This window comes from Marmota monax, unplaced genomic scaffold (assembly GCF_021218885.2).
Source record: "Marmota monax isolate L192 unplaced genomic scaffold, Marmota_monax_Labrador192_F-V1.1 WCK01_AAM20220418_F8-fsc00038, whole genome shotgun sequence".
Lineage (NCBI taxonomy): Eukaryota > Metazoa > Chordata > Mammalia > Rodentia > Sciuridae > Marmota > Marmota monax.
Genome location: NW_026692498.1, coordinates 12,987,815 through 13,101,349, shown reverse-complemented (window position 1 = coordinate 13,101,349; position 113,535 = coordinate 12,987,815). Strand labels below are relative to the sequence as shown.

Genomic DNA, 113,535 nt, shown 5'->3' with positions numbered 1-113,535 from the left:
CTGAAAAAAATACCCGAGAAAATCAACTTGAAGTTTTATTTTGGCTTGCAATTTTAGAAGTTTCAGTTCAAGGGGGCTTAGCCCCATCAGTTATGAGGCAGAACCTCATGGTGGCGAGCACAAGGCAGAGCAGAGCTGGTCATCTCATGACAGCCAGGAAGAAGAGAGAGAAAGAGCCTCGGGACAAAATACATCCTTCAAAGGTAGGCTTTGATGGGTCCTGTGACCCATCTCATTCAACAAGGCTGCCTCCTAAAGTTTAGCACCACCACTTCTCAATAGCACCACCACCTGGGGACTAACCCATCAGCACATGAGCCTTTAGGGACAGTCCAGATCCAGACTGTAACACCACCATAAAAATGCTCAATGAAATAAGAGAAATGCATGAACAAAATAGATATATCAACAAAGAAACACACTCACGTACACCCTTAATAGAAAAGAAAAGTTTGGGAGCTAAAAACTATAATAATGGAACCAAAGAAATTCACCAGAAGAGTTCAACTGCAAAATCTGGATTAAGCACAATAAAGAATCAGCAAATCCAAAGGCAGATCATTTAAAAGTATCCAATTAGAGCAGCAAAAGGAAAAGGAGTCAAATCGATGAAAGCCTGGGGGCTTATGGAATACCCTCAAGTAAAATAATACATATATTATAGAAAATTCAGAAGGAGACTAGAGCAAAAGAAGAAGATTTATTTAAAGAAATAATGACTGGAATATCCTCAAATCAAAGGACAAAAGTGGAAATGCAGATTGAGTTTCCAAAATCTTCCAAGAGGATGAACCCAAAGAAATCCACACTGAGACACACCATGATCAATTTGCTGAATGTCAAAGTTTTGAGGCAGCAAGGAAAAAAGCACTCATGTACAATAGAACAGCTATGACTATCAGTGGATTTCTTAGCAGAAACTTTGAGGGACAGAAGAAAGTAGAATTCAAAGTGCTGAATGAAAACAAAAAAAAAAAAACAAAAACAAAGAAACATAAAGAAACATAAAACAAAATCCTGTCAACTCAGAATACAATGTCCAGCAAAATTATCCTTCAGAGATGAAATGGAAATAGGCTTTCACAGATTAAAAATAAATAAATAAATCTGAAGAGGTTCATCACCATAAAAGAAATGCTAAAAATGAGTCTTTCCAGTTCAAACAAAATGATACTAAACAACAAACGAAAGCATTTTAAAGCATATAGCTCAATGGTAAAGATAAATAGGGAGACAAACACAGGATATTGTAATGCTGTAATGGTACTACATAAATCATTGTTAATTTGAGTTTATAAATTCAAAGACAAAAGTATAAGAATCGAAAAAAATCAGTTAATGGATAGATGATACCAAAAATGCAGCTTGTAATATCAATAACAAAGTTTATAGGGGAGAGATTTTGTAAGTGATTGATGTGAAGTTGTTATCAGAGTGAAATAGATTGTATGGTTATGAAATGTTTTTGTGTAAGCCTCATGGTAACCCACATAAAATACCTGTAGGACATACACAGAGGACAATGAGAAAGAGTCAAACCAAGTCACAACAAAAAGAATCAACTAAACCAAAGGAAAACTGCAAGTGGAAGTTAAGAGGCAGTGTTATGCCAGATTTGTGGGACCCCAATAGATCTCCAGGAGCCTAATCTGATACAATCACACAAGAGTCTTTATTGCAAGCTCGAGCCTGGACTCAAAACTGTTCCCGACACAGCGGTCCCAGGGAGTGAGTCCCGGTCCTTTGTCCAGTAAGATTTTATAGGTTTTGGGGGGATACTCTATGCATCACAACATCACACAGCTAATCATTCCATACCTCGGGAAAGTCAAACAACAACTCTTAACATTGATTAGCACATTCACTGGTGGGAACAAGTTGGGTAGGGGTGATTGGTTAGTACAAGAGGGGGATTCCTTTGAATTGATTGGTTTAAGCCACGAGGGGAGTACATGCTGAACTACATGGCTTCCCAACACGTTATCAACCACCATAAACTACTGGGGGGTCATCTGGCATCCCAGGTATTTCCCTGTCTCATGCTGATTGGTGGTTGCTAGGGGGGTTGCTATGGGTCCTCACCTAGCCTAACTGAGTCAGGGACACGTGGCGCTGCAGACCTCTCCTATTATTTACAAACAACTCAGCAGGGCGGGTATGTGCCTAGGAGTGCTCTGTGGATTTTTCCAAGGACAAGGGTCACGCCCCCTTCCTTAGGACAGGCCTTGAGGTAGAAGCTGGTTTCTCAAAAATGGAGTCACATTAGTTTCTCAGCAGAAAACTAGAGGGGGTGGGGGGCAGGGACCAAAGCAATTGAAAAAGTAATTCCTTCTCTATCATTAACTAATTTAAATATAAATAAATTGACTTCCCTAACAAAAGATAAGAGAATAGCCGAAAACTCTTCTTTGTTGTTGTAGTAGTGATTGTTGTTGTCATTATTGGTTTCTTTTACAGTGCTGGGGATTGAACCCAGGGTTGCTTCACCACCGAGTCACTTTTTATTTCACTTTTTTAGATAGGGTCTCACTAAGTTGCTGAGGCTGGCCTTGAGCTTGTAATGCTCCTGCCTCAGTCTCCTAAGTTGCTGGAAGTACAGGTGTGCACCTCTTTGCCTCGCCTGAAAATTTCAAAACATTTAAAACACACCCACTATGTGCTGTTTGCAAGATACATGCTTTAGATTGAAAGTCAGTGAAAGGATGGAAAAAGATATTCTATGCATAATGGTAACCAAAATAAAGTGGGGATGGTATACTTATGTCAGAAAATTTTAATGTCAAATTAAACCCTATCAAAAGAGAAACAGAAGAACATTGCATAATGACAAAAGGGTCTGCTCTGAAAACAGAAATCACAATTATGAATTTATATGCATGCAACACAGTGCACTCAAATCTGTGAAGTTAACGCTGACAAACGTGAGAGGAAGCATGAACGGCAACACAAGAACAGTCGGGGTTCTAATAGTGCATTTCAATAATGAAGATGAGTGAGGGAGCAAGAGAATTGACCAGCACTGCGGACCATGTAAATGGGACTGCATCAGACTAAAATCTTTAAAAAATATATTTTATTGGTGCATTATAATTGTACATGATAGTAGGATTCATAATGACATATTTGTTCTTACTGAAAACAACTTCATCCCTCGTACTTTCCCTTTCTCTGCCCTCATCCTTACCCTTGGTCCACTTACTCTGCTCGACTGATCTCCATTCTGTTCCTTTTCCTTTTCGCATTGTTATTGGTGCATTAATCTAGTCTATTTTTTTATAATTGTTTTAATTAGTGAATTATAATTATATATAAGCAGGATTCATTGTGATATATTCATATATAGACAGCATAATTTGAAGGCTATTATTCCCCAGTACTTCCCTATGCCTTTCCCTCCTCCCTCCCTCTCAATTCCCTTCTTCTACTCTCCTGGTCTCCTTCCTGCTCATGAGATCTCTCTCTCTCTCTCTCTCTCTCTCTCTCTCTCTCTCTCTCTGACTCTCTCTCTCTCTCTTTTCTTTTTCTGAATATAAGAGAAAACATTTGACCCCTGACTTTCTGTATCTGACTTATTTCATTTAGCATGATGTTCTCCAGTTCCACCCATTTACCAGCAAAGGACATCATTTTCTTCAACTTCACAGCTGAATAAAACTCATTGTATGTATATACCACAATCTCTTTATCCATTCATCTGTTGATGGGAACTTAAGCTGGTTCCATAACTTGGCTATTGTGAATGGCACTGCTATAAACATTGGTATACCTGTATCACTAGAATGCTGATTTTAGTTCTTTTGGATAAATACCAAGGAGTGGGATAGCTCTTAATATGATGGTTCCATTCCTAGTCTTTTAAAGTAATTTCATTCTGCTTTCTAAAGTGTTTGTATAATTTACAATCTAATTAGCAATGTATAAGTGTATATTTACCCCCACATCCTTGCCAGAATTTATTGTTTTTGAATCCTTGATGATTGCCATTCTGAAATGAGATAAAATTTCAGTGTACTTTTGATTTATGTTTCCCTGATTGCTAAGGATGTTGAAAATTTTTTCATGTATTTGTTGACTATTTGCACTTCTTCTTTCAAGAAGTGCCTATTTAGTTCATTTATTGATTGGGTTATTTATTGTGTGTGTGTGTGTGTGCGCGCGCTTGTGTGTGTGTGTGCGCGCGTGTGTGTGTGTAAGTTTTTTGAGTTTGTTCTAAATACTAATTCCCCGTTGGAAGAAGCTAGCAAAGACTTTCTCTCATTCCGTTAGTCTCTCTTCACACTTTTAATTGTTTCCTTTGCTGTGCAGAAGCATTTTAATTTGATACCATCCTACTTACTGATTCTTGATTTTATTCCTTGAGTTTTAGAGGTCTTGTTAAGAAAGTTGGTGCCTGTGCCAATATATTGGAACGTTAGCCCTATGTTTTCTTTTAGAAGTTGTAGTGTCTCTGATCTAAATCCTAAGTCTTTCATTCACTTTGAGTTTATTGTTGTGCAGGATGAGAGACAGGGATCTGGTTTCATTCTTCTGTAATATGGATATCCAGTTTCCCAGCACCCTTTGTTTAAAAGGCTATCTTTTCTCTAACATATATTTTTGCTCCCCTTATCAGGGAGCAGTTGACTGTATCTGTGTGGATTTATCTCTATTCACTATTCTACTATATTGGCCTTTGTTTCTGCTTCTTTCAAACTCAAAATTTTATGTGCAGCAAAAGAAGTAATCAATAAAATGAAATAGTTGCCTATGTATTGGGGAAAAAAATATTTGCAAACCATATGATATGGTCCGGTGTTAAGAAAAAAAATTATGAAGAACTCATACAAGTCAACAGTGAAGAAACACAGAGATGAATTTAAAAAGGTGAAAAATGCCTGAACAGAAATTTTCCCAAAAAGGACACAAAAATAACTATTGGGCTTATTAAAAGTGCTCAATATCATTAATCATCAGGGAAATGCAAATAAAAACTACTCTGCATTACTGCCTTACAATTAATTTTTTATAAAAAATGTAAAAAACAATAAATGTTGGCAAAAATGTGGAAAAAAAGGAACTCTTATACACTGTTAGTAGAAATGTAATACACTGTTGGTAGAAAAGTAGATTGGTATAGCTGTTATGGAAAAATAGCATGGACATTTTTAAAGAAATTTAAAAATATAATTACCATATGACCCAGAAATCCCTTTTGTGGACATATACCCAAAGGAAAATTAATCACCACTTCAGAAAAACTCTACACTCCCATGTTCATTGCAGTATTATTCCCAGTAGCCCAGATATGGAAGCAACACTAAATGTCCTCTAATGGACAAATGGAAAAAAAGAAACTATAATGTGTGTGTGTATGTATGTATGCATATACATATGTGTGTGTAAATATAATGTAATATTATTAAGTCCTACAAATAAACAAAATCATGACATTTGTCACAACAAGAATAAATCTAGATGGTATTATATTAAGTGAAAGAATCAAGAGGGAAGAATGTTATGTAAGACATGTATATGGAGAATCTCAAATACATAGAGATCTCAAATACATAGAGATAGAGAACAAAATAGTGGTTACTAGAAGGAGAGAGGGGAAGGGAAAATGTAAGTCAAGGATAAAAGCATAGCACACATGTAGAGTGGCCAGGTTAGAGGTCTCATGTACAACCTGAGGACTTTAAGTAATAAAACTGTACTGTATGAGATTCATGCTAAATAGGATTTTAGCTGCTCTTGCCACACACACAAACAGGTAACTATGCAAAATGATGGTTCTGTTAATTTGTTTGACTACAGTGACTTTTAGTACCTATGTGTATTCCAAAACATCATGTTGTATACATGAAATATACACAATAAAATACATTGTGAAAAATGAGTCTCCCAGCTACCATATCCACCTATTATTATACATTTGTTTTTATAATATTTAACATGGTTGTCAGACAGAGATCAAAGAGTCAGCCATGAAAGAACCACTTCAAAATATCTCCTAAAAAGAAGGGACACATGTTGGCCACTAAATAAAGGAGTCATAGAAGAAGAAGGAGAGAGACAGAGAGAGAGAGAGAGAGAGAGAGAGAGAAATATACTATTCTTAAGAACACAACCTGGCAAAATTGAAAGGATCTGACCATTGGCAATAATCCACATGTGAGATGGGACAAGATTTCAAGGAAAAGTAGCAGGTCATCAGGCTGCTCAAAAAAGTGTCACTGAGCATCTAGGGATGGAGCTCAGTGGTGGCCCTGGGTCAACCCCAGCACCACCAGTGGGTGGGTGGGGAGGGGGAATAAAAAGGAAAAGTGTCACTGAAATCCAGAAGTTCAGGAAATTGAACAAGGCCAGAGAGGTCTAGCCATGCCGGCCTGCTGGATCTGAAGGGTAGCTTGATGCAGGGATCATGGTGGTCCTGTGGACCATTCACATGGCTTCTCCAGACCCCAGCAATGCCCACTCCTTTACTCCGATTACAATTTGTTCTTTCTCTCTTTCTCTGCTCATCCAGCCAAACCACAACCACCGACACTAGCTTCTGTTGAAGGCCAGCTTCAGAGGTGCACAGTTCCACTGGTTCCAGTCACAGGGCATGGGGACATGATGCAGACTTTGACTCATTTTCTGTATGATTTTGTTGGCTTTCTCCGTATGGTTATACACAGGGAAGCCAAGCTTCTCTTGAACCTGGGTCTGAGTATATATTATATAGGAGACAAGGCCTTGGGCCCGGTACTCAGGCACAGCGGCTGCCATTCGCATCTCCCCAGTCTGGTCCATTAGAGCCCATGACACAGGGGTCCCTTCAGGCCCCAGAAGACAGGAGCTGGGGAAGGCCAGGATACAGCGCTCAATGAATCTCTGGCTTCTTTCATTGCCACCAAAATGCCAGAATTTATTCACCAAAGCAGCATGCGTAATATCCAGCAATGAGAGTTTAAACATCTCTTGGTTCCTGTTGAGAAAAAGGGAAAAGAACAGGCCATAATATCATGCACACTTATGAGGCATTTTATTTATTTGAGAGGCATGTAGGAACACAGGTAATGGAATAGTCTGAGCAGCCAAGCTGGGATCATAATCCTACTAACTGTGGGATCTCAGGCAGGTAACTTAATATTTCTCTGCCTCCACCTCTTATTGCATAAAATGGTAATATTAATTTCAAAAGACAGAAATGCATTCAGTGCCACAAAACACTAAAGAACTCCACAAAAATTAAGTATTGTTCTCAACATTGCTTTGGCTCTCCACATAATATAGACCTGATGATTTCAACCCTATTTTACAGATAAGTGGGCGAACAGAAAAAAAAAATGCCTATAAGAAGAACATTCTAGCAAGCAGTAAAGCCAGAGCTTAGAATCTTAGAATCTTAGGGTGTGTGTATTTAGTGGTCCTTGACCACCATGTTGAACACTTGGGAAAGCTGAAGTCCTGAGAGGTACCCATATGGACTTCAGATGGCTCACATAATGGAATACTGAAGTCTGAAGATCTCTTTGGTAGAGGAAAGAGGTTTTGAGAGGCATCTTGCAAAGATCCCACTATGTGGGAATAGAAGATTTAGACTTAAATCATAGTTATGGCCTTCACCATCCATGTAGTAAACAAGCCACATCATGGAGGGTCCTGCTCTCTGTTGGGAAATAGGAATGATGCCTCCTACCCTGACTATCTCATAGGATGTGTAAGAGGATTCAGTAAGGTTCTAGACGAGGAGGTGCTCTGCAGGCTTCAATTCACTTTGCAATGTGAATAAAGCTCTTCTGGGCATATTATCACACCGAGGGCAAGACATTGATCATCTACAGATAAAGTTGCTATCAATGGGTTCTACTTCATATTACACTGAAATTAATGGAGGAAAATATATGATTATTTCAAGTTCTTTATATTGGAAAACATTTTGTCTGTGAAGTGGATTCATTAAATGCATATCTATTAAGAACCTACTATGTGCATTATTCCGGCTATGGAGAATATGTTAGTGAACAATATAGAGAAGATTCCTGCTCTTATGAGATTTTAAGTGGGTCAGGGAGGCTCTTCAAACAACAGGTAGATAAATACCCAATAAAGTGTTTTCAGGTAACGATAAGTCTGATAAAGAAAGTTAAAATTGGATTTCATCATGAAGAATTATGACCGGGGTGATATTACCCATATTACCCATGGCAATCTCAAAAAACTGTCAAAGGAAATAAATTTTGAGAGAATGAAGAGCAATAACAAAAAAAGAGATAACATGTGGAGATCTGAGGAAGGATGTCTGAGGCAGGCAAAGAGCAAGTTCAGTGGTGCAGAGGCAGGAGCAAGAGCATGAGGTCAAATGGCATAAGGAAGGCCAGAGCTGCTGAGTGAGCAGCAAGGTCAAGGTGACATCCAGGAGGTGAGGGTGCAGGTCTTGTGGGCTCTATAAAGAGTTTGCATTTTGTTCAAGATGAGGTGAGAAATGGTGGCTTTTAAGCAGGTGATCATCCAGGAGTGGGACTCTGGGAGGTGAGAGAGAACGCAGGGAGGGAGGTTGGAAGACACTCTAGTGACATGTGAGCAGTGCAGAGAGAGCATCTTTAATCACACTCACTTGATCTGGGGTCCCCCAGATTCAGGACGTAAGTTCTTTGTATCCACCAGGAAAGGCACCAGTTTCCTTGCTGTCTGAGGCATCATGTACAGAATGCACTGTGTTCTCTTGACCTGGACCGAGTTAGCAGCAGCAAGACTTTGTATCACCTCATCCAAGCTGGACTGTGAACCTAGGAGGGAGGAAGGAAGGAGAGAAGTAACTGTGTGCAAGGTACAAGAAGGGGCCCAGAGGAACCATGCCTCACTCTTGCTTCTGGTAATGCCACCAACAGTGTGATGTGACCAAGTCACTCCCTGGAGCAGGTTTTCTCTTATACAAAAATAGTACCAGAAATGCTGGCTGTCACTCTGAAATCAAAGGAGAGGAATATATAATTCATAGTAACCTATCTTTTGCAGTACAGGAGATTGAACCCAGGGCCCTGCTTATGCTAGAAAGATTCCCTAGCACTGAGCTAAACTCCCATCCTGTAGAAGCCTATGTTGATTGTGCACATGCCCACGTATTTGTCTGCTAATTCATTTAATCCTTACACCGACCCTGTGTTTTAGGTTCCTCATTTTCACTTATGAGGAAACAGCAATAGGTATATTACATCACTTTAAAGATCACAAAGCAGGAGGCAGAGCAAGGATGCACCCTTTAGAGTCTGACTCTAGAGGGCAGGTTTATAACCACAGCAGGTATCCTCCTTGGTGACCTGGGAGCTTCTCTATGACACTAGGAGCTGTATTCTTATTCCAGGAATGGAAGACCAGAAGACAGTCTCTGCTCTCACACCCAATATTCTGAGGGATGCTGAATATGTTGCAAAATATATTTTGAATCTTCAGCTTACAAGAAATTACCTTGCTCAAGAGTTACTAATAACAACCACATAGTGCACAATATGTGAATTCTACTCCCCTGCAGAGGTGGTGACAGTCAATACGAGTAATGGACACTAGGTTGAGATTCTGAGACTTGGGGGAAGAATTTTGGGGAATGTGCTTGAGGTGAAAAGTGGTCCTACAGGTAGACACAGGGTCTAGCAGCCAGCACATACCCCAGTCCCCTTACTTTGGATCTGCAAATGTTGTTTCCAGTTAATGACATCTGATAAGGCAAGAGATTCTTGACAGCTCTTGAGCTCCTTAGACTAGATTTGATAGATGTTGGTGTAGTGATCAAGGTCATCTGTCATGTCCTGTTTGGTTGGGTAACAGGGAATAAGTCAATTTGATCATCCCAAGAGATTTCAATATTTGTGTCTAACACTTCCTTATACTATTACATTATATGGTTAAATATGTTTTCTTCACATATTATCATCACTCCTGAATCATTAAATCAGGCAACCAAGCTAAGAAATCCATTAAATTTATGTTAAAAAAGTGTTGTGAATCAAAAGTGTGTTCCATTACAATTTCAAATCAACCAAAGACATACAAAAGAAGCACTTTTCCTTAATTTTGGAATCTTCAGGAGGAAAAGGAAAAATCGTATTATTAAAAGCAAGCTCCAGTTGCAAGAACAAATCTTACTCTTTTAAACAGTCTCAGAACAAAAGCATTTTGAACTTATAATATTAAATGAACATGGGTAGCATCATATATAAATTTTTATCTATACACGGTAAAGGGATACAGAATGAGAATCCATGGTGTCTCTAAAACATAAACCCCAAACACTAGTGTTAATGAAAATAATTTATATTCCTAGCAAAATCAAAACACAGAATTTGTTCACAAAGTCCTTCTCAAAGTTAGTAAGTTAGAGTGGGGATAATTTGAAGCTGAAGAAAGGTCCAGATAACAAATACCCAGCTATTATAGAACAGTTGCAAAATTTTGCATAGAAATGCACTCAGAACTCAGCAATAATATCACTAGCACTCAGTATTTTTATATAACATTCAAAAAGCAAACATGCTTTCATTTTTAGAATTTAGTAAGGAATTTAAATTCATTTTTGTATTCTGTGTTGTTTCTCGGTTTTTTATAAAAATTTCATCGCATATATTTAAGCTAACAAAATGATATTACTGGATGCATATAGATATTAAAATATTTACTGAAGCAAAGTAGCAGACCTGAAATCTCACATAGTTACCACTCTTTCTTTCTTTGGGGAGGGGATAACAGCTAGAATTTACTAATTTAGTAGAAAAAAAGTAACATTTCATTGCTCTGGTCTTTACCATACATTGGAAGGTACACGTCTTCATTATTTATATCTGCTAGTTAGATTCCTCTAGCTGATGTCTTTTTGTCTCCTCACCATAAACACACTTCTTATCTGGTTAATGACTGTTGTATCTATATAAGGTGGATGTTTAAAAGATTCACATAGAAGTGAGGTTATGTAAAAGTTTTCTGTGATTGGCTTATTTTCCTTAGCAAATGTTGTGCAGATTCATTTTATCAAAACTGGTAAGATCTCCTTATTTTTTTATTAGCACATTATAATTATATGTAATAGAGGGATTCACATTGACATGATTATGCAAGCACAGAATATAATTTGCTCCAATTCAGTCCCCAGTACTTCCCCTTTCTCACTCCTCTTTCCTCTTCCATTCCCTTTCCTCTTCTCTACTGGTCTTCCTTCTATTTATTCATAGTTTTTTCTTTAATTAGTTCATTATAGAACCACAAAAACCAATGAAACCAATGGTTAGTTTGATTGTTACCAATGTTGTTTATCTTTTCAAAGAACCAACTCTTTGTTTCATTGGCCCTTTGTATCTTTTTTTGTTTTGGTTTTTAGTTGTCAATGGACCTGTATTTTATTTATTTATATGTGGTGCTGAGAAGCAAACGCAGTGCCTCACATATGCTAGGCAAGCGCTCTGCTACTGAGCCACAACCCCAGTTTTTTTTTTTATCTTTTTAATTCTCAGTTTTATTAATGTTGGTTCTGATCTTAATTATTTCCTGTGTTCTATTGATTTTGGTTTTAATTTTTCTCTTTCTACGGCCATGAGGTATAATGTTATATTATTTATTTGTTTTCTTTATATTTTTTTAATATAGGAACTCAGATATAAAGTTTTCTCTTAAAACTGCTTTCATACTATCCCAGAGATTTTGATATGTTTTATCTATATTTTCATTTGTTTCCTTTTTCAATTTTTAAAAATTGTTGATGGACCTTTATTTTATTTATATGTGGTGCTGAGAATTGAACCCAGTGCCTCACGCATTCCAGGCAAGTGCTCTACCACTGAGCTACAACCCTAGCCCATTTGTTTCTAAGAATTTTTTATTTCTCTCCTGATTTCTTCTGCAATCCATTCCTCATTTTCAAGTGTATTGTTTAATCCCAAGGTGTTAGAGTGGTTTGTTTTTTATGTTATTGTTGATTTCTAATTTCATTCCATTATGTTCTGATAGGATGCAAGAAATTATCTCTATTTTTGATTGCTAATATTTGTTTTGTGCCTTTAAATATGATCTAATTTACAGATAATTCCATGTTTTGCTGAGGAGGAAATTATTTCAATTGTCTTATATTCTATGAATGTTTTTTAGGTCCACCTTATAAATAGTATTTTTTAGTTCTGAAGAATTTTGACTTGGTTCATTTTGATGATCTATGAAATGGTGAGAGAGGTGAATTGAAATCACCCAATATGATTATAATGTGGTCTGTTTGGTTCTTTATATTGAATAGGGTTTGTTTTATGCATGTAGGTCCATAGTTGCTTTAGGAATAAATATTTACAATCATTATTTCTTCTTGTTGGACGATTCCCTTAATAAGTACTTCTTTGTCTCTTCTGATTAATTTTGGCTTGAAATCTACTTTGGCTGATATGAAAGTAGCTACCTCTGCTTATTTTCTGTTTCTATTTGTATATTATATCTTTTCTCATCCTTTTGCCTTCAGTCTGTGGATGTCTGCCTATAAGGTGAGTTTCTGGTAAACATCATATGGTTGGTTCTTGTTCTTTAATCCAATCTGCCAATCTATGTCTTTTGATTGAAGAATTTAGACCATTTACATTCAATATTATTATAGAGAGATGATTTTTTTTTAATTTCCTGCCATTTTGACTTATTTCTAATTCTTAATTCAGACTTGATTTCCCTTTAATTGATTATTCTTCTGGTGTTATTCATCCCTATACATGCTTTCATTTTTATTTTTTATTTCTTCTGCATGAAATATTTCACTGAGTATAATTTATGAAGAATAATTTTGCTGTATATAGTAACCTTGGTTGGCACCTATTTTTCTTTCAAAGACCACATGTATTATTCCAAGCCCTTCTTAATTTTAGGGTCTGGGATGAAGAGTCAGTTTAAGTCCAAATTGGCTTACCTATAAATGTGACCTGCTCTTTTGATTTTTAAAATTCTATCCTTATTCTGTATGTCAGGCATTTACACTATAATGTTTCTTGGAGAGGATTTTTTTTTATTATGCCTATTTGGGGTTCTATCTGATTCTTGTTTTTTTGATTTCCATCTTATCCCTAAGATTTGGGCATTTTTCCAATACTATTTCATTGAAAAAGTTGTTCTTTCCTTCAATTTGTATTTTGGAGCCAACTTCAACCTCAATGATTCTTAAATTTGGTCTCATAATGTTATCCCAGTTTTCCTGAATATTCTGGTCACGGTCTCTTAACATCTTTTCTTCATTGTCAACTTTATTTCAAGATAATATACTTTGTCTTCAAGGCCTGAGAATCTGTCTTCAAATCTATTAGTGACGCTTTCCATTAAATTTTTAAATTGATTTATTACATCTTCCATTTTCAGTATTTCCATTTGGTGCTTTCTTAGAACACCTATCTCTTCTTTGAAATTAACTTTTACTTCCTGTATTTTGTTTCTAAGTTCACTTCTTACATCTTCTTTTAGACATTGAACATTTTAACTATGAACTTTCTAAATTCTTTCTCAGACATTTCTTCCACTGGTGTCAATGGGATCAGTTATTGATGTGCTGTGGGCTATTTGGGGTGGTTTTCATATATAGCATGTATATCCACCATCTATGACTATCACTTCTTCTTTTGTATAACAATGCAGTGAGCTTTTTTTCTCTTAAGAACTCCAGGCTGCATGAATATTCAGATATTTATACTTACTCTCAATGTGGTCTGTCCTCTGCTATTCCCAGTATCAGGTTTGCTTTGAGAGAAAGAACTAAACCCTATTTACTTCAAACACTTCAGGGCAAAGTTACATACTAATAAACCTCAGGAAAAACAAAGACTGGTTGATATTGTTCTTCACAGTTCCTTTAACCCAGGTATACAGTTGTAGCAATGTTCTTCAAGAGGTCGAAAAATTATTTATTAAAGACAGGAAAATGGCTATTGCATTATATAGGGGCTGAAAAGGGGAGGAGAGAAAATTGGGTAAAAGAAGAGAGAAAGAAAAAAGATAGAAAAGAATAATACAAACCAAAGTAAAAAGAAGATAAATATGGACGAGGAGGGAGGATTTTGAGGCAGTCGCAGGCAATGTAAAAGGGAAGGAAGTGCTAAGTGGAACAAGTGTAAACCAAAGCTAGGGAAACAAAGAGAGTTATTCCAATTAATGTTTAAATCCTCAGAAGAAAGGCAGTCAAATACTAGGGGAAAATAACTCTGTAATCAAAATGAAGAGTAATATATGTATGACCAAAGTTGGCCTTTGAGCTATTTAGAGTAAACCATACCAAGGTGGAGACATCTTACTGAGTCTTCCAGGTTTGGTTTTCATCAATATGTGAGACCTTCAGATGATGTTCATCACTCTTCAGCTCTGGTCCCCCAGAGGGGCAGGGGCAAAGGAGCCACTCCCCTGGTTGCTATGGACCTCCCACCAGATGGTCCTTTTTCCTCAACCCAGGGGTCTGAGGCTGATATTTGGGGGGTACTGTGCTGCATCTGCTGGCGGTGTCTACTGGGTGCCAGGGCACAGAATGCAGGTCTCAGGGCTGCTGCTTTGACTTCAATGGAGTCCCCATGGACCTGCTCCCCTCCCTCCCCTCCACAGGACCCTTTTCAAAGTGGCATAGAGCCTGGTGGTTGTCTCTAAGTGTGGGACCTGTGATTGTGAGTTCTCTGCGGGTGGTCTCTGATGCAAAAGCATCCCTCCTGACCAAAGCAAATCACAGATCCCTGGGGCGCCATCCCCGTGATTGGGAAAGAGACTCGGCCTGCAGTCTGCCTATGTCCAAACTTACTCCCCACAGTTGTAAATTACACGTCATTCCTCTCCACTGAGACAGAGACAGTTTTCCTGCCTATGTCCCAGCTCCCACTGCCCACGCCTGTGATCTGCAGTCACTCGTCCCCTCTGCTGCCTGGCACAGAGACAGTTGTTCCCCCCTGCACTGTGTTCTCACTGCCCGTGGCTGTAAATTGTGGCTATCTGCTCCCATGTCTGCCTGAGCTCCCAGGGCTGCTGTGTGGAGCACCAGGGTTAGGCTAGAACTTCCCGGGAGTGCATAGCTCTTGGGTTTGCTCCATCCCATTCCTCTTGTCTGTGATGAGGGGGAAGGGATTTCAGCAGCTTTGTTAGCAACAATACTCTACAAGTTCCTTCTAGACCAATCACTGCAAAGGTGTTCCTCTGGATTGGTTTTTTGTTTTTTTTTTTGGGGGGGGTTGCTATCTGAAAGTGGGGAGACACTGCATTGATTGAATTTCTTCTAGGGAGTAGGGCTAGATGTGAATTCTACACAACTGCAGCCATGACCATGATGGCTTTCCATCCACAAGTTGGGTTAAACTGCTTCATCTCCGTCACTGGCTTTCCAGCTCCTATCCTGTTCTGATTTGTTCAGCTGCTGCTCAAGAAGCGGGATGATGTGCTTTTCCTGTCCCTCTTTCTCTTTGTTGCTGCTCCCTCCTCCCCCACCCCCGCCCCGGGTCTAGGTTCAGGGTTAAAGAACTCTGTCCTTATTTTCTGTTCTGATAACCAAACCTCAAGTCTCTCCAAAGCTCAGGTTGTCCCATACTGAGTTTTATTCCGTTTACTCGGTCACCCATCTCTCTAGTCAGGTCTTTTTTCACTGCCTTCTTTCTGGGCTGTGGAGGGCTTGGAGGTTGCTGCTTGATCTGCATCTTCTGATATTGATTTCTTTTCTTTTGGGGGCTAAATTACATTCTATTATGTATGTGTGTGCGTGCATGTGTGTGTGTGTGTGTATCAATTTATCCATTCATCTGTCCATGGACCCTCAGGTTATTTCCATATCTTGGCTTTTATGACTAACGCTATAATAAATATGAGGAGTGCAGCTATCTTTACACAATGGTGATTTCATTTCTTTTGATACATGGCCAGAGAGGAACTGCTAGGTCAAATGGTAGTTCTAATTTTATGTTGAAGAACTTTCATTCTATACTTAAGCTGTTACAAATTTTTGCCAAGAAAGAATATTGGATGTTGTCAAAAAAAGCAAACAAACAAACAAAAAAATGTTTCCACCTCCCTTGAAACGGCCATGTGTTCTTTATCTATTAACATGACGTATTACGGTGATTGATTTGCTTGTGCTAACCCAGTCTTACATGCCAGGGATAATATCACTGGTCACAGTGTATACATCTTTTGATATATTATGTAATTTAGTTTGTTAATATTTCATTGAGGATTTTTACTTCAAAATATTCATCAGAGTAAATGGCCAATAGTTTTCTAGTGACATCTTTTTTTGAGTTTAAAGGTAATGGTAGTCCTCCCACAGTATATTTGGAAGTATTCCTTCAAGCTCTATATTTTGGAAGAATTCAAGGAGCACTGGTATGAATTCTTCTTTGCATGTTTGGTGGAATCCAGCTGTGAAGCCATCTACTCCTGAGTTTTTGTTTCTTAGGAGGTTTTTTTTTTTTTAAATCACTTCTCCAATCTCTTGATTTGTTGTCTATTTCTTCCAGAGTTAATATCGGTAGGTTGTATTTTTTTAGACATTTATCTGTTTCCTCCAGAATATTCAATTTGGGGCAAATGATTATTCATAATAGTTTCTTATAATCCTTTTTATTTCTGATGTGTCTATTGCAATATTATTAGTTTCATTTTGAGTTTGAGTCTTCCCTCTTTTTTACTTAGACTAGTATTGTCAATTTTGTTATATTTTCAAACAGACCTACTCTTAGTCTTATTGGTTCTCTCTATAAATTTTTGATTCCTTATTCAATTTATTTCTTTTTGGATGTTTGTATTTCTTTCCCCCTGCTAACTTTGGGTTTAGTTTGTTCTTCTTTTCTAGTTTCTTGAGGTATAACATTAGATTATTTATTTGGATTCATTCTTTTTATGAAAAGCATTTTTGCTATCATTTGCTATTAGAACTGCTTCTACCAAACTTAATGGGATGCAGCATGTAGTTGTAGCTTGCTTTCTTACCCATTCATCCACTCCATGTTTGGATGGGGATATTTGATCCATTTGTATTTAAGGTTATTACTGAAAAGTAAGAACTTCTTATTGTTGTTTTATTTGATTTCTGATTGTTTTTCTCATCTATTCTTCCTTGCTTCCACTCTTATTGTCTAACTTCTTGATTTGATAATATCCTATAGTGCTAATTGTGATTACTCTCTCTTTATTGGTCCTATAGCTGCTGTAGTTTGTGATAATTAGGAGGTTTGCAGAAAACATTTTATACTTTTTTCTCTATTTTTTAAATTTGCTCAAATTAGTTATACATGACAGTAGAATGCATTTTTAGACATTGTACACAAATGAAGCATAACTTCTCATTCCTCTGGCTGTACATGGTGCTGAGCCACACCAGTAGTGTACTCATACACATATATAGGGTATGATGTCTGTCTCATTCTACTGTTCTTCCCATCTGCACTGTCCCAACCCTCCCCTCTGCACATCTTAATTTACATAACATATTCCTCTTCAAAGACCTTTGGTAATGTGTGCTTTTCACAGAATAAATACTGAAACCTATGAATGCAGCACTGATAACAGTAGGCACATTTTATTTATTATTATGCTTATAATGTCTATGGATTTGCAGTAGTGTTTTCTATTTTATTCCTGACATGTAATCTGTGTCTTCTTCTTTCCTGGTCAGTTTGGTTACAATATTATCAACATCATTTGATACTTATAAGAACCATAATTTGGATGTGTTGGGTTTTTGTGTTGTTTTTCTGCACTCATATTCTTTTATTTTTTAAAAAATCTGTTTATTGTTCAATTTCCTTCATTCAGCTTGGTAAAGGGTTAATACCCGCCTACTTTTTTAAGTTTCTAAGGTGAGAATTTAAATCATTGAATTGAGAGCATTCCCATTTTTAGTCTCATTTTTTAGTATAAGCAGGTAATGCTACATTTTTTTTTCTCACAATGTTCCACCCTCACCTTTAAGGACTCGGGGAGGCTCTTCCTTAAGGACTTCTCTAGCATCTGCAGCATCTGTGGACTTTGCAAAGGAAACATCTTGGCAGGTGCTTTAGGCTAAAGAGAAGATTGAGAAACATCATGAAATGAGAAGGCAGTTCTAGTTAATGTTGTGAGCTATATTCCTGCTGTTCCAATGTGCCTACTAACTAAACTTCTAATGCCGAGAAAGAATAGGATTGGTGGCAGGTACAGATGCCTCCTTCTGAAATAACCTTTACTACAACTCCTTAAGCTTTTAAAAATATTTATAAACATTTGTTTTCATTCTGTATCACCTAGAATTCCAACAATTAAGGATACACTAAGATAAACAGATCTATTCTCTTCACATACATGAGCATTGATACAGACCATTTCCTACACTCTCCAATAGCTTGTTTCTCTCCCATGCCCACCAATCCCTTTTAGACTTCCAGCTTCAAGCAATCATTAAGCTGCTTTCCATCCCTATAATTTTCTTTACAAAATGTCAACTAAGTGGAATTATTTCATATGTAACTTCTGGGACTGGTTTATTGTATCAAATCTAAGGTGCTGTGCAATTCAATAGTACATCGATTTTTATTTCTGGAAAGTCTTCCATTGCAGGGATTGCACAGATGAATTCCTTTATTTATCAATTCACCTGCTGAAGGACACTTGGGTTTTTATAGTTTGGGATGATTCTTAATTAAAGTTACGAATAACATCAATATACAAGTCTTTGCATGGCTATATGTTATTATTTCCCTCAGAGTGCACTTCAGAGTTGCATGGTAAGTAAATGTTTCACTTTATAAGAAACCGCCTTTTTCCAAATTGGCTACACCATTTTACATTCTTATTGCAGTATGTGAGGGTTTCATTTGCTCTATATTATCTCTAGCATATCTGCAGGTTATTTTTTTTCTATACAGCCATGTTCAGGAATCATTGATGTCATGGGCAAAATCCTCAACAATATCCTTCAAATCAGTATCCAAGAAGGTTCATAGAACTAGTTCTCAAGGCCAAATGGGTAAAGCTAAAGTACATTTCAACTCAGTTCTCTGAGTGACTGACAATGGTAAACTTTACTCAAGCGCTATAATTCAACAAAATAACAACAGTCAAAAAATTGTTCCATTCAAGTTGAGACTACTACTTAGACAGGATTCCCCAATTTCCTTCTTGCTGACCTAGAACAAGGCCAAATGTGGACCCTTCAATGCCTCATACTTTGCTTCACAAGGATGAGCTGAACTGCTAATACCCATTAATAAATAAGACAATACTTGTCAACCAAAATTTCATTCCTTTGCTCTCCTTCCCCCAAGCCAAATCATCTACAATCCCTGTTTAACAGCTCCCAGCAAAAATAAGCTGGACACAGGGTAATATGTCCTCTGAGCCTCTATTGATACACCATCCCTTAGTTCACTTCCCCACTCTGAGACCTCCCTGCCCTGTCCATTTCCCCTTCGGAAATGCTTAATTAAACTGTTCATGCTCACTGATCCATCAGAACAAAAGTTTTTGTTAGCTAACTTGATCACACTGTAATTTTCTGCTCCTCGCAGGACTCTGAACTTTGACTTACCCTCAGCCTGAGTTCTGGCATGCAGAAAGTTTCACCTTACTATGAAAATAACCTCTCTTGCTCACTTCTCCCTATAAAACAAAAGACCTTTTCTTTTCTAACTTTCATATGTTTCTAGATATTATGGTCTGAGAAGTCTCCCTAACACAACCGTCCCTCCCCCCCCCACCCCCCCCCCCGTTTTGCAATAATCCTTTAAATAAAATTTCTCCTTGCGGAAGTCTGAAATGTCTTTTTAAACAAAACTTTGGTACAGCTTCATTTTAAGTTAAATTGACTTTTGTTAGTAAGCTGAGCATCACTCTTTATTCATTCATTCATTCATTCATTCATCAATCTGTCCACTTATACAATGAATCTTGTTTGAGAACTTAGTACAGTGGCTTTGTAAGGTACCACCTTGGCCAGGCAGAATAGTATTTCCTGCAATCCATTTAACCACTGGTTTGCAGGTAGCGTGGGCCACAAGAGAGATTTTTGTGAGATAATTGGAGGCAAATAGGAGCAGCAGCCATTTTGGTAGCTCACCTCTTCATGCAAGGATAGGCTGCCAGCTACTTCATTGTCCCCCAGATCTACATCAACCTCTCTCATGCTGGCCAAGTGTATGCATTCAGCTCCATAAGGAAGGAGCCTGGAAGGACACCCACTGCCAAGGCCACAGTCAGCAAAAACTGCAAGGTTTTGGTGCCCTGTAAGCTCCAGTGTGTGTTCTCACACTTTAAATAAATCTTCCTTTCCCAACACTTGTGCGCACTTTAATCTCCAGTAACAGAAAAGAAGGATTCGCCTTCTAGAAACTGCTTAACTAGCACACAGCATTGCATAAGGTCGAATCCTTATAACAAATCATCTATTTCTGATCCTGTATTTTGATCCTGACTGATACACATACACTGGTAAATGCTCTGAGGAACTGTGAGCTTATAACAAACCACAGTAGATGTTTCCTATTGTCTAAGAACTCATACTCTAATAAGGGAAATAAGACATACAAAACTAAAAAAAAATACTATAAGAAAGAATTAAATTTATATGTGTGTGAAACAGGGGTATAGAATTCAACACATTCCAAGGTAGTGTTCTTGATATGGAAATCATTCATATAGTCTAATGTGTCATTTTTTTTATTACCAAGTTATATGTGAAACCAATTCACCCACCCTATCTCCATTTCTTATCTCTTCTTGAACTTTGTTCTCTCCCTAAACCTAAGGGTTGGATTTGTACAGTGTATATTGCTAAAAAATATGAAGAAACAGTTCTGCATTTGACTTACTGCAGCACAACTGCTGTTATCTGAAGAATGGGATCACAGGATGCTTTTCCTTGTCCGTTGGAGTCTTTGGGAATGCTGGTCCTTTTGGGGTGATGAACTAGGATCTGTACTGGGAGAAACACGGCTGATGTTAGTTTCTATTGGCTCCAATTACCAAAGATGTCACTCTACGTTTTGGTCTATGGCTTTAACGTATTGGGAGAAGTTTGGACTAATGAACATTTTAGTTTTTTTTCATGTGTGTTTCCCCAAGATTTTTTGTCAGTCATTTGGGGATAACAACAATAGGTTTTTCAACAGACCTAGTGCTCCCTTCGTGATATAAGGGAAGAAGAGTCTTAAACAAACCCACTGAGGCAGAGGCTGCATTCTGAATGTAGTTTCTGGGGAAGAACCTGGGCCTGGTAGGAATTGTTTGTTTTTTGTAAATGATTTGTCATTTTGTAGTGATGAGGGCTGAACTCCGGGCCTTGTACGTGTCAGGCAGGCATCTGCAGCCCCTTGTAGATGATTGTTTAACCACTAAGTGCTGACTATTCATCTCATCTATAGTCTCTCTCTTCCAGATAAGACCAAAGAACATTTCTTTAATGCAATACCTGCTTTAGCACTCTGACTTATCTTCATTTTATTTATGTACTACTCCTACACTACCTTCAAAACCCAGTTTTTCTCCTTTTCCAAAGTCCTAATTAAATGCCAGTTTGTCCCTGATTGATTCCCTCTGAGACACCTCAACCCAAAGAGAATTAGTCATTCTCTTTCTTGAAAATCTGGTAACAATGACTTCTAATTTGTTAATTTTACTGGACAGAAATTATTATTCAAATTATTAATCTGTTCCTTCTCAAAGGTTATCACATTGTCTAGTTCACATTAAGGAATAAGTACATATTTGCTTAATGACGGAATGTATAAAGTATTTGTGTAACTACAACCTTTTAATTAGTCATTTCCCCAATCCAATTAAAAGATTCTTCGTTCAAGAAGTAAGCTATGATATGAATGTTTGTGTCCCCCCTCAATTAACATTTTCAAATACTAGCCTCCAAGGTGATAATACTAACCAGGTAAGAACTTTGGGATTGGTTCATGAGGACATCCTTTCCACCAAATGAGAACATAGGAGAAAAACATCTTTAAAGAATCAGAAAACAAGCCATCTCTAGACATTGACACTGCTAGCACTAAAATCTTGGTCTTCCCAGTCTCCAGAACTGTGAGAAATAAAGTTTCCTTGTTTGGAAGACATCCAGTATATGGTATTTGGTTCTAGCAGCCCAAAATAGACTAAGATAAATTACCAATTGAAGGCCACTATTGAAAGGCATGGGAATTATTACCAGACACTCCACTGAAATAGCCCCAGAGCACAATAGAAGCACCTGTGCCAGGAATGAAAGTCTCAAGACAGAAGTGCAATATTTGTGAAGGTTAATTTGATATTCTAGCTGGAAAAACCTCAGAAGAAGATTACAAGAAAATACCAAAGTAGAAACTGATACCAGAATGCTGAAGATACAACATTAAAGTATCACCAAGTATATTTATGACAACCTTCTGCACATGTACACACATCCCGAAGACACAAATATGCTGTTTAACTAGTATAATTAACTAAAGCCTGGGGAGACCCAGTGGGGCTTCACACTCTGGCGGGTTGCCAGATGGGCAATGAGCAGAGTCCAAAGGCAGTGGGAACCTTTGACACAGTCCAAGGTGTATTCAAAGAAAACAATTCCAATGAACAAAAAATGCTCTGTGAAAATGTGCAAAGCACATTAAACTCAGATTTTATGTGAACGTTTATAGACAACACACATTAAAAATAAAAATTTGGAATGGAAAAACAATGCAGTAACATTATAGAAGAGTTTTTAAAATTGCATTTGTCTTGGTTTTTAAATTAACAACTCATCTCCTCCGTGTTCCAGTCCCCATGTGAGGATCCACCTAGTCTCTTTATGACTAAACAGGGCACATAAATTCCCTGTACATCAGTTACCACTAGGTAAAGCCAACTGCCTTAGAATGCCACAGAGGATTACGTAAGGTAATGTTTGCATGGCGTGTGTACACTTTGTGGCAAATAAATGTCACCTGAGCCAGCATGCTCCTTTCAGGTGCCATTTTAATCTCTGGCTCCCACCCACTGATAGCAAGCTCCCAAATCTCTTCATGTTTATTCATCAATACAGACTCAGACCTGGCTTCATCCAGTGTCAAAAATTTCTGACAGATCTAGCAAAATGCCCTGTACATAGCAGTTATCCGAAAGTGGATTTTCCAATGGAAGAATTTCATTTACCTCTGGAAAAATTCTCAGCCCAAATGAGCTCAAAAATTCTTAATCACATTCAACAGGAGTATTTTGTTCATCCTGCCTCAATAAGGAGATGAAAGGAGATGAGGGGTCTCAGATCATTGATTCTCCTTTGTTCTTACCTGAAATCTGTCTTCTCATTCAGTCTCTGCAGAGGTCTGTAGGGAAAGACCAGAGGCAGCAGACTTTTCCAGAGCATGAAATATATCCTCCGAGGATGCCCGTTTTGAAAGGTACTTTGGTTTTTTTTTCCTAGAAATGCAGTGCTGAGGTTCCTGACAGAACACACACACACACACACACCAAACTGTGCAAACTTCTGAGATCTGAGTGTGAGGTCAAGCCCCTCCCTCTGGGTCCTATGCTCAGGGAGGTGGCTCTGTGGCTTGACCAATTCGCCCTGTGCATTCTGAGGCTGCTTTTCAGAAGGCTACACCACTTTCTGTTCCCAAAGGCCCAGTCATTACTAAGTAACTCTGAGCTGTGAACCTGTTGGACAAGAGCTGGGGGTAGGGGGATCTCTACATCAAACTCCTTTGCTTCCCTTCCCTTTCACAGTTAACCTGCAGCAGAAGCAAGCACTGTCTGTTGTTCATATTTAATGTTTAGAATCAGAGTGTTTTTTCTCAACCATTCATAAAGAAACTTACTCAGAGAGACAAAGGGGTAAGGATCCTATACTTTTTGAATGAGTTCAGTGAACTCCAGTCAAGATAAAAAGAAAGAAAACCACACTCGGACATGTAATTAAACTACTGAAAACCGAATATAAAGAGACCAAAGAACGATTAGGGTTTTCTTTTTTTAAAATGGGGAAGAGGAATCTTTTATTTTTAGACACTTCTAAAAAGCCAACACATTGAAAAATCTTTGGACTCTAGTTTCCTACCTAATTACTGACCAGGAATTAAAAGTGAGGAAAAAGAGTGTGTTTTTATGGGAGCCCTGCCCCTACCACGTTCAAACTCCAATCTTCATACCTCTAAGAATGTTGGTCAGAAATTCACCCACTCCTAACAGCATGAAGGAGATCCTGATTAGGGTATGCCAATGGTTTTCAAAGGATAGTTAGTTCACAAATTCCTGGACTCCCCAAGATTTCTTTAAGAACTTTGCATGATCAAATCTGGGTTTGTTCCCCAGCACCACAAACAACAACAACAATGAACATATATATTCATTGAAAGACTACCACATTTTGATTAAAAATATATATGATGTTAACTGGACATTTTTTTTTTGTAATACCCTTTATCAAGGTAAGGACGTTCTGTGCTCATCTTAGTTTGCTAAAAGATTTCAGGAATAAACATTGGGTTTGTCAAGTGTTTATCTTTGAGATAATTATATGAGTTTTCATTTTTAATTTGTTAATATTTTGAATCGAATTGAATGATTTTTTAATATTAAAACAAATTTACATCCCTGCAATGAATCCTACTTCATCAGATTTAATATCATTTTTGCATATTGTTAGATTGTTTCCTTAAATTTTGTTTGGAATTATTGCATCTCTGCAAAGAATGATCAACTCAATTCAATTCCAATAAAAACCATAGCAAGCGTTTATTGTAAGCTGATCCTAAAATTCATTTGGCTATGCAAAAGTTGCCAAAAAAAAAAACTTTGAAAAAGAACAAAGCTGAAGGATTAATATGTCATTTCGGAACCTGTTATAAAGCTACAATAATCAAGATGTGATTGGTGGTAAGACACACAAATCAGTAGCACAGGATAGAGTTTGGTAATAGAACTGCACATACATTAAAAACTGATTTTATTTTTATGATCATTAACACGTATTAATTATGCAAATTAATGAGTCTCACTGACATTTGCATATGTGTTTATGTGATGCCTTGATCATGTCCTCCTATGCCGCTCTTGTCCTCTCCTTTCTCCCCTCTCCTCCGGTTCCCTTTTCCTTCTCTGAAAGTCCCTACTACTTTCAGCTCTTTTTTCTTTTTTAAGTTTCCATGTAGGAGAGAAAACATGCATATTTGTATGCATATGTCGTATTTTTGTGTCTGGTTTATTTCACATAATATGATGCCCTCCAATTCGATCCGTTTTCTTGAAAATGACAGGGTTTCATTCTTCTTTATGGATACATAATACTCTGTGTGTGTGTGTGTGTGTGTGTGTGTTTTCCTTGCCATTCATCTGTTCATGGTACCTAGGCTGATTCAATATGTTAGCCAGTGTGAATAGTGCTGCAATAAACATGGGTATACAGGTATGTCTTTATTTGACTTTATTTCCTTCAGATACACACCCAGGAATGGAACAGCTGGAACATATGGTAGTTCTAGTTTTATTTTTTTGAAAAATCACACACCAGGCTCGGTAGTGCACACCTGTAATCCCAGCAGTGTGACAGGGTGAGGCAAGAAGATTGCAAATTGAAAGCCAGCCGCAACAATTTAGCTAGACCTGTCTCAAAATAAAAAATAAAAAGGGTTTGGGATGTGGATTAGTGGTTAAGCAGCCCTGGGTTTAATCACCAGGAACAAAACAAAAAAAAAAAAAAAGAAAGAAGAAGGGCTAGGTTGTGGCTCAGTGGTAGAGCGCTTGCCTAGCACGTATGAAGTACTGGATTTGATTCTCAGCAGCACATATAAATAAATGAATAAAATAAAGTTTCATCAACATCTAAAAAAACATTTAAAGAAAGAAAGAAAGAAAGAAATCACATTACTCTTTTCCATAGTGGTTGTACTAATTTGTATTCCTACCAATAGTAAATAAAGTAAATAACAGATTTTTGACAAAGGCACAAAATTAATTTATCATTTTCAACAATAATCCTGGAAAAGTTAAATATCTATATGCAATAAAATTAACTTTTACTCCATGCCTTAAATCATATACAAAAATTATATAAAATTATAAAAAAATAGGGATAGAGCTAAATGTAAAATCTAAAAATATAAAACTTTTAGAAGACTGGACTGAAATCTGTGACAATAGTTAAAGTTTTCTTGGATTAAAAAACCAGAAGTATGACCCATAGAAGAAATATTTATAAATTGATCTTGGTCAAAATGAAGAACTTCTGCTTTTCAAGAGACTGTTAAGAATGGCAGTCATCATCCGGGTGTGGCAGCAGGCCTGTATCCCAGCGGCTTGAGACACAGGAGTAGGAAAGGGGTTCAGGCAGGGGTGGGAGATACAAATCATAATTATGTATGAGGAAATACTTGAGGATGACGGGCATTGTTAATGGGAGTTGAAGTAAAATCGTTGAACTATAATGTTCTTCCTATATGAATTTTGGTGAAATATACAAAAATGTATGAAGCCAAAGGATCAACATTCTATGAAGCAGGATGGATTAGGACATTGTTTTTTTCCTAGTAGGATGGCAAATTCAAGTCCCATATATAATAAAGGAAGCCACCAATAAATACTCCTTTCCTAACACATTTATCCTACTTTCTCAGGGTCTTGTGTTTTTTCGGTGGGGGGAGGTTTACCAGAGATTTAAATAGGTATTTCAATAAGCAAATTTCCAGGGGTGCTTAACCACTGAGCCACATACCCAGCCCTATTTTGTGTTCTATTTAGAGACAGGGTCTCAGTGAGTTGCTTAGCACTTCACTTTTGCTGAGGCTGGCTTTGAACTCAAGATCCTCCTGCCTCAGCCTCCTGAGCCGCTGAGATTATAGGTATGTGCCACGGCTCCTGGCTCTTTCTGAGGTTCTTACCACTTAACCGGTTGTGAGTTTGAGATGAATGCTTAGAACACCATTTATTCCTTTTTACCTGACAGACTCTTACTCTTCCAATTGCTTCATGCAGTAAGGTGTTCATGCAAATCCTCAGGCATTAGGTCTGGGCTCTTTTTCTAAATAACTCCACTGGAACACTCTTAATTCTTCATTGAATTAGCTCTTTATATGGCTAGACTCCCCCTGAGGTGGAGAGCTGTTGGATCCCAAAGAGTATCATATCACTTTTGTGTCTTCTAGGTCAAACATATTCTCTGGGCATAAGTCAAGAGTCAAGACTTAATTTGTTGAATGAATAGAAATATGGATGGATAAATTCACTATGCTTCTGAAGACTGATGTGGTCAAGAGTCTATCACCCATCATGGCCACTAAGAAAGAATTCTAGCAATGATGGGGATAGGGAAATTTGCTTATTGAACTGCTTATTTTAAGCTGGGCATGATGGCACATGCCTGTAATCCCAGCAGCTCAGGAAGCTGAGACAGGAGGATCTTGAGTTCAAAGCCGGTCTCAGCAAAAGTAAGGCACCAAGCAACCCAGTGAGAGCCTGTCTCTTAAAAAAAAAATACAAAGTATGGCTGGGGATGTGGCTCAGTGGTCTAGTGTCCCTTAGTTCAATCCTTGCCCCCTCCAATACCTATTATAACAACAATATCCTCAATAGTTTTTGAACGTCTTCTTTCTATATGCTAGGAACTCTGTATATCATACCTCATTTGATCATGACATTCTTATAAATTGGCATCATTATTCCATTCTACAGATGAGGAGACTCAGATGAAGTATCCTATGATAAGTCACATAGCTTGCAAGAGCAAGAACTGAGACTTACCTAGTCTCCGAGCTCTCAAACTTCATCTCTTTATCATTAACATGTGATATATAACATGGTCTCTCTTGAAAGGTCACTGTTCAGGCCTTTACTGTGTCTATCTTGTCTATCCCTTGTGGAAATTTCTGATAGGTTAGGAAAGTTTCTGTGCAAAGTGATGATTGTATAAACCCCCTATCAAAGCTCTTCCCCTGGACCTCACCCAACGACCCACAGCACAAGGCTTTCAGGATCCTCCCTCGTGGGCTGCCTCAAAACTCTCCCCACCTTAGAGGAAAATTCTAAACGATTAAGAAAAAGAAGCATAAAATGTTGCAAACGACAAAGGTGAGGAGATTCTGCATCTTCTTTTCCCTCTAAGAATAAAGTACGCAAAGTAGAAAGGCTGAGGCCTAAACATTCAATTAGTGCAGAGCCATCAGAAAGCCAACCATGAAGCAAGTGCAGCTGGACCTGCTGCTTTCTGGGTAAGAGGCATTCCACTTCTCCTGATGACAGCTTGCAGAATTTTACCAAATGTTGCATAGTTGTTGTATTTAGGGGTTTCATTCCAATCCAAGTAGAAAATAAAGAAAAATTTTACTTTTTTTGGGGGGGGGGCATTACTACATCAAAATACTTCTCTAACTTCCTTCCTGTACTCCTTTCTCTGCTCTGACAGAGACACCAGATGGGAATGATGTGGTATCATCTTCCAGCTCTACATCTTGCCATAACTGACCGGTTCAGAAGTAGGCACCACAGCTGGCCATTTAGAAACTACCCTGACAGATTTGGACTTGCGACCAGGAGATTTCAGTTCTCCCCACTGGTCTCTTGAGTAATAGAAATGTAAAAATTTAAAGCTGTGTTTCAAAATGAGAGATGAGCTGGGGGCGGGTGGCACATGCCTGTAATCCAAACAGCTCAGGAGACTCAGGCAGGAGGATTTCAGGTTCCAAGCCAGCCTCAGTAACTTAGTGAGTCTGTAAGCAACCTAGAGAGACCTGTCTCTAAATAAATAAATAAATAAGAACAAAAAGGACATGAAAAGGTTCTCACTATCATCCTTAATTAGGCAAATGCAAATCAAAACCACAATTAAATACTATTCCGCACAAATACACACACACACACACATTTAAGCATATATGTACATACATACACACACACACACACACACACACACACATATATATATATATATATATTTAAAGGAATAAAATCTATAAGGATATGAAGAAATGGAACACTTGTTCTTTGCTAATGGAAATGTAGAATTGTATAATCACTATGGAAAACAGTTTTATCACTGCATACATTTGTTTCTATTTTTGTTTTTAAGATTGTCTGTACAGGGAAAACAAAGTCAGAGAAAGAACAGCCTTCCATTTCCAGGATCATTCCTTTTTTTTTTTTTTTTTTGGAATCAGTCTATATTCCTATTTGAAAATCTTTAATTTTTGTATTGATCCTTATGTAAATAAAACATTTTGCTCTTTTTCTCAAAGTAGCTCAAGTTAAATTCTGTCATTTGAACCTAAATACTGTTAACTAACTAACTTAGGTAGCTTTTTAACAAGTTTGTGGTTTGGGAGACTGCTCATCTTCTCTTGGTAAGTGTTAGCAAGGGCCCCAAACCAAGGGCACCTCAGAGCAATTCCACACTTCACTTAACTTGTGTTCCTAGAGGAGTAAAGTTGTAGTCATTTGCTAGTTTTGCTTTTGCAGAGGACTAAGGACACTCTCAGAATCCCACTGAAGCAGAAACACTGAATCATCAATATCTCTGGGTATAACATTTGGGGTTGACTCCCCTTAAGGGAAGCCACTCAGTCAGCGATAATCTAGCAAGGACCTGGGGAATTGGATGAGTGTCTGAGATTTGTGCAAGGGTTTCTAGAGCTAATTTTATCTCCGGGATCATATGGAATTGACAGGCTAAAGGGGTATGAGCCAACTCCACTGACTATCTGGGGTTTTTCTAAGGAATGGGAAGAATTCTTGTACAGAATTATGTAATGGATCATAGTCAGTAAGAGAACATCAGGCAGAGTCTGATAACATTGTAAGGTGATTATTACCAACCCAAACATAATATATGCTTAAGAAATAATCTTCCAAACTATACAATAAGCACCTTAGGATATTTCCTTTAATCCTGACATAATCATGCAAAATAGAATAATATTATTGTTATGATTTATATCTAAAAATGTCTCCCCAAAAGTTTGTATGTTAGGCAACTGGCAATGTTCAGAGGTAAAAATAGAGGATAATGAGAGCTGTATCCTCATCAGTAGGTTAATCTAGTTGATGGAAAATTATCTGAATGGACTACAGGGTGGTAACAGTAGACAAATGGGGAGGAAGTGAACATGTGGCCTCAGATTATATATGTCCCTGGTCCCTTCCCCTCTTCCTGCTTCCCAACCACCACAGCCTTCTGTCATGCTCTCAGGCCCAGAGAACTGGACTCAGTCAACCATGGAATGAACCTCGGAAACTCTGAGCCCAAAATAAACATTTCTTCATCTCAGTTGTTCTTATCATGTAATTTGGTTACGGTAATGAAAAGCTGATTAACACAATTATTATTCTTTCCAATTATAGAAGAGGAAACTGAGACAGTAGTCAGGAACTCATGCTGCAGCTCATTAGTTAATATTTGTTAAGCCCATCCTCTGTCATCTATTCACAGATCAACAGTGACTTGGGAGCTATTTTGAGTTCAGTTCCTGGACTGGCTTTTGCTGGTTGGGTAGACTGGGGACATGGACATAAATAGTTTTCTTTTCTATAATAACTATTCCTACCTGGAAAGGGTGTGGAGAAAAGGTAACTTTTGTACACAGTTGATGGGAAATTAGGTTAATACAGCCTTCACAGAGAACAGTATGGAGCTTTTTAAAGAAATTAAAAATAGAAACACCATAAGACTGTAGGCATTGTGAACATAGAAATATACAGAGAAGTGCTGGAATTCTGATCATGAAAATACACAGGGAAAAACGTTCCTCTAGTGAGCAAACTCCCTGGGGGTAACAGGCACTCTGTTTCCCATGCTTGGAATGCTCGACAGTTTCTCCTAGAAGCTATTAAGATAACTAATACAGGTGCAGTCTTTAGTTGCTATGGTAATAGTCTTCATGAAGAGGCTCTGTGCTAGAGTCTTATCAGCCTGGACCTTGATTTCACACATTCAGCTTTGGGAAAAAAGGAATACTAAATAATAATGTAGTTATGGCCCTAATGACCTATGTAACCTATTGATATAAATATAGCAGTTAGGCCACTCTGCCATCTTTCTTTCCTGCCTCTGCATCTTGTCTCTGTGTCTCTTTTTATTTTCCTTACATAAGACCTAAAAACCTTCCTTTGGATCTGAAATGTAAAAGAACCAAAGTAATACCATTTTGTTCTGACCTGACTCCATCTTATGCTTGCTTAAAATGTTTTCTTTTCAGCATCCTGAAAAGCTGTATCTACGTTGACAGTACATTTGGACCTTCCTGTGGCCCTGATGAAGGCCCCGAAGTATAACAAAATGACTCTGAAGTGTCTAATTAAAACCATTCTCTCATGTAATCAAAATATGTCTCAACAGGGTCTTTCTGAAGTACATCCTTGTGTTTTTTTGTGAGTTTTGCCTTAATAAACTCTGTACTTCCAAAATTCAAGTGCTGGGAGTTCTTTGAGTCACTAGCCTGCTCCCAGTCGCTTGCCTGGCTTGCTCATTAAAGGACCTTTTACCCCTTTCAATTTGACTCAATAAGCATGGTGGTCCATAACACTTGTGCACTCCGTAACAGAGCATATGACCAAAAGAAATGAGATCACCACCTCATGAAGACATCTGCATTCCCATATTCACTGAAACAATGGTCAAGATACAGAAACAACTTAAGTGTTCACTGATGAACAAATAGAGTGATACAGATAGAGAGATGATAGATGATAGATAGACGTCACTCCCTGTAGAGAGAGATATATCTACAGATTTGTATACACATATATGTACATATATACAACTGAATATTATTGAACCCTACAAAAGAACAAGATCCTGCCACATGTAGTTGAACCTAGAAGACGTGATGCTAAGTAAAATAAGACACAGACAAAAATATTGTATGATCTCACTCATATGTGGAATCTTTAAGATGATAAATATGCAAAGATAGAGAACAAAACTGAGGTGGGAAATAGGAGATATAAATCAAAGGATAGAAACTAGTACATATGTAGTATGAATAGTCTAGAGATATAACGTAAAACCTGAGGACAGCATGTTTTTTAAACATGAGTAATAAAATTGTACTAGATATGGAATCATGCTCAATGAGTAGATTTTAACTGTTTTGCCATAGAACAAAAGAGTGGTCAATTTTGTAACACAATGGATCTGTTCTTTCCTTGCATATACCCACACACACACACACACACACACACACACACACACATATTCCACAAAATCAAGTTGTGTAGGTTAAATACAAATAATTAAATTTATTTTAAAAAATAAGTCTCTCAGGTATAGTAGCCCTTACCGCCATATATTTGCACAGGGAGTATAGCAACATGGTTATTAAAAAGACCTGACAGCACCAGTGAAAGGATCACTAAAATATATGTATGTCAAAGACAGGTCATAATTGACCACTAAATAGAGGGGTCCTAGGAAAAGAGACGGAAAAATACCATCTATCAGGTAAAGCCACATCTTGACATAACTAGTGGTATCTGCCATTGGTAATAATCAATGTGTGAGACCAGAGTTCCAGGAGAAGCAGTAGGGAATCACACAGGTAAACAGAAAAAAGTGGCACTGGAATCCAGAAGGGTAGGAAATTGAACAAGGCCAGTGACCACTACAGAGAGGTCTGGCCATGCCAGGTCTGCTGGATCCGTAGGGTAACTTGAGTGCAGGGACCACGGTGGTCTTGTTAACCATTCACACTGCTTCCCCAGAGCCCAACGATGCCCATTCCTATAGCACTGGTTATGATTTGTTCTCTCCCTGTCTACTCATCCACGCCTCCAGCCACATCACAGCCTATCCAAGGCTAACTTGCGTTCAGGGCCAGCTTCACAGAGGCACACAGTGCCACTGGTTCCAGTCACAGGGCATGGGGACATGATGCAGATTGTGACTCATTTTCTGGATGATTTTGTTGGCTCTGTCCGTATGGTTATACACAGGGAAGCCAAGCTTCTCCTGAACCTGGACGTGGACGTGAGTGACGTAGGAGATGAGGCCTTGGCCCCGGTACTCAGGCACAGTGCCTCCCATTCGCATCTCCCCCGTCTGGTCCATCAGGGCCCATGACACAGGCGTCCCTTCAGGTCCCAAAAGACAGGTGCTGGGAAAGGTCCGGATACAGCGCTCAATGAATCTCTGGCTTCTTTCATTGCCACCAAAATGCCAGAATTTATTCACCACAGCAGCGTGGGTCACATCCAGTGATGAGAGTTTAAACATCTCATGGTTACTGTTGAGAAAAGGGGGAAGAGAATAGTCCATAATATTGCACACTGAGAGGCATTAAATTTGTTTCCCAAAAATTATATTGAGAGGCATATAGGAACAGAGGTGAAGGCACAGTCTCAGCAGCCAGACTGGGTTAGTAATCTGACTAGCTGTGCAATCTCATGCAGGAAACAATGTCTCTCTGCCTTTATTTCTTCTAACATAAAATGAAGATATTAATAACATGCTGTCAAAATGCAGAAATAAATATTATAAGAGCTATTGCATGGCAAGTACCTAGGATAGTGCCACACACAATAAAAATTCCACAAAAATTTACTATTATTCCCCTCAACATTGCTGTGACTCTCCACTTAAGATGGAGCGGATGATATCATCCCTATTTTACAGATCAGAAAAGTGGATAAAAGAAAATAAATGAGAGCCCCAAAGCACCTGCTAGCAAAAGTAAAGACAGAGCCATGAAATCTTAGCCATCAGGGTCCTTGGCCACCATGTTGAATGCATGGAAAAACTGAAGTCCAGAGAGGGGCAAAAATATGAGGTACAGATAGATCCTGTTGGGGATTACTAAAGTCTGAAGACCCCTACAATGGTTTAAAGAGGCTTCAGGAGACATCCTGGAAACAGCCTGGTGAGGCTAGAAGATCTAGAAGATCCAAGCTTCAGTTACACCCAAACATGTGGTGAGCAAGCCACTTAAACATCGGAGTCCGCTCTCTCAGGAAGTAGGAATAACATCTCCTACTCTAACTACGTTGCGAGGTAGACAGAAGGACCCAACACAGTGCTAGTTTCTAGACTTTACCATATGCATAAGGCTCTTCCAGGCATATAAACACACACAGAGCCATGGGATGGGTGATCTGCAGATTAAATTCTCATCATCAGTTACCTTTGCAATGGGTGGAAGAAAATATGTAATATATTTAGATTCACATTATTTGGAAACATTTTCTGCTTGAAAGTCGATTCATCAAATGAATATTTTAATAAGAATCCACTATGTGCCATATGATATTCTGGCTATTGAGAATCCATCAGTGAACAATATAGAGAAGATCTCTGTTCTAAATATCATGAGGAGGCAACGAACAGGGAGCTAGATACACCAGTAAACTGTTTTCAGGTAATAGCAAGTCCAATAATGAAAATGAACATTGGGTTTTATCCTAAAGAATTACCATGGGGCAAGAGTTTTATATGAGGTGCTCATAGGAAACTGTCAAAGGAAATAAAATTTGAGAGTATGAGAAGCAAAATTAAAAAAACATAGAGATCTGAGGAAGGATGTTTGAGCAGGCAAAGAGGTAGTTCAGTGATGCAGAGGCAGGAGCAAGAGCATGAGGTCAAGTGGCAGAAGGAAGGCCAGGGCTGCTGAGTGAGCAGCAAGGTCAAGGTGACATCCAGGAGGTGAGGGTGCAGGTCTTGTGGGGTCTATAAAGTTTGCATTTTGTTCAAGATGAGGTGAGAAATGGTGGCTTTTAAGCAGGTGATCATCCAGGAGAGGGACTCTGGGAGGTGAGAGAGAACGCAGGGAGGGAGGTTGGAAGACACTCTAGTGACATGTGAGCAGTGCAGAGAGAGCATCTTTAATCACACTCACTTGATCTGGGGTCCCCCAGATTCAGGACGTAAGTTCTTTGTATCCACCAGGAAAGGCACCAGTTTCCTTGCTGTCTGAGGCATCATGTACAGAATGCACTGTGTTCTCTTGACCTGGACCAAGTTAGCAGCAGCAAGACTTTGTATCACCTCATCCAAGCTGGACTGTGAACCTAGGAGGGAGGAAGGAAGGAGAGAAGTAGCGATGTGCAAGGTATAAGAAGAGGCCCAGAGGAACCATGCAGGATTTAGAGTGAGTCACTCTTGGCTTCTGGTAATGCCACCAAGAGTATGACATGGCCAAGTCACTCCCTGGAGCAGGTTTTCTCTTATACAAAAAAAAGCACCAGAAATACTGGCTGTTACTCTGAAATCAAAGGAGAAGGGGTACATAATTCATAGTAGCCTATTTTGACTGTGCATTTGCTATATGCCCAGGAATTGGTCTTCTAGTTCATTTAGCCCTTTACACTGACCCTGTGTTTTAGGTTCCTCATTTTCACTTATGAGGAAACTGAGCAATAGTTACATTATATCACTTTAAAGATCACAAAGCAGGAGGCAGAGCAAGGATGCACCCTTTGGAGTCTGACTCTAGAGGGCATGTTCATAACCACAGCCGGTGTCCTCCTTGGTGACCTGGGAGCTTCTCTATGGCACTAGGAGCTTCATTCTTATTCCAGGAATGGAAGACCAGAGGGCAACCTCTGCTCTCACACCCAACATCCTGAGGACTGCTGAATACGTTGCAAAATGTATCTTGAATCTTCAGCTTACAAGAAATTACCTTACTCAGAGTTACTAATAACAACCACATAGTGCACAATATTTGAATTCTACTCCCCTGCAGAGGTGGTGACAGTCAATACAAGCCGTGGACACTAGGCATGGGGGAAGGAAGGAAAGGCTATATGGGAATGTTCTCAGGGTGGAAAGTGGCCCAGAGGTAGACATGGGGGTCTAGCAGCCAGCACACACCCAGCCCCCTTACTTTGGATTTGTAAATGTTGTTTCCAGGTAATGACATCTGAGGAGACGAGCGATTCTTGACAGCTCTTGAGCTCCTTAGAATAGATTTGGTAGGTGTTGGTGTAGTGATCAAGGTCATCTGTCATGTCCTGTTTGGTTGGGCAACAGGGAATAAACCAGATTGTTTATACCAAGAGATCTCAATATTTGTGTCTAAAATTCCCCTCTATTGTTATATTATAAATTTAATACAGACATTTTTTGCACATATTATCACTACTTTTCTCAATCATGTACATCGCGATACCAAGTCGAGGATTCTATTCAAATTCATGTTTAAAAATTTCTGCTAAGCCAAAAATGTTCCATTACAATTTGAACCAACCAAAGCTGCCCTAGTTCAAGAAACATTTTTTTTCTATAATTTTGCATTCTTCGAGGAGAAAGACAAAAAGTGATTATTGTCAAAGGCAAGTTTCAGTTACAAGAGTAAATCTTACTCTATTTTAAACAGCCTCAGAACAAACATTTTGAATTTGATAGTATTTAAATTGGCACAGGTAACCTTGTATTAGAATTTTTAACTCTATGTTGTAAAACTATACAAAATGAGCACGCATTGTTCTCAAAATATAAATCACAAAGCATCATTGTTATAAACAGTTTGCCTTCCTAACAAAATGAAAACACAACATTTATCCAAAAAGACCTTCTCAAAGTTAGCAAATGAGAATTGAGATTATCTGAAGGTGAAGGAAGGACCAGAGAACAAATCCCTGGCGCATGCAGAGCAGGTAGAAAACTTCAAACAGAAGTGATTCACCGTTTGATAATAAAACTATTGACGTTCACTGTTTCTAACATAACATTTAAAAAGCAAATATTATTCCATGGCTAGATATTAATAATTTAAATTTCTTGGGGTTTTTTGTTTATTTTCTGTGTCATTTGGTGGTGTTTTTATAAAAATTCTGTGTTTCTAGGTTTACAACATGATCTGATAGTATGATATAACTAGCAAAATGCTTATTATACTGAAACAAGTTAGCAGATCCTTCATCTCACAGAATTACCATTTTTCTTTGTTTCTGTGGGAATAGCAGCTCAAATTTACTAAGTTAGCAGAAAGTACAGTAAATGTTATTGCTTTCATTCTTCTTGTTGCACATGAGGTTATCTAGTGCTGACATTCTACATACCAGCCACATTGAGTCTTTTGGCCTGTCTCCTCCCACCCCCCAGCACCACCACCACTTAGGACCTGGTTAACCACTGTTGTCTTCTCTGGGTCTGAATGTTTTAAAAGATTCACATATAAGTGAGATTATTCATTTTTATTCTTTGTGTGATTGGTATATTTCACTTAGCATAATGTCCTCCAGAGTCACCCACATTATGGAAAATGCAAGGATCTCTTTTTTAAGAGATCTAACATTTTGTTACAAATATTACTGTTTTAACAATGGGACTACATACATAACAGAAAATTTCATATAATATAAATATGTGTGTGTGTCATATAGCTGTCCACAGATTCCTAGTTTTTCCATGTCTTGTCTATTTTGAATGGTTCTGCAATAAATATGAAAGTGCAGACATATTTACAAGGTAGTGATTATTTTTCTTGGAATACATGCCCAGAAGAAGGATTGCTGGGTTAAATTTTTATATTGAGGTGCTTTTCTTGTATGCCTGAGTTGTTGAGAGTTTTTGTCAAAAAAAAAAAAATATGCTGGAATTTGTCAATTTTTTTCCTCATCAATTGCAATAGTCATGTGGTATTTAATTTTCATTTTGTTATTATGGTATTTCATATTGACTGTATGTATTTTTTTTAATTTTTTATTGTGGGTTGTTCAAAACATTACAAATTTCTTGACATATCATATTCCACACTTTGATTCAAGTGGGTTATGAACTCCCACCTTCACCCCATACACAGATTGCAGAATCACATCAGTTACACATCCATTGATTTACATATTGCCATACTGATTGTATGTATTAAAGCAGCCTTGCATACCAGGGATCAATCTGACTGTCACAGTGTATGATCTCTTGGATATATTGTTGAATTTCATTCGCTAATATTTCACTGAGAATTTTTGCATCAGTCTTCAGCAAAGAAAATGGCCTTTCATTTCCTTGGGATGTATTTTTCCGGCTTAGGTATCAAAGTGATGGCACCTTCATCTATGTATACTCCTGAACAATTTGTTGCAGTTTTAGTTACATTTTATTGTTTTGACTTTTTAACCTTCATATTAGAGATCAGTAAGATTCAGTATTTCAGTATGAGAATATTGACGTTTTCACTCTGTATTTATCTTTAAGAGTGAGTTTTATATTTCCATATGTGCTCTTTTTTAGTAGTTATTGTCTACTCATGTGTGCTTAAAAACTACTACAATTTATATTTTATATGTTATAATTTATATAAAAATAATACTATATGATTAACCTTTATATTTTTGAATGCAGGGGTTTTTTAAAGGTACTTAAATCCCAATCTTTCTTTTTTTATTTTTTACATATTTTTGTTGGTGCATCATAATTGTACATATGGATGGGATTTGTTGTTACATATTCATACATGCACAAAATATAGCAATATAAGTCGGTCAGTATCACTCCCCAGTCCTTCCCCCTCCCTCCCTGTTTTCCACTCCTGGGTCCCTTTCCTCTACTGATCTCCCTTTAGTTTTTAGAAGATCCACCCCCACCTTTGTTTTCCTTTTTCCTCTCTATCTTCCACATATAAGAGAAACACAGGACCCTTAACCTTCTGTGTTTGACTTGTTTCACTTAACACAATTATCTCTAGTTATCTATTTTCCTGCAAATGCCATAATTTCATTTCTCTTTATAGATGAATAAAGCTCCGTTATGTGTATATAGCACATTTTCTTTATCTGTTCAGTAATTGATGGACATCTAGGTTAGTTTCATAATTTGGCTGTTAGTTGTGCTGCTATAAACATGGGTCTGCATGTATTACTGCAGTAACATGACTTTAATTCTTCAGGATAAATGCCAAGGAGTGGCATAGCTGGTCATATGGTGGTTCTATGCCTAGTCTTTTGAGGACCCTCCATTCTGATTTCCATAGTGGTTGTACTAACTTACAGTTTCACCAACAGTGTAAAACATTCCCTTTTCTCCACATTATCTCCAGCATTTTTATTGTTTGCATTCCTGATGACTGCCATTCTCACTGGTGTGAGATGAAATCTCAGTGTAGTAAAACCTAATCCTCCTTACTGTGCATAAAATATATTTGCATTTGAAGTATGTTCATCATTTGGGGTGATTTTGAAAGATCTGGTATTGATGATTTAATATCCATGTATAGATATTGTAAACTTATATTCCCATATCATTCTTCATATTTAACCTCACATATTTTCATCAGATTAGAATGTGCTCCCCACCAGCTCTTGTCAGCTTCTTAAAACCTATTAAACATCAAAATCCAGTTTTGGTAAAATAGCTACCTGGAAGCCTCCCCACCTCCCAGGACTGAGGATTAAACCCAGGGCCTTGCACATACTAAGCAAGTGCTGAGTCAAATTCCCAGACTTCCTGGAAGTCTTTTTGACCCTCTTCTTACTACCTCTGAAATCACTGGTTTTAATCAAATTTCACTCAGTGCTACTTCTGTTATCTAAAGTATAATTTTAACACAAAAACAACTCCCTACAACATAAGTGCTCTTGTGTGCTCTTGAACATTTTCACACCACATTGCAATTCTTCTGCTTTTCTGTTTTCTCTGTGACCTCCTTGAGGACAAGACTGTTTCCCTGGGGTCCACCATACTTTCTTCCAGGTTCATGTCACACACACAGCAAATACAAACACAGAGTCATTTTCATTCCACCCCAGAAAACTTACCTGCTCCTGAGGGCGCACAACTACTGTGTTAAAATCTGGCCATTTGTCCACCAAGGCCTTTAGCTTGAATGGGTTCCCCTGGTTTATGTGGAAGACAGTTCCATAGACCTACAACGTTTCAACAAAGCAAGAGTCAGCACATTACAAAGGAACAGCCAAGTGCCTTGTTTAACCACAACAAGCCTTATTCCTAGGAATCAGTGTTTATAACTAATAGAGCATGGACTTCAGTCTTCAGGTTGTGTTTTATTTCTAGTAAGAACCAAATATGTTTTTGTATGAAATGCTGAGAATATTATACTTCAATGTGTGTATATAAGTACATATAGCCAAATATACAGATAAAATAAATTAACAATCACTCATACATTACTGAACTTATCCTTACATTCTTTCTATTTTCATCCATACATTTAAGTATGTTTATAATTTTATGTGATGAAATCACTTAAAATATATTAATTTAACATATATTTTCCCCACATACACTATATATAGTGTATGTATTTCCATGTCAATATGCAGAAATCTCCATGATCATGTTTCATGAGTACATGTTTATTAGACAGAAGGACCGTAATTCAATTTTCCTACCTCTTATTGTTGGTCATTTCAGTTTTCTCTGACAATTTAGGTTAGTTCTTCGAGGAAGATTTTTTATTAAATCTTTGAAAATATGCCTATTGTTACAAATTTCATATGAGGAAATTTCTATGTCAAAGGTCACATGCCACTTAAAGATTTAAGAGAGGTTAACTGGCCTTCTATCTATTTAATCCTGTGAGAGCATGGCGCTCAAATCATGAGCTTTGGTGACTAATAATGTCCAGGAACATCACACACTGCACAATCAGTTTAACCTTCTCTAGAATCATCTATTCAAGCATCAGTGCCCTCAATAGGAACATAAAAGAAATTGAGAAAGACATCCCCAAACTGGAAGAAGTTACAGCAGAGAGGTCCTCAGGACTTAAGTACAGCTAGGACATGGTACCTCAGAAGGTGGAATGGAAAGTCACCAAGATCAAAGACCATGGAATGATGAACCTTTCAATATCCAAGGACCAAACCTAATCCTGAGATTCCCTACCCTTCCCTTAAAATGTTTATATGTTCTCAGTTTATACCAGAGTATGAAATTCCCTGTCAACAGTAGAAGCTCAATATAGAAGTTATATATAGTTTGGGGGGAAATAAAGAGGTTATCTTTTTTTAACATTAGAATTTGGAATGACGGATGTTCATATACACAACAAATTACAGATATAAGGGCAATTACTTCTCCTTTCTTTCCCTATAGCAACCCCCAAATTGAATAACTTAGAGTTGGTAAGTAAGATAAACCTATTCAGTATCCACCATTTAGGAAATAGGCCACAATATTCGTTTTCCTTTTTAGCAGAGATTTTAGTGGATGTATAGTGGGAATATCTACCAAAAATATTGACTTTCTGGTTTTACTTATTTTACATGCAATAACGCAGAGACTCAGAGCTGTTTAACTTTTGCAAGATTGCCCAGCAAATAGTGAATTTGCTGGATCAAAGAAGTCTGACTCTGGACCTTGCCCTCTTGTTAGCTGCTCTATAGTACCTCCCTCAGATCAGTGACTTGGGGTTACCCAAAGCTACTGTGGCATAGTCCATAAGTGATGTCTATACAGGATATCAGAGCACCAGGAAAAGGTAACAAAGAACATTATATCGTTCCTACCAGGTTTCCCATCAGGAAGATCAGTATGTAACTATACTAAACACATCATCCTTATTTTACCCAAAAGATTCCAAATATGTGAGTCACTAACAAAATAAAATGTAAGCTAACAAGGATCTATACTCAATTCTCTTAGTTCTTAGGGTTTTTTTTTTTGTGTGTGTGTATGTGTTTGTTATACATATAGTAGTGAATATGCTATTATAAATTGCAATTATTTTTAATTCCAGTTGTTCATTGCTAGAATATATAACTAATATCTGTTGTTTTGTTGACTTGAATTCTGTTAAACTAAACTGAATTATAGCTAGAAAATTGTATTGCATATTTCTTAATATTTTGTACATTAGCCAATCGTGACCTCTGTGAATAGACTATTTTATTGGCAAGGACAATAGTGTCACACTGAATAGAAGAAGTGAGGGTGGACATTTGTGCCTTGCTAACACCTTAAGGGAAATACTCAGTCTTGACTACTTAGTAGGATATTAGTGGTGACTTTTGCCCATATGCTTTTTATCAGGATGAAGGAATTCCCTTTTATTCCTAGTTCACTGAGAATTCTGTGTTTATCAGAAATATTACGTATTATCAAACACCTTTTTTGTACCTTTAAAAAAAAAGATCCTATGTTTTTTCTTCTTTAGTTTATTGATATGTTGATATAATAGCCTACATTGATTGCTGGATGGATTTTTTTTATGGTACTGGGGATGAAACCTAGGGGTGCTTTACCATTGAATTACACCCCCAGTCCTTTTTTGAGACAAGCTTATTAATTTGGCAAGGTGGGTTTCCAACTTGCCCTCTGCCCACCTCGGCCTCCTGAGCCACTTGTATAACAGGCATGTGTGAACACACCTGACTTCATTGATTGATTTTTGAACGTTGAACTAGTCTTGAATTTTTTTTTAATTTTTATTGTTGGTTGTTCAAAACATTACATAGTTCTTGATATATCATATTTCACACTTTGATTCAAGTGGGTTATGAACTCCCATTTTTACCCCGTATACAGATTGCAGAATCACATCAGTTACACATCCATTGATTTACATATTGCCATACTAGTGTCTGTTGTATTCTGCTGCCTTTCCTATCCTCTACTATCCCCCCTCCCCTCCCCTCCCCTCCCCTCTTCTCTCTCTACCCCCTCTACTGTCATTCATTTCTCCCCCTTGTATTATTTTTCCCTTAGTCTTGAATTTTTAAAGATAAATTCATTTGGGTTACAATGTTACTTTTTTAACACTGCTGTATTTGACTTAGTAGTATCTTGTTGAGAATTTCTGCATCTGTGTTAATGATGGATGTAGTTCTGTGATTTTCTTATAATATCTATTTCCATAGATATAAAAGGAACTTGGAGCTGTTCTTCCTACTCTGCTTTATCCTGAAGGGTTTAGTGTAGAATTAGCATTATTTCTTCCTTGTATGTGTGGTAGAGTTTGCCAGTGAAGTCATCTTGATGAGGAAATTTCGTTGTTATAATGTTCTCATTTATAGATATGGAGCAATTTAGGTTGGTGATTTATGCTTTTTACAGAATAAATTGCAAAATGCCTGAGTACAGTGTTCATAATAGTACATCTTTATCATGATTATAATATCTATTCAGTTTGTAGTAATGTCCCCTATTTCCTTCCTGACATTGATAACTATGTCTTCTCTGTTTCTTGGTCAGTTTGATCTTCATATTATCAACTATATGGAACTTTCCTAAGCACAAGATTTTGGATGTACTAATTTTTTTTCCTGTTTTTCTCCTCCATTCACAATTGTTAATTTCTGAATTTTTTCAATTTCCTTCATTCTGCTTTCTAAGGGGTTAAATTCCACCTAGTTGTTTCAAATTTCTAAGGTAGAAACTTGAACCGTTGAGATGAGAGGATTAATTTTTTTTTGTTTAAGTAGGTAATGCTGCATATTTCCCACTTGTCCATGCTTTAGTTGCATCTCACAAATTGTTATATCTTGCATTTTCATTTTCATTCAGTTATTACACTCTAATTTTCTTTGTGAGTTTGAAGCATGGTTTTGTTAGAGGTGTGTTTGAGTCATTTGAAGAAAATTGAAGAATTGAGGAAATATTCACTTTTTAAATTTTATTATTGTAATTATTCCATTATTATATCATGTGATTTTAATTATTTAAAAAATGTGATCTATCTTGGTAAATATTCCATGAGCACTTGGCCAGAATATGTATCCTGCTGTTGTTGAAGAAAATATTCTTTCAGTGTCAATTAGTTCAGTATTACTTATGTCTTCAATATACTTACGGTTTCCACCTCTTTTGTATTTACTGAGAGAAGAGTGGTAGTTTATCTGTTTTTTTTTCTACATGTCTATCAGTGATTATCTCATGCATCTAGAGTTTCTGTTAGTAGGTATGTAGATTTCACTCATTTTCCTGTCTTTGTGGTGAATTAACATCCTTATCATAATACAAAGGCACTCTTTAACCCTAGTAATATTCCAGTCCCTTGGCAATATATGTTACTGCAGAAAAACTTCTATGTGCAAGATCACTGATTCATTTTTCTTGCTCACTGCATATAATCATCAGGGATTTGACAAAACAGGAATTGATTTCTTATTAACATTAAAGAAGAATCATAGGGTTGATGTCTTACCAGACACATGATTTTTTAGGAAAACAAATTAAACATTAATGTGTTCATTTCAGTCAACTTTGCAACTCTGGAAAACTTCCAGTGTTATGTAACACAATTCTTGCAAGAGTACATAGGAATGACTTTGAGTCATCACATAGCAAAGATATATGAGATTCAAGTCACAGCATTGCCACTATTGGTGTGGTCTCCGTCAAGACATATGCCTGAGTCTCATTTCCTCTTCAGCTCCATGGATTTAATAGACCTGCCTTGCTTCAGGGTGATGGGAACTAAATCAGTGGCCACAGAGCAAGTGGCTGGCACATCACAGGTGCTCAGTGAAGGCCCCTTTTTTTCCCCACCTCATTCTTAGGCTGTAGATGGTCTTACATCCCCCCCCCAGACAATGTTCCACCCTCACCTTTAAGGACTCGGGGAGGCTCTTCCTTAAGGACTTCTCTAGCATCTGCAGCATCTGTGGACTTTGCAAAGGAAACATCTTGGCAGGAACTTTAAGCTAAAGAAAAGATTGAGAAACATCAAGGAATGAGAAGAGCTGGAAGACCCGGACACAGCAGGCAGTTCTAGTTAATGTCGTGAGCTACATTCCTGCTGTTCCAATGATGCCTATTCACTAACTCCAAGAAAGAATGGGGCTGGTAGAAAGTACAGATGCCACTTTCTGAATTACTATGACCTTCTAAGCTTTTAAAAGTATTTATGAACATTTGTTTTCATTTTTATACCACCCTCAATTCCAACAATTAAGAATGCACTGAGATTAACAGATCTATTCTCTAAGCACACATGAGCATCCTTTGAGATTTACCATCCACCAGTGATAAGCCTGACTCTGCCAGTTAGAAGCTGTATGATACTGAAAGTTGCTTTACTCTTCACTGGCTTCTTGATTTATTCATCTATAAATAAATGGTCATGACTATAGAATTTATTTCACAGAGCAGGTGAGACAATTAAATAATTCAATATACATAAGGAGATTGGAACTACATCTGGAACACAATAGGTGCTCAATAATTACAATTATTAATACACTTTTTATTAATTATTATTTGAATTTCACGAATCAATGTGGTACAGTGTACACAACTGATATGTAATATGGTGTATAATGATCAAATCAGGGGGATGAACATCTCCATCTGTCTTCAGCAGAAGCCACAGTCAATCCACAGTGCCATCCAAATACACTCTACAGAGTAACATTTCTTCTGTATAACTACTTGCTGCAGATTTGAATCAAATCAGAAAGGATGGAATGAGATTAAATCCATGTAAAATGGCACATAGTAAATGGGATGATGTCTTAGTATAGAGTGACTGGCTTGAGGGTGACTCAATATGTATCAGTTATTTTAATTAATACTAGCATTATTCCCTAAATAAAGCAAGTCTTCTTTGATATTAGAAACAAAAATAAAAGAAAGACAAAAAGGCTTCTCCTCTGAGACCCTACACAGGGGACCCAGTGGAGCTGTCCTCTGGTGGGTTGCCAGAGCAGCAATGAGCAAAGTCCTATAGGAGGCCCTTGGAACCTTTGACACGGTCACTCCAGTGCTTGGAACTCATCCAAAGAAAACAATGCCAATGAACAAAAATACTTTGGGGAAAACTGTATGAAGATACAAATGTCACTTTTGTGTACGTTTAGACATAACATACACAAAGATAAGAGCTTAGAAGGAAAAATCAAATAACACTGTAGGTGAAGGTTTTTTCATTACATTTATTTTTTATGGTTTTAAATTAACAACTCATCTCCTCCGTGTTCCAGTCCCCATGTGAGTATCCACCTAGTCTCTTTATGACTAAACAGGGCACTTAAATTCCCTGTACATCAGTAACCACCCTAGGTAAAGCCAACTGCCTTAGAATGCCACAGAGGATTACATAAGGTAACATTTGGGGCTGGGGATGTGGCTCAAGCGGTAACACACTCGCCTGGCATGCACGGGGCACTGGGTTCGATCCTCAGCACTACATAAACTAAAGATGTTGTGTCCACCGAAAACTGAAAAACAAATATTAAAAAATTCTCTCTTCCTCTCTCTCTCTCTCTCTTTTAAAAAAGATAATTTTGCATGGCATGTGTACACTTTGTGGCAAATAAATGCCACCTGAGCCAGCATGCTCCTTTCAGGTGCCTTTATAGTCTCTGGCTCCCACCCACTGATAGCAAGCTCCCAAATGTCTTCATATTTATTCATTAATACAGACTCAGACCTGGCTTCATCCAGTCAAGAATTTCTGACAGATCTAGCATACTGCCCTGTACATAGCAGTTATCTGAAAGTGGACTTTCCAATGAAAGAATTTCTTTTACCCCTGGAAAAATCCTCAGCCCAAATGAGCCCAGAAATTCTTATTCACATCCAACAGGAGTATTTTGTTCATCCTGCTTCAATAAGGAGATAAAAGGAGATGAGGGGGGTCTCAGATCATCAATTCTCCTTTGTTCTCACCTGAAAGCTGTCTTCTCATTCAGGCTCTGCAAACGTCTGTAGGGAAAGACAAGAGTCAGGAAACTGTTCCAGATCACGAAATATATCCTCCAAAGATGCCGGTTTTGAAAGGCACTTTGGTCTTTTTTTTTTCCAGAAATGCAGTGCTGAGGTTCCTGATAGAAACAGGCAACAAGCTGTGCACACATCTGAGATCTGAGTGTGAGGTCAAGCCCCTCCCTCCAGGTCCCATGCTCAGGGAGGTGGCTCTGTACTTGGCTGGTTAGCATTGTGCATTCTGAGACTCTTTTCCAGGAATTGAACTGTGTCCTGCTCCCGAAGTTCCAGCCACTACTTAGCAACTCAGCAGTTAAATCATCTGGCCAAGAGCTGGGAGCTGGCTGGGTCTCCTTCTGCACCTCTCACAGACACCTGCAGCAGAAGCAAAAGCTGGATACTATTCATAGCTGATGTTTAGAATTACAGTTCTTTTCCAACCATCAGTAAAGAAAATTATCTATTTTATTTATTTTTAATTATTTTTTAATTTGTATATGACAAAGGAATGCATTACAATTCTTATTACACATATAGAGCACAATTTTTCATATCTCTGGCTGTATGTGAAGTATAAGAAAATTACCTATTTTAGAGAGACAAGGGGATAAAGATTCTTCACTTCTTTAATGGGTTCAATGAATTCCAGGCAGGATAAACACAAAGAAAAACCCCAGACATATAATTAAACTACTGAAAACTGAATATAAAGAGAAAATTTTAAAAATAAATGAGTCATTACACAGTGAGCTAATTGTACAAATAATGACCAACATTCAGCAGATATATAATAAGGTCCAGAAGACAATAGAATGATGTTTTTTTTTAAAACACTAAAGAAAATAATCCTTAACCTAAAATTCCGTGTCAAGAAAATATCTGTTTATGTTTTGGAGGCAAAAATATAAACATTTTCAGATAAATGAAGCAGTCTGTCCTGCAAGGAAGAAAAACTGTAGGCCAAAGAGAAATGTCACTTGATGGAATCTTAAAACTACATCTGGGAAGGGAGAGAATTGAAATATGTGTTTAATATGTTTTCCTTTTGTTTCTTAAACTTCTTTTAAAAATTGATTGTTTAATTCAAGCATAATAACTGTATTCTGTAGAGTTCTGGCATCTGTAAAGAAAACTTGTTTAAGAATAGCACAAGAGGGGAAATGAAATTATTTTTATATGACTTAACATTAATTTAAGGTAAAGTGAGGTGAGAGTAACCTTGCATATTGTAATTATTAGACTAACTATTAAAAACAGATAAGAGAAATAACTTTCAAGACTCTACAAGTGATATAAAGCACTAACTGCTCCAAAAGGTGACAGGAAAAGAGAAACAGAAAACAAATGGAAAACAGTAAAATCATTTGCTAAAACCCAACCATAATAATAATTTTATTGAATTTAAAAGGGCTTAATCTTAGTATTACACAAGCTAGATATTTGAATGATGTATTCATTTTCCCACATTGCAGGGCCATAGAGTCAATGATCTCATAATTCTGTGCCCCAGAACATGGAGTTAGCAAATTCTCTATTCTTTTCATTATTTTGTAAGACGGGAAACATCCTTAGGGAAATTTTAATGAGGTGGTTAAGGCAAAGTTTGGCCAAAGGCCTCTTCATGGGTTGATTACTAATTTAACTGGATTATAATTGCTAGTCCTCAGACCCCATGACAGATGTATTGGTTCTCAATTTCCCTGAGGAATTCCCCTGCCAACAGGCACAAGACAATCAGGCACATAACACTAACAAACACATAATCAAAACTAATATTTTGTACTGGTAGACAAAAAGGAAAAATAGGAATAAAAGTCAAAGAATAAGCAGATTCATATTTGCCAAAAACACCATCCCTCAAACAATGGGCCTAATTATATTGTGTGAATACCTATTTGCTTATAATACCTAACATAAAAAATAATTCGGCAATGAAAATTCAAGGGAACGAGTCATTTTTAAAAAATTAATTACCTATAGTTACAATTGTAATGTCACAATAAAAAGGAAAAATAAATAAATTTTAAAAAATAAAATACCTAGTAATAAATATAACCAAACTATGAAAGACCTCTACAATGAAAAGTAAAAAAAAAAAACAAAAAAAAAAAACAAACTGAAGAAAGAAATTGAAGAGGACATTAGAAGATGGAAAGACCTCCTATGTTGGATAGAAAATAATATTGTCAAAATGGCCATTTTTCCAAAAATGATCTACATGTTTAATGGGATCCTCATCAAAATATCAATGGCATTTCTGACAGAATTAGGAAAAACAAAAAAAAATCACAAGGAAGAATAAAAGATCCAGAACAGCACAGCAATTCTGAACAATAAGAATAAGGCTGAAGGCATCACACTCCCCATTTTCAAATTATGCTATAGAATTATAGTAACAAGACACCATGGTGGTATTCATTTCTAGTACAATCTGAAAAAGTTACTTGTTCTCTCTGAGCTTTGGTGTCTTCGCAATGAGGATGATTCTAACAGTGTCTACCTCAGGAGAATTGCTTAAATATATATGTATAAAATGCATTTTAAATTCATTTGCTCCCTTAAAACTCTCCCTTGACTTATCTTTTCAGAGTTTCTTTTTGAAGGGCACAAGGACAGAAGCACCCCACGAAATGTTGCTGCTTCAGTGTTCCCAGGAGCTGCTGACCCTCTACAAATCCTTGTCTGGGAGCATCCCTGAATCCCTGAAGGTGAGGGAGCAGCAGAAGGTCAAGGACATGGGTATAAGGGTGTTGAGGGTGAGAAAACAGTAGACTCATAATTCTTTTCTTCCCTCCCTGACTTTCTGAAGAAGGTTATCTACAAATGAGGATGGAGTTGGGGTGAAGGAGGCCCATCTAGAGCAGCTGCTCTAGAGAATGGAGTTAACAGCATAGGTTTTGGAGCCAAGCTAAATGGGTATGCATGCCAAGTCTGCCACTTTCTAGTTGGGCAACTTTAAGCAGGTTTCTTTCCTTTGTGTGCCTTGGTTTCTTCATCTGTGAAATAGGAATATATTTACTGTGTATATGTATGTATGTGACTGTCTGACCAATGTGATTCTACAATATGTATACCCAGAAAAATGAGAAATTATATCCCATCTACGTATATCAAAGTATGTAAGTGCATTCTACTGTTATGTATAACTAACTAAAACAAATAATTTTTTAAACATCAGAAATTTATTAGTTGCTCAAAACATTACATTGATCTTGACATATCATATATCATACATTGTTTCAAATGGGGTATGAATTCTTATTATTCCCCCGTGTACAGTTTGCAGAATCACATTGATTATACAGCCACATTTATACATACTGCCAAACTAGTGTCTGTTGTATTCTGCTGCCCTTCCTATCCCCTTCCTATACCCCTCCCCTCCCTTTCCCTCCCCTCCCCTCCCCTCCCTCTACCCCATCTACCATAACTCATTTCTCTCACTCTCTCTTATTTTTTTTCCTCCCCTTCACCTCACATCCTCTTATATGTATTTTTGTATAACAATGCGGGTCTCCTTCCCTCTTCCGTGCAATTCCCCCTCTCTCCCATTCCCTCCAACCTCTCGTCCCTGTTTGATGGTAATCTTCTCATGTTCTTCCTCCCTGCTCTGTTTTGAGTTGCCCCCCTTATATCAAAGAAGACATTCAGCATTTGTTTTTAAGGGATTGGCTGACTTCACTTAGCATAATCTGATCTAATGCCATCCATTTCCCTGCAAATGCCATGATTTTGTTGTTTTTTAGTGCTGAGTAATATTCCATTGTGTATATATGCCACATTTTTTTAATCCATTCATCTATTGAAGGGCATATAGTTTGGTTCCACAGTCTAGCTATTGTGAATTGTGCTGCTATGAACATTGATGACACTGTTTCCCTGTAGTATGCTCTTTTTAGGTCTTTTGGGAATAGTCTGAGAAGGGGAATAGCTGGGTCGAATGGTGGTTCCATTCCCAGCTTTCCAAGGAATCTCCATACTGATTTCCAAATTGGTCGCACCAGTTTGCAGTCCCACCAGCAATGCACAAGTGTACCCTTTTCCCCACATCCTAGCCAGCACTTGTTGTTATTTGACTTCATACTTGCTGCCTTTCTCACTGGGGTGAGATGGTACCTAAGAGTGGTTTTAATTTGCATTTCTCTGACTGCTAGAGATGGTGAGCATTTTTTCATGTATCTGTTGATTGATTGTATATCCTCCTCTGAGAAGTGTCTGTTCAGATCCTTGGCCCATTTGTTGATTGGATTATTTGTTTTCTTATTGTTTAATTTTTTGAGTTCTTGTATACTCTGGAGATTAGGGCTCTATCTGAAGTGTGAGGGGTAAAAATTTGTTCCCAGGATGTAGGCTCCCTATTTACCTCTCTTATTGTTTCTCTTGCTAAGAAAAAACTTTTTAGTTTGAGTAAGTCCCATTTGTTGATTCTTGATTTTAACTTTTGAGCTACAGGTGTCCTATTAAGGAATTTGGAGCCTGACCCCACGAGGTGGAGATTAGAGCCAACTTTTTCTTCTATCAGATGCAGAGTCTCTGATTTGATATCAAGCTCCTTAATCCATTTTGAGTTAACTTTTGTGCATGGTGAGAGACAGGAATTCAATTTCATTTTGTTGCATATGGCTTTCCAGTTCTCCCAGCACCATTTGTTGAAAATGCTATCCTTTCTCCATTGCATGCTTTTATCACCCTTGTCTAATATAAGGTAGTTGTAATTTTGTGGATTGGTTTCTGTGTCCTCTATTTCTGTTCCATTTGTCTACCTGCCTGTTTTGGTACCAGTACCATGCTGTTTTTGTTACTATTGCTCTGTAATATAGTTTAAAATCTGGTAACTCTATACCGCCTGTTTCACTCTTCCAGCTTAGGATTGCTTTTGCTATTCTGGGTCTCCTATTTTTCCAGATGAATTTCATGATTGCTTTTTGTATTTCTGTGAGAAATACCGTTGGTATTTTGATTGGCATTTCATTAAACCTGTAGAGTACTTTTGGTAATATCGCCATTTTGATGCTGTTAGTTCTGCCTATCCATGAACGAGGTATATCTTTCCATCTTCTAAGGTCTTCTTCTACTTCTCTCTTTAGGGTTCTGTAGTTGTCATTGTATAGGTCCTTCACCTCTTTTGTTAGCTTGATTCCTAAGTATTTCATTTTTTTTTTTTGAGGATATTGTGAATGGAGTGGTTGTCCTCATTTCCATTTCAGAGGATTTGTCACTGATATACAGGAATGCCTTTGATTAATGTGTGTTGATTTTATATCCTGCCACTTTGCTGAATTCATTTACTAGCTCTAGAAGTTTCTGGGTAGAACCTTTTGGGTATGCTAGGTATAGGATCATGTCATTTGCAAACAGTGCTAATTTAAGTTCCTCTTTTCCTATCTTTATGCCTTTAATTTCTTTCGTCTGTCTAATTGCTCTGGTCAGTGTTTCGAGAACTATGTTGAATAGAAGTGATGAGAGAGGGCATCCCTGTCTTGTTCCAGATTTTAGAGGGAATGCCTTCAATTTTTCCCTGTTTAGAATGATGTTTGCCTGAGGCTTAGCATAGATAGCTTTGACAATGTTGAGATAAGTTCCTGTTATCCCTAATTTTTCTAGTGTTTTGAACATAAAGGGATACTGTATTTTGTCGAATGCTTTCTCTGCATCTTTGGAGATGATCATATGGTTCTTATCTTTAAGTCTGTTGATGTGGTGAATAACATTTATTGATTTCCGTATGTTGAACCAGCCTTGAATCCCAGGTATGAATCCTACTTGATCATGGTGCACAATCTTTTTGACATGTTTTTGAATCCAATTTGCCAGAATTTTATTGAGGATTTTTGCATCTATGTTCATTAGAGATATTGGTCTGTAGTTTTCTTTCTTTGAAGTGTCTTTGTCTGGTTTTGGAATCAGGGTGATGTTGGCCTCATAGAATGAATTCGGAAGAGCTCCCTCTTTTTCTATTTCCTGAAATAGCTTGAAAAGTATTGGCATTAGTTCTTCTTTAAAGGTTTTGTAAACTCTGCTGTATACCCATCCGGTCCTGGGCTTTTCTTGGTTGGTAGTCTTTTGATGGCTTCTTCTATTTCCTCCTTTGATATTGGTCTGTTTAAGTTTTGTGTATCCTCCTGACTCAATCTGGGTAAATCATATGACTTAAGAAATTTATAGATGTCTTCACTATCCTCTATTTTATTGGAGTATAAGGATTCAAAATAATTTCTGATTATCTTCTGTATTTCTGTGGTGTCTGTTGTGATATTGCCTTTTTCATCCCGTATGCTGGTAATTTGAGTTCTCTCTCTTCTTCTCTTCGTTAGCCTGGCTAAGGGTCTGTCGATCTTATTTATTTTTTCAAAGAACCAACTTTTAGTTTTGTCAATTTTTTCAATTGTTTCTTTTGTTTCAATTTCATTGATTTCAGCTCTGATTTTAATTATTTCTTATCTTCTACTACATTTGCTGTTGTTTCGCTCTTCTTTTTCTAGGGTTTTGAGATGAAGTGTGAGATCATTTATTTGTTGTTTTTTCTTTTTTTGCAGAATGAACTCCAAGCAATAAATTTTCCTCTTAAAACTGCTTTCATTGTGTCCCATAGATTCCGATATGTTGTGTCTGTGTTTTCATTTATCTCTAAGAATTTTTTGATTTTCTCCTTTATGTCTTCTGTAACCCATTGTTCATTCAGTAACATATTAATTCTCCAAGTGATGCAGGATTTTTCCTTCCTTCTTTTATTGTTGATTTCCAGTTTCATTCCATTATGATCGGATAGGCTGCATGGTATTATCTCCACTCCTTTATAATTTCTAAGAGTTGCCCTATGGCATAATACATGGTCTATTTTTGAGAAGGATCCATGTGCTGCTGAGAAAAAAGTATATTCGCTTGATGATGGTTGATATATTCTATATATGTTGGTTAAGTTTAGGTTATTGATTATGTTATTGAGTTCTATGTTTTCTTATTCAACTTTTGTTTGAAATATCTGTCCAATGGTGAGAGAGGTGTGTTGAAGTCACCCATAATTATTGTGTTGTGGTCTATTTGTCTCTTGAACTTGAGGAGAGTTTGTTTTATGAACATAGCTACGCCATTGTTTGGTGCATAAATATTGATAATTATTATATCTTGTTGGTTCCCTTTAACAGTATATAGTGTCCTTCTTTATCCCTTTTGATTAACTTAGGTTTGAAGTTGATTTTATTCGATATGAGTATGGCCACTCCTGCTTGCTTCCGAGGACCATGTGAGTGGTAAGATTTTTCCCAACCTTTCACCTTCAGCCTGTATGTGTTTTCCTATCGGATGAGTCTCCTGAAGGCAGCATATTGTTGGATCTGTTTTTTAATCCAGGTTACTAGCATATGACATTTAATTGGTGAGTTTAAGCCATTAACATTTAGAGTTACTATTGATATATGGTTTGTACTTCCAGACATGTTTGTTTATTTATTTATTTGTTTGTTTTGTTTTCCCTCTTTGATTATTTTTCCCCCTTTACTGAGTTACTTCACACTGTTGGTTTTGGATGTTGTTTTTCATTTCCTCTTCTTGTAATGTTTTGCCCAAAATGCTTTGCAGTGCTGCTTTTCTGGCTGTGAATTCTTTTAACTTTTGTTTATCATGAAAGATTTTAATTTCATTGTCAAACCTAAAGCTTAATTTTGCTGGATACAATATTCTTGGTTGGAATCCATTATTTTTCAGGGTTTTAAATACGTTGTTCCAGGATCTTCTCGCTTTCAGCGTTTGTGATGAAAAATCAGCCATTAACCTAATTGGTTTACCCCTGAATGTAATCTGCCTCCTTTCTCGTGTAGCTTTTAATATTCTCTCCTTGTTCTGTATGTTGGATATCTTCATAATAATGTGTCTTGGAGTTGGTCTATTATGGTTTTGTATGTTTGGGGTCCTGTAGGCTTCCAGGATTTGGCAATCCATTCCATTTTTCATGTCTGGAAAGTTTTCTAAAATTATTTCATTCAACAGTTGCTCATTCCTTTGGTTTGGACCTCTATACCTTCCTCTATCCCAATGACTCTTAAGTTTGTTTTTTTTATGACATCCCATATCTCTTGGATGTTTTGCTTGTGGTTTCTTACCAGCCTTTCTGTGTTGACTAGACTCTTTTAGAATTGATATAATTTGTCTTCATTATCTGATGTTCTGACTTCTACTTGATCTAGCCTACTTGTAATACTCTCATTTGAGTTTTTGATTTGGATTATGGTTTCCTGCATTTCTAGGATTATTGTTTGATTTTTTTAAAAATCTCTATCTCCTGGTAGAGTTGATTTTTTGCTTCTTGAATCTGTTTATGTAATTCATTTTCAAAGTATTCTTTCATTGTTTGGATTTTCTGTCTAATGACTTCTTTAAGATTCCATTCCATTTGAGTCAGGTATGCCTTGAGTTCTTTATCTGACCATTTTTCTGATGCCTCTAGGTTCTCCTGTAAATTTAAGCTGTCCTGCATTGTTTATAATCCTTTTTTCCCTTGTTTTTTCATGGTGCTCACATTACTTTCCAGCTCTGTTTGACTGCTGTGTTTCTGTTTTCTCCTATAAATTTGTTATGGTTTTGTATATCTTTGGGATCTCTCCTTTGAGATAGGAGACTATGTCTAGAGATGTTGGGCTTTATTGTAATTTAAAGCAAATTCATTCATTTCATAAAAGGCATATGGATTCTGAAGGCATATACCGATCTGCGGTTTGGTCTTTATGTTTAGGTAGGGTGCTGAGATGGTATGGCGGTTGGTATGTCTTAGCTACCTTGGAAAATTGCTCTACTGAAGGGGGATATTAACAGGCAAATGGACCAGGGTATTTGGTGGTGGCTAGGGACTTAGGAGCACTATATACAGCCTCCAAACATTCACCTATTTGCATTTAGAAAATTACACATAATGAAAGTCATAATGCTTGGGATGAAAGGTAGGGGAAGGGGAAGGAAGAAGTCCTTAAGGAGAAAGAGGGAGGAAAAAATAGGTAGAATAAAAATGGTAAGAAAAATAAAAATTGAAAAGAGAAAATAAGAAAAGTTAATTTTTTTTTTTAAAAGAATAAATGCAGTCTTAGAGTTCTATTTTCTTCTCTTCCAGTAGGTGGAGCTGTGCCCTCCAAGCCGAGCTTCTGCCCTCAATATGCAGGAAACAATCCCTGTGCGGTGGCTCTTCTTCCCCTACTAGGCGGCTCTCCAATCCTGGTCGCCCAGGGCTGTTTCCAGTCTCCAGCCCCTCCACCCCCTTCTCCTGCCAGCCAGGCCCCACTCACTGGTGACGTTCTCCACAGATGTAGTTACACTTGCAGCCCCCTGGGAACAACTGAGCACTCTCTCTGTTTGCCATTCACCCGGACCCCAGGGTTGTGAAGTCCATGATCTGGGGGCCGTCACCTTATTTTGCCTGGTCCCTTTCAGTAGCCATGCCCCCGGGAGCTGGTAGAAAAAGCCTCGGCTGTCGCTGCTGGTGGTAGGGGGAGTAGGAGGTCAGGTGTCCCCTCTGTTTCCCTGGGCTCCTACAATCATGCCCTCAGAGATCTGGGGATAGATTATTGAGATTTCCCAGCTGTATGTATCTGGTGGGGTGGGAGTCACACACCTGTTGAAGCTGATTTTGCTGGGAAGGGATCCCGACCACTGCCGAACTCTGGTGACATCAGCTCTCTGCTGTGGTGGACTCCCTTGCCAGGGTATCCGATGGGAGGGGTGGGTCTGGTCTGTCTCTGGTCTGTCCTGGCCTCAGTTCTCGGTCCGCCGTCACATGGAGGCTTGGTTAGCAACCTCTTCAAAGGGTCCAACTCTTTGTTTCTCTGCCGCTCGCAGTCTCTGGCAGTGCCAAGCACCTCCGTCTGTCTCTTGGCCACTTGCGGTCTCTGGCAATGCCGAAACACCTCGGTCTGCCTCCAGCTGACAGACAGTCAGCAAGCACCTCCATGCTGTGCTGGGTGGCCAAGATTCGCCCATGTCTGAGCAAGCTGCTGCCTCTGAGGAGCCCAAACTCCCCACCTAGGTCTCACTTCAGCCGAATTTTGCTGGGAGTTTCTCAGCAGGCAGAATCCAAATGTTCTGAGGTCTCTCTCTGTCCACTCAGCTGAGGAGATGAAGAGAGCGCTGCCTCGCCGCCTGCCTCCATGTTTTCACAAATAAAATTTTTTAAAAAAATAGGATTATGTTATCACCTACCTCTTGAAGTTTGTGTGAGCACTAAATAAATCCATGCAATGTCAATGCTAAGAACAGAGTAAGTGCCCAGAGAGGTTAGTGCACAGAGGTATTCATGCCACAAGGACACCTGCAAGTCCTTCCTGTTTGCTGGTAGCTTTACTCTCATCCAAATGGTCCTGAAGAGACCACTCATCTAATGACCATCTGAACTCTTCCTGCTACCCTCTCTGGGCCTTCGTTTCTCTCTTCTTTATCACATTCAGGACCCCATCTCTGAGGATGCCAGGGCAACCTTCCCAACCTCTCCGAGTCCCTTCTGCTCCTCCTTCAGGTGTATGGCTCCTTGTATTACATCAACCACGGAAATCCCTTCAACATGGAGGTGCTGGTGGGGTCCTGGCCAGAGAGTATCAGACAGTCATTATCAGACCTCAGAAACAGCTGGGCACACAGACCAGGGGGGTGGAACCACTCAGCTCCAAAGGGCATGAGGAACTTCCTTCGTCCAGACTCACAAGGCATGCATGTACAGCCAAAGAAAACTCAGGATACTTTGAAGACACTCCTTCAGAACCTGGTACCTCAGATGGGCTCTGCATCCCCTAAGCAAGAATGAAAGAGGAGAAGAAGGAGGAAAAGGCTGGCACTGGCAGATTAAAGGGCACATTGAGAGGGCAGGGGAGCCGTGAAGGTTGAAAGGAGGCTATTCTAGAATGATATCAGAAGAGTGACTTAGAACCAAAAACCAGGGCTGATATCTATTAATAAAAATTGCCTCTCAAGAGAGAAGGGGCTGATGATAACTTTTCATCAACTTTGTGGAAGCACTTTCCCTGTTAGTGAATGTCATCCTCAGAGAAACTTCAGGAAGTGAGCATTAAGACCTCAGATTTAGAAAGGATAAAACTACACTGAGAAATATTGAGTGATGCAGCTTTGAAGACCACACTCTAAAGTACTGTCTAACCTGAATTCAAATTAGATGGACTCTGCCCATTTTATTAGCTATGTGGCCATAGACACTTCTCTGAGCCTCGGTTATCACCTGTAAAGTGGGAATAATTCTCACTGTCTTTTTATGGTATTATTTAAATGTTAAATTAGATACTTTATATCAAAGATTTAGAACATGGCATATAATTTTAAATATCACTTGCCGTCGTTATTGGCTGAAGTCACACGAAGGTATGACTAAGCTGAAATGCAAACTGACATCTCTTACTTACCTCCAACTTAACCAACTTAACCAACTTAAGCAACTCAGTTGAATCATGGATGATTCACAACAGAAAATAAAGAAAACAATATATAAAATTTTCCAACAAGTTTAAAAGCTAACTTCCCTAAATCCATGGACATCTAGTGGTGAGCTAAAGCTACAGGGCCAGCCCTGCTTCACTGCAGGTGTACAAGCCAAGTCCCCAAATAGGAATAACCTAATCCAGGTCAAGACTAGTTTACAAATCGGGTGAAGACTGTGGTGCAGAAAGTAATAAAGTGGCCCTAACTTGAGGAATTAAGGAGTGTAGAGGTCAGCAACCAGGCCAGCCCAGACCCACTGTGTCTTCCTTCTAGACATTTTCCCTAAAGACGTTCATTTGATCCTGGCTTCCTGACAATTTGAGTTTGATTAACACATAGTTTATTAAGTTCCAGGTCTAATTTCTTCAAAGTTTGGTATACTAAATAATTGTAGATGATCAAGTATTTTTCTATTTCTGTAACTTTATAATTATTATGTGTATTTGAGCAATGTAATTATAGTATCAAACTCATGAATTCATATTTTAATTGTATTGAACAAGACTATATTATTAAATCAATAAATAAAAATATAGAGAGGCCATTGTGTGTGTGTGTGTGTGTGTGTGTATATATATATATATATATATATATATATATATATACATGCACACATATATATACATACATATATATGACAAGAATATGGAAAGATTGTGAAATAATGCAACTTACTATGAGATTCTTTTACCTAACCTATTTCCATAGTATACCATGACCCTTTTAGTATTAAAAGTCAATTCATTTTTTTTTTATTTTGATGTTTTATTTTTCATTGGAGCATATTCATCACACATGATGTTGAGTTTCATTGTGGTATACTTGTGCATAGATAAAAACATAATTTAATCACTTTCACTCTCTCAATACCTCCCCCATCCTGTTTTCCTCTGCCCTGGATCACCTTCCTCCAGTCTACTGATCTCTCTTCTAATTTCATGAAGTCCTTCTATTTTTTCCTCATTTTTCCTTGTAGCTACTACATATGAGAAAAAAAATTGTTATTTTTCTAAGTCTGATTTATTTCACTGAAAATTATGACTTATTTTATTTGACATTATGTTCCCCAGTTCCATCCATTTTCCTGTAAATGACATAATTTCATTCTTCTTTATGGCTGAATAAAATTCCACCATGTACAAATGCCACATTTTCTTCATACATTCATCAATTGACAGTCAACTATGTTGATTCCCCAACTTGGCTATTGTGCATCGTGCTGCAATAAGTATGGGTATGCATGTGTCTCTAAAATATGCTGACTTTAATTCTTTTGGATAGATACTTAGGAGTGGTATAGCTGGATCGTATGATAGTTCTGGTTTCAGCTTTGTAGGAACTTCCACACTGATTTCCCTAGTGGCTGTACTAATTTACATGCCATACATACATATATAACATAGTGTGAGAGTTCCTTCCCGCCCCCCCCCTTTCCTCACCAACATTTCTTGTTATTTATATTATTGATGCTTGCCATTCTGATCGAATGAAAAATAGAATAAAAATAAATAAATAAACAAATATCCATTCACTTTTGAATAAAAACTTTTAAGAGTGCAATGCAGGAAAATTTAACTAGAAAATATTTAATTTTTTTCTTTATGAAGTTTTAATCTCAAAAGTAATATGCACTGATAATGCAAGTGAAAAACTCCAGCTTTGTTCTAAAAAGTTAATAACCTTTTGTCTCCTTTCCCACACCCTTGAAGTGTCCTCGATCATAATAATGCACATGAGAGTATTTGCTACTTCTTCTTTTATAACTTTTTATTTTTCCTTTTACCCACTATAGACATCACTCCTGGCCCATCAATGAAGCACTAATGGATTCTTTTTAAAACTATATAGTATTGCAGTAAATGCACTGTAATGATGGAACCAGTCTCCCATTGTTGGTTTTGAAGTGCTCACAGCTCTTGCCTCTACAAGCAATGTTTCAATGAACACCCTATTTACAAGTCTTCACACCTGGAAAATTTTCTCACCTGATTGATTTCCATAAGGGGCATTATAAAAATAAAGAACACTTTTTTTTCCAAAGTTCTAGTAATCACTGTCAGATTACTTTCCCAAAATATTGCTGCACATTTTATTTCCATTAGAAGTAAATGGAAGAAACTTTCCCCCAACCCCCATCATCCTCAGCACTAAATGTTAACTTACACTAAACTCATGGATGATAAATGGTGTCTTATTGTACAACTGTTTGTTCATATCCTTTGACAATTTTTATACTGGGTTTTTGTGCCATTCTGTTGTTGTTGTTGTTCTCTTAGATATACATGACAGTTATATATAGAATGTATTTTGACATATTATACATACATACATGGAGTATAGCTTATTCTAATTAGGATCCCATTCTTGTGTTCTACATGATTTGTGTCATTCTTAAAATTATGTAAGAGTGTTTTAGGTATTAGGGATACTAGCATGAATGAGACACAGTACAATTTTTTTCCCAATTTATCATTATTTTATTTTATTAATGGATATTTTGACATGCATATTTTTTTAATTTTCTTTTCTTTTTTCATATTAGAGATTGAACCCAGGGGTGTTTTACCACTGAACTTCATCCCCAGCCCTTTTTATTTTTTACTTTAAGACAGGGTCTCGCTAAGTTGCTGAATCTAGCCCCAGACTTGTGATCCTCCTTCCTCAGTCTCCTGAATCATTAAGGAGACTTAATTTTCATAGAATTTAATTTTTCCAGCTACCCACCAACTACCTGTGGCAATTGGATTTGAATTGGATTAGCTTTCTTGAACAATTGTGGAAGGACTGATATTTGTGGGGTACTAAATCTTTTCGTGTAGAAACATGGTATTATCTAAATTTTCTCAGTTCGTGTTATATGCCATTTAGTAAAATTTTAGTGTTCTTCTTGGGCCATCCACGTGGCTCTCCATTCAATTACCCATAGGTATTTTGTGCTATTTGTTAATACTATTAAATTAGCTTTCTCTTTCAGACTATTATTATTTTGCTCTTGACTTCTATTTTTAGTTTTTTTTTTCCAAATATGCCACATGACTCTTTCAAATCCTGCTTGTGTGGGTTGCTGTTTTTTGTCGGGACCTCCTGGATTTTCTGAGCACATAATACCATAATTTATAAACAAAGATAATTTGTTACTTTTTTCCTAATATCTGTTTCAGCTGTTCAATTTCTTGCCATATTGCACAATGTACAATCAAACAAATTAGAATACCTAGTAACAATAGTAATGGCTTTATCATCCTCTCATTCTTGATTTGAATGAAACAGACATAATAACTTATATTTGAAAATATGCTTATTTCTTCCAAATGTTTCTTTTCTCACTACCCCCATTTTCTTGGGGCTCACATTTAAAATAAATACTGAATTTTACATTATTTGATTTTTTTTTCTTTTTGGCAATGTGTAGACTTATGTAACTTTTTCCTCTTGAATTTATTATACTGAGAGATCTTTTAATCTAAAGCATTCTTGCCTTCCTAAAGTAAACTTTATGTGTTCACAGTTATTATTCTTTTAACACACTATTAGACATTTTATTCATAATTTGTACATTGAAAATGATCAATAAATATTTTTGTTGTTTCTTTACCAGATTTGGGGTTAGGGATTTTTCCATCTGTTACCATGGTCTAGAACAAAAATTATGTGTTTATTTTTGGTATAGGTATAATTTAAAGAAGAATTAGTTTGATTCTGGCCACATTTTAAATGGTAAAACTTTTAATTTAATTTCCAATCTTTTCTGCTGGGGTTTTCTATTTCTTTGAAGGTCAAAGCAAAGGGTAGCATCTTTCCTAACAAGCATGTAACCCTCTATTATAATTCTTGTATTCCTTCCTCTGTCTCCTTTCTTATGGACTGTATCGTATGCTTTTCATTGCTGATATTGTTTTTAATTTTCCTCCTGTTTTGTTCTTTTTAAATTATCTTTTAGAATATCTATTATATTGAATATGAACTTTTGGTTGGGCCACATTCAGGAAACTGTATTTATACAGGAATTCTCATTTTCTTGATGGTTTCTTCAAAGTTAGTGACACAATTTTTTTTTTTTGGTACCAGGGATTGAATCCAGGGTTGCTTAACTCCCAAGCCACATCCCCAACCCTCAGTCTTTAGCCTTTTTAAAATATTTTATTAGAGACAGGGTCTCACTGAGTTTCCCAGGACCTCACTAAGTTGCTGAGGCTGGGTTTGAACTCACGATCCTCCTGCCTCAGCCTGGTTAGTCTCTGGGATTTCAGGCCCGAGCCACCACACCCAGCCTAGTTACACAGTTTTATGTCTCAGTCTTTAACAATATAATTTATAATAGAATATGTTCACTGCTAAAACTCATACCTATGGTTATTTCTCCTTAGGAACAGATATTCATCTTTCCATGAAATTTGTGGATTACTAGAATGAGATTACAAGTGCTTTTTTTTTTCAAGTTCATAAAAATAACACCACACCAAACTTCCCAGAGTGCTACAAAATAGTTCCAATTATTTTATTCCATTTTGCAGGCTTTGGGCTCTGAATTAAGTAGTACTATTCTAACAGGCTGATGTTCTGTAGCTTTGGGGAAATGCAGTGTCTCATTAATGCTTGTATCCATTAAAGCATCTTGCTTAAGCTCTACGCTGATTCTGGGCGTCTAGATTTCAATAAGAGAGAGATGAAGAAAAAGCACAAGGAATGATATGCTGTAACCTTCTGCCATCCCATTCAGGAGATGACTGAGGACACGGATCCATATACCAATGTGTACAGTATATTCTCCAAAGAGCCTCAAGAATTACAGGAAGTCCTGAAACATTGTGGGGTCATTAAGTAGAAACAGATGCTCCAGATCCAAGGTACCAAGTCGGAGGCAGTGACAGTGGTTCTCAAAGTGGGTCCCCAATCAGCCACGGCCAGCTTTCCCTGGGAGCTTATTAGAAGTGCAAATTCTCAGAAACCCTGAGGGCTGGGCAGCAGAACAGCAATTTGTGGTGTAGCGAGTGCTCCAGCTAAACTCAGCCCAAGCCCAAGAAGAACCAAAATTTGCATTGAGTTGTGAGTCAGGCAGGAGCAGCAGAAATGGAGAGCAGTGTCCATCAATGGCCGAGCTGCTCTTTCATCTTTCTTCCCAGGACGACAAGAAAACTTGGGGGAGGGGATAAAAGCCATTGCATTTTCAAAGTCAGTGAAAGGTGAACTACTCTAACTTACTCCTCTATTTTAAGACATCTGGAGCTCAACGCCTCCACCAAGAGTAAGCCTGGAGGCTGCTGTGAGGGCAGCCACCCAGAGGATGAGTCAGAGAGGCACAAAAACATGTTTTCTTTAGTGACTTTTTAAAAATTGATCCTTTTAGTTCCAGGTAACAGTAGGATTTATTTTGACATAATTATAAAAGCACCGACTCTACTTAGGTCTGATTCAGTATCCTGTATTTCCTTTCTCTCCCCTCTTCCCTCCCCACCACTCCATTCCTTTTTCTCTACTCTACTTTCTGCTATTGTTTTCCAATTTGCCTGTTTGTTTATTTGTTTTTGTGTCTTGTGGGTGTACCTGATGATGAGATTCACTGTGGTAAATTCATTTCTTTCTTTTTGGTTCTAGGGATTGAACGTAGGAACGCTTAACCATTGAGCCTCATCCCCAGCCTTTTTTTTATATTTATTTAGAGACAGGGTCTCACTTAGTTGCTTAGGTCCCCAGTAAGTGGCTGAGGCTGTCTTTGAACTCATAATCCTCTTGCCTCAGCCTCTTGAGCTGTTGGGATTATAGGCAGGTGCCACGGCACCCCACTTCCCTTTACTTTAGACTAGCTTCCACATACTCAAGCATTTGACCTTTGACCTTTGATTTTCTGAGTTGGGATTTTTTCACTTAGCATAATAGTTCTCCAATTCCATCCATTTACTGGCAAATGTCATTATGTCATTCTTCTTTATGGCTGAGTAATACTCCATTGGTGTGTGTGTGTGTGTGTGTGTCACATTTTCTTAATCCATTCATCATTTGAAGGGCACCTTTGATGGCTGTTGTGAATGTGCTACTATAAACACTGATATGACTGTGTCCCTGTAGTATGCTAATTTTAGATCCATATTTTGAATATATTCTGAGGAGTGGGATAGCTAGATAATATGGTGGTTCCAGTCCTAGTTTTTAGAGAAATCTCTTTACTGCTTTCCTGAGTGGTTGCACTTGTTTCCAGTCCCAACAACACTGTGTGAGTGTACCTTTTCCCCCACATTCTTGCCAATGCTTATCTCGCCAATTCTTGATCATTACCACTCTGATGGGAGTGAGATGAAATCTCAATGTAGTTTTAATTTGCATTTCCCTGATTGCTAGAGATATTGAATATTTTTTCACATATTTGTTGTCCTAGTGTGTTTCTTCTTTTGAGAAGGTCTTAGTTCTTTTGCCCATTTATTAATTGGGTTATTTGGAGGGCTTTGTGCTTTTTTTTTTTTAGTTCTTTATTAAGATTGTTCTTCCTTGTATATTTTTGTAATTCACGTGAATCAGTTTTGGAGTGAGAAGAGGTCTGGGAGTTCTGGAACATGTTGGTATCCGTAAATTATAGGAATGGATATGAAAGTCTGGGTTTGGGTTTTGTTTCCACTGACAGGATCCCAACTTTAAGTTTTCCCAACTGGATGTCTCTTGTTCTACACTGGTAGATGACAGCTGGGACATAGGACAGAATGAGAAGAGCCTACATTACATCCAGCACTGCATACAAACCTTGATAGCATTCTGTCTGCAAGGCCCAGAAGGGGGCCCAGTCACCTGGGTCACCATGGACCCCAGTTGTGAAGTGGGAATGGCCTACATACATAGATAGAGAAGCAACGGCAAACTGAGACCGCTGTTGGGATATTTCACAAAATATCTATGTCAGAGACCAGACCGGAGGAGGAAGCTAGACCCCCGCCCCGCACTAGTCCGGAGGAAGCCCATCAACCCTTAAAATCCATCAAAGAGGGCATGGCTACCAGCACAGTTCTGCGGCTGATCCAGGTACCTGGTTTCCAACTCCCCCACCCTTAGCTGCAATAACTCAAAATATTTCCCACAAGCTTTTGGGGGGTGTAGCTATCGACACAAAACAACAACTGTACAGGCACCTGGTTTTCAACTCAGAGACTAGAGTAGGGAGGATACAGGTGGAAGCTCAAGTCCTTTCACACTGGCTATACCCACCACCCTGAATACAGAGGCTCAAGCTAGGAATAGACAATGCCACCTACTGGAAGACAGGAAAACAGAGTTCTGAGAGACTCTTTTTTTCTCTCTTTTCTTCTCTCTCTTTCACAACCTCAACATATGTGAAACCAAGAACTGTGCATGAACAACCGAATCACCAAAATAATATAATATAGAGGAATTGCATATGCCCCACCTTCCCCCCATTTTTTTCCTTATTTCTTTCTTACTTTCTTTTTCCTTCTCTCTTTTTTCTCTTTTCTTCCTTGTTATTTTTTTCTTCATTCTTACTCCCTCTATCCCACTTTCAACCCCCTAACTTTTACTATCTATACATAGGGTAACTATCTAAATACAGATAGGAGGTTGAGTCTATACATTCTTCCATAAATTACCAGTCTATTGGTTAGAGTTCTCCAAAGTTGCTAAGTTAGTTTAACCTCATACCCTCACTCCTTTCCCTCTAAGTATAACATCCTTCGTCTGATATTGAGTTTTCTATAAGCCACCAGATATGGTATGCCTTTTATGAAACTAATGACTATATTTTTAAATAATAATTGAAACCAATATCTGTAGACTTAGATTCTAACTATAAATGTATTAATAATGAAAACTTGTTCTTAGATGACGTACTGTTGATATTGGGAACTGTTAACACTGTCTTTCTCTGCAAAATAGGGATTTTGGAGCTATACAAGAACAATATAAATATATAAGGGGGAAACCATTAACACAACAGTTTCACAAAGCTAGAAAGAAACGTGAGCAGTATGAAAAGACAAGGAAAGAAAGGACCACAAACAATGCAGGTCAATTCAACATTAGAAGAAGTAATATATGCAGCAGATGGAATGTCAGACAAAGAGTTCAGGATATACATGCTTCAGATGATCTGGAGTCTCAAGGAAGACATTGGACTGCAAATTCAGACAATAAAAGATCACTTTGACAATGAATTACATAAACAAATCTAAGAAGCAAAAGATCAACTCTACAGGGATATAGAGGATATAAAAAAAAAACAGAAATCCTGGAAATGCAGGAAACAATAAACAAATTAAAAACTCAAATGAGAGTATTACCAGCAGAGTAGAACACTTAGAAGATAGAACATCAGACAACAAAGACAAAGTTTTTCAACTTGAAAAGAACCCAGACAGCTCAGCGAGAATGTTAAGAAATCATGAGCAGAACATCCAAGAAATATGGGATAACATAAAGAGACCAAACTTAAGAGTTATTGGGATACAAGAGGGTATAGAGGTCCAAACCAAAGGAATGAGCAATCTCTTCAATGAAATAATACTAGAAAACTTCTCAGACTTAAAGATTGAATAAGAAACCCAAATACTAGAAGCTTACAGGATGCCGAATGTACAAAATCATAAGAGATCCACACCAAGACACATAATAATGAAGATGCTCAACACACAGAATAAGGAGAGAATCTTAAAAGCCACAAGAGAAAGGAAGCACATTACATTTAGGGGTAAACCAATCAGGATAACTGCTGATCTTTCAACACAGACTCTGAAAGCTAGAAGATCCTGGAACAACATATTTCAAATGCTGAAAGAAAATGGGTTCCAACCAAAAATCGTGTATCCAGTGAAATTAAGCTTCAGGATTGAAGATGAAATAAAAATATTCCACGATAAACAAAAGTTAAAAGAATTTGCAGCTAGAAAACCAGCTCTTCAAAACATCCTTGGCAAAACATTACAGGAAGAGGAAATGAAAAATAACGATGAAAACCAACAGCGGGAGGTAGGACAGTAAAGGAAAAACTAATCATAGAGGAAAAACAAATCATGTTAAGTAACATAAATAACCAAATATGGCTGGAAGTACAAACCATATCTCAATAGTAACCCTAAATGTTAATGGCTTAAATGCACCAATCAAAAGACATAGGCTAGTAGACTGGATTAAAAAAAAAGATCCAACAATATGCTGCCTACAGGAGACTCATCTGATAGGAAAAGACATACATAGACTGAAGGTGAAAGGTTGGGAAAAATCATACCACTCATATGGACCTCGGAAGCAAGCAGGGGTATCCATACTTGTATCAAATAAAATAGACTTCAAGCCAAAGTTAATCAAAAGGGATAAACAAGGACACTACATACTGCTCAAGGGAACCATACACCAACAAGACTTGATGATCATTAATATATATGCCCCAAACAATGGTGCAGCTAAGTTCATCAAACAAACACTTCTCAAGTTCAAGAGTCAAATAAACCACAACACAATAATCATGGGAGATTTTAACACACCTCTCTCACCACTGGACAGATCTTCCAAACAAAAGTTGAATAAAGAAACCATAGAGCTCAATAATACAATTCATATCTTAGACTTAATTGACATATACAGAATATACCATCCAACATCAAGCGGATAAACTTTTTTCTCAGCAGCACATGGATCCTTCTCAAAAATAGTCCATATATTATGTCACAGGGCAAATTTTAGCAAATACAAAGGAGTAGAGATACTATCATGCATTTTATCTGATCATAATGGAATGAAATTGGAAATCAATAATAAAATAAGAAAGAAAAAATCCTACATCACATAGAGAATAAACAATATGCTACTGAATGAACAAAGGGTTACAGAAGACGTCAAAGAGGAAATTAAAAAATTCTTAGAGGTAAATGAAAATTCAGACACAACATATCGACATCTCTGGGACACTATGAAAGAGGTACTAAGAGGAAAATTCATTTCATGAAGTTCATTCCTTAAAAGAAGGAAAAGCCAACAAATAAATGACCTCACACTACACCTCGAAGCCTTAGAAAAAGAAGAACAAATTAGCAGCAAATACAGTAGAAGGCAAGAAATAATTAAAATCAGAGCTGAAATCAATGAAACTGAAACAATCGAAAAAAATTGACAAAACTAAAAGTTGGTTCTTTGAAAAAATAAATAAGATTGATAGACCACTAGCCACGCTAACAAAGAGAAGAAGAGAGAGAACCCAAATTACTAGTTTACGGGATGAAAAAGGCAACATCGCAACAGACACTTCAGAAATACAGAAGATAATTAGAAATTATTTTGAAACCCTATACTCTAATAAAATAGAGGATAGTGAAGACATCGATAAATTCCTTAAGGCATATGAGCTACCCAGATTTAGTCAGGATGATATAAACAACCTAAACAGACCAATATCAAGTGAGGAAATAGAAGAAGCCATAAAAAGACTACCAACCAAGAAAAGCCCAGGACAGGACAGACATACAGCAGAGTTTTACAAGAACTTTAAAGAAGAAATAATACCATTACTCTTCAATCTATTTCAGGAGATAGAAAAAGAGGGAGTACTTCCAAATTCATTCTATGAGGCCAACATCACCCTGATTCCAAAACCAGATAAAGACACTTCAAAGAAAGAAAACTTCAGACCAATATCCCTAATGAATACAGATGCAAAAATCCTCAATAAAATTCTGGCAAATCGGATACAAAAACATAACAAAAAGATAGTGCACCATAACCAAGTGGGATTCATCCCTGGGATGCAAGGCTGGTTCAATATATGGAAATCATTAAATGTAACTCACCACATCAATAGACTTAAAGATAAGAACCATATGATCATCTCGATAGATGCTGAAAAAGCATTTGACAAAATACAGCATTGCTTTATGTTCAAAACTCTAGAAAAATTAGGGATAACAGGAAATTACCTCAACATGGTAAAAGCTATATATGCTAAGCCTCAGGCCAGCATCATTCTAAATGGAGAAAAATTGAAGGCATTCCCTTTAAAATCTGGAACAAGACAGGGATGCCCTCTCTCACCATTTCTATTCAACATAGTTCTTGAAACACTGGTCAGAGCAATTAGACAGACTAAAGAAATTAAAGGCATAAATATAGGAAAAGAAGAACTTAAATTAGCACTATTTGCTGATGACATGATCCTATACCTAGCAGACCCAAAAAGTTCAACCAAGAAACTTCTAGAACTAGTAAATGAATTCAGCAAAGTGGCAGGATATAAAATCAGTACCAATAAATCAAAGGCATTCCTACATATCAGTGACAAATTCTCTGAAATGGAAATGAGGACAACTTCTCCATTCACAATATCCTCAAAAAAAAAAAAATACCTGGGAATCAACCTAACAAAAGAGGTAAAGGACCTACACAATGAAAACTACAGAACCCTAAAGAGAGAAATAGAAGACCTTAGAGGATGGAAGGATTTACCTTGCTCATGGATTGGCAGAATTAATATGATTAAGATGGCCATATTACCAAAAGCACTTTACAGATTCAATACAATTCCCATCAAAATCCCAATGACATTCCTTGCAGGAATAGAAAAAGCAATCATGAAATTCATCTGGAAAAATAAGAGACCCAGAATAGCTAAAGTAATTCTAAGCAGGAAGAGTGAAATTGGTGGTATCGCAATTCCAGATATTAAATTATACTATAGAGCAATAGTAACAAAAACAGCATGGTACTGGTACCAAAATAGGCGGGTAGACCAATGGTACAGAATAGAGGACACAGAGACAAATCCACAAAATTACAACTACCTCATATTAGACAAAGGTGCAAAAACATGCAATGGAGAAAGAATAGCATTTTCAACAAATGGTGCTGGGAGAACTGGAAATCCATATGCAACAAAATGAAATTGAATCCCTTTCTCTCACCATGCACAAAAGTCAACTCAAAATGGATCAAGGAGCTAGGAATCAGACCAGAGACTCTGCGTCTAATAGAAGATAAAGTTGGCCCTAATCTTCATCATGTGGGGGAAGGCCCCAAATTTCTTAATAAGACACCTATAGCACAAGAGTTAAAACCAAGAATCAACAAATGGGACAAATTCAAACTAAAAAGTTTTTTTCTCAGCAAGAGAAATATTATGTGAGGTGAATAGGGAGCCTACATCCTGGGAACAAATTTTTACCCCTCAAACATCAGATAGAGCTCTAATCTCTAGAGTATACAAAGAACTCAAAAAGTTAAACAACAAAAAATCAAATAACCCAATCAACAAATGGGCCAAGGACTTGAACAGAAACTTCTCAGAAGAGGATATACAATCGATCAACAAATACACGAAAAAATGCTCACCATCTCTAGCAGTCAGAGAAATGCAAATTAAAACTACTCTAAGATACCATCTCACTCCATAAGAATGGCAGCCATTATGAAGTCAAACAACAATAAGTCCGGTGAGGATGTGGGGAAAAAGGTACACTCATACATTGCTGGTGGGACTGCAAATTGATGCAGCCAATTTGGAAAGCAGTATGGAGATTCCTTGAAACTCTGGGAATGGAACCACCATTTGACCCAGCTATTCCCCTTCTAGGACTATACCCAAAAGACCTAAAAAGAGCATACTACAGGGACACAGCCACGTCAATGTTTATAGCAGCACAATTCACAATAGCTAGAATGTGGAACCAACCTAGATGCCCTTCAATAGATGAATGGATTTAAAAAATGTGGCATTTATACACAATGGATATTACTCAGCACTAAAAAATAACAAGATCATGGCATTTGCAGGCAAAGGGATGGCATTAGAGCAGATTATGCTACGTGAAGTTAGCCAATCCCTAAAAAACAAATGCCGAATGTCTTCTCTGATATAAGAGGGGTGACTCAAAATGGGATAGGGAGGAAGAGCATGAGAAGAAGACTACCACTAAATAGGGAAGAGAAGTGGGAGGGAAAAAGAGGGAGAAGGGGAGTTGCATGGAAGATGGAAGGAGACCTCATTGTTATACAGAATACATGTATGATGTTGTGAGGAGAAAAAGAAAAAAAGAAGTGTATCACATTAGATTGGATAGAGAGAAAGGATGGGAGAGGAAGGAGGAGTAGGGGGGATAGGAAGGGAAGCAGAATAGAATGGACATTATGATTGATGTATGTACATTCCATGTATGTATTATATGTCAAAATACATTCTGCTGTCATGTATGACTAAAAAAATAAAAATAAATCATATGGTAAATATATATATATATATATATATATATATATATATATATATATACATACATACATATATACATCAGAAGAATATTCCATTCTACCTCTCTGTGCTGGGAGACAATGAAAAATCCTGCAGATCTCTGGAGAGGTCTGGTTTCTCTGTGGCCTCATGTGGGTGCCACCAATGGATCTGCTCCCCAGGGAAATAAGTTCCATTTGTTTAGACAATGAAGCTACTTAGCCATCATGGCCAAACTCTCCTTTAAAGTTGAAGCAGAAATCACCCAACAGCTTTCTTCACTCACAAGTGTTCACTGAACATTGAAGATGCGGTAGGAACCCTCTAACATGGAGGCAAAGTTGAAAGACATAACCGTGCTCTTGAAGTACTTAGAATCTGAGGCAGGGGTCAGTCTTTCACTCTTCTTGATAAGTGTGTTCCGAGAATCAAGGGTTATCAGTAAAACACATAGCTGGAAATCCAGGGCCAGTTCTCACCTCTGGGAACCAGAATGGTTTGTGAAACCTGACTGACTGAACCTGTGATCTGGAAGATGAATGAAGGAATTCAATAAAAAATATCCGTAGAACACACCTCCTCTGTATGGCCTGTCTGCCCTAAGTACTCCTTGTATTTATGGATGTAGGACTCACAGGTACACCAAAGAAGGGAGTCAGTGACTAGCCATGTGCGAAAGGTGAAAACCCAAACAATCGGCTGTCCTAGGCCAGCTTCCATCACTGCAATGCAGAAAAGGGAATCCAAGGGACTGAGTCCCAGGGACCAGGGACCACCGCTATGGAAATGGTGTTTGCTGTGCGGCTTGTCTCACACTCCCTGGTGTTGGGTAAGGTGTTTCCTGGGAGTCTGTTCATGAGTCCAGGCCTTGAGTTTGTACCACTGCTGTCTTAGGGGTCAGATCACAAATCAGGAGGGTTCCTGGGAGAAGGAGCCATTACAGAGAGGACTGGAGAGTGAGTAGGGGTGACCCTGACAAAGAAGCCATAGGGAGTTTCAGATGAAGGAAAGAACACACGCCAGGCACTACTTATTATAAGCACTTTATAATCAGAAATTGTATTACCGTATCAGAATCCCTGGTCTAAAAAAAAAAAAAAAATACTCCTCAGTGTGAAGAGCAGATGAGCCCTGGGTCATAGGCTGATCCTGCAGTGTCAGCAAAAGCCAAGCCTGGGAGACCTTCCTTGCCCCAAAGGCGAGGATGTTAACACCTTGACACTGGGCTCTGGCCTGGCACTATTATCAGTCGTTCCTGTACAATGGGCTTCCTGGGAGCAACAGGATAGTTGAAAAAAAATGTTTCTAGCTCTGCTAACTTTTTAGTTCACAAAGAAACCTCTTGATAGCTCACAAGCCTTGAACAACTTACAGTGCCCCTAGAGTTCAACTGCCTGATTATGAGACCCTATGTAATAAATTTGCAGAGATAGTTCTGGGTCACTGTTTCTCCATCAGTGTGCAGCGTCCCACCTCGTCCCAGCTTTGCTTTAAAATGTCTCTGTGTTTTCTTTGTCTCTGGTTTTTGTGTTTTTCTCCATCTCCTGTTGCCCCTACTCAATCCCTTGTGGAAGCTGCACGGGTCACAGCATCTCAGGAACAGCTCAGACCTAATAATGGACTCTTTTGGCCCTGCCTTGCCACTCTGCCCTATATGTAGCTGGACTCCTGTGGATACTACAGTTTAAAAACAAACAAACAAAAACTTTGAAATTTACATTCTTTCTAAAAATCCAGACAGATGTAGATACATTTTTTTTAAATAAAAAATGCTATCAGAATTGGCTTTGGGGGTAACCAGTGATTAACCAACCCTCATCTCTCCATAAAAAAAAAACAAACAAAAACTCCACAACATTTAATGTTTATATTTGATATGATTTTATGCCGCAGTCTGGCTGGGCACAATCAGGAGCCACTTGTCAAAAGAAACTAACTTTATTTTTAGAACCACACACGCCAAACAAAACAGCCTCTCAGGAAAAACCCTCAGAGCCCCAACTGCCACCACCGGCTTCCCACAAGCCTCTCTCTCCAACACAAGCCTCTCTCCACCTCCCACAATCCTCCTGCTCTTGAGGCAGATTGGCTGGGTCACATGGGCGGAGCCAAAAAAGTCCCCCAATGAGCAGCTCCATGGTCTGAAAGGGCAGGGAAACAGCCCAATGAGCATCACTGCAGAGGAGCCAATCAGCTAGATGTTGCTGGGGCCGCTGTGAGCCAATCATCAGCCGGCAGCTGGAAGTTTACTGGGGCCCCTTGGCTGTGGCTCTCAACAATTTCAAAATAAGTAATTTCAGCAACTGGATAATTATGTAAGTTAGTGAATTTGTTTTTGATACAAATTAATCATAGAAGGCTGAAGTAGATCTGTGACTCATACCTTGCTATGGATCAGTCCAGTCAGATTGTTAAACTCCCAAAACCTGGCAGATTGTTATATTGACTTATAAATGAAAGCCAGGTCTGAGGCAGAGAGGAAATATCACTTTGGTTTCTGAAGGATGAGTAAGACTTAGGGGGGAAAATTTGGAATGGTGTTATGTGAAAATAGCTTAAATGCTATATTTCAACTTTTTTAATTCAAGAGCAAACACAGATTTTGAAAAGAGAACACAAATAAAAGTTGCCTATTTCAAAATGGGTCCTCAAGCAGGTCCTATATCCAGAAGAGGACGGTCATCCAGGGTTTGGGGCTCCGCACAGTCCTGCTGGCAGCTCCCCGCTGGTCTATTGCCTGAGTACAGGATAGATTCCCCTGTCTAACCCTGGGGCAGCTCCATCAAGACAATGATTCTCAAACCTAATAATGTACCTGGATTGAAAAAACAATAGCAGTACTTGGGGGAAAAGTGGAGATATTTTTTAAATACAGTAAAAATAAATCAAAATTGTCAAGAATTACAATAAAAATGAATACAATAATTTTTCTATTAAAATGTCTACCTTTTATTTTTTATTAAAAACAAAGTCCAAATATCTAGATAGAAGAATAGAACTAAGAATAATTTTTCTTCTCTATGTTTCAAGTTTTCTGTAATAAGGTTATAATTACATTAACAACCAAGGAAAAATGTTTAAAGAAGAAATCATTGGAAAACTGATGAAATCCAAATAAGGTCTGTGAATTGGAAAAAAAAAATCTAAGAAGCGTGTATTAGTCTGCTCTGGCCTCCATGGAAAACCGTCTTAGACTGAATAACTTAAACAACAGAAATTTATTTCTCATTGTTCTGGAGCCTAGCAGGTCCAATATCAAGGTGGTAAGTAGCAAGGTAAGTTTCTTTTTTTTAATATTTTTTATTTCTTCTTTTTAGTTATTCATGACTGCACACCGATGGAGAAACATAGCATACATACATGGAATATGACATCCCATTATTGTGGTTGTACATGATGTGGAGTTAACTGGTCATGTAGTCCTCTATGAACATAGGAAAGTCATGTCCAACTTATTCTACTGTCTTTCCTATGTCCATCCTCTCCTCCCTTCCCCCATTCCCCCTGTCCAATCTGGTGAATCTCCCCTCCTTGAGTCAGCATTTGCATATCAAAGAGAACATTCTGCCTTTGGTTTGGCTCATTTCACTCAGCAGGATACCCTCCAGTTCCATCCATTTACCTGCAAATGCCATAATTACATTCTTCTTTATGGCTGAATAATATTTCTCTGTGTATCTGTACCACGTTTTCTTTACCCATTCATCTATTGAAGGACACCTAGATTGGTTCCATGGCATAGCTATTGTGAATTGAGCTGCTGTGAACATTGATGTGGCCACAGTAACTATGGTATGTTGATTTTAAGTCTTTTAGGTATAAGCCAAGGAGTGGGATAATTGGGTCAAATGGTGGTTCCATTCCAAGTGTTCTTAGGAATCTTCATTTTGCTTTCCAGAGTGGTTGCACCAATTTGCAGTCCCACCAGCAATGTAGGAGTGTACCTTTTCCCCCATATCCAACATTTATTGCTACTTATATTCTTGATAATTGCCATTCTGAGTGGAATGAGATGAAATCTCAGTGTGGTTTTGATTTGCATTTGTCCAATTACAAGTTGAACATTTTTTCATTTATTTGTTGACCATTCATGTTTCTTCTTCTATAAAGTGCCTGTTCATTTCTTTTGCCTATTTATTGATTGGGTTATTTGTTTTTCTTTGGTCTTAAGTTTTTTGAGTTGTTTATATATCCTGGAGATTTAAAAAAATTTTTTTTTCTTTAGCTGTAAATAGATACAATGCCTTTATTTTGTTTTTTTGTTTGTTGTTGTTTGTTTATTTGTTTGTATGTGGCGCTGGGGATGGAACCCAGTGCCTCACACATGCTAGGCAAGCATTCTACCACTGAGCCACAACCCTGGCCCCTATATCCTGGAGATTAATGCTCTATCTGAGGTGCAGGTGGCAAAGATTTTCTCCCATTCTGTAGGCTCTCTCTTCGTGTGCTGGATTGTTTCCCTTGCTGTGAAGAAGCTTTTTAGTTTGATAAAATTAATTGATTCTTGATTTTACTTATTGTGCTATAGGAGTCTTGTTGGGGAATTTGTTTCCTAAACTGACAAAATGGAGATTTTGACCTACTTTTTCTTCTAGTACGAAGACAGTCTCTGGTCTAATGCCTAAGTCTTGATTCGCTTAGAATTGAGTTTTGTGCAGAGTGAGAGATAGGGGTCTAATTTCATTTTTCTACATATGGATTTCAGTTTTCCCAGCACCATTTGTTTAAGCGGTTATCTTTTCTCCAATGTATGTTTATGGCATCTTTGTCTAGTATGAGATAACTGTATTTATATGGGTTTGTCTCTGTGTCTTCTATAATGTACCATTGGTCTTCATGTCTGTTCTGGTGCCAATACCATGTCATTTTTGTTACTATAGTTCTCTGGTATAATTTAAGGTCTGGTATTGTGATGCCTCCTGCTTCATTTTTCTTGCTGAAGATTGCTTTGGCTATTCTAGACCTCTTATTTTTCCAAATGAATTTCATGAGTGCTTTCTATGAAGAATGTCATCAGAACCTTAATAAAAATTTCATTATCTGCAAAGTGCTTTGGGTAGTATGGCCATTTTGACAATATTAATTCTGCCAAGAACATGGGAGATTATTCCATGTTCTAAGGTACAAGGTAGGTTTCTTTCTGAGATCTCTTCTCTCTGCTTGTATGTGTATGGTACTTTGCTGTGTTCTCACATAGGGGAGAGAGAGAGAGAGAGAGAGAGAGAGAGAGAGAGAGAGAGAGAGAGAGAGAGAGAGAGAGAGAGAGGAGAGGAGAGGAGAGGAGAGGAGAGGAGAGGAGAGGAGAGGAGAGGAGAGGAGAGGAGAGGAGAGGAGAGGAGAGGAGAGGAGAGGAATACTACCTCCCTTCCTTTTCTTAGAAGAACACTAGTTTCATCATTGGAGCTTCACCCTGATGACTCAATCTAAGCTTAATTACTCCCCAAATGTCTCACCTCCAAATACCATCACATTGGAAATTAGGGATTTGACCGATGAATTTGAGGGGGACATAAATATTCAGTGCATAGCAAGGCATTTTTGAAACAGCACAAAGTTTAAAAGGATGAAAACAAGCTATATTACGAACTCTTAAACTGAAAGCAAAGTAATGACATCATACCAAGCCAAGTAGGACTTAAAGTGAACACATGATAAAATACGGAACCTTCCCACAAAATGTGTGACAAGTATTCTTAACAACAGAGCACAAGAAGACAAATTATATATATCAAAAGCTGATAGACATACAAAGAGAGGTCGTCAGACCCATAGTCACAGAGGGCTCTTCCCTTAAGAAGGGAAGCCAATAAACAATAAAGATAATGTGGATTTACACAATACCATTATAACTGGATTTATTTATTTATTCAATGATCTTTTTATTATCTGCTTATTCTTTTCATCCTCTTGTTCATCTGTTTGTTTACCATTGCTGCCAATAAGGATAATGAGATGGGAACCCATCCATAAGGAGAGAGATGGCTCAATGAGTTGGGAGAAGTGACTCACAGGACCTACCTGCTTTGAAATGCAGCAAAGGCAATTTGGGGCACAGTAAAAGACCTAGAGTTTTGGTTTTTAGCACGAGTTAAAATTATCCAAAGACAATCCTTGGGCAATGTAGTTAACTTGGTTCCTAATCTGTGAAACAAAAAGATGATGAAGTCAGACAACCCGATGGAAAATGCCAAAGCAGAATGCCTGCCTTTGAGCGAACGCTACTACCTGTTGCATATCACCCAGATCTCTGCCCCAGCGCAGCCACTTCGCGTTGTCAGAGCCAGAAATGCTGCTTTGCTAGGAAAATGAAAAGCGCAGCGCTGGCTTTCCACAAAACTTCTAATATTTAGAGTGATGGTGAGACAAATTTGCCCAGAGACAGGTGAGAGGTCTTAGTTAACTGAAAGATAAGTTGACAAAAAAAAAAAAAGTCTGAGTCAATAAGAGCTTTAGCAACCTCAGAAGAACAAGTTACCCTAGCGGAGCTTGCGACGCGGGCATCTCCCACTCCATCCCTCCTGCCACCTAACGGGACGGGCAGCTCTGGCGGTTGTCAATCAATATTGGCCCTGCTTTTCCCTACCTCTACGTCCCTACCTTTTGCAGCAAGCCTGTCTTCTGACAATATCTAAAGACAGCGTGCAGACGACTAGCAGCACCAGGAAGTGCCTTTGGCCTGCGACGAGCACCTGCCTCACCTGCCGTGAGCGCGGTGCTCCTGGAAGGGCGCCCCAGGAAGGTCACTGAGGGGCAGGAGGAGCCGCCAATCAGCAACTGGCATCATCTCTGGAGAAATGCAGCTCCAGGATGGAGCTGGAATGGGCGTTTTGACGAGTTCTCCAGAGGACTCTGCTGCGGAAGATTTCTGAGCATTCTCCTCGTAAGCAAAGAAGCGCTCGATATGCTGGGTTTCTTAGGCAGTTCTGTCGCTGCCCTCACTGGATAAAGGATGCACTTAACTGGGGCTCATCCTAGACCTACAGAGCTTAGGCATTGAAATGGATTCCCAGGATCCGCACTTGTAAAATCACACAAGTGATAAGTTTGAACATTAATGTACGATCATAAACTGGCACATCTCTAACTCACAAGTAGGAGAATAGGACCCCCAAGACAGGAGGGAACTTGCTCAAGGTCACCCAGGAACCCGAAGCTATAAGTTAAACCTCACCTGGGGTGGAGTCCCTCTCCCGCCCCAATCCTGTGGCCTTGGGCAAACTATCCTGTATATTGATATGTGAAATGGGGTAGCAGGACAAGGCTCAACCTTGTTCTCCCAGAGGCTTGGGAGGCTGGGGGCAGAAGAATGGCAAGTTCAGGGCTAGACTGGGCATTTTAGGGGCACCTTGTCTCAAATCTCAAGATGAGAAATAAAAGGAGCTGAGTATGTAGCTGAGCAGTAAAGGGCCCTTGAGTTCAATCAAACCCCAGTACCAAATATATATATATATATGTATGTATTTGTGTGTGTATGGTGTATATATGTCCAAATATATATGTATGTATGTATATAAATATGTGTGTATATAATTATCCTGGAATGTTGAATGAGACAAAAAAAATGAATCCCAACTACCAAGCACTGCCCCACCATGAATAGATGTTGAATTAAAATGTGATATTCCCACCCCCCAACACACACACACACACACACACACACACACACACACACACACACTGGGACCCCATCCTTCTGGGAGTTCCACTGGCTGGAAAGGGAACCACCCAGCCCACTTGGTGGCGCTGTGGGAATTTCTCTTCCGGAAGACAGAAAATTCCCAGCTGGAAGGTGGCCTCCTCCTGGGAGACTGGGGAGTCTCCAAGGAGAGCTCTGGGGGTCTACATAGAAAGGTTTAGCTGTGGGAGCTTCTGGCCAGGAACTTACAGACAGACCCCATCCCAGTGCTCTCCCAAATGGAGAAGGATTCTCAGCAGGGGTGAGACTAGTCCTCAGTGAATTCACTATCCCTTCAAGCTTTTGAAAATCCATGCAAGCTCTGGAATAGGATGCCCAAACCCTCATCCCAAATTCATCTCCAGAAGCTAATTCTCCTTAATCCTTCCTTCACTTTTGCCTTTGTTCACAGTCCATTCTGTTTCTGTCTTCTCCTTCAGACCATTCATTCTGTACATACCAAGTCCAACTCTAAATCTCTTTCTCTGCAATAGACTCCCCAGGTACAGGCAGCCCTTGTATTCTCAGAACAAGGTTGATTGCAACTGTAAATATAGAAGTGAGCCTGCTCTGTTAGAAGTGGGGAGCATCTCTCAAGGACTCATGAAGGAGTCACTATTCAAAAGCATTGCCTTATCCCCTAAATCCTCTGGATCCATTTTCACTTGAAGATGCTCAAGTCAGAAGTCCAAGAATCCTCACTGAGCTCTCTTTTTCTCCCAATTATGGAACACCCAATCCATAGCAAATTTTGTGGGTTTACCCTCCAAAATAAATATAAAATCCAATCACTTCTAACCCCCTACCACCACTATCACCAAGACCTCTGACATCTCTGGAATCCTTAGACTCCTAGTCACCCTCTCTTCCACTCTACTTTTGCACACACATGCACACCCGCCCCAGAGTTTGTTGTACACACAGCTCCCAGAGTAATTTTTAACAATATGGATTAGGTTACATTGCTCCTCCAGCTTCAAGTTCCCCATTTAGAATAAATTTCATACATCTATTTAAAAAATCCAAACTCTACTATGGCCTGCAAGGTGCTTAGTGTAGATATGTGCAAATGTTCCCTCTGTGTGGTTCTTCCCAGGGCAAGCTCTCTGTCCTCAGAGATGTCAGTCCATTTCATCTCTGTTCTGTACCATCTTTTGCTTTTAACATTTCAATTATTTTTACAGTTATACTTCCACAGTTTTCTCTCTCCAAACTCCACAAAGCACCTGGAATTTGGGCAGTGATTGTAGCTAATCTGTAAGTTTTTATGATCATCCAACACCATCAACTTTTACATAACATCTGTTCTATGAATTACAAAAGAGTTACCGTTGTCACCTTGTTCAAATGCTCATATTTCCCCAGCTTCTCCAAAGCAGCATCTGATACTGAAGGCATTTTCTCCTATTCAAATTCTTGAACAATAAGACATTTGCTCAAGCCCGATGTGAAGCACTTCTTTGACCCTCAGTTTGGGGACTGCTTACTCCGAAGTCCTCCAGCACGACTGTAAAGTCCTACACTTTCTAATGCTCACCCTGGGAACCAGGGATTGCAGATGTTGGCTTCTTCCTCTTGGTTGGCAAAGCCTGCTCCTCAGTTCCTCCCTCGTTTAACCCAGGCGCCAAGCCCCACTAGACCCCACGGCAGGAGCCGGCAGCAGCCCGCTGTGGGCAGTTTTGTCCTCTGAAGGCTGGGGAACTTGCAGCGCCCTGTCCCACGGGTTCAGAGCCAAGGCTTCCACGAGGTCTAGGTGGAGCTCTGCAGAGGCAACTTGGTCTTGCCTGGATGCTCAACCCTCGCCACCGCCCACGCCAGCAGCAGAAGGGCAGCGACCGCCACGCGTGAAGCCACACAGGACTACCTCGGTTCCTCTCCAGGACTGTACTGTCCCCACCCGGAGACAGAGGGCGCCAAGGACTGGGGAAGGGACAGAGGGAACTGATTGCTCAAAGTTTATCCATCTGGCTATGGACTGATTGTGCGGGTAGTGGGTCGCTAGGGCAGGGCAGGGTCATCTGGACAAACAGGGTAAGGGTGGCCCACAATCCTCCTGCCCCGAGCCCGGTCCCTCTACACATCTGAGTGTGCAATGAGGTCCACCGTTCTTGCTGCTCTACTTGGTGTCTGGAGCGCCGCCAAGAACTGTCCAGTGAAGACAGAAAGTCTCCGGAACCTCTTCATCCATTGGCCAGAAAAAGTATCAATTCGGGGTCAGTTTCCCAGAGCGCGGGCTTGCCTTTGCAAGGCGCGGGAAAATTCCCCAGAGAGCGCGTTGCGCACCTTCTGCACCGCGGGTTGCGGCAGACTCTTGCTTTCTTAGATTGGTTCTTCTGATCCGGGAGGCACTAGGAGTTCTTAGGAGGGTGACTGGCAAGAGCACGAAGCAGAAGGACTACAGCCTACAGTCAAGGAGGCTTGGGATGAGAAGATGGGCAGCTAGCCCTTGTGGGTACTCCTTGCTGCTCCTCAACTAAGAAGGTCTAGCGTTTTACTCCTGGACAGACACTTAGAGAATAGTCTAGGCAGCTGCCAGATCCCACGCAGTTCTCACTTGGGGAGCAAGGGAGCGGACTAAAAGTGCACATTCCATAACTGCACCCCAGAGGTACTGAATCAGAATCGTGGAGGGTGGGATCTGGAATCTTCTTTTTAAGAAAACAAGTTTAGAGGGCTGGGGCTGGGGCTCAGTGGAAGAGCGCTTTAACTGGCATGTGTGAGGCACTGGGGGGTTGAATCCTCAGCACCACAAATAAGTAAAATAAAGGTCCATCAACAACTAAAAAATATTTTTAAAAAACAAGTTTAGAAAGAATAATACACAGCAATGATAAGAATGAGATCTGAGGGGAAAAAACAAACAAACAAAAAAACACCTTAATTTATAAATAAGGAAGAAGCTCCCTAAGAGAGATGGAGAGAAGTTACCCTCTCATCTACTCTGCACTGGTTTTGGGGGTGGCTCTTTCCTGGCCTCAGGAAGCTTCCTGAGTTTAACTCTGATTGTTAGGCAGTTGAATACCTCAGGGGAACCTTGTCATATATACAGAGTTCTCTCTGCCCAAGTCTCCTGCTCTGTGTCCCCTGACCCCTGACCACCCTCGTCTAAGTTCTCAGGAATTGCAACAAACTATTTGCCTTGCTGCCCTTCATGCATCCTGGCCAGGAATCTCAAAGCAATCAACTGGACTGCTTTGTAGGATGCCTTACTTGTCTTTAGCTGAAGGGTGTCCAGTTCACTGCAAACCATTGTTCCATGGTTCTTAAACTACGGGCTATACACAGTCCTTGGTAGTCCATTTTGACCAGAAGTCTAAGGTAATTACTATTTTAAAGTCCTTTATCTGCGTCCCTTCTGGGTCTGTTTCTATTCACTGGTTTTTCTCCTCCTTACGGGTGATATTTTTCTGCTCTGGATAATTTTTATTGGATATCAAGCTTTGCTAATCTCACACTTTTGAGTGCTACATTTTTACTTCCTATCAATATTCCTGAGCTCTGTTCAAGTACACAATTTGTTATTTGGAAACCATTTTATGCTTTAAGGCTTGATTTTATATTTTGTTAGCTGGAAATTCAAGTTTTCCATTCTGACTGAAATTTAGCCTATGGCTCTGCCATGTTTGGATGTCAAATGCCCTTAAAGGTCCATGTGCTAAAAGCTTGGTCCCCAGGTTGGCACTGCTGAGAGCTGGTGGGACCTTTGAGTGGTGGGGTCTGTGAGAGTTCCTGAGGCCACTGGAGGTGTGCCTTTAAAGGGGATTGTGAGACCCTGTCCCTTTGTTCCCTGGCCTAGAGATGTACGTGGCTTTGCTCCATTAAGAACTGCCACCATGATATGCTTCCTTGTCACAGGCCCAAAGCAACTGGGCCATGTGATCAGGAACAGGAACCTCAAAAACTGTGAGCCAAAGTAAAACTTTTCTCTTCATAAGTTAATTATCTTAAGTATTTTGTTTTACAGTGGTGGAAAGCTGACTCGCTCATCTTGTCATACTAGAGAAGCAGTGCCTCTCTTTCTACCTGATGTTTCGTAAATTATGACATTTTTTTGTTCTGACTTTTGGGACAGAAACTATTCCCAGCCCTAGATGAGCTTCAGAAAATGTTCCTGAAAATGTTTAGGAAATCTGCTCATTCGGGGGAGTTTTTTTTTTTTTTTTCTGACACTTAATTTGCTTTAATTTTGAGGTGTACCTACTGCAGATCTCCTAAACTCTATGTAGCTATAGCTCTGTTCTCTGTAGTGCCCCATTCTGCAAGCTCCAGCTTGTCTTCCTAACTCAGAGAAACTGCCAGGTCAGGCAGCCGTGCCCTAAGATGTGCCTTAGAAAATCTGTCCACACAGTAAGCTTGACAACTATAGGACTTACCTCATTGTCCTGCATGCCCTGGTGTCTGGTATTTGAAAGTTGTTGTTCCATATATTTTGTCTTTGTTCCTTTAATCATCCCAGGTGTGTGTGTGTGGGGGGGGGGCGCATTCCTTGTTTCTTCATTTAGTCAGTAGTAGAAGTTAGTTGCGTTCTATTTGAACTCATGAATTCTATGAAGCCTAATGAGACAAAGTCATTCTGTGCTACAGAAAATAACCAGAGTACCAGACCTGAAGTTTTAAAAGAATGCTTTTTTCCAAATGTTCACTGGAGCAGCACTCTCTACACAGTACCATCTTTGATTCTAGGAAGAAGATAAATTCTTAAAGAATCATGTTTATAATCCTCTCTCTTGTGTTGTTTTAAAATGTATTTGGGGAGATCACACATATAAGCATTGTGAAAAGCAAACAATAGCATATTAATCAGCAGTGCAAAATCTTAAAACACAAGATAACAAGGTAACTTAAAAATGATATCAACACTTAAAATCATTGGAAATATAGAAAGGCAAAAATAATATGGGTAATATTTCCTGGGGAAACACTTTGTACCTGGACTTATGTGTGTCGCTTTTATATGAATCATCTTATTGAACAACTCAAAAAAATGTACAATAGTTATCATTATCATCCTTTTTTAAAAAAAATAAGTGATGAAATTGAAGCCCAACTTGCTTCAAGTCACAAAAGTCATGAATTTCAGCACAAAGATTTCAATGCAAGCACTGAGACTTCAGATACCAGGGAATTTTAAAAAATAATTTTTATTGGTACATTATGATTATATATAATAGTGGGATTCATTGTTACATATTTTTACATGCACATGATATAATTTGCTTAATTTTATTTTCCAGGACCTCCCCTTTCCCTCTCCTCTTCCTCCCTATTGCCACCTTCCTCTACTCTTACTGGTCTCCCTTCTATTTTTATTAGATCACCTCATTTTTTTTTCCTTTTCTTTTTCCTGTCTGGCTTCCACATATAGGAGAAAACATGCGCCCTTTAACCTTCTGAGTTTGGCTTATTGCACTTAACATAATGCTCTCATGTGCCATCCATTTTCCTGCAAATGTACAATATCATTCTTTCTGGCTGGATAAAACTCCATTATGCATACATACCATATTTTCTTTATCCTTTCATCTGTTGAAGTACACGCAGGCTGGTTCTATAATTAAGCTAGTGTGAATTGTGCTGCTATATACATGTAGATAGGAGTTTTTCACCAATGCATTATTTTACTCAAAATAAGCCAAATGATAATCCTTCCTCCCTCCCTTCCTTCTTTTCCATGCTAACTAAATTTGTGTTGCTTTCTTTCCTATTTCATCAGCCTGGTATATATATAAATTTCTGAGTTAAGGAAATTCAACACATTCAAGGAGTAGAAGTTTGAAATGAACATTTCAATTAAACTGTGTCTTTAGAAGCAATGATTCTGTGGCTATGAGGAGGCTTTAGCTTGTGGAGTTGCAATGCTTGCTAGTTGCAATGCTTGCTAGTTGCAATGCTTTTTGATCCTCCAGTTAGGAACCAGGGAAAAGGAAGGAGATTTTCTGCAACACATCTCCAGTATTAATGAACTTTGGCCCCAAGCTGGGTCTTCAAATTTGCTCAACATGGACCAGATGCAGGACTTCAGATTCCACTGCCACTTGTTTTTCTCATTTTGTTTTAGAACTTAACTTTAATAAACATAATGGGGGTGTCCTTTAATGATGCCTAATGAGAATGAAAAAATAAAGTTATAGACTCAGAAAATATGTCTAACATATGATATATAAACAATTTGTATTCAAAATATATAAAATACTTCATTATGTATTCAGTATAATCAGTGATATAAAAGGAAAATAATCTACTAGAACAGTAGACAAAAAGCATAAAAAGGTAAACCATGAAAAAGGGGTTCAACCCCCATTCTATTTAGAAACAACTGATTAAACAATCAATAAAGTACCATTTCACATCCACCATTATTAGCCAGCATTAAAAGTTGAGCAAAATATTGATGTTAAGTAATGAGAATGGTCATTTCCCACTGGTGGAAGTGAAAACTGGTACCACCATTTAGATACCACTTTGGTGGTATCTAATAAAGGTGAGTATGCATTTGTCCTTCAGTTGAGTGAGTCCACTTCTATGCTCATGCCTGGCAGACACGTGTATCAGGAAGCATGTTCTAGGATATTCCTAGCAGAACTGCACCACTGTTTTAGTAACAGAAACTCAGAAACAACTAAAGCATGCATAAAATGTTAAGTTTCTTGAATGGATTCTGTTAAAGTGAAAACAGGATTCCATCATCAAGATGAACCTCAAAAAACTAGTGAAATAAATCACAGAAAATATGTTATACAGGATGCATTTATATAAAATTGAAAACAGGCAAAACTAAACAATATGCTACCTATACTTTTTGCTGTATAGGTCTCTTAAGAAATATAAGGCAACAGTAATTTTAAGACAATTCAAGATGAAGGAGGGGCACATTGGAGGCTTCTAGTGATTTTGATAAATTAGATCTTAAGCCAAAGGGTACAGACATGATGTTTATTATTGTTATAACATATACTGCTTTTTCGTGTATAATGTCTCATAATTTTAAAAACCCAGTTGAGTAAGTGAAGACACCATTATCACACAGGGAACACATGACAGGGTACAAGAGCAGAAGTCAGTTAATGACTTTGGTTTTGAAAGTTTTGAGGATGAAATAATGCCACTAAGGACTCCCAGAGTTGGTGTCAAACAGGCTACAAAGTATTATTATCTAGAGCTCAGAAGTGAGGACAATGCTGCAAATTAGATTTGGGCAGCGATATTTGAAAACAGGAGGGAATGGGGAAGTGCCAAGAGAAGAAGAAACTCAGCATTAAGTGATTGTACACGTAAATGATATATGAATATGTATATCTGGTTTTGTCTGTATCCAGTCGTGTGCTTTATCAGTAATTTGAGTATATTTCCTTCGTGCTATACAGACCAAGTACAGGATAGAAACTAAACAAATGTTTAAATCACCTTTTTAAAAGATGATTATTTTATTTCCCTTTCTTCTCTCCATCCTCTTTCTTTCTCTCTTTCTCTCTCTGAACTAGGGATTGAACCCAGGGTCATTTTACCACTGAGCTACACTCCAAATCTTTTTAACTTTTTTCTTTTTTAAATTTTGAGACAGGGTCTTGCTAAGTTGCTGAAGGTCTCACTAAATTGCTGATGCTGGCCTCAAACCTGAGATCCTCCTGTCTCAGCCTCCTGACTAGGTTATTACAGGCATGTGCCACCAGGGCCCATGTGATTCTTTAAATATCCAAAAGATATATAAGAAGTCCAGCTTCACTGGGAAGTAAATAAACACAAATTTTCAAATAGTGAAGTTAAATGGCATTTCATCTATGAATTTTCAAACATTTAAAATAATAAGGCCAAAATAGTTTTAAACCATATGTTTGGTCTCCTTGGACAACAGGAACAGGGTGAGTTGGTACTATTTTCCTGGAAAGTCATACATTGTGAGATGTATTTCTATCTCAGCAGTGGTATTTCAACTGCTTGAAATATGCTCTAGGTAACTATTAAGATGAGTAGAAAAAGCATGTTTGGAGTAGTTTTAAAAACAAGCAGGGCTGGGGATGTAGAAATGGCTTGTTCATGTGTGAGACCCTGGTTCAATCCCCAGTACCACAAAAACAGACCAACAAAAACTGGAAACAGGGCTGGGGTTGTGGCTCAGTGGTAAAGGGCTTGCCTAGCATGTGGGAGGCACTGGGTCTGATTCTCAGCACCACATATAAATAAATAAAATAAAGGTCCATTGGCAACTAAAAAAAATTTAAATAACTGTAAACAATCTAAGTATTCAGAAATAGAAGAATGGATTAAAATTATTTATTACAGTGAAATAGTATATGTATTTCCAAAGGCTGGCAAATGACATGTGAAAACAATGATATATTGCTTAGTGGAAAAGAAACTTATATGCATCACAGTATTTAAGTAACATAAGACTGGATCTGTATATAAGATAATAGAAGCAAATAAAGCATAGAATTATTATCTCTGGTGCTAGAAAAATGGTGGTTGTTTTTTTTTTTTCTCCATTGCTTAGTAGCCATTATATTATCCTATTTGTACTCAAGAAAATCTATTATTTTTATCATTAGAAAGCATGGAACATGTTACTAAAAGTGATTCTTACTAAGTAATCTTTTGTTTTCTTTATAAGGATACTGTCACGAAGCAGAAATGTCCAGGCACACCTATGGGTCAATGTCTGTGGACATAAGAGCATGTAGCAGCACCTCTAAGTTTGAAGCAAGGTCAACAAGCATGAGAGAGCCCAGAATCTAAATCTGAACACCAGTGAAGAATATTACTTCACCTTCATTTTGAGTAAAAGCTCAGGAAATTGGGCCATGGTGGGTTTACAACCTATGAGCCCAGTGGGAGTGTCCATTCGGCTCTGAGATGATTGACAATTTCAATGAAGGTATGGAGAATCACTTTATTTATTTTATTTTTTTTAGTCATACATGACAGCAGAATGCATTTTGACATATAATACATACATGGAATGTACATACATCAATCATATTGTCTATTCTATTCTGCTGCCCTTCCAAGAATCACTTTAATAAGGACAGTATTGTTTATGAAGAAAATGCAACAGATGGACATATATATTTAGGAATGCCTTTAAAGTGGATGCCTAGAGGTTCTTATTTTAAAATAGCATTTGGTCAAAGAAAGAGTAAGCAGGAGGAAGATGGTAAGATACCATGCCAGTGTGAAAATACAAATATCAAGGGCATTTTCATTCTTCTCCACGTTGCTGCTGTGGCAAGAGCACAGATTCTTGAACTCAATTACCCTCATTAAAGAAGAAACACACTTGCATCTATGCCTCCCTGGTAATGCTAATTAAACCACCTCACTGGTGAGATGACAGAAGGATCTATATTGTGCCAATAGAGCAGACCAGATCTGGGGACACCTCTCTGGGTGAAGAAATGCTCTTCCCAGTCTTGGTTTTTGGGTGTTGCACTCTGGTGTCCAGATAGGCCTGCAAGGGTGCTGCTTGCGCTGACCTCATGACTGGGAGCTGCTAGTCAAGGAACCCTGAGGACAGCGGGCGGGCAAGTGTCAAGGCCAGAAAGTTCATGAGGCTGAGCTAACAATGTAAAGTAAAGCCTAGGAACAAGGGTACAGGTGCCAAACTCCTTTGCTACAATATGAGGTTAAGAATTGCCCTACTGTAGAGGTATGATAATTAAATGATTTAATATTTGTAAAGTGGTTGCAACAGTACATAAAGAGGACTTTGTGTTTGTTAAAGTTAACAGTTGCCTTTACTAGTGGTCTAAATAGAATTCTCACCAGCATCATTTTGGGGTGGGGGTGGAGTGGGTAGATTGAACTCTGAGACACTTTGCCACTGAGATATACAGCTAGCCTTTCTTTAATTATTTTTATTTATTATGATGATGATGATGAGATAGTGTCTCACTAAGTTGTTAAGGCTGGCCTCAAACCTGTGATCTCTGGCCTCAGCTTCCCCAGTTTCTGGGATAACAGGTGTGCCATCACAGTGCGCAGCGTCTGGGTCATTTTTGAAAATTGCAGTTTCCTGGACCTTGCCCCGACCTGTAGAACCATATGACAGAATAGGTTGGCTCCAAGAAAAAGCTTTTTTTTTTTTTTTAATGACTACCCTGTGTATTTCTTAAGGACCCTAAAAGGGGCAAAAACATAGATCTGCGCCAATCTCTTTGATTTGCAAATGAAGGAATTGAGACTTGCCAAAAGTCTCCCTGCAGGATCCTAAGAGAATGTTAACACTCCAAGGTTAAAATCCTCCCCAACAATCCCTTTCCCCTTTTCAGCTATTTCCATGTCCTCCAGCAAATTAATCTGTTATATAAAAATACGTGTGAAAGGGGTCAAAGTCACACATACTTCAAAGAAGTGGGTGTGAGGATCAAATAAGACCAAGGCCAGTTAAACACACAAAGGATGAATACGCAAACTGCCACCACCCCTTCCTCGGGCAATTCTCTCAGGCACAAGATGGAATTTTTCTTGATTGGGAGCAAATTGCGCTGTGAGGTTTTGCAAACTGCAGTACCAGGAACTGCAGAAGCCACTCAAGCCTGCGTGTCCCCTACTGATTGATACCTCTGCTGCTGCAACTTGTGGCCACAACTACCCAGAGCGCTGCTGACATGGCCTTTCCTACAAAGGAAGGTCCCAGCTTGCTGTCACCCTGCTGCTCAGAGCCTCCCGAATACCAGTGGGACGAGTACTGCCCCTCAGAGGTCTAAGCCACGCCCCTTATAGTGGACAGAGCTCCAGCTGCTGAGCTGTAGCTCCTGGAACTCATATCTCCCAATGCCTTTGAACTCTAATTGAAATGAATACCACCTCTTCCTGGTGTCAGAAGAGTGATTTGTTACATCCCTCTTGTGGAATTAAGATATAAGGATCACAAAGAACCCATGCTAAAGTAAGATTCCATCCCTAAAAGAAAGCCATTCCCTTATTACCTAAAGCCATGATATAGTTTATTGCAAATATGTAAGGTTTCAGAATTATCTGTTCATTTTATAACCTGTCCCCCATAAACCAAAAATAAAATGTTTAAAAATAAAATGTTCCAAAATATACAAAATTATATGAAGATTTCGGAAACAATGTCATAGATATTTTGCTACGTAAGTTTAGTTACACAGGTGTTAGAACAGGTTTTATGTTTTCCGTAAACCTCCTATTATCTTTTCATGAACTAACATTTTATCTATCAAAATCATTTGAATAAGATTTCCAGTGAATTTTAATTTTGTGGATTGAGAATTTTATGAACATGTTGACTTCTTAACATCCATGTTCTAGAAAGCGATGTTAAGCTTATTGTCTATTGAATCACTCCTTTGCTTATGCAGTGAAACGTAAAAATGGCAGAAAGAGAAATAAATTTAAAAGCCACCAGAGAAAACACTTCCAGTGGCAGGAACACATTCTTAGTGCTTTAACCACTTGTTATTCTACCCTCATAAGTCTTACTCTAATGTCTACAATCACAGGCTTCGACAATAGTGTTTGTTTCAAAAAAGACAACTTCACTTCGTTTCAGAGTGTTCTGAGTCTCTTAACTTCTGGCCAATATCTCAAAAGCGCATGAAATACCAGCAATTTAGCTCAAATGGTAGGAAGTTCTTTAGTACTTGGGACTACCAGGATAGCTCTTGAAAAGTGTCTTCAGATTGATGGACAATTACAACTTCAGTATTCTTTACCATCTCTTAATGGGCATTGAAGTTGTCACTGTCCCAGAACACAGAACCCATGACAGGAAAAAAAACAAACAAACAAACAAACAAACAAAAAAAACCCCACAAACCAAATCCTTATTATTTGGTAATCATGGCTTGCCTTACTCACAGGAGTGTGAAAATCGCTGAAGATTCAAAGAATGACAGTGAGTGAAGAAACTTTTATATAACTGGGGGATTTTTTTTTTTTTTTGATAGAGCAATCTTTCTTAAACCCCAGACCCACATTAGACAAAACAGTCATTTTATCTACTCTGGGTGTTTGTGCATACCTTTGGGTCAGTTTTCTAAAACTCTCACAGTATTGCAGTTAACTAAACACACCTTTTAAAACTGTTACTTTATATGCATCATATATCTGTCAATTGCATAAAGAGTTGTCACTATTGTAACCTTTATTCTCTTCTCCAAAACATCATCGAGTACTTACTTGCACCTTTGAATGCAGGTCCTGCATACAGGCTGCCATGAAAGTTTTACCCAATCTTCTTTGGTCATCAGTTTTGATGCATATTTCGGGAGTCCATACCATCTTCTTATTCAGGATTGTAGATGTCTGAACACGTTCGGAAAATCAATTTAGGACAAGGGTATTTACTCTGTCTTCATCTGTAGCTTCTTCTCGGTTTTCATATTCCTGGGACCTGTCTCTTAAGCTGGGGATGCTGACTCCTGGGAAGGGCCCAAATAGCTCACGTTTCCTGCTTCCCACCTACCCACCCAGCCAAGTGCCTCCTGAGTGTTGGAGCACATGATTCTGCGGTTACCCAATCCTCCTGCCTAGCCATGGCTGCGGGCACTTTGGAGCCACTTTCCCGCCGCCTACTAACCCAGCTGCTTTCCTCAAGTTGTTGCAATTGCTGGTCCAGGACAGTCCAGTCCGCTCTGCTGGCTGCCCCTGGCGACCCACACCCTCTAAGCCCCGCCCAACCCAACTTCCCTCTAACCCCATTGGGGTCCTTTTTAATACTTCCCGAGGAACTGGGAGAAAAGAAACAGGTGCATTAGGTAATAAAGTTATGGGGCGTGGTCATTCTGGCCGGTAAAAGTAGCGCTTAAGGAGAGAAAGGGGGAGCGCTCCCCCGCCTGACCTTGCCATCCACTCTCACCCGCCAATTACGCGGAAGCCGTGGAACAGCTCCACGTGGTGGCCAGAGAGCGGCCAATTGGCTTCCGAGGAGGCGAGTTGCTGTCTGAAAAGAGAAGACGAGCTCAGGATCTCTCTGTTCATTGGCCAGGCGCGTCATTTCTACCGGGAGAGCGCGATTCCAGTGCTGGCGGGAAAGGTCCCTTGCAGTGGTGCTGGTGAGTTCATCGCTGGACTTGGAACGGACTCTTCCTCTTAGGTATGTTACCCCTTTGGTTCTGGGCTAACTGGGAGAATTCATTGGCAGAAAAATCTCGGGCTGGTAGAGAGCAGGAGGAAAAATCCTCTATTCCTGGATGCTTACTATCTTTTCTAGAGAGGGTACCACGTGCAGTCCCTGGAAACAAAAAGAACAGAGATGGGTGAAACGATGTATTGCTTTTGCAGTGCTTAACATGATGTGCTTGTCTTGCTTTCATCAATGTAAATTTACTGTTCCAGGCATGTTCTGCCAGGAAATTAAAAAGTTGCAAGTGTTTTTATTATTTATTCCAGTAACGTCCTCAGAGACCCAACCAGTCTTCATTAGAAGGCATCAAAGAACAGGTTGCAACTCAAGAATTCTTGAACCTTCTCCTCAAAATCCTAACTTTGGTATATCCACCAACCCTAAACTGTTACCCAATCCTATCTAATCCCCCACTCCCCAAACACACACACTAAAGACCAGGTTTAAACCAGACTTCATAATCTCAATATTAGCCCAGCTTTGCTTTACCCTCCCCAGGAAACTACCAGAATGCTGTCAAGCTATTAGTCTCCATTACCTCATAAGCAATAAGCTTGGCTTTGTCTTATCAGCAGGTTGCTTTGATGACATTTCTGAAAGCAGACATTTGCCATTCTTGAAGACCCCTGCAAGACCGAATCAGCCTCTTCCACCTTAACCAACACCCCTCAACCCAGAATCAGTGTTCCCTGCTGAGGTCCCTTCAACCTCCCGTCTAAGAGCCCTCTGCCCCCAAAGCTGGGTAAAGTAGCTGTTTCATTAAGTTGAAATCCAGTTCCTTTTCGTTGTGTTTCCCAAGTGCTGAATCTATTTTGTTCCTAGGAGTAAGGAAACCTTTTAAGTAATCCTTTTGAATTATCTGCTCGGATTAAAAAAAAAAATCTTATGGTTGGCGAAAATCTGCCTTATTTTTTAGCAACAATGCAGTTTGTCTCTGTTATTGTAAAATATCATCATCATCATCATCATACTTCAGTAAAAGAAAACTTCGTGGAGAAGAGAACAGGCATGGGCTCTGATAAATGTGTTTCCCAGGGCTCGCCCTGACGACCGAGACATTCAGAAGGTTTTGTTTTAGACTGATGGCGCTGTCTGAAATAAATACAAAATCAGATGCTTCCCTGGAGAGCCACCTGAGGCCAGGAACAGCCAGTCTCCCCCTCTTCCCAGAGGTCCAAAAAAAGCAAGGAACTGAGGGGGATGGAGGTGGGAGATGGGGTAGTTTAGGAGAGAAGAGGCCTGACAGGCAGAGAACGCAAAGAAAGTAACTAAATGGCAGGGGCAACAGCCACTCACAGAAAGGTGGGCGGTCCTTTCAAGCCCTTAGTCCCACCTCCATCCTTTCTTGTCCAATCCGAGTTTAAGTGGGCGCACTCTCATTGGCCAGACTAGCTGCCTCTCTGTGGAACCCGGGCTGCTGACGTGCATTGGCGCGGGATTTGAATGCCAGCCCTTGGGTGTGCCAGGCGCGCAGCAGCCAGGGAGCCCGGGGAATTGGTGAGCCAGCCTGGTGGGCGAGCGCTCGGGGTGGGTGAGCCCACCGGTTGCTCCGCAGGGTGGGCGCGGGCGCGCTGGAGCCTCTGGGTCTGGAAGGGGATGAGGCTGGAGGCCCAGAAACCTGGGCCAGAAGCGTCGTCCACCTGGAGGGTCCGAGGGCTCTGGATTTTCTTAGAAACTCATTACCAGTGTTTCTTGTCCCACTCTGTGCTGGAGAGAGGAGCGTCGTGGCGGACAAGGACCAGGCTCGGATCGGCCATGATCCCAGTTTCTGGAAAGCGTGGCTGAGCCAGAGAGAAAGTGAAAGCAAGCGAGCGCGCGCAGGAGCGAGCCGGGTGCGACACTGTAAGAGAGGGAAGGGGGGGGCGGGGGGGGGGAAGGACGGAGAAATAAGAAGATGCTAGAAGTATATCGAAGGAAGGCAAAGGAGAGGGGAACAGGGAGAAGGGAAAGGAGAGGGGAGAAGAAAAGAGAATATGAGAATGAGAAATTCCAGGAGAGCTGTCAGGTGGAGATGGGATCCAGGACAGGCTGTATTACTTTTATCCCTTTAGTGTAGGAAGTAAAGCAAGTCCTTTAGGTGAGTAGAACCTAGACATATCCCACTATAACACAGGGTTGGAATAGGAGAGCGGTAAAGTCCTTCACATTTTGATATAACACAGTTTAGTGTATATACTAGAACCCATGTGTGGGGCGGGGGCGGTACTGGGGAGTATTCTTAACATCTTGGCCTTTTCCACTGCAGCTGCTCATATACAAGCCAGTAATCCTAAAATTCATATTTCTTTCTGCTTGATTTGTTTTCCTTTTGTAGTGGGTGTGTTAATTACTTCTGAAGCAATTTCTTTCTCAGACATCATTAGATGAGTCATCATCAACAGTGACACCCCACCCAAATTTTCTGCCTTCAAAGATCTTACAGCTGGGCTCAGTTCCTCAATTGTTTGTCTATTTTTACCACCTCCACCCCTTCTTTCATGTTTAAAAAGTATACCTTTGGTTAAGTGTTTACTGATAATAGTACTGGCAGTAATATTTACTGGGCAGCCTATTAAATGGCATTCACTGTTTTAAAGGACACTTTTTAATCTTCACAACACCAGAAGTTAATTCTAATAATGCCCTCATTTTAGATAAGGAAAATGATACAGGAAGTAGTTAATTGTTATTTCACAGGTCATGAAACTGGGAAGTGGCAATCTTATAGTTGAGCCCAGATGTTCTTATAAATACTGTCATTGATATAGTACACTTTCATATTCATATCTTGTTTAAAATAATTGTCTCTTTTTACAAACAGGAAACTAAGGTTCACATAGGCTAACTGGATTTCCTTAGAAACTCATTACCAGTAATTGAGAAGTTCCTGCACCATAGTGAAGTGGTTACAAGAATAAGCACAGTCTTTAGATGACTTCCACTTGCCAAAGAGTGCAGAGGAGAGTGCATAAGTAAAATGACAAGGGAAAGAAGCAATCCAAGAAGTGAACATTCCACAGCTTTTCTGTCCACTTTGACAGATCAATGCTTTTTCTAGAATGAAAGAGACTTAAAAGCCAAAATTAAAGGCAACTTTCATACCTCATCTGGATTTTGGGTTTAACAAATTAGTGTTGTGATTATAAAAGAAAATGTCCTTCATTTTAGAAATAGAATATATATTTTTTACAAATAGCCAAGTAATAGAGATAGTCTAGGTGTCCATCAGCAGATGGATAAGGAAAATGTGGTATATAAACACAATGGAGTTTCACCCATCCATAAAGAAGAATGTGATTATGTCATGTGTTGGTACATGGATGTAACTGGGGAACATCATGCTAAGTGAAATAAGCCAGACTCAGGAAGTCAAGGGTTGAATGTTTCCTCTCATATGCAAAAGCTAGAGAGAAAACAAGGAATTAAAAAGGCAGTGGGGGGGAGGGTCTTATGAAAACAGAAGGGAGAAAAGTAGAGTGGAAGCTTATGTAAACTTTTCAGATTACTTTATGAAATCCCATTCCAAATTTCTTTTATCTTCAGGGTATTAACCAGTTCCTTTCCTACCCTTTTCCTTAAATTTTACCATCTCTCGCATCTCCATCTTAAATAGAGACCAAATTTTAACTCAAGGTAAGTAGAAGAACACACTTTTGAATTCTCCAGCTATAGATTTTTCTATGGGTTTTAATATTTGCACTTGGACAGATCTCTCTTCTCTAAGCTATCCTTTCCCCCAAGTTTAAAAAAAAAAATCTAGATATAACCTCTTTCCCACTGTAGTTGGGATTCGCAGTTAGAGATAATTTTCATAAAGTGTCAAGTGTAGTGACTGACACATAATGCTCTATAAAAGAAAGCTTTTATTGTTGGGGTGATAATACTTGGTGGATAAATTATTTGCTAGGTTAGTATCTCTGGGGAGGGCAAGGCCAGAGCTGAAGAAGGAAGTTCATCTCTTCCTCTACACAATTAATGACAGCTATGAAGATACTGCTGTAACTTGAACCTTTTTTAAATTAGTGTTTCAGCTGAACTGCCTATTTCATCTTCAAGTCATCATGAGCTGTAAGAAACGCAGGTCACAGAAGAACTTGTTTGATGTGAAAAAAAACATGAAAATAGAGAACTATTTTTCTCAGGTATGTTTGTAAATACTATTTATGTAATGAATATGCTAATGTTAGATTTAGCCATCCTTGAGTCTGTATTGCATAAATCTTCCTGCCAAGAAATCATATCATTATATATTGGAAATATTTATATAAGGTAAGAACTTTCTCATCCACTTTGTTTTATATATATATATATATATATATATATATATATATATATAATTTTGGTCATATCACACTAGCCCTTAAAAAAAAACTGGTAGTAATTCCTGGACAACCATAAAAACCAAATAACTATATTAAACTTTGGATAAAACAAAACCAAAATTAATCTATTTCATAGCACAGAAATACCATGCCAAGTGTGACTGATATACTGAATCATAATAACCTACATCTGTATAGTGCTTTACAGTTTTTGAAACAAATTATTTGCTTGTTTATTCTTACCATAACCATGTTAGTTAGGTAAAAGAGTTTACCTCTAATGTGTTTCCTTGAAAAGTTCCTATATGTGCCCAAGAATACTTTGACAAGTTGGAATTCTGTTACAATGCGCCCATGGGGTACATGAGCAAGATGTTTCTGACAGCATTAGGCTTTAGAGATGCCTTTTGAAGATTTGCACACGTAAATTTACATTATCTTGTGTTCTTTTTATCTCTTTGACCCAGACTACTAGTATTTAACAAATTTACCCTATCATGCCAGTCAGGTTGCTAGGTTGTGCTACACAATGATATTAGGCCTAGTCTTTACGACAATCCTGGCTTTGTTATTCCCATTACCAGAATGTAGTCTTGCTAGCATATGACCCCATGCCTGTTCATACTCTCACCGTAATGAGTAGGACTTCAGGAAAATGTACCTTTTAGACATAGGTACATTTTCCTGAAGTCCTATTCATAAGCAGTTGCTCTTAATTTTTCATTAATTTTTTTTGTGCTGTTTGACTAATCCTCTTTAATTCCTTCCCCTTCCCCAGCTCCTGGTTCTTAAGATGATACCCTATAAAAATCAGTATTATGCATGCTTGTAATCCCAGTGGTTTGGGAAGCTGAGACAGGAGGATCATGAATTCAAAGCCAGCCTCAGCAAAAGTGAGGCACTGATCAACTCAGTGAGACCCTGTCTCTAAATAGAATACAAAATAGGGCTGGGGATGTGGCTTATGGGGCAAGTGCCCCTGATTTCAATTCCTGGTATCCTGCCCCCGCCAAAAAAAAAAAAAAATTGAGTATCATGAATGCAAATTTTACCAAGAAAAAATGTTTGGTGTCATGGAAAGGAATATTAGACTTAAGTGTTGGTATTCTGGCACTCACTTCATTTAGTGGTTATTACATGATGCTAGGAAAGGCACTAACAAGAAAAACTTTCTATACCTAAGTTTCTCCATCAAAAAGACAAAGAGAGGCCATATTTGTTTCTTCTCAAGTCATAGAATTTGGGTATTAATTGATGTCATAGAGGAAATAAGTTAAGTTTTTTGCATGATAGGTTCTGGGTGAGTGAAGGTATTCATTATTAGAAATAACTGTTTGTATGACCATATAATTAGTTAGCTAATGAGGATTTTGTTTAAGATGTAAGGCCTAATAATAAATCATGGTGATGTATTCTTGCTGAACTTGGTATTTTTAAAAATTTTTTGTTTTAATTTTTAGTTGTTGATGGACCTTATTTTATTTACTTATTTTTATGTGAGTGCTGAGAATCGAACCCCGTGCCTCACACGTATGAAGCAAGTGCTCTACCAATGAGCTACAACTCCAGCCCATGAACTTGATATTTTTTTTTTTTAATATTTATTTATTTATTTTGATTCTCGGCGGACACAACATCTTTGTTTGTATGTGGTGCTGAGGATCGAACCCGGGCCGCACGCATGCCAGGCGAGCGCGCTACCGCTTGAGCCACACCCCCAGCCCCTGAACTTGATATTTTAAGAACAAAATTTTCAGTGCAGTTTATCACTGTTTGAGAAAAGTAAAAATTTTACAACTGAGAATAGTAAACAAGACATGAAGTGATACTTTAAGAAAGCTGGTAGCTTTTTAAGCATGTGTCTCAGAAAAATGCACCAGCGTATCATATTCGGAGCTTATCTGACTCATGTGATGTGACAGTCTGCTCAGCTTATATTCTAGAGCTGAAGTTAAACTCAGATCTAATTATATTCACTGGTTTTTTGACTATGAGTTTCCCATAGAAATTCTGTGAATTGCATATTTAAAAAGGAAACAAGCAACAACAACAACAAACTAGGGTTCTATTCAGAGTCTCAAGGTTTTTCTTCTAACATATGTTTTTAGGTCCCAAAAGAACAGCAGAATAATTCCGGTATTATTCAAATGAAGATGCAATCTAGAAAAAGGCCAAGAGATATGACTAACACCCAGGATCAAAGTTCCCACTCACCCAGGAAAACTCCAAAAGTCCAGACCACTTCTCCAAACAAGATCATTAATATTATCTTGGATGTAAACCTTAGAAAAAACAAGAACATGAAATATATGCTCACACACAGCGAGGGGGGCAGCTTGCTGGCGGGGCTCAAGACCCTTGATGCTGTCAGAAAAGCTATGGAGACTCGGCCAGGTAAGGAAATGCTGGTGCGTGGCACAGAAGGAATTGAAGGCTTCTTAAACCTTGGAATGCCACTCAGTTGTTTTCCTGAAAACAGCCACGTGGTAATTACATTTTCCAAAAGTAAAAGCAAGCAGAAAGAAGATGGCCAAGTATTTGGCCGGCTCAACCAGGAATCTACTGACGTGGTCAAATTTTACATTCATGCAATTGGGAAGATCAGAAAACGAATTGTGAAGCGTGGGGAACTTCACAAAGAAGGAAACAAACTCTGTGTCTATGGTTTCAAAGGAGAAACCATCAAGGACACCATGTGCAAGGATGGAAGGTTTCTTCCCTTTTTGGAGACTGACAATTGGAAGCTCATTGGTAACCTGGACTCCATTCTAGAAAACTCACAGCTGATAGATGAGTTAGAAGGTAAGCTCTTTCAAGTTGAGGCTGATCAAGTAATGAACCCTAAGGCAGCAGCTGCTCAAAACAATGAGTTAGAAGAAAGAAACACCCGTGTGTTGAAAGAGTACATTGTGGAAGAGTATCCCTGTTTGAAAAGAGAAAGTGAAAAAATCAGGGAAAACTTGAAGGAAAAAATGAAAAAAAGACAGAAGAATACTTCTCTATTTAAATTGCATAAAACAAATTTTGGGAAATGCACAAAAAACTCAACTCCAGTGAAAGTAATCAAACATCTTTCACAATTCAGTGACTCAGTGGGGTACATATTCTGGAACAATAATGGAAATGGAGGCTGTGCCACCTGCTTTGTTTTTAAGGGATTGTTCATTTTCACTTGTCGGCATGTAATAAACGATATCGTGGGAGAAGGAATAGAGCCAAGCCAGTGGGCAGATATAATCAGTCAATGTGTAATGGTGAAATTCGATTATGAAGATACCCCAGTCACAAAAGACAACTGCTTTCTCATTGAACCTTGGTTTGAGATATCTGACACAACTCTTGACTATGCCGTCCTGAAACTGAAAGAAAACGGACAAGAAGTACCTGCGGGACTGTATAATGGGATTGGTCCTATACCGTATAGTGGTTTGATATATATTATTGGCCATCCAGATGGAGAAAAGAAGCATACTGATGCTTGTGTTGTGATTCCTCAGGGTAAACGAGAAGAGAAATGTAAGGAAAAGATTCAGATGAGAACAGCAGCAGGTTACTATAAATCTGAGTTTATCCACATGTACACTCAAAGAAGCTTCCAGGAAATGCTTCAAAATCCTGATGTGATTACCTATGACACCACCTTTTTTTTGGGGTCTTCTGGCTCTCCAGTGTTTGATTCAAAAGGTTCCTTGGTGGCACCACGTGTCTGCTACTGAGTGAGAAGGCTCATATCATTGAGTTTGGCCCGGCTATGAACAGTATCCTCTCAAATATTAAGCAAAACCATGAAAGATGGTATAATGATGTATTTCTAAACCAACAGGATGTAGAAATGCCAAGTCAAGAGTACTGAGGACTGGTGAGAATTTAGTCCACTTACCAACTTTAAGGGAATTGCCTATTTTATTCCATATTCCATGGTCAATTTCATAAAACATATTAATAATCAATATTGCAGGCCACTTTCCATGAGCCAAGCATTTTTCTATCCCCTGGAGAAATAAGTTCTAAGAACCCTATGAGGAGGAGAGCTACCCCTATTTTAAAGTCAAGCAAAATGAAGACTTGATATGATTTAGCAACATTTATAATGACAATCTCCAGTAACTTGATGTTTTTTTCATTTCTTCCCCTAAATTCACTTGCTTCACAGCAGAAGCTTAGACTTGTTTACCAATTATCCCCCATATCTGACACATGGAAAGGAAATGCTTAGAAAAATGTATGGGTCAATCAGGAGCAAAATATGGCACTGTAGTTAATGTTAACTGAAGAGTTAAATGCTTGGTTAGAAATGATTACAAACAAAAATCTTTTACAATTTCTGAGATTCTCATATTATTAAATGTCAGAATACACTTGTCCTGGAAAGTCAGAAGTAATATCCACTCTTTGGTGAAGGTGTTCCTGCACCCGCTGTCTGACAGGGTCACAGTGTAGGGGATGCTGCGGCAGGGCCGCACCATCTGGAAACTGGAACCATTAGAAATGTTAAGTATTTTGTTTATGATCCTCATGATATGGATAACAGGGCATATGTCAATCAATAATAAAAGTACATATTGCCTGAGATTGCAGGAAAATTCCCAGAATGAGACTAAGGATACAATTGAGACATGCCATGAGGTGCATTTCAATCTCTCTCAGGATACAAACAATGGTGTTATTCCTCAAGCCTGAGCAAGAAGAAATATTTATCCAATGGTTAACAATTTACATTAGCCCCCCAACCCCATTCTAAAGCCACAACCTGTACAACAGCCTAGCTACAGAAAAACAATTGCTGTGCCAACAGTACAAGGACCACCGTATGTAGCTTATGGTATCCCCCTCGAGGACAAGAGGCTAATAAAAATACATTTCCCCAACCAATAGACCCTCCTTTGCCTTACACAGAAACTAATGATAAAAATGGAAAACACACAGTTAACATAAATGACAAATGGGTTGAGGGATAAAGCCTGCCCTTTAGTTAAAGATTACAAAGACATAAAAATTGGTGTGCTTTGACCAAGGATCAAAGAAGTTCTTTAAGAAAGTAGTTGAATAGATCATATGAAAAAAAGAAATTACCTTGGAAATTAGAAATAGAATAATGTAAAATTAACATAGATATATTTTAGAGGTACTTCAAAGTAGTAGGCTTTTAAATAATAGACTTTCACTATTTTAAGTGTGTTTTAGTGAGATTTTAGTTTAGAAGTAAGAAAGCTTACCAATAACCATAAGTATGCTTTAAAGTTAAAGATTAATGAAATAATTATAGGTATGCTTTAAAATCAGAAGTGAATAATAGGTCAGTAGTCATATAGTCTAGTTGCGTCGCTAGCACCTAGTGATTGAGGTGAAAACATAAAAGCTTAATCATGATTGACTAAGGTTACAGAAAAATATTTTGAACAATGTACTCAATATCTTAGGTAATCAATGTATGTAGAAAAGATTGTAATTCTTGAAAATTATGTAAATCAAAAAAGTTTTGTGCTTTGAAGCTATCCATTAACTACCTGAAAAAAACACCTGTAAAAAAGGAATAAAAATAAAGGTCCCTCCAGGGGCAGCAGAGATGTCTTCTGGAGGTTGCTCGGAACTTGCAACCTGTCGTCCCGACTCTTCTTCTTTCGACCACTCCTCCTTCAGGGCCCCTGGAACCCCACTCCCCCTGGCCGGGGCTGGACCTCAGCAACTCTTCCCATATGAACAGGCTACGAGGACAAGGGCATCTAAGAAGGTCATATTCCTTTATTCTGATTTCCTTTGTTTTAACCTAATGTCCTTTTTTCTGTTCCAAGATCCCACCCAGTGTAGGCATCACATTTAACTTTCATGTCCGTGGGCTCCTCTTGGTTGTGACAGTTTCTCAGACTTCTTGGTTTTAAGGCTGCCCGTCTATTAGAATTTGACAGATGCTTTTCTGATGGGACTGGGTTGTAGACTGGGGAGGAAGTTTATAGAATGAAGTATCATTCTCACCCTACCAAGGGATCATACTGTCAACATGATCCATCATTGGTGCTGGCCTTTGTCCCCCGGCTAAAATAGTGTTTTATCATTCACGTATTACCCTACATGGTACTCTTTGGGAGAAAGTTACTATGCACAACCCATGTTTGTGAAGTAGAGACTTAGGTTCTCCTTCCTTAGGTAGGGGACTCCTGGAGAATCTACATAATTTATTTGGGATCATTTCGCATGGAGATTTGTCTCTTTTCCCCATTCATGAATTCCATCATCAGTATAGACTCGCAATACCCTTAACTCCATATGGATCCATAACCACATGGATCATTTTCACTCCCTCCCTTTGCCTACCTATAAATTCTCTACTCTACCCACAGAAAATAGAATTTTTATCATACCTCAGTAATTTATTTAACTGTTTGATTCTGGTATGCAGTTGGCACAGTGGTGCACACCTGTAATCCCAGGGAATTGAGACACTTGGGCAGTGTAAACTCAAGGCCAGCCTGAGCAACTTAGCAGGACCCTCAGCAATTTAGTGAGACCCTGGCTCAAAATAAAAAGTGCTGGGATGTAGCTCAGTGGTAAAACACAGAAGCAAAATGTATCCAGAGGAGAAATATATCAACAAAAATGTGTTTGTGTGCAATTTCTTTTGCTTTTAATCTTCATACTCTATTCCTTCCCAGAGTTAAGTCAGGACCTTTTCCCTCAGCTCTTTGGCAGTTATTTTATTCATTTATAATTCAGTTATAATATAATAACTTTAGACTGGTCACAGCCTACATACATTCTTCCCTTTGATCTTTTGAACTCCTAAATGAATTTTTAAAGTTGTGTATACTAATGATTTGCTTTTTTGTGCTGTCAAATTCTATAGGTTTTAGCAAGTACATGATGTCATGTATTCACCATTGCAATGTCATACAGAGTAGTTTCTCTTCCCTAAAAATTTCCCTGTGCTTTACCTGCTTGTCCTATCCCTCCCTCCTGCACCCCTGGCAATCACTGATCTTTTTTATTGCCTTTATAGTTTTACTTTTTCCAGAATGTCATGTAACTATAATTTCACAGTATATAGCATTTTCAATTTGGCTATTTCATTTAGAAGGTTTCTCTGTGTGTATTTTATGGCTTGATAGCTCACTTCTTTTTATCTCTGAGTAATATTCCACTGTATGGATTTACCACGATTTGTTTATTTGCTCACCTTTCAAAAGACATCTTAGTTGCTTCTAGTTTTCAGTGATTTTATGAATAAAGCTTCTCCAAACATTTGTGTACAGCTTTTGGTATGAATGTAAGTTTTCAACTCAACTGGGAAAATACTGAGTGCAATTGATGGGTCGTATAGTAAGAGAATGTTTAGCTTTGTAAGAATTTGCCAAACTGTCTACTAAAGGAACTCTGTCATTCTGCATTCCCACTAACAATGAAGGAGAGATCCTGTTTCCCCGTCCTCACCAGCATTTGGAACGGTCAGTTTTTCTTTTCTTTTCTTTTTTTAAATATTTTGTTTTCTTTAGTTATACATTACAGTAGGATATATTTGGACATATTATACATACACAGTAGTCAGTTTTTCTTGTCTTTTTTTTAAAGGCATATTAATACTGCCTGGGATTCTTCAGGGGATACAAGATTTATTAATGAAGTTGGGAATGTCTTGGATGATCTAGGACATGGCTACAGAGTTATAATATCAGCCCAAATTCAGTCAGGAAAATGGGGCTGCTATAAATAGTTTAAGAATAAGGTATTTAATGAAGAATTAGGGTATTGCTGAGTACAGTGTTGCACACTTATAATCCCAGCAACTTGGGAAACTGAGTTAGGAGGGTTGAAAGTTTAAGGCCAGCCTCAGCAACTAAGTGAGACCCTGTCTCAAGATAAAAAGAGCTGGGGATTAGCTCCAAGGCAAAGCCTCCCTGGGTTCAATCCCCAGAATCCCCCCTCCAAAAAATAGGAAATAGAGAATTAAGGTGTCTGTGAGTAGTAGAGGCAGGAAAAGGAGTTCTGTACTATGTCAGTAATATGTCAACCTAAAGCACCAGAAGGAGGAGAAAAGTTGCAGATCGAAGTGGAAATGTCTGAGGAGATGCCAGGTCCGGTCATGATGACACTAAGGAATTTACAGAGAGATTGCAAAACGTATACTAATGTTTTGCTTTTTGTGCTGTCAAATTATATAGGCTGCACCAGACCCAATACAGGTGAGCTGGTGGAGATACCACAGGGTCCTTTCTGACTGCCATGTTCTCCCAAGAAATATTGACTAGCACTTTTTTTCTTACACATTTTTCCCATTTGCAAATGCTAATCTAGAACCCTACAGGAATTCTGGGGGAAATAGCCGTCTGCTTCGTAAGGCAGTAGCGGTGGTGCCTAGCAACAGATAATTACCCCCACACCCCCAAATGCAACCCATGCACATGTATATCATAGTTTATCTTCTCATCTCTAATCCCTTCATATCCTCACTCTCCACTTGGCCATTGTAGCTGTTGTTCCAGAATCCCTCTTACCTCTCTGGATTATTCCACAATTATTACTTCTAACCCTCTGTCTCACATGAGCATATTTCTACAAGTCAAACCACTAGACACAGCACCCTCAGACCCAGCTTGTTGAAGCTCAAGTTGTGCTGACTGACCCCCAACCCCAACCCAGTTCTACCTCTTTCCTGATCACAACCCCATCATCCAGACCAAAAAAAAAAAAAAAAATTCAGACTAGAGTCCCTGGAGGCACTTTTAAAATACTTTCCCTCATCTTCCAGGTATACATGGTCTACAAGTCTTGTGGAATCTGTGGTTTTCCTCAAATGAGAGCCATCTTTCCAATTCTTCACTTCTTTCCGTCTCTTCCATCAAAAACATTACCGTGGTAGCCAACTTTCACGTAAGTCTTAATTTTTAGGGCTTTGCTAAAAGTTTAAGTAAAATATCATGATTGACCTCTGACATAATCTGAGGAGGTGAGTATTGTAGTCTTCTCAATGCTACAGATGTAAGATCATCCCCAGCCAGGGAGCAGGTTTTGGGACCACAGGTGTCTGGTTTTCAAAGCCTGGAACCACAGAGCTCACTTAGTGTCATCTAGAACCTGAAAGTCTGTCCTAGATGGCCAGAAGCTCTAAGCTGAATTCTTTCTCCTGGCTTCCCTAGGGACAAAGTGTCAGAAGTGCAAATATCTGGAAACCCCTGAGAAGAAGCTGGGGTGGCAGGCCAAAGGGTGAGGAGAAAGAAGCTCATCAGTTCTCCCAATGGGGAGGGAGCCCATTTCAAGGAGAGTGCCTCATTTGATCCACCTCTCTCTCCCTCCCTTCTTTGCTGGAGGCAAACTCACCCAGGCCTTTGGGCCACTTGTTTTCCAGTGCGTAGGTCTCTGAAGGCCCTGCCTTTGCTCCACTAAACTTTGCTCCTGGCCTCCCGTCTCAGGACTTGGGACTGGAGTGCTTGCTGCAAGGAGAGACACAAGAACCATGAGCCAGGGAGGAGACCAGGTCTCGCCGCATGGTGTGGGCCTCTGGGAGTCCCTGGTCTTGAAGTGTCATGAAGACCAAGCAGGGAAGGGGACTGTTCTACTCAGGGGGATATAGGGTGAAGTGGGGAGTGGTAGTTGGAGAAGCCAAGAGCAAGTCTCAGCAGCCATGACACCCAGCTTCCTTGAAGAGAAGGGAAGGACGTGTGATGAGGAAGCAACCACAGGGTCATCAGAGTGTGTCAGGGAGAAAGACTGCACTGAGTGTCAGCCAGAGCCAGGTGGCCAGAGGAACTGAGAGAAAGGAGAGGGAGTGGACGAGATGCTCCGGGCAGGCGGAGAGCAGGGACAGGACCCACACACAGCTGTGTTGATGCCTTCAGTCCACCACCAATACTGATTTATGTGCTGGGTGTGTCTTTACCCATGGCAGTAGAAAAAAGCCGGCATAGTCCTTTCCCACAATTCCCTGTCTTCTTCAGACATCTCCTAGGTTACTGTATGATTGCACCTTTCCCCTACTCTGTGTATCATTCCCTAAAGGTTTATTCCTGGACTAAAATTCAGTTACAGTGTGATCATTTGAATAACTTATGAAGGATGAAACAGGGAAAAAATGAATACCACCTCTCAGCCTGAATATCCTCATTATTTTCAGATTATTCCATGTTTGCAAATTTGCCTACACACCCTAAAATTAATCTGTCACCCCTCAAAATCAAACACCTGTGGTGCTTCCCCTCGCTTGCAAAAATGCACAAGTGGTGGAAACTTCAAGTTGCCTGTGGCACACATTCCCAGCTGAGGTGAGACAAGACCATGTGAGAGCTAAAAGAAGTTCAGACTTCTTTTAGCTCTCATACTATACACCGCTGTCCTTGTCAGTGTATATTTTACCCTACATTCTTTGCAGTTTTTGATTGTTTGGTGATTTTGCTATTTAAATGGCCCCCATGCATAATGTTAAAATTCTGCCTAGGGTTCTAAGCAAAAGAAAGTTTTGATATGCCTTATAGAGAAAATATATGTGTGAGTGAGTAAGGTGGGTTCAGACATGAGTTACAGCTCAGTTGGCAGTGAGTTCAATGTTAATGAATCATACCACAAATTAAATAAGTTGTTTTTTAACAGGAACACATGTAAAATTGTTACATATTGTCTGATTGATAAAAATGATGTGACCAGAGACTAACAAATTTAACCCTGTGTTACCCCAAAGAACTGTGGCCCAAATATTCTCTTCTAATTTAGTGTTGACAGCAACTTCATACAACATAACCAATACAAATAATGAGAATGGAGTGTATATCATTTCAAATATAGTTGCAAGTGTCTGATCATCATAGGGACTTAAATTTATGTGGCTTTACTGTTTGTTGAACAATTCCTGATATATTATCTCAACACCTGCTAGATAGGCAGAGCAGATGTTACTATGCGTGTTTTCTGCATGAGAAGGCAGGATAACTGAGTTGTTTCCTGGTACCTAGGAAAAGACCAGGACTTAATCATGAAGTATAGTTCACTGCTCTTTCTGCTAATTGAGCTGTTTCATCAAAACAAGACACTGATGTATCCATTACTGCATCCAAAGTACATCCACCCCCTGGCCCTCTTAAGAAACGCTGTAACCTTTCTAATATAATTAATACCTTTATCTGATTTTCTTTTTCCTATCTCTAAAAACAAGGTTAGTTGGAAAATCCAATGTCAGCCAACACCTACTACCATCCACTCTGCTCTAATTCCCAGTTATTAGAGCAGTATCCCTAGTCCACTATTGCATGCTACTCCAGAGCTCTTCTTGGCAATGAGAGAAGGCTGAAGGGATGTTATTGCATTGATTCAGGGCCCCCAAAAAACATGTTCAAGTCCTCATCCTGGGTATGCATGTATGTGACCTTATTTGGATAAAAAGGGTTTGCAGATATATTAAATTAAGGATCTTTAGATGAGAATATCTTGGATTAACCAGGAGGCTGTAAATTCAAAAGTGTTCTTGTAAGAGGAGGAGAAGTGCAGAGGAGAGTAACCACCATATAAAGATGGAGGCAGACATTCGAGTGCTAAACCTACAGCCAGCCCTCAACTTACAGTGGGGTGACATCCTGAGAAGCTAGGTGTCATGCCTGCTGAGACTTGCTGTTGGCTTCTCCAACTACACTTCCCACAGTACACTTGAAATACTGTTAGTCAAAACTGCATTTCATATACCTAAATTACCAAACATCCAGGCTTAGCTGGCCTGCCTTAAAAGTGCTCAGAACACTTACTTTAGCCTATGATTGGGCAAAATCATCTAACACTAAGTTATAAATAAGTTTTGAATGTCTTGTGTAATTTCTTGACTTCAAATCTCTATAGAGTGCAGTATTTTCTCTTTACATTCATGATTGTGCAGCTGACTGGGAGCTGCAGATCCAGCAACTCCCCAGCATTGAGAGAAAGTATCATACCCCATGTTGCTACCCGGGGTAAAAATAAAAATTCAAAATTTGAAGTGCAATACTGAATGCACATTGCTTTCAGACTACCACGAAGTCAAAACCCCATAAGTCAAATCATCATTAAGTTAAGGACCCTTTGTACAAGCCAAGGGATGCCAAGGATTGTCAGAGGCAAGGAGAGATGCATGGAGCAGGACCCCCTCAAAGTCTCTGTAAGGAACCAACCCTGCTGACACCTCAATTTCAGACTTCTGGATTCCATTCTGTGTGTAAGGGGAATAGATTTCTCTTGGAAGCCACTAAGTTTGTGGTACATTGTTGCAAGCTTGGTAGCTTGAAAAAAAAAAAAAAAGTATAAATCTATTCTCTCACAGTCCTGAGACTACAGAAGCTGAAATCTGAAGTCAAGGTGTCCGCAGAACTGTGCATCCTCCAGAAGCTCCAGCGGTATATCTGATCCTGATTTCTGGTATCTGCCTGCATTTCTTGGCTTGTGGTCACACCATTCCATTCTCTGTTCCCATATCTACATTGACCTCCTCTTCTGACTGTATCAAATCTCTCTCTGCATATTTCAAAAGAATGTTTGGGGCCCCCAGCTTATAGATCACCTATTCTTAAAATTCTTAATTTAATCATATCAGCAGAGTTTTTGCCCTGTAAGGCAGCATTTGTATGTTCTGGAGATTGGGACATAGACATATATTTGGGGGCCACTACTTATCTTAAAACATGTGCCAAGTGCTGAGGATGACTTGGGAAAATATACCTCCAAGAGTCAGGGATGGATGTCTATTTTTAATCTCTATAGTTTATGCTTGCTCTTCTCATTCTTTTTTTTTCTAAGTTCAATCTCTTACAAATGGGAATGAAATTACACAATCTGATGGGAAAAGTCATACACGGGGCATTTGATTTTGATTCTCACCTTCCTCATTCATAATAGGTGACTTCAAATATTTTTTTTCTGTGCATCAGTTTATTTTTCAACCATTGGAGGCATATTTGCCTCTCATTTTTCACTGCACTCTTGGAATGACAAGTGCTAGGTAAAGTTGTTTGCTGTTAGCGATAGCATTGCTATGGTCTGAGCCTTTGCGCTACCCTCACCCCCACCAAACTCAGATGTTGAAGAGTAATCCCCTGTGGCAGCATTAAGAGGCAGGACTTTTAAAAGACAATGTTTTCAGGGTTAGTGCCCTTGTAGAGGAGGTCCAGAGAACTTATTTGACATAGTCACTACATGATTGTACATCTAGAAGGTTCCATCTATGAAGAATGGGCCTCACCAGATACTAAATCTTCTGATGCCTTGATCTTGGATGTCCCAGAACAGTGATAAATATCTGTTGTACATAAGCAACCCACTTTATGGTATTTTTATAGCAGATTATAAATAAATATAATATGCATAGCTGGATAGCTAACTAATTTCTCAAAGGAACAAGGAGAAAGAGGAGGAGAGGATTTCTATGAGACAGGTTCAGGAATATAAAAAGATTCCCTGGGATCTGGTAGCAAATTCTGTCACCCAAATGATGGGGGCAGCAGACATAGGGAGGAAGGATAAAGTTCCCTACATTTGAGAGGTGAGATAGAAATAAGTCTTCTAATGGTTCATGTTACTCACTCTTCTCTGGGCAGGAGAAAAAGAGATGTCATGACAACGGGCAGCACATCCATGGCCCAGCAGCAAAGCAACATGGCTCTGACTACTGAGTGAAGTAATTCCTGAAGCAGAAATAAATGGTGCCAGCAAAAAAGACCTTATATCTGATATGTAAAGCTCTCTGACATCTTGGAGTGAACTAGAACATTTTAGAAATCCATTTAGTGAAATCCTGCTAAAGCAGTCATTCAAAACTGAAATTAAGTGCATGTAGCCTATTTCTTTGCACACCTTGAACTCTCCCTTCCCCTCTACCTCAACTTTAGCAGCTTTAGGAAGAAGATAATTAAATGTAGGACTAAGATCTCCCTGTCCCCAAGGAAGACTGAAATCCATGCACACCCATGCCCTACGCTGGGGAGGGAGGAGGTTCAGGGATGGAGGGACTCAAATTTATGGCTCTGTGAGATTCAGGAACTCAGGTTGCCATCCTACCCTCTCCTATGTGAGAACAAGATACAGGGTACAGGAGTGGCCAAGCCACCTAGGACTGAAGGATAGAGCTGAGGTGAGACAGTGTTCATGGAGGCAAAAAAAGGGTCTCTCCTGCTCACTGACACTGAGAGTTACATGGAGAGGCACAGACACTGGTGCTGGGGTGCCAAGCCCGGACCAGGGGCTAAGGGAGTGAAAGAGGTCAAGGATCCTCTGTCCCCAACCTAGCTACCCCTGCCTTGCCTCTCTGAATTCCTTGGGTTCTTGATAGCAGTAATTGTTGCAGCCTCTGGTTTCCATCATGCTCCTACAGCAGGCAAAACAATAGATCAATGAATAGGGGTTAGGTGAGATCTGCAGTGGAAAAGGAAAGTGAAACTAATCTTGTAGATGGGGCCTTTTGTTTGGGTTCAAAGTGCTGCTGTGGAGTGATCTGTGCCTGCACCTCCCCATCTCAGAGGGGATCCTCCTGTTCAGCATCTGTTTCGTGTGGGCATGTAGATTGTCCCCCAAACACATTTTCCTGCTCTGCCTGGGTAGACTAGCAATAAAAGCACAGATTCTGGAAGAAAGGGAAAGACCAGCTGTCCTTAAAGACCAAGGCTACTTGAGAATTCAGGGAGGCCTTTTCATATTTAAACGTCACCACCTGCCTGATGCAGCTGCCAAGTACAATCCTAAATGGGCAGCCTGTGGTCAAACCAGTTGAAACTGACCACTAGACCCAAGGAGCCTCTTCTATTTGGCATCTTCTTTGGGGGATGGTTCAACTGAGACTGTTGGCTAACCGAAGGAGGATCCAGAAGGCCTTGGCAGTTAAATGCAAATGATATGTTCAAGAGCTCAACAGGAATTACCAAGAATACAAATAGTAGCCTGCTGGGGGTGGAGGGGGCAGGATTCTGTAATCCCAGAGGCTCAGGAGGCTAAGCCAGGATGATTGCAAGTTCAAAGTCAGCCTCAGCAATTTAGCTAGTCCCTAAGCAACTTAGTGAGACCCTGTCTCAAAATAAGAAATCCTTTAAAAGGGGGTTGGAGATGTGGCTTAGTAGTTAAGCACCCGGGTTCAATCCCTGGAATAATAATAATAACAATAACAATAATAAAATAAATGCTGCCAGGATGCAGGGTAGTGTTAGCGCAAAGGAAGGAAGTTCACTGCTTGATACATTTCTTTGGGTTCTGAAGACAGCACATTCCACATCTGGGCATACCCTCCCACCTATTTACAGGTGAACACAGTAGGTCGTTCACTTTGAGTGGGGCCTAAATTAGGAAAGGGTTCCACATAAGACCCAAGCAAGGTGAAAAGAGTATTACTATTTGGACTACACAATCTGACTGACCCTTTGGTATGAGAAGGACTTGACATGGAAAAAGAGGCACCGTGGGTCTTACAGTAAGCACAAGTAGGATAATCAGAGGGCGGACTCCTGGGGTTTCAAATCAAGGCCATATGAATTTTTCAGTGGAGAATAATAAACCTCCTGAATGTTACCTCCTGTATACTACTGGGTCCTGGTATGGGTCACCTAACCATGAGATAACAAGTGACTAAACATGCAGAGCTTCTCCGGGTATGGTAAGTTTTATGAGATCTACCAAGTCATAATGTTAGGTGTGGCCCAAACCCAATTTCTTAGAAAATGGAAGTAGAACACTGAGCATGAGCAGCACAAGAGATCAGACATGACTTGCCTGAGGAAGAGGGAAGCAGACCCCATCCAAAGGCATCCATTGCTCTAACCCATGCAGCCTGTGAAAATGTTAGCTTACTAATCAGCTGACTTTAAGATAGGAAAGTTATCTTGGATTCCTGGGTGGACACAATATAATCACAAAGATCCTTAAGAGTAAGAAAAATGAGAATGAGATATGAAAGAAGTAAAGAGATGTGGATTGTATATCAATCAACATTGTATGCTATTAGTAGAGGGATAGACCCATAGATCAATGGAACAGAACCTAGAAATTAGAAATAGATCCAAGTGATTTTTGTTGTTGTTTTACTGAGGATTGAATCCAGGGGCATTTAATCACTGAACCACATCCCCAGTCCTTCCTTCCTTCCTTCCTTCCTTCCTTCCTTCCTTCCTTCCTTCCTTTTCTTTCTTTCTTTCTTTCTTTTTCTTTTTCTTTTTTCGAAAGGGTCTTGCTAAATTGCTGAGGCTGACCCTGAATCTGTAATCCTTAGTCTCCTGAGCTTCTGGGATTACAGCCATGCACCATCTTGCTCCATCAGATACTTTTGTTTTAGAAAGCTCTCTAACTTCCACAGTATAAAGAAAAATAGTAGAAGGCACAAACAGACATTTGTCAAAGTGTATATACAGATGACAAAGAATCACGTGGACAGATATTCAACATCGTCAGCCTTTAAAAAGAAACAAAAGTTAAAAGCACAATGAATCATCACTACACACCTAACATAATGGCGAAAATAAAATGTACTGACAACATAAAATGCTCATGATTCCATTTGCATAGCCTTTTTAAAATGACAGAATCATAGATATGGAGAACATGGTAGCAGGAGTGGAGGAGAGAATGGGGAGGAAAGAATGAGTGTGGCTATCAAAGTGCAATATGAGGGTCCTTGTGGTGATGAAAATGTACATTGTGTACAAAATGTATATTGCACGATGTATAAAACAATGGTATTGCATCAATAAAGGAGCCACAATGTAACTATTCTGTTTCTCGACCCTGTCAGTATCAGTAGTAATAGTTTTATAAGATGTTACCATTGCATAACAAGGGGAAAGGAGGTGAATGAGATCTGTCTTATTTCTTAAAATTGTAGGTGAATCTATTATTATTTTCAAATAAAAATATGATTTTAAAAGGCAATGAAACTTCTTCCCAACTCTTTATCTTGGGTCATAGTTTTTGGAAACCAACCTTTTGTGAAGATGCCAGTCTACAACATGGATAGGCCACCTGTGGGGACGTGAACTGATAGCCCTTGTTGAGTTACCTGATGGCATCCAGCATTGAGCATGAGAGTGTAAATGTGCAAACCTACAGAAGATTCCAGCCATCCTTTCAGTTGCTTTGAGCTAATGCTGTGTGCAAGCAGACACTAGCTGTCCTCAGATGCTCTCCTCAAATTGCAGATTCATATGCAAAAATAAATGCTTGCTGCTGTTTTTGGCCACTGGTTTCTGAGTGGTTTATTACATAGTAATGGGTAACTGCATAAAAAGGGACTTTTTGTCTATGAACATTCCACAGAAAAAGAAAAGAATCCCTTTTTCATTTAAACTTTGTGTTAAGATAGCATTTTTTGAAGTCTCATCAAATTATACCTTTGAACAGTTCAGAATTGGCTTCATTCCAGTTAGTCTCAATTAGCGA

General features: G+C 38.8%; 3 protein-coding genes and 1 pseudogene across 3 annotated transcripts; 2 read left to right on the top strand and 2 right to left on the bottom strand.

Moving 5' to 3' along the window:
- Positions 1-3,056: 3,056 nt before the first annotated feature.
- On the bottom strand, positions 3,057-23,520 carry LOC124093286 (glycine N-phenylacetyltransferase-like; annotated as a pseudogene).
- Positions 23,521-32,131: 8,611 nt separating this feature from the next.
- Positions 32,132-46,634, bottom strand: LOC124093285 (glycine N-phenylacetyltransferase). The gene is made up of 6 exons (XM_046445680.2): positions 46,415-46,634; positions 44,353-44,448; positions 39,601-39,708; positions 35,730-35,856; positions 34,740-34,911; positions 32,132-33,134 (listed from the first exon to the last, which is right to left on the bottom strand). Exons 2-6 carry the CDS (start codon positions 44,428-44,430, stop codon positions 32,732-32,734), a joined length of 888 nt encoding a protein of 295 aa, XP_046301636.1. The 5' UTR covers positions 44,431-44,448; positions 46,415-46,634; the 3' UTR covers positions 32,132-32,731.
- A 2,411-nt stretch (positions 46,635-49,045) lies between these two features.
- On the top strand, positions 49,046-71,310 carry Glyatl1 (glycine-N-acyltransferase like 1). Its single transcript, XM_046444529.1, is given in 7 exon segments — positions 49,046-49,158; positions 56,946-57,017; positions 57,020-57,076; positions 62,637-62,763; positions 63,040-63,092; positions 64,533-64,792; positions 71,172-71,310. Coding segments are annotated over 7 exon segments (786 nt in total). The 5' UTR covers positions 49,046-49,080.
- Positions 71,311-91,752: 20,442 nt separating this feature from the next.
- Positions 91,753-101,780, top strand: Fam111a (FAM111 trypsin like peptidase A). Its single transcript, XM_058579593.1, is given in 6 exon segments — positions 91,753-91,852; positions 92,455-93,379; positions 93,596-93,724; positions 95,885-96,003; positions 98,292-99,891; positions 99,894-101,780. Coding segments are annotated over 3 exon segments (1,824 nt in total). The 5' UTR covers positions 91,753-91,852; positions 92,455-93,379; positions 93,596-93,724; positions 95,885-95,922; the 3' UTR covers positions 100,037-101,780.
- The last annotated feature ends 11,755 nt before the right edge of the window (positions 101,781-113,535 follow it).

Coding starts and splice junctions, on each gene's coding strand:
- LOC124093285 (XM_046445680.2), bottom strand. CDS start 44,430: ATGTTTCCTTTGCAAAGTCCACAGATGCTGCAGATGCTAGAGAAGTCC. Junction 35,857..39,600: donor TTGTGCGCCCTCAGGAGCAG/GTAAGTTTTCTG, acceptor CCAACCAAACAG/GACATGACAGATGACCTTGA. Junction 33,135..34,739: donor TCTGGGGGACCCCAGATCAA/GTGAGTGTGATT, acceptor TTTTCTCAACAG/TAACCATGAGATGTTTAAAC.